Source organism: Tauraco erythrolophus, chromosome 2, assembly GCF_009769465.1.
Source record: "Tauraco erythrolophus isolate bTauEry1 chromosome 2, bTauEry1.pri, whole genome shotgun sequence".
Taxonomy (NCBI): domain Eukaryota; kingdom Metazoa; phylum Chordata; class Aves; order Musophagiformes; family Musophagidae; genus Tauraco; species Tauraco erythrolophus.
The window spans coordinates 55193246-55303981 of record NC_141466.1 but is presented as its reverse complement, the minus strand read 5'-3'; the positions used below and the strand labels follow the sequence as shown (position 1 = coordinate 55303981).

Here is a 110736-nt window from a genome sequence, read left to right as displayed (position 1 = left end):
TGTACTTCTCCAGTGGAAACTTGTGACAGATGCAATTATGCAACTTAATGCTATAGATGCCAACTATTTATAATGATACTGTGATTTACACTACGGATAAATGTATCTTTTAAGTATGAACTCCTATGATCCCAGGCGTCATGCAGGGAAGCATATTTTTGTATTTTCTAAGCATTGCAAGAACACATACATTGAAAAAAGAATAAAAATTTCCAAAAAATGAAGGGCTGTGTTTCAAAACCAACTGACATTTATGTTGCGATATTATCAACTTGTTCTCAGGCATTTTGTTAATTGAAAGTAAGGAGTTCATTCAGTAGGTCAATTATTCGCTGCGAATATCTCATGAAAGTCTCAGTAACACCACCTCCATGGATTTATATAGACGCACCAGAATCATTTCTTGTGACTAGACTATGATTCAGAATTAGCGCTCAGCCTTTTCTAACACAGCTCTTTCGCGGCTTCATTTGAGAACGTTTAGGTTAAGATTTCCAAAGATTTGTGCGTAGGTATATGTCTCCTCACTAAAAGAAAATCAGACAAAACGAGCTTAGTCTTTATAGACATATATACATACGTACTGTGTAATACAGACTGTGCTGAGCCTAGTGGCACTGCACACCTATGAACTTACATGTATATATGATTTGCAGGTCAGATTTAAGGGACTGATTCAGAATTAATTGGGAAAAGGTGTTTCCCCCCTCCCTCCTTCTGAAAGCAGCCCTCTTCGCTTTACTACAGAAACATCATGCTATTGCTTCTGAAGCTGCAGATGCTACCACAATTGTAATTGCCTGTCACGCAGTGAAGAAATCTAATTAAAACCACTTATTTGCACCTACTAACCAGTCTCTTTAAATGCAGACAAAAGACCTTACCACAAGCTAAAACGTAAGTCCAGAGCGTGGTCAGACAAACAACGGATGTTTTTAGATAATTACACTTACCTCAATTTTCACACTACCACCAATTAGCATTAACCATGAACTTAAACAGCTATGTAAATCACTATTCCTAGCTACTCCTCCAGACACCGTTCAGACTGCTAGCATGATATCGGACAAGGCATTTCATCATTCACACACTTAAAACGGTGAAATTTTTGTGTTGAGGGTAAAGTAAGGACCACAGCACAGCTTAGAGATATAACGTACAATAATTACAAAAAATGTTTAATAAAGCACAAGGAATAACCTGCAGTTTTCTATCAAGAGACCCAGGATTCTCAAGCAGTTTTACGGATAAGGGCAGTATATTCCTTTGGAGGCTCCTTCACCACACCATTTAGAACAATTAAGGTTACAGTTATTTCATACAAAAAAACTCAACACTAACTCAACAGAAAGCTCTAACGTAAAACAGGCAGGCAAGGCACTAAAGCAGAATGATTTAATACATACCCTACTGCACACGCTCAACTGGTAGAGTGTGCTGCATTTCCTAACGTGAAGCCTTCACTCAAGGCTTCGCTCTTGCTTTCACATCGGATAGTGTTGACTGGGCAGGTGGAAGAGCTGTGCCGCGTACCAATTTATTACTGTTGGCATCACCACATCGCTTCCTGCTTTCTTTAAGGAAATTGCATTGCTAGGCTGAACCTACAGAACAGGTACTCACGCTTGTGCTGTTTCAGGTTTCCATATTTAAGAAACATGCCATTAACAAACTAAAAACTGTGGCTTATAGCCAAGATAGAATGACTTCCTTAAGCCAACGGATGATTGTAAGAACTGGGATTTTACTCATCTTTTGTGACTTTTTCAGGGTGCCAGGCTGCCCTCACACCCTGTGTGCATCCATCACCCATCCACCGATGCCTCCGCAGCTACCGAGCGCCGAGTTGCCTCTGAGTCCGTTTTGGCAAAAAGGTACACGGCTCGGAGAAGAACGAGGGCCAATCTCTTCGGTACCTCAACATACGCCTATGCCCACAAGGTTCTGTGCTACCCTCAACAACAGATGCCCCACGGCTACCACTTGGGGCGACCACCGCATGGCACCAACCCGCCGGCGCTGCCAGCACCCCACTTCCACAGGGTGCTCCCCTGCCAGGCAGTCCCTGCTTCCCCACCCCACGCAGGAAGGTGCCATTTCCCCTCAGGTGCCTCCATCCTCCCCTGCCCCGCGCCTTCGGCGAGGTCGCACACACCTCGGCGCCGGCCAGAGCTCCGCACACCGCGGAGAGGAGAGGAGCCGAGGCGCGGACGTGCTCCGGGCTCCTGCCCCGCGCAGCGCCGCCCTGCGCGGCACCTGGGCGCTGCGCGCAGCTTCGACCCGCCTTCAGCGCCAAGCAGCCGCCACGGAGCCACCCCCCTTCTTCCCCGCCCAGGCCGTCCCCTGTCCCCCGCCCCACGATTTACCTCACCGACCCCCGCCCGCCCGGGCACCATCGGCCCCCGCCCGCCCCGGGTCGGGCCGCGGCCGCTGGCGGCAGCCGGAGGGAAACCGCCCGGCCCAGCCCGCCCCGCCCCGCCCCGCCCCGCCCCGCCGGGGGGCGGGGACTAGGTGAGCCCGCCTGTCACTCCGCGGCGGCGCCGCGCGCGGGTTGGCCGCTGGCGCCGTCAGTCAGCGGCGGGGCCGCGCCGGCCCCTTGTTGTCACGGCGCCGTGCGGGGCTGGGGCTCTTCGCGCCGCCGCCGTTGTTGCCGCGGGAGCCCGGGAGGGGAGCGGTTCTCCGGCCTCGTCGCCCGCTCTCCCGGTGCGGGAGGAGGCGCCCTCGCTATGGCCACCAGCACCACGGGTTCCACGCTGCTGCAGCCCCTCAGCAACGCCGTGCGGCTGCCCGTCGACCAGGTGAGGATGGGGAGGCGCCCGCCCCGCCGTTGCCTCCCGGGGGCTCGCTCGGGAGGGTAGCGGAGGGGCGGCGCCGCGCCGGGCGAGCGCCCCGGTTCCACGCCGTCCCGCCCTGCCCATCCCGTCCCATCCCATCCCCCCCGCGGCCCCTCCATCCTTCCCGCCTCCGCCGAGCGGGGGGCCGGGGGAAGGGTGGGCAGCGCCCGGCAGGCGGCGGCCGTTCCGCTCCCGCGGCCGCGGCGCAGGGGAGAGCGGGGCGCGGGCGTGCGGCCCGCGGGGGGCGCCGGGGCGGGGGGGCTGCGGCCGAGCTCCGCGGGCAGGTGCGCTCCCGCTTCTCGGCCCGGCGGGTTCGGCCGGGCAGGGCAGGGCCCGCCTCGCCCCTCCGCGGCGCGTCTTCGCCGGGGTGAGGCCGCGGGGGCTGGCGCGGCGCCGGGCTGGCCAACTTGTTGGCATCCCGCTTCGGGCAGATGTGGCTGCGCAGCTGGGAGCGGGGCCGGTGTCAGCTCGGCGGCACGAAGGTTGGGTAATGACCGCGAACGCAGAGCGGTGTGCTGTGCCTGGCTGGGTGCGTCTGCCAGTGGTTTTTAAATGCAGCGTTAAGTGATAACGTGCGCTGCGCACAATGCTCTTGGGAATTCGGATGTACTTTGTAGGCAGAGCGTTTCTGTGGAATCTTTTGTCCGAGGGATATAAAAATTCCTGAAGGTGGTTCATCCTGCCGTCCGCACAAAACGTCAGAAGATTACAAAATGAGGTTGGGAAACTGAGGTTTGCAGAGTTTAATGACTGAAGTTGGACAAGAATGTTTGTTTATGGGGGAGGTGGCCTAGACCTCCTAAATCTACAGAATATTTATGAGTTTATGAATACGTAAGTAAAGTAACGTTAAGTAACTCCTATAAATTTTGTAGCACTGGGAAATTTCATGTGAGGAATTCTTATTTTTGTAAAAAAAAGATAAAAACTCCGTTAATGAATGAATGAAATGCATCCGGGAAAACAGGCTGTGCCTGCATTAGGGAAGACTTTCATGGTTTGGGTTTGCAAAATACACCTAATAAGTGAGAAAAGTAACTGGAAACAAAATATAGAGGAAGGAACATGTCTACTGAATGAGTTCTGTGAGTGACTGAACTACAAGCTTTTTTTTTTTTTACCCCCCCTGACCCCCAGCCATTTGCTTGAGTGGAAGTGAGAGAACCTTAGGTTAAGGATACACATGAAAAAGTATCTTCTAGAAAAATGACAAAAGCAGGCAAGTTGCAATTGAGCTTGCTGTGATGGAACAGATAACTGTGCACAGCTTGGAATGATACCTGCGTTCGGGATCAATGGCACCACATGGCTGAGTGCCTCATACGTGCAGACTGTAAGCTCTTCTTGACAAGTGCTGTGTATTTATTTCCATAAAGCAGGTAGCTTCTACTTCTAAAACAAGTAAGAGATGACCATCTTTTTATGGCATGATGCTGGCGTCATATAATTATCTATTCATAATAGTAGTCATAAATTTAATTGCTTTATGATGTAGTGCAGCTTCTACCAAATTTATTTTAAATGTTGTGGATATGGCATTTTGATGATAAAAAAGTTACTTTTTATTAAAGCCTGGAAAACTTCCCTATGTTGAATGTTTCGCAACAGATGTGCCTGTAAAGCTGAGATGTTTTGATAAAATACTGTTTGAGGTCTCTTGAAGCTTTTGGGGTTAATCACAATGGAGGCTGGCTAAACACATGGTTTAAAAGATTTGTTATAAGCAGTTAAAAATGGTACATCCTTTCTTTTTAGACATCAGTGGACTATACATAATATAGGTCCAGTTGTGGATGAAGAGCACTGATTGTAACTAGAGTATGAATTGAAGAGTTATGAAATTATGCTGCACTAAAGAGAATGCATCTATAACTGACTAAAACAAAAAGGGGGAGTTAGATTTCTGTGAACTCTCAGCTTAAGAGTTTGTGTTGATAGTAAGTTTGTAATACAGAAAGAATGTGAAATGTGTTTGGTATAATAAAATCAAAGGTAGTAAAGGAGAGAATGAGGGCAGAGAAGAAAAAGAAAGTGCTGATACTCTTTGGTGTATATGCTCAAAGATTGTGCATGACCTTCAGTGATACTATGCACGTACTTGGTATGAAAATGTAGCAGTGCTTTGATAAAAAATAATAGAAAAATCAAGGTTTTCTAATTAGTAGGTTGTTTCTACTGCTTGATCCAAATCCGTGGTGTGACTACAGCCATACTAGTACAGCAGGTACTTGAAATGAGCACTCCAGAATAATACCAGCACTCAGAACTGGTGGAGATAAATGGTTTTTGTTTCTCCACTTCTATGTTTCAGTTTTGACCACGAGTAGATACTGATCTTCATATCCCAAATGTGATTGTGATTTGTGTTTAAGCCATTACTTTCTAATTATCCTGCTCTAAAGTTTTACTGAAGGCAAAGGCATGTAACTCTGGGAGGACAAATCCAGATAGCATGTGTCACTGTTACTCTCCTGTCTGGGTGTTCAAACAAATGGACGAAAGTACCTTGCCTGTTTGGCAATGAATGGAAGTAGAAATTTCAGTTAAAGGTGAAGCTGCTGTCTTTAAGATTGAATTGATTTACTAGATCCACATCCATGTGTGGATTGAGTGCAAGAGAGTGACTATTTTTTGGCTTAATGCTTGGCGGAACTAGAGGCACAGATTTCTTTGAGAATGGTGTTGGGTATGTGCTAGTTGAAGCTGTCATCCTCCATCTTTTACGCTAATCTCCACCAGAGCCATTTGTCACACATGTGAGAACAGTCTCCTCTGTGTGCCCAACTGTGTTGCCAGAGAAAACCTTGGTTGCTTTAACAAATTGCTGTTCTAGACCTTTCTTCTTGGTACTAGAGTACTGATTAGCTATAGGAATGGAGAAGAACTTGTTTTCCACTTCTGTCTCTACTCCCCAACAAGGTATTATGCGATAACTTGTTGCTGTGTTAAGCCTTCCTCTGGCTCTTAGTTTTGTCTTGCACCAACTTGGAAGAGTGTGTTTTTGGTAGGCTTCTTGTTCTAATTTTTCTATTGTTATTTTTCAGTCGTTTGGTGCAAAGGGAGATGCTTAGTTTTTGAGTTTGCATGGCAAAGTTTTGGTACCAGGGGGTAAGGCTACAGGGGTGGCTTCTGTGAGAAGCTGCTAGAATCTTCCTCTATGTTGGATAGATAGAGCCAATGCCAGCCGGCTCTGAGATGGACTTGCTGCTGGCCAAGACTGAGCCCATCAGTGATGGTGGTAGTGCCTCTGGGATAACACAGTTAAGAACAGGAAGAAAAACTCCTATGCAACTGCAGCTGGCAGAGGAGTGAGAATATGTGAGAGAAACAGCCCTGCAGACACCAAGGTCAGTGAAGAAGGAGGGGGAAGAGGTGCTCCAGGCACTAGAGCAGAGATTCCCCTGCAGCCTGTGGTGAAGACCATGGTGAGTCAGGCTGTGCCTCTGCAGCCCATGGAGATTAACAGTGGATCAGAGATCCACCTGCAGCCCGTGCAAGATCCCATGCTGGAGCGGGTGGATGAGCCTGAAGGAGGCTGTGACCCTGTGGGAAGCCTGTGCTGGAGCAGACTCCTGGCATGATATGTGGAGAGAGAGGAGCCCATGCTGAAGCAGGTTTGCTGGCAGGAATTGTGACCCTGTGGGGAGCCCTCGCTGGAGCAGTCTGTTGGTGAGGGGCTGCAACCCATGGAAGGGACCCATGCTGGAGCAGTTTGTGAAGAACTGCAGCCTGTGGGAAGGATTGATGTTGGAGAAGTTTGTGGAGAATGGTCTCCTGTGGGAGGGACCCCACACTGGAGCAGAGGAAGAGTGAACAGTCTTTCCCCTAAGGAGGAAAGAGTGGCAGAGACAACATGTGATGAACTGACTGCAACCCCCATTCCCTATCCCCCTGCACTGCTTGTGGGAGGAGATGTAGAAAATTGGGAGTAAAGTTAAGCCTGGGAAGAAGGGAGGGGTGGGGAGAAGGTGTTTTTAAGATTTGATTTTATTTCTCATTATTCTACTCTTATTTAGTAATAAATTAAACTCATTTCCCCAAGTCAAGTCTGGTTTTGCCTGTGACAGTAATTGCTGAGTGATGTCTCCCTGTCCTTCTCTTGACCCACAAGCCTTTTGTTGTATTTTTCTCTCCCTGACCAGTTGAGGAGAGAAGTGCTAGAGTGGCTTTGGTGGGCACTTGGTGTCCAGCCAGGATCAACCCACCACACTTGGTGTGAACAGGAGCTTATGATTGTCTCTGTAGTTTTGGGAAGGCAAACTTGCACACCTCTCTTTTGGGGGGAAAAAAAGGAAACCACTTCTTGGGAGTGAAAAGTCTCATAAGAACTGTATCTTTTCACTTCTTGGAGAACCTAAGTTTCCTGCTCAGCAGAGGAAGTGTCCTGTTGACAGCTGTGTCACTTTGGGTCCTTAAAGTTGATGAATGAGTGAAGGAATGTTAAGTTACCACAGTATTCTGTCTTGTTAGGGGAGAGACGGAATAAAAGTAGTTGTGTCCTTCCTGGCCCTGACAGCTAAAGAGAAGTATGGGAAGGATTATCATAAAAATTTGGCTTCTAGAGAATCACGTTGCATAATACATCGAGGTTGCAACTTGAATGGTTTTATTATAGCTATGTCTCTCACCTAGCCTTCTGATTTTCCTGTCTTTACTGCTGTCATTTGTGTTTCTGCTGCTTTCCTCTTTCTTGGAGAGGTGAAGTCTGACAAATAGTGCACTGGACCTTGGTCCATTTCTTGTTCTGGCACTGTCTTGCAGATGGTCTGTTGATAAATGACTTCTCTTAATGACATGTCAGCTTACCTGTAATTAAATTGGAGATACTTAAATTTGCTGTAAGATGAGAAATATGATTCTAGGAGAGCAAAGCTTTCTCCTTGGCTTTAGGTCTCAGCAGGGTAAGGTGAGTTCAGAGAATAATCTTTGCTTTCGCTGCTTCCACCAGAGGGAGCAAAATTTTTATCTGAAAATCAGCAAAAATTATATGGGTTATTACTACCCTTCATTTGCCACAGAACAGATAACCATAGTAGAGGAATAGCTGGGCAGGGGAGATAGGAGGTTGACTGCGACAGTATGTGAGGGTCAACTTTTTTGCATGGGTTGTCTAAGAGATTGAGCTTGAGATCCTGGAATATGGTCTGAACAACTGGATCAACTAAGCTAACTTCAGTGATTATCTTGTAGATAGGAAAAGAAAGTGTAGCTCCAACTACTAACAGTATAGCTGTGTGAAGATGTGTGGACTGAATAAAATGTCATGTTTATGCACTTCACTTAAAATCCAAGATGTAACGATAAGCAAAGTTTTTTTTCAACAAAAGCAAAAAAAAGATTCATTGCTATTTCCATGTTTTTCTTGTTTTTTTTTTCCACAATCTAGTTTGAGCTTTTATTTGCATAAATTTGCTCATTTGTGTAGAATAAATATAATTTTCTACATGAGTGCCATCAACCTTCAAAGAATCTAAACCAACATTTTTTTAATAAGAATAGACATAAAAATCCAAGTCCTCCTAAATGTGAACTGTATAAACCACATGAACTTCTGTAGTTTGGTGATCACAGGCCGATCTGCTGCATCTACATCTTTGCATGATTCTCTGCATGTGCTTCCTTGTGCAGAGGGTTACCCAGGTTGCTTTCAACATGCCCTTAACGCACTCAGTTCCACGTAAAAGCAATTGTCACTGATGTGTGTTGAGCCTTTGTGGTTTACCTTGTTGCCTTCAAGGAGAGTGGGCAGGATTTTTTTTCCCCTTGTATATGTATTTGAAGTGTTTATTTCTTAAACACATGTGATTGGCAAGATGTATCTGGGAATTTTTTTACTTTATTTTGATGCTTTGGAAATGAGCCACAGCTGGAGTTTAAGTAAAAGACCAAACTTGGAGGTGGCATAGGGAATCATTTTGCTGATAAGCAGTATGTGCCTGATTTGCCTGAAGGGAACATCTGGATGTGTCTCCTAGTTAGATCTGTTATTTCACAAAGCTTTGGGCATTAGTGATGCCTTAGCCTCCCAGATTTTCTGCCCAGGTAACCTAATGTAGCCTCCTGAGGACTGAAATGTTTTAGTCTGATAAAAACCTGTTTGTCTAAACATGAAGTGAAAACAAAAAAGTTTATCCTGTATAGCTGTCCAGAATTTAGATGGCCTAGTATTTGTCTTAAGCATTATAAGACTATAAAAAAAGGAGGAAGTGAAGAACGTCCTGAGTTTTATTCTCTTTCACCATTGATTCTTAGACCCTTGTTTGCAGCTGGGAAATACAGAGCAGCACGTTGCTAACTTTTCCGATGTGATCCAGGAAACTTACTTGCTTCCATTACTCACAAAAGCAGCATTCAGGGGTGTGTAAAATCCAAACACTGAATACAAGGGAGTGGTAGAGTAAGAAAATTGTGCCCTTGCTTTGCCCTGCACTTTCCTTATCTGCTGCTAGCAGTCAGAACACAGGGCGGATAGCAAAGCATGATCTTCCATGACAACAGATGGAGGCTGTAGTGGGTGAAAAGCTGGAAAAAAGTCCCATTCTCTGTTCTGTATGTGCTCTTCTCAATGACTGGATGTTTTGAATTGTTTGGATTCACTAGCAAGTTTTTACTGGTTTCTTAACTTCCCTTTGAACTAGGAGAAAGGAGGGAATATATCACCAGGAGGGTCCTAGTCTCTCTGCAGTGACACCTTTCCCAGATTTTAGTATTAGTATTTAGGTGTTGACTCCACTGTCCAGGTATTGTTAGTTGAAATTAGTCTGCAACGAGCAGTGTGTAGAAGAGGATGAAATTGTTGGGATAAGAGGAAAAAATTGGCAAGAGAAAGTGACTATCTTGAAGGAAGGAGTGGAAGCTGTAACAGTGTTGGAAAAGATGATCCATCTATTTTAAGTGGTAGAAGGATTCAGTGGAAGAAAGAAGTACCTCTATTTAATTCAGGTTTATTAATATTGTGAGGATGTGAAGTATAGGGTGACTTTAATTCTTTAACTTTTAGGGAGACAGCAGTGAATTTTCATTGATACACTCACTCGCTTTCATACTGCATATATTTTCTCCAGATTTTTGTGAAGCAATGGAAAAACTCAAAACATAATTACAGCCCAAGGTTTCTACAGTAAACATCAAAAATAAACAGTCTTTACCTGAACAGCCTATAGTTGCCTGCTTTGTTTTGTGGAATTGTTTTTCCCATCCTTAGGCAGTTCGTTTAGGTGGTGTAAGTGTGAATACTTACTGACCTATGTTCCCCGCAGTGGAAGCCATTTCTGAACTCAAAACGCAGTTCAGAAATTACTACAAAAATACTGCAGTCCTGGGATGTTGAAAAGAAATACTGGAGTGCCCAAAGAACTGGCTAATAAAGAAAAAATAGTAGGAAGATGACAAGAATCACTTATTTACTGAGTGCATGGTTACCACTGTGTTGCCTTCTGGTTTCTTTTGAAGTGCTGTAGATCCAGTGTACTGCAGCTATGTAGATCTTTTCCCTCTGTGGGCTTTTTCTTGGGTACAGTGCTGACTTAAACCAAGAGTTCTGAAAAGTAATAAAACTGAACTAAATGAGTCATCTTGATCGTTCATTAGCCCTGATATTTGTTGGCTTTAACTCCTGTTTACGTGTTCCTGTGTTGACCTGCAGCAGCACTGTGATACATCCTTTGCAGCTTTGATTATGGTGTGTCGTCTTCGCTTTCATTATTTTGACTTGTGCGCTTTTCCTGAGTTAACAGTTGGCCCCTTTTTTTCCCCGTTGTTTTCCAAACCTTTGAAAGAGGAGTCTAGACTGTGGAGTTTTATTTTCTCTTGGAAGATGAGAAAAACCACGCGTAGCCAGGTGAAGACCTGCTTACTTAGTGTGTGCATCTTTACAGTATTTATTTTACAAAGAATGTTGATACAGTTCTTCAGTATAGATATTTCATTTTCCTTCTTCCCTTTGGAAAGCACTTTAAATTCAACATTAGTTATCATTATTAGTCTTTTATCACTCTTGAGTGAACAGAACTGTTTGGCAATATCAATTTGTCTGCAAATTTATCTAAATGCTAGTTAAGCCTGCTTATTTTAAGTGATGCTTTCGGCAGCTAAGCCACCTTTTGCGAAGGAAAACATCCATAGCTCTGCCTTTTATTCTGGAATAATATATCTAAAGGTGAAGAAGCTGTTTTAGTTTGACTGTAATGGTGTAATTTGCTGTAGTTGGGATTTGCTTCTAGTTTAAGTGGCCTAAGCTGAAGAAGGCACTCTTATTCTGAAACGTGGCTTGTGAGCATGCTGGTTGTATAACTACAGTGGTATATTCTGTACTGGTAATGCTACCTGTATAGATCATTCTTAATCTTTTGACCTGCCTTCTGGCTGAGCAATACTCTTGATTCTGCTGCTTCATGTCGATTATTCTCATATATATATATATATATAAAATAATAATAATAATAATTCAGCAAAGACTAAGCATGTAACTCAAAAACTGGACTGACAGTCCAGAGGATAGTGAATAGGTTTTATTCTTCACAGTGGAAAAGCTAGAAAGAAGCTGAGGCCACCATGAGTCTGCAGGAATTTTAGAAGCCCAGTGATGACTACCAGATCTGTAGAAGGTCTAGCTTTACAATGTGTTAACAAATGATTATCTGTAATGGGATTGAATGCAAGAAGTTAGATAAAATATTTTCATGTAGAAGCATAATTTTAAATGTTACTAAAACGTTATGAAAGAAAATGGAATTAATTTGTAAAGCTGTAACAGCTTGAAGTGGTGTCCATTACTTCTGCAGGTTGCTATGTATTGTAAATGTTTACAGGGCTGTTGTGGCGCTTGGAGACTTTGTAGGTGGCTGATTTCATGGAGAAGATTCCTGAATTGGGAAGAGCAGGAGGATAATACACATGGAGGAGTAGAGACTGTCTGGGTTGAACAGTTGTTCATTCAAGGGAGAGCATGGTGAAATCCTCTCTCTCTCACTCTCTCTCTCTCTCTCTCCCCCCCCCCCCCCCCCCCCCCCCCCCCCTCTCTCTCCACGCCGCCCCCCCCCACCCCATGAAGAACACTGAGAAGCTGACCATTTTAAAGATGGGCAATATCTGTTTTACCTGCTAATTAAATTGACTACTGCTCTTACTGGATTTCTGCAGGTTATATGGACAACGGATTGTTACTTTCTGTGTTTTGTTGCTTATTTCAAGATAGGTTTCAGTTTCTCATATATCAGCAGAATACAATAGTACTGAAGCAGATCTTAATGGAGAAAGTGTCTGTTTCTTGTGGCATTTGAGAAAGGTACCTCCATAGGTGTTATATAAAAATAACAATATTTTGTTATTTTTAAATGGCTAGGAAAGTGAGTAACTTGTGCAATTTCTGTGGAACTTCAAGCACTGTAGTGGTTCTCTGAGCATTAAAATAAAAACTTGTCATTCAAATATATGTTTGTTTATTACTGATACTGGTGTGACAAGAGTAGAGATTTTGAGGTTAATCACAATGTGCATGTGCAGGGGTAAGTGTGATTAAAAAGCCATTCGCACATTTGAAAACACGTAGCTGAGTTGTTCTTTGTTTGGGACTGTTGTTTTGCCAACTTAACGCCAGGCTGTTGTGTTTTGGTGTTGTAAACCCTTTCTCCCTGGTAGTCTGAGTTCTGCAGCCCTTAACTGGCCAAACCGGTTTCGCTTGACAGAAGCAAGTGGTTTAGGTCCTTCTGTTTTTGATGAGAGAAGAAAACAAGGCAAAACACACAAGCAAAAACCCCAAGCCAGCATTCTTAGTCCAATGTCACCTTTGAAACAAATTTTTCTTCCTAGATTTTGGCTATTCCTGGGAATAAATAGCTGTTGCGTGTAACAGCTCAGTATCTATAATGCTGAATTATTAAGAGCCGATCGGAGACAACACCCTTCAGCTAACATCTTCCTATCCTTTAATGAATTAGTTTCGGTAGTTTTCAGTATAAGATGTAAACATTGATGTTTCACTTTACCTCTTTAGTCATGCAGTTTTTCTTAGAGTAATTCAAGTACTAATTTAGTAAGCCCTGTTTGAGAATGCTTATTGGATTTGTTGCTCATTTGTTGCACGAACCAGATTACTAGTGCCTAAATCTTGTTCTTCACTCTCTCCAGCATAATTAAGAATTTCAAGCTAGAAATCAGAAATTAATGCTGGAAATAAATACTATTGTTAATGTGTGTCATGACTGTCTTTGATGTTTTGGTTTGAAATCAGCTGGGAAAGGAAAGCATTCATAATCTGATGAGTAAGTCACACAGAATCACAGAATGTTAGGGACTGGAAGGGACCTCAAAGGATCATCTAGTCCAATCCCCCTGCCTGAGCAGGGCCACCTAGATCAGATCACACAAGAACGCGTCCAGGCGGGTTTTGAACATCTCCAGAGAAGGAGACTCCACAACCTCTCTGGGCAGCCTGTTCCAGTCCTTACAGCTGCCAATAAATTCGTGTGAAGTATATTTATGCAACATTAAAAAGCTCTAACCAGTGTTGTTAGTTGACTGACACAGATGGTTTGAGTGTGGACTTCAAGGAAATGACTACTATTACAGGGGCTGTGCTTGGAAGTCTTACCGAAAAATTAGTATCCCTTCACATTGGGCACTCTATGAACATGCGGTAACACAGCCTTTGCTACAAAGAACACACTGCCTTGACATAAGCATCTCCCATACTGATACTACTCCTAAATAACTGCTGCTGCTTATCCTCAGTTTCTTCATGTTTCACCCATGAAGTGGGGCTGAGACTTTAGGGCAGGAGTGTTAATTAGTTGCATTTTCATCATGTAAGACACAGGTTATTATTTGAATCAAAAATGCTTTTGAAAGAATGGCCACAAGATTTATGATCTTTGAGTTGAAAGAGGAATACCTGTTTCTTCCTATCAGTTAGAGAAGAAACATTCTCTGAATTACTCTCAAGTATCCTTCAACTTTATCAGATACCTGTGTCCGTGTCTCTCGACTCCTCTTTCTGACATTTCCCAATAAATTGAAGAAAATTACCATACACTTTGATTTTTATTAAATTGCTTCTTTTGGCTTTACTGTGGAAATTGTTCTTTTTTTTTTTTTAAACATCAGTGCAGCAATTTTCAGGAAATAGTTAGAAAATTGATCGTTGGTTTCAAATAATAGTTATTCTTACTCTTCAGTTCTTAGTGGTTTGTCAGTAGGCAATTATTGGATAATCGTACAAGCTGTTTGTTCCGTTTCTTTTATACTAGATGGTTAGAAATTGGACAGAAGAAGATCCATCTGTACTGCTATCTGGTTGCAGTAGAAAAGCATCAGCTCTCCTGTAATATAAGTAGCTTTTTGTGAATATCTGTAGATGTTTTTAATTCCTGAGCTGACTATTTTGGTGGAAAAGGGAAATGGTTTTGACCTAACTGGCAGCAAGAACAAGAAAACACTAACGTTTGAGAAACAAGCCAAGGTTTCATTAATTGTGATAAGGTTTGGTGATTTTTTGACAAGTATGTGTCAACAAATATGATGCTTGGAGGGTTTTTTGTTTAAAATGTTACTGCTAAAATAGCCCTATAGATTTAGGAAAAAATCAAAGCCTTAGCTTAAAAGTCATTCCTTCTTGTTAAAGACAACGTACGTTATTTTGTCTTGATCTGCTAGCTCTTGCAAGAGCTCTTTTCAAAGTTTAAGTTCATATTCTAAAATGATTCTTTTACATGTCTTCTGTCTGATAACTATAGTTGATGAAATGTAGGGCTAAAGGTGGGAGAACAGCAATGCTCCTCAATGCTCCTTGCTCACTAGCCTTGTCAGACAGAGCAGGAAGCCCGGGTAATAACTCCTTGGTTCTGTGGTAGAGTGGGGGACCACAAATGACTGTAGTCAGGGAGACAAGTAGTGCTGGCATCTTGCAGCTCAGAAGAACTGAATTCTGTGGAAGAAACATGCCGTGGTATGGCAAAATGAGGGGAAAAAAAAAAACCAACCCCAAACAACTGAATCTCCGGCTGCAGAATTACTATCTCCACAGGTTCTTTTGTTACCTGTGAAGCATCTTGCATCTTAAAACTGTTATTTTAGGCTCTGTGCATGATCAAGTAGGCTTCAGTGCTTCTGCTTATACTTGGATAATGTTTTTCCAAAGCCTGTTTCATCAGCAATAAGAGCTAAACTGCTGTCTTTTTTTTTTTTTAAATAACAGCTTTAAAAACACCCACAAAACAAACAAAAAAACCCCCACAAATAATTAATTCAAAGTGTGCTATTAAGGCCATAGTCATTCATTGCTATTTATAGGTTTGAATACTTTTTTCTTCTGGTTGGAGAAGATTTGTTAAAAATGAGAAAATAAAGCAGCACAAAGACAAGGTAACTTGTCGGTGACGTGGACAGTGGCATGGAGTGCACCCTCAGCAAGTTCACTGATGACACCAAGCTGTGTGGTGCCGTCGACACGCTGGAAGGGAGGGATGCCATCCAGAGGGACCTCAACAGGCTGGAGAGGTGGGCCCGTGCCAACCTCATGAAGTTCAACCAGGCCAAGTGCAAGGTCCTACATCTGGGTCATGGCAATCACAGGCACAAATACAGACTGGGCAGAGAATGGATCGAGAGCAGCCCTGAGGAGAAGGACTTGGGAGTACTGGTGGACGAGAAGCTCAATATGAGCCGGCAATGTGCTCTTGCGGCCCAGAAGGCCAACCGCATCCTGGGCTGCATCAAGAGGAGCGTGGCCAGCAGGTCGAGAGAGGTGATTCTCCCCCTCTACTCTGCCCTCGTGAGACCTCACCTGGAGTACTGCGTCCAGTTCTGGAGCCCCCAACACAAGAAGGACATGGACCAGCTGGAGAGGGTCCAGAGGAGGGCCACGAAGATGATAAGAGGGCTGGAGCACCTTTCCTATGAGGACAGGCTGAAAGAGTTGGGGCTGTTCAGCCTGGAGAAGAGGAGGCTCCGGGGTGACCTTATAGCGGTCTTCCAGTACCTCAAGGGGGCCTACAAGAAAGATGGGGAGAGGCTGTTCAGGAGGGCCAGTTGTGATAGGACAAGGGCTAATGGTTTTAAAATAGAGGGAGGTAGATTCAGATTGGATTTTTTTTTACCATGAGAGTTGTAGAACACTGGAACAGATTGCCTAGAGAGGTGGTGGATGCTCCATCCCTGGAGACATTCAAGGCCAGGTTGGACGAGGCCCTGAGCAACCTGATGTAGTTGGAGATATCCCTGTTCCTTGCAGGGGGGTTGGACTAGATGACCTTTGAAGGTCCCTTCCAGCCCTAACCATTCTATGATTCTAAGAGAGAGTAAAATGCAGTACTCCTGTATTTTATTTGGTGCTGTACCCACTAGACCACTGTTTCTCTTGTGAGCTTATTATAGTCCATGTTCTTCTGACTGCCTCTCAGTGCCTTACTAGAGCTGGTAAGCAAAACTTTATACGACCGTGTTGCTACTTCTCAGTGGATTGTAGGCTGTGTGGGCCTGTATGACAGTTTGAGCCATCCAGTTAGGAATTCTCTGTATCAGTAAAATTCCCTTGTGGTTTTGGCTGCTTTTCTGAACGAGGCAAATGCCTTCTGTGCTGCGAAGTAGCAGGCTTCCAGAGGGCTTGGCTGCAGTGATTGGCTTTTGATATTAAAATATAGCTGATATGAAGAGGAAGCTTAGCCTAAAATCTGAATCAGTGGATAAAAATCGTACGCATTAAAAATTAATTTCATAGGGAAATAATCTTTTCTTCTCTATTTCTTTTTAGCATGAACTTAAAAAGTTCTTTAATAGTTTATTAAAAATGCTGCCTACGTTGGAAGGTTGGAGATTTCTAGCTGTTCAAATCAAATGTTTTGCCAAAACTTCCTCTTGGTGATGAAAGTCTGTGTAGCAGCCAGTGACCTTTTTCCCTTTTTTTTTTTTGCTTTATGTAAAGAATTGATCCCTCAAACACTTTTTTTCCTAAGAAATAACTTTGATTTACAAATGCATGGCATAAATCACATTTAGATTTTTAAAAGACTAGAATAAATGTCTTTAAAAGTTTTCTTATAAACTTTCTATTGACTTTTGCACAAACGGAAAATTTATGTAGATAGCTCAATACAGTTAATGATAGAATGGATTTGCATTTTATGTAGCTACTCCAAATACTGAAACTGTGAATTTGTACTCGTGTTTTATTGTTACATTTGGCACAAAGTGTGCCTGTAAACTTCCCTGGCTGTACGACTGGTCTTGCACCAAAACAGTGGATTTAATTTTTAAATTACTAGAATATATGCATCAGGTTTTGTAATAGCTTAGTATGTCTAAGTGTTATTTAACACACACCCACATTAATCATTACTGAATAACCAGTCCTGATAATTTGCGTTATCATTGTAAGTTTTTTATTCTTATGTGCACATAACTTTCCCTCTTATGAGACTTATAATGGGACTTAAGGGACTCAGCTTATAATGAGAGGTGTCACTCTCATTATAAGCTGAGCTGTTGATATGACCTGTACCTGAGGAGGTTAAAAATTCTGTGTTTATTTTCTTATACATGTGTTAAATTATAACTCTTCAGAGTGAAACTTGCCATTCCATGCATCTGCATCAGAATTTTTTTCCCCTAGGAAGTCTCAGCTTTAAGTGGAGTAGGGATTTTCTTATTTCTTCCGTAAAACCAGAGCTGCTTGTTGGAAAAGATTTTAAGACTTTGAGGAGGCAAGTTAGAATTTGGTTTGAGGAATGAATCATGCTGCTTTTGTGGGTGTTCTGTTCACATCTTGACCAAGTCATGAGGTGGTTAAAAGTTGTATTTTGCCTGTGCTCACAATGTTATAAGAGATTCGCATAAGTTTTCAAGAGGTGCATAGATGTAGCACTCCCAGATATTGAAGTTACTATAAATAATATTTGCCAACAAAATCACTGCTCGGTTAAGTGCTTGGTTTTTGTGGAAGCTTTCATGGTGATGATGTCCAGCTCTGCCCTTGTTGCTGCTCACTTGCTGTCTGAATGGCTGTTTCATTTGTCTTCTAGGAAGCCGGATAATTTTTTGATTCTATTTCAAGGTGAGTTGTGCAAGTTGTGTATCTTCAGTTCTTCATGTACCTCAGTGTGTAGATAGTGGAGCTGTATGTCGCTCCACACTGGTCAGTGTGGGTAATGAGCAGATAATAAAGGAGGGAGATGTAATTAGGAAAAGGCTGAATGTTAAATTTTGGCTTTGTTTACTTCAAATACTGCAGTACAGGAGGAGTGTTTCTGTAGAATGAAGTGATTGGCATTAAGGATCCAACATTGATGCTATGATAATTTGGGGAAATACTGCTTTTGCCTAGGTCAGTCCATGGGCTAAATGTCCACTTACTTTTGGAGCAGATCTTCTAGTTCAGTTTAGCTTAAAATAAATTGAGTTTGTGTATTCGGACACCACTGTACAATGCACACCAAAGCATCTGAAGTGAGGATGGCTGGGAGGCTTGCTTCAGAAGCCTTCTCCTGATATGAACTAAAGAAAGCGCTGTGTAGATGCACTCACTGTCTCGCTGCTGGAATTGGAAGTGAATGGGATAGGATTTGGGAGCCCAGAGAGTCTGTTTCTCTTTCTATCCCTTACAGTATCAGCAAGGGATTAATGTTATTTCTGTGTGGAAATAAGTACATGTTTCTGCTAGCTCAAGTGGTAGTAGAAATCTGTGCTTCCGACTGAAGCAGCCACAGGTAATCGCAAATGACAAAGTGTTGACTTTGTAGAAACGCTGCTTTTTCTATTTCTTTTTAAAATTTAAGAAATCAGATATTTTGAATTTTTATTAAGTGAATTGACAGCCTGTGATAGCAGATGCTTAAAAGTAAAAAAAAAAAAAAAAAAACAACAAAAAACTATCAGAGGAAGATTACCTACACGATTGTGAGATAGCCCAGTAGTGGTCACAAACTCTTCCATATGAGCTCCTTCTCTTGTTCATAATACAAATCACCAGTACATCACAGAATTTTAATGTCCTGGAGAAACAATAAGATGAAAATGTGTCACAGTGATGATTTGTGATTTTACTTGCATTTTGAGATACTTTGAGCGTGATTTATATGAATGCTGGATATTCGTAATAGCATATTTTTCAAAGCACAGCTCTAATTAAAGTTCTTTTAAAAGTACTGACTGAAAAGCTAGGCACTGAGTGTCTGAAATTGAGAAACCAAAGTTAATGGCTATTTATTTTTACCCTTTGTGCTTTCATCATTGCATGCCAGTCAGTCACCTTTAGAACAGGAATAGAAATACTGATCTCATAATGTTACTGCAAAGTTTGTTTATCATATGTAGTCTTCTGATGTTATGGACAGATCTGCATAAACATGTCTGTGGGGAAATGTAAGGATTTTGTATTCAGTGTAGGATGCAGATGGTGAGCATTTAATGGGTCATAGGATGAGGGCAAAAACTGAGGAATTGTCTGTTTGCTGAATGAAGCAGAAATCCTGCTGGGGAAAATGGAATAAAGCAGCAGAAAGAATATTGTCAGAAGTAGGTATGCATAAAGGCTAAATTGAAGTTGCATGGCTTTCAAATCTTAACTACTGCATTGCTTGGTTTTACAAATATGTATTTAAAGCTTTGGGAGGATTTGATGTGATACAAGTCTGCTAAACCATTGGTGCTTTGTAATCTGCATTTTGGTGTGCTGTGAGGCAAGCGTACGGATTGGATTAGTAAGAGTCGAAGGAATGCAGGGTGATGTGTGAACATTGTGGTGATGTGTTTTATGTATCCGAGTATGCACGTTTGTGCACTTTTTGAGAAGAGCAGTTTAAAAATACTGGTAGTTTTGGAGTCACTTGAGAGGAAGGCTTTCGGAATAAGGTTGTGTTGCTTCAGTCATTTAGTTGTGTGTTCAAAACACCAACATCATGAATTGATGTCTGTGGAAGTTTTGCTTGAGGGTTGGTCTAAATGTATGATATCCTACATTTTACTGCTGTTCTCAGAATATTCTTATTGGGAAAATGTTTTGGTTTTTTGTTTGTTGGATGTTTTTTTGTTTGTTTAATTTGGGATACTGTTTTTCAGATATAGATTTGATCATTTGAATAAATAGCTAAAGCAAGAGCCAAGTTCCCAGGAAAGGAGTCAGCAGGTAGGGGGTGAAGAGGGGGCACCTTTCTCGGATTCTCTTTGCATGTTTTGTATGAGGAGTTTTCACTTTCTTAAACATGCCCTCTGAACTTGGATTATGAAATTCAAGGTTTATTTTCACTTGTGTCTGCTCCTGTAGAGATGATGATACAGGTCAGAGATGCTAAGCCTTCTGCTCTTTTCTGTGGTAGTAGTAGGAGCCAGGTGATGGGTTTTTCTCTTCCCTAAGCCTTGCTAGCTTGCTTTGAGGGGTAATCTGAAAAAGAAGGGCATTGTGAGACACCAGTTGGCAAATCATCTGTAGTGCAGCCAAAGCAGTGATTTCTGGATGTTGAGTAAAACCAGCAATACTAACTTGTCCACTGTGCTATCACTTATAGACAAGTATTTGTGCCCACTCCTTCCCTCTGTCTCTTCACCTCAGCTTCCCCGCATATCTGTCCCAATTTTCACCTCTGGCTCCGTCCCCTTTCTAGTCTGTCTAGGGTGTGGGTTCCTTGGGTCAGAAACATGCTCTGTGGTGTACATGGCATAATTTCTTTAATAAATATCCAAATCAAATGTTGATACTGAAATCATAGCTAATTACTTTGTCTTTAATTTTTCTTTCTTGCCCTCTTTTTTTAAAACATTATCAGTTTGTTTCCCTTTCAGTGGTTCATTAAACTTGACTATTTTGTATGAAACTTTTCCACTAAATCCACAGACTCATCCTGAGTTACAAACATCGCTGTTTTGTTTGCATCATTGCTTACACAGGAGAGAAAACAGGTCAAGTTATGCCCTGAAAGAATATCTCCTCATTCGTTTAGCATTTTTCGAATACTGTTAAAAGTATAATGTAAATATGTGAGTAAAAGAATGGATGACAAAATGTACGTGGCAGTTTAGTTTAGGGAACTGCTCCTGTTAAAAAGAGCATCCTTGCCATCGCACTTCATACTTGTGTAACTTGGTCTTAACAGAAGGTTTTAGTGTGGTTCAGGAAAAGGAGAATTATCCTTGGATTTGCAAATGAGGAATGTACGCAATTGTGGCAAAGATGAGAGTTCTGTAGGTTGCTGGTGTTATTCAGCTTCTGCTTTAATATGAATATAACCAGGTTTGCACACTCTCAAACCCTTACCTCGTATTGTCTGAAGCTCGGCTGAAAAACAATGAGGGAATGGACTAGCTGAATTTTAGTACTGGAGACGTGCGCTGTGTTGCTGCAAACATCAATATTAGGCCTGCTGTCATGAGTATAAAAATAGTGTTGTCATTGTACCCTTTGGTATTAAGTGTATATTTCAGTTAAGTGGCATCAAACAGGATAAACCACTGTTGTGCTAAGAACTAGTCAAGCATAGAGTATGTGCCAGTTTCTTGTGTTGAAGTGCTTATGACCTGAAGAACTGGTCCTCAAGCTGTTGCTTGTGATGAGTTAGGATGCTGCTTTTAGACAGACAATTGTTAGGCAGTTTTTTATGGAAGAAAATATCCATGGAGCGGGAAATGGTCTTTTTCTAAATAAAGGAATTCATCCGACTTCTTGTAGCTTAAGTCAGTTTTGGTAGCAATCGCTGTATTTGAGGTAATTATTTCTTTAATGTACCCTTACTCTTAAATTTTCTCAGGCCACAGTCAGAATGATTCTTTTTAATCACTGGTTTGGTTTCTGTAATTCCATTTTTGCTTTCAGTGCCCTAATGTCTTTAAATATTTAATATACAAGAAATTTTCTATCTTCTAGAATAAATGGCCTGAAGGGAGGAGGAATTTCTGAAACTATCCTAATTGAATGTACAAAAAGAAAATCCAGTGTGCAGCCAAGCTGTTTATCTGATTATGTACCACTGAAGTGCACTTCGTTGAGCCCTGCTTCTGCACAGGCCACTGAAGTGATCTGCCAGTGATTTGTGTAGCTGATAATGTATTTCCAAGTTGTGCTCACTTAAAAAAAAAAAAACAAATAAAAACCCAACCCAGATCTTCACGTTACTGGGAGAGAATAAATGGTTCCATGGTTGATAGATTTGATAAATTGAAAATTTACAGGAAAATATTTATTTTTTTCGTGGTTCATGCACAGATTGCCTTTACAGGTTTAGTGTATCTTTTCTTCTTGGCTGCTTAGGAGAGCACTGTTTTGTGCTTTAGGAGGGAAGAGATTCTCAGGAGAAGCTCTTTGGGGCCGACATGCTGTGGTAAGAGCCATGGCATAGCCAAAGGTTCTGCAAATTGCTAATCATATGTGGTATTTCTGTTAATTTTTAATACATGAGTGTATGAGAAGTTTTTTCTTTTCTGTTTTTTTTTATGCAGGTCAACTTTGTAGTGTGCCAGCTGTTTGCCTTGCTTGCGGCTATTTGGTTTCGAACATACCTTCATTCAAGCAAAACTAGCCCATTTATAAGACATGTTGTTGCAACTCTCTTGGGCCTTTATCTTGCACTTTTTTGTTTTGGATGGTAAGTTGCACTTAAATTCACTTTTCAGGGACTTGTAGAGTTTCTTTTCTTGTTTGCAGGGAAGCAAAGTTTTCTTATGAAGAACCTTATTACCTAATTCTGTGGTTTTTAGCTGCTGCAGATGTACAGAAATTGGCTTAAATTTTCTGAATGTGATGCACAGATTTTGAAAGATCTTCAGTTTGCAAAGTGGTAACTAACATACTATCTTCCTGTGATTTTGTGAGGATGAAGCGGTTTAACTTGTACCAGTTTTTCTGTAAACTTACTTGAGAAGTATTCTCTTGAGGCACAGCACAGGTGTGATGACTCATAATTCCTCTTAAATATTCACTGTATGAGAAAACTTGCTGTGTCTTTTTCTCAATATTGAATATAATCTGACTTTTTGTGGGAAGAGTGGCTGGAACTGCAGCACTGGTGATGCTCCTAGTAGTATAAAGCACCTGGAAAGGAGCTGGCCTCTATTTGAGAGTTTTTTCGTTGGGAGATTTTTTTCTTTTATGGTTTGGAGGGAGGGTGTAGTTTGTGTTGTGGAGTTTTTTGTGGTGGTGTTTTTTTTTTAAAAAAAACCCCCACAAATCTTCTGTGACTGCTGTTTTCACAGCTTGATCTTTTCACAGTGTAGCAAGCCAGAAAGTTAGTAAGGCTAATAAAGGGTATGCATTTAGTTTGGTGAATTTTTTTTTTGCCTTTCAAAATTAGCTTACTAAATGGCTCTCATCTTCCCAAGCTGACTTGATCTTAAGTGCCAGTTTCGGTTTATTGCACAGTAAACAAAGTGCTTGCTCAGCTTTAAGTACATAGAAGACTTATTTATACTGACTATTGAAGAGTATTATTGACCGAGAGGGAATTAATCAAGCTGTTGTGCAGGTAGGGAGGTGCACACACAGAGTGTGTATAAATAAATTGTGGAATTCCAGTCTGCAGATTTGGCCTCTGCCTTGGTATATTGCAGAGGCTTCTCAACATTAGCTGATATATGCATTACTTTTAAATTTAGGAAATAAAAAATCAGGAGGTTTTATTCTTTGGATTTACATGTGCAATTTACTTGTATATGTAATTCCATAACTCCTATGCATTTCTTAAACTTTTGACCATGGTATTCTTCTTTGAGAGAATGATCTGATGTCAAAGACTTCCAGTCTTAACACCAGATGAGGAGGATGATATGGGAGATGGGTGCTACTGTGTGTGGGTTTTGAGAGCTGTGTAAGCTTTAGAAGCACATTCTGTATCCATTCCTTTGGAAACAGAAATCATTAATTGTAGCTTGTAATTAAAAAGTGTTAAAAATAAATTAATAAATGAAATTTGGAGAAGGGAGACTTTAGAAAGAAACAACCTCCACCACCAACAGGCATAAATAGAGATTTGTGGAAGCTTCTTGTTGGCAGTACACCCTGGAAAGGAATTTGGAAAGAAATCTTATGCCATAGTAGAAACCTAGATTATTCTAGTTTGCTTTAGATCATACTTAAAGCAATTAAAATAAGCAATGAATTTCTATTTTACTAAAAGGTTTTTTTTTCTTGTGATGATGGAACTAAAAGCTTTTTAAAAGTGCCAAAAAGGAAGAACATAATTTGAGATGTTAAAAGCACACATTCTTTAAAAAGCTGATACTTCTGTTGCACTTGTGCCAACTCTTTTTCCTGTTGCTGAAGTATGTATTATATAAGCTTGTATTTGGGGAGTTTTGTTTTGTTTGGTTCCCCTTACCCCTCCCCAAGGAATTGAGTATATGTATAGGTTACAATCTCATGGTACACCTTCAGCCACTCTTGAGTTGTGTGTACAAGGGGAAAACTGTTCCTGTTTTCTTATATAGTGTCTATAGCAAATGTAGATTTGCAGAAAATCTCATGCAAACCTAAATGTGGGAAATAGCTTGGAATCTGCACCCTTTTAAGAGTATTTATTAGTCATTAAGTTGTCCTCTTCAATTTCAGGTGTGTTAGTTTTCAGTTGCCTTTGTAGTGCTTCGTAGTGGTGATGTGGGTCAGGAAAAGAAGGGATAATTCCCTTGGCATAATAGCAAATAATATAAAAGGCCTAGAATACCCTTTGTATGTAGCTAAAATTTACTACTTCATGTTGTATTTAAATGCATCCCTTCTAATTTTTGAATCAGAGATCGATTATATTGCTACTGTTAACAACTCTGAAAGAGAAATATTTTCGGAAACTGTAATCTTGATATGGTACTACATGTCAACCCAAAATTTTTCAAGCTTTGTTGGCTTACTATGTCCCTTTCTCTGAGAAACAAACCTGTTAAACTGCGGTTTGTCATTTCACTAATGCCTGTCTTTTCTGCGCAGTGTTGCTAATATGTGGCTGATACGAAAAGAAAAAAGGAGTATTTTTTTAATTGGCAATTGATTATATTAAATGTGCATTTGAATTTTAGGTAGTCATATCTTAGATGAGACTAGATAATCGTGAAGCATGGGAGCGTGTGCAGATTGGATCTTCCATAAAAAGTCAAGATTTTCAAGGTCAGCTAATATCCAAGTGAATTACTTTCCTTCAGTTAGTGTGTAGACTTTGTAGGATTTTAGCTGGCTAGAACTGGATTTCTTGTTGAGAGTCTCTGAAGATGTTTCCTTATGAATAGATGAGGAGTTAAATCAGGACATTACTGATGATAAACTGAAAGAAAACTATCAGTATATCAAAATAGTGGCTGCTTTTTAACAGAAAAATTCCAAAGCCAGATCAGTGTGTCACTTCATCATATGTGAGTATGCTACACAGGCATTTAAAGTACCAGAGTGAAAAAGAATATACTTACTGAAGATCAGATGTGTTTCCCCAGTCACTGGCAGTAGTTTGTCACCAGTGCTCTACTACCTTACTAAAGTATAACTCCTTTAAAAACAAAACAAAGCCCCTAAAGACTGAAATAACTGTGATGTGGTAGCTAGGATGGAGTTAAAATTTGACAAACCTGTTTAGTTTTGTGTTAAACAAATGCATGCATTTTATTGTCATTAATGAAAATGAGAGTTTACTATTTTTTTTTCTAGGTATGCCTTACATTTTGTTATACAAAGTGGAATTTCCTACTATATCATGATCGTAATAGGAGTGGAAAATATGCACAAGTAAGTTTCCATTTTAATTTTTTTTTCGCTTTTACAAGAATGCTAATGTTTAGGTTTTTTTTGTAACTCTGCACATATGCCATACTTCTGGTAGTATCATAATATTTCAGGATTTGAATTCTGCTCACCATGGTTTTATTTCCAGGAGAGAAAATGGCTTATTTGGTTATTTTTGTCAGTTTTGTGGAATATCTAAAGGTTGTTACAATTGGTAATGTTCCACTGAGACTTCTTTTGTGTTCTTAGCATTCTGGTTTTTTTTTGTCATTACTTAATCATAAATAAATATAGAGTGCCTCACAAATGAATTAACTATACAAATGTAATTTGATAGCAGCCAGTGCTAGTAGAAGGAACATGTCTGAAAGGAAGAGAATGTGTGTGAGAATTTTTTAGGTACTAAGTGTTTGTCATTTCCTCTCTTTTTTTGTGGTGTTTTTTCTTCTGTAAGAATAACGCAGTGTGAATGCTGTTTTAGGTTAAGAATCATAAAATTACATGCGTAGGGCATTATTTTAGGTTTGCCTGAAAGCCTGATTAGACTAGCAGTATCCGAATACATACAGAGTGTACTTGTTTCCCTTTTTCAATCATTCTGAAAAGCTGGAAAGACACTTATTTTATTACTGTATGCATATGTTTTACTATTCTACCAGTCTAAAGATCAGAACCAAATTAGGTTCCTGCTGTGTTAATTCTTGCATGAATGTTTAGTAAAATTGCAAATCCTTGCTTGAATAGGTTCCTGAAGTATGTGAGGCTGTCAGGAAAGATACTGGTAAAAGAACCAAAAAGGAAAATTGCTTTACACAGAAGGTGCAAAGCCAGGGTGGCCTCAGTTTCATGATCCTGCCTATTAGAACACTCTGCTTCTTAATAGTCTGCTATTGAATGTAGTTTTACTCTCTTTTGAAATATGCCATATTAGCCTCTTCTTTTCAGGTTTTCTACAAAGCCTGCTATAATCAAGCTACTGCAGATGTGAGAGAACTTCATTTGGTTGGATGACTGGTTTGTTTTCTAATGGTTTATTTGATTAGATGTTGGTTTAGAGCAACTTGTTCACATCAATTTCTCTTTAGACATGTAACCATGTAAGTTATAGTGTACATAGCTTACTATTTTAAAGTAAATTTTTAATGTGGTTAATTGCTGCAAAGGGAGGTACCAGGTACTTTGGTCTTTAGCATAACAAATCACGTTGGTTTCTTGTAAAAGGAAATAGTGAGAGGGAAGTAGCATGTGTGTATTTAACATTCCTGTGCTGGAGCAAGAGAACCAGATAGTTCCTGATCCTCCCAGTTCATACCAGCTGGTTTAACAACTGCATGGCCTGATCTGCTGAAGTGTTTGCTGTGTTATACACAACTCTGTGTGTGTGTTCTCTGTTACTCTCAGATACGGTGCAAGTGTGAGAGTAAAAAAACATAGGTCTGACCACTGGGCTTGTGCTTTTCTATGACAGTATGAGTTAATGTACTGTTGGATAAAACTAGAAGGGTTGTCTTTCAGTGGAGGAAAAAAACCCAAACCATAACAAATGCAGCAATTTGTTACTTCAAGTTGTGGACAATGCTTGGATGCTGCATGGGAAGCTCCAGGAACCATTTCTAATAGGTGATACAGGCAAGACTGTACAAGGTTTGCTCCCTCCTTTGCCAGTGTCCCGGGGTGAGGTGATGCCTCTTGGTGTCCCTATATGCTGTACCTTTTACTGAAGGAATGCACCACGTACTCTTAACTTTCTGCTATGAAAATGCCACTTGCAGCTTTCTGTTTGACAGTCTGTAAAGAAAATTAATGGGAATGACTCACTCCCCCACCTAAATGTTTGGAGCTCAGGGGAGATTTAAGGCTAAGTGCTGTATAGTAGGATACAGCTGGTACCACCTGACTCCCAGATTGGAGAAGGGCCCCATCAGTGTTTTCCCGGGGGGTGTGTGTGTGTATATACAGCTAATCAGAATACTTGTATGTACCTGCATAGCCTAGATTTTGGAATTTGCTTTGTATGTCTTAGAGGGATCCATTGGCTGACAGTCCTAGTTAGCAGTTACCTGCGTTGTTCATAAGCTTCTTAAACTTGAAGACTACGGGACATCACATACCTATACATGATGTAAATATGAATTCAAGTGATTTTTTTTGTGTTGGAAAAGCTCTTGTGTATTGTACAAAATATTTTTGTCTATTATCTAAATTAATTCAGTGAAGTAAGTTTCTGTCGTCTTTTCCCTGCCCTGCTTGCTGTCCTGCAGATTTCTTGAAGTGTATGGATTGGGAAAACCATTCTCTCTCTCCTTCTTCCTGCTTTCCCCACCCTTTAATATAGTTCTTCAGTCTCTGCAGCTTCTCTAAAAATTGTTTAAACAAGTAAGAGACAACTGAAGTTCTTAGACTGCTTATCAGTTCAGCTGCTGTGTGCTGGGTATACTGTTTTTCCTTACCATCTGAAGCAAGGAAAATTTTTTATAAACTTCTACGTTATAGAATCGTAGAATGGTTTGGGTTGGAAGGGACCTTCAAGATCATCTAGTTCCAACTCCCTTGCCATGAGCAGGGACGCCTTCCAGTACACCAGGTTGCTCAAAGCCTCATCCAGCCTGGCCTTGAACACTTCCAGGGATGAGACATCCACAGCTTCTCTGGGCAACCTGTTCCAGTGCCTCATCAACCTCGGAGGGAAGAATTTCTTCCTTATCTCTAATCTAAATCTACCCTCTTTAATTTAAATCCATTGCCCCTTGTCCTATCACTACATACCCTTGTAAAAAGTCCTACTCCAGCTTCCTTGTAGGCCCCCTTTAGGTACTGAAAGGCTGCTGTAAGATCTCCTCTGAGCCTTCTCCAGGCTGAACAACCCTAGGTCTTTCAGCCTGTCTCAATAGCAGAGGTGCTTCAGCCCTTGCATCATCATCATGGTCCTCCTCTAGACCTGTTCCAACAGCTCCATGTCTTTCTGATGTTGAGATGTCAGAGCTGAATGCAGTACTGCAGTTGGTTTTGCTTTTCTTCAAAGCAAACTTTCAAGTCTGATACGCTTCTAAACCTGTTACTTTCTTAATGTACTCCCATTGAATCCTGAAAGTCTTTGCTCTACAAAGTTTCTACCTTTTGCAATTTTTTCCTGAGGGAACTGAACCCTGTGCAGCTATTGCTTCTAGGTTGGTCATGACACTACGTGGCATGTTGAAGACAGAAACCTTACTTGAACAACATAAAAGGGAGGGCGGGAAAAAGAAAGAAAAAGATAAACCCCTTGGGGTCAAGAAGAAAGAATGGACCATATTAAAAAGGAAGGAAATCTTACATTTTAGAAATTTTTAGAATAAAGTTAATTATCAGAAAAATGAATTACTGGAGACTCGGATTTAACTAAAATTGGTTGATTATTTTTATACTTAAGTCTTACTTAAATGATGATACTTTAAATGAAGGGTGGGGTGGTAACACTAACTCTCCTGTGATTCAAAAGCTCTTATTTTTTAAGTGGTGACTAATTTTTTTCATTTGTGACTTAATATTTATTTGGTGCTTTCATGGCTCAGTTAATTGTGAAACTGAAAAACATGTTTAAACAAGTTCTCAATTCCAATGAATTTGCATTTGGTAACTGATACGGTGCTAATATATATTTATTTATTTCTTCTGTGGTTGTGAAATTGCTACTTGTCTTAAAAGACAAAACTCCAAATGCCGCAAGATTTTTTCCGTAAAGCATTTGGGTACTGTTAGCTAAGAGCTATGTAAGCAATGCTTGCACAGGTGATTTGATGACAAGGCTTTTAAGATTTCTAGGTAACTCTCTCTCTTTTGACATGATTGTTCATTTTATGGTTGATAAATAATGTCCCTCAGCTTGTGGGGAAAAGAAAGTTAATTATAGGGCTCCCGGTTGCTTCACTGGTCAGTAGTTTTCTCAGTGACTTCACTGACAAAATATAGAAGCTCTAGCTGTGTCAATGTAGAAAATAAATCTCTCTATTTAAAATCATTCCTGTTATACTGTTCACTTACATTTATTAGGTGTACTAATGTAAAATCAAACAATAGACATGCTATTCATGTCTCATGTCTTCTGTTATGCTTAAAGGTGCGGGATGATAGTTTTCTTCTTCCAGAAGTCTAGAGTTGAACTGCTAAGACTTAAGGAGGTTATTTCTGGCTTTAGTAAAGAAAGAATTCATTTAATTGTCTTCTGGTGTATTTAAGCTATGAAAAGTAAATTAACAAAGAACCTAGAGATCTGAGATAACTAATAGCAGTAAATACATAGTGAGCTGACGTGAGTGTGCTGCAAGTGCCACAATGATGAGGAAGGGGCTGGAGCATCTTTCCTATATGGAAAGGCTGAAAGAGCTGGGACTGTGCAGCCTGGAGAAGAGAAGGCTCAAGGGAGATCTCATGAATGTGTATAAATACCTGGAGGGAGGGAGCCAGGCTCTCACTGGTGCCGGGTGACAGGACCAGAGGCAATGGGCACAAACTGGAACAGAAGGTGCTGTTTGCACAGCAGGAAATACTTTGTTACTGTGAGAGATGCTGTGAAGTCTGCTTCCTTGGAGATACTCAAATGCTGTCTGGACACGGTTGGGCAGCTGTCTCTGGGTGGCCCTACTTGAGCAGAGCGGTTGGACCAGATGACCTCTAGAGATTCCTCCTAACCTCAACTGTTCCCATGGTTCTGTTTTCTTTTGATGCACATACAATTCTTTGTACTGTACCTACGCTTATGCATGTGAGCTGTTTGAAAGTAGTAGTGAAAACAGATATTTGAATTTGAGTAAACAAACTTTGATTGTAACTGATCTGGCCTCTGCGGAAGTGCTTCCTGGTCATCCCTGTCCTTGGGATTTGGGAATTTTAGTCCTTATTAAGTTCCCTTATGCCTCCTGGCCAAAGCTAGGACACAGTAATGCCCTGCTTCCCTTTTCCTTCATTGTTTGCTGTGGCTTTGAGAAATGGTGGGAGATTTGGCAAAGGAAGAGTGAAGGAGACTTGCTGATTTGATCTTAGAAATTTCAGATTAAGAGACAAGTAAATTTAATTCATCTGAGTGAACTAATTTGCTCAGCATGTTAATTGAGGCACTTAGTTTGTCACTCAGGTGTTTAATAATGCTGAGTGTCATGACTTGTTGATAAAGAAGTTTGCTAGTTAGCCTACAACTTAGATTGCTGCAAAAATCAAGTTAGATATTGTTTAAAAGTTATGGTTGCAGTGAAATGCAGAATGGATCAAGCAAACTACTCTCACTCATCCTGTAAGGTATTGGCAAGGTTTTTGTAAGCATCTTTGTATCTTCAGAAGTGAGAGCATTCGTAAGTTGAAATTATTTTTTTTGAAAGTGGGAGTTAGGCTGTTTTTTGAACTGTATTTTCCGAAGGCCCTTGATCAAGGTAAATGTAAGTTTGTGGTTTGATTATTTATTTTTTTTTTAAATTGCTGTCTGCATTTGATTTGATCACAGGTGTCTTAGTGTACAAAGAACATACATGATGTAGATGAAGATTTTTTTTTTAATCTGCAAAAGAGGATCTGAAGCAACATCTCAAGTGATTCATCATCAAATCAACAGACTGAAATAACAATATCTAACAATCATTAAGGGTTTGACTAAGAAATGCTATCAATTTCTAATAATAATTTTTATTAAATCTGTGATTGGAAGCCTGCCACTATGTTTACAATTCTTTGAAGGCATGAGGGTATCCAGACAACTAAGTTATCTGATATAACTTCTCGGTTACAAATTTGTAATTTATTTTTGTAACTTGAATGAAAATATCTGGTACATAGATTGTCCTTTGGCAGCTGTCGGCATAGCACTGAGAATACTCATATTCCGAATTTGAATTTGAACTGTTCTGCATATACAAACACAATTTTTCTGCATTTCTGCTTCTACAGTTAGTGCAAATAAGATTGTACAATCATAGAATCATTAAGATTGGAAAGGACCTCTAAGATCATCAAGTTCAACCGCCAACCCAATACCAGCATGCCCACTAACCCATGTCTTGAAGTGCTGCATCTACACATATTTTGAACACTTCCAGGCATGGTGACTCCACCACTTCCCTGGGCAACCGGTTCCACTACTCTTTCAGTAAAGAAATTTTTCTTAATATCTAATCTAAACTTTCCCTGGCACAACTTGAGGTTGTTTTCTCTTGTCCTATTGCTTGTTACTTGGGAAAAGAGATCAACACTGACCTTGCTACAACCTCCTTTCAGGTAGTTGTAGAGAGTGATCAGGTCTCCCCTGAGCCTTCTTTCCTCCAGGCTAAACAACCTCAGTTCCCTCAGCTGCTCCTCACAAGACTTGTGCTCCAGACCCTTCACCAGCTTTGTTACTTTCTCTGGACACACTCCAGCACTTTGATGTTCTTCTTGTAGTGAAGGGCTCAAAACTGAACACAATATTTGAGTTGTGGCCTCACCAGTGCCGAGTACAGGGGCATGATCATTTCCCTAGTCCTGCTAGTCACACTATTTTAACTTATTAACTTATTTGAAGTTAAGAAACTAATTGAGAACTGAAAAATATTAAGTATGTTCTTGTCGTTCAGCCAAGGATAAATGCAAGATGAAGGAAGATCAGATCTACTGGATCTGTAGCCTTAAATAACACAAAGACTGATAGAACAAGTACTGTTCTGTCACTGCAAGCAATTTTTGTTGTCTTATCAGATCTATGTTAAATGCAAAAAAAAAACCCTGTTACAAACTTTATAACTATAAAATTTTATTTGATTGAAAAGCAATTAAACAGTGATTTTGGTATAGATGAGAATCAAATACATATTAAACAGTATAATTTCTGTGGTATGCATAGAAATGTTTTTCTCCCCTATTAGAAATAAACACCAAGACTAATGAATGACTGTATTTAGGAGCATATTTCAGTAGTTACCAATGAAAAGGAATCAGTTTTCCATTTTGAAGTGATGTGTCTCTTGTCAAAGAAAAGGGATTGGACTTGTGGATTTCCATCTGAGAAAGAGTAGATGGTCATAAATACCTGTCTCAGCATGAACAATGTTGTAGCTAAAGTAGCTAATGCAAATCTTCAATAAATAAAGATAAGGGTTTTTTATTTCCAAAAATAACTGTGAGATTGCAAAATTGTGTCCCGTTCTAGTAGCCAAGATGAAGGAATGATTTAGAAATACTGAATCTCATGTGAAGAGCCATAGCAGTGATTTGGGGGACTGAAACCAGGTGTTAAGAACCTTATCAGGTTCACAAGACAGTGAAATATTTATATTGGAGATAAAAATGCAGAAATCTTCTATTTTAGCAGACAAAGCACTACAAAAAGTAGAGTTAACGGTATTTAAAGCAGGATTGCTGTTTTCGTTTAGATGAACACTCTTTTCTGCTATCAGAAATGCTATTGTGGCTCTATGCAGAAGGATGCTTCACCTCTCTTCTGAACTGATTAGTACTTTTTTTTAATAGCAAAGCACATGATCTGTGCTGGACGGTTTCCTAGTTAGATAAAATCTTTGAGGTTTTACTTGTGTAACGGCAAAGATTTTTCTTGTTTGTTTGCAGACGTGAACACTAAATTTGTTCTTCGAGAATGTAGCTTATCTTATACACATACGTTAAAATGGTAAACCCAGAGTTAAAATAGAACTATCACAGATAACCAAAGCTTGTCATCTGAAATAGGCTTCATGTTTTCATTAAGATTTCCCATGTCTGTTAATTTTGTCCGTAACTGACAAGTTTCTTCTTTATGTGGTTAAATCAGATGATCTACTTGAGAATGTCTTGAGTTAACTGTACAGGGCATATCATATAGTTCTTTGAAGTTTAATAGCTGCCTCCCGCATGCTCTTTGCATTACTTGTACATCAAACTGCTCATCAAAACCACATACAGTTTAAAACTGACTTACCAAGTTTAAAAAAACAAAACAGCAACAAGAAAACTCTATGTTCCTTTTTACTTTTGTGGAGCTTGGAGATTGAGATTCATAGTGCTAGAAGTTTTGGATTTTTTTTCTTGAGCGTGCTTTATTGACTTAATTATCTTCATAATTTGTTATACGTTTAGTTTTTCTGATGCTTACCTAGAGGTCAGACTTTCGTGTTCTGAAGAGTGTGAATGGAAACACTGACTAGCACGAGGCAATGATTCCCTCTATGCTGAAGATTTGGCCGTTACAAAAATAGCCATGTAAATGGATGGCTGTCCTCAATAAATTGAAAAGTGAGCACTTGTTGAAGTAAACAGCTGTGAAGGAATTTCCTAGTAATCCTTACGAATTTCTTTTTAAAGTATTTGTTTTAAATAACTAATACAAGTTCATCCACTTTCATAACTTCCTGTAACTCTCTTGGCTGTGTTTGGATAAAACTCAATGCATTCTTTAAAACAATAAAGGTATAAGTTGAAAAATAACTTGATATATTATCCTCCTTAAAGTGGGAATGTTCAAAATGAAAGGCCTTTATTGATCAAAATTTTTGCAATTACAGAAATGGAGTGAAAATAGAACTGAAATTTTCTTATCTTTAGTGCCTGTCACTCTTGCCTTATTTTCTAAGTAAAGATTAAATACATTTATTTGATCTTTGTTCCCCCCACCCCAACCTCCCATGCATGTGTAGGGAGAAAGAAGGAAGGACAGGAATGGTGTAGTGTCTGCAGCTTTGTGAAGGCTGACACTTAAGTAGAGAGGCTGGTAAAGATAATAAAATGCAAAATAAGGCTTTCTTGAAATGTTGTAGCAACTTGAGTTGCTTTGGTACAAAAGGGGTGTAGTATGCTGTCTTAATGCAACTAGAAAAAAATTCCGATTGTATACTTTGTTTTTCCAGGGAGAAGAGTCTGAATTAGTCTGTTTTTTAAATTCCCTCCTTATTTTTTTTTATTTTTGACTTGATAGATGATGTTGACTTGATAGATTCAAAGAACAGAGTTCTCAGAAGAACAGGCATTTTAACAATGTTGTTGACACATAAAACCTCTATCATCACACTTGAGAAAACTCAGGTGAAAAAATTTCTGGACTTCGTTTTTTTGAAGTTGCTTTACGTTATTGGGTATTGATGTTTACCCGAAAGAGACTTTTCTTACTTCCTTGAACTTTAAATTGGTAGGTACTTTTTTCACACTGTGTACTTGGTTTCTATAAAGCATATAGCGGACAACCTTTTCTTGGAAAGAAGCAGTGATGTAAAATCATAGAATGGCATAGGCTGGAAGGGACCTGAGAGATCATCTAATCCAATGGCTAGATGTATTAAGTTATCTGTTGGGACCGAGTAGTTATTGCTTTTTGGCTTGCATAGATCTCAATATTTTTTTTTTTTAATCTTTGTGCTCAAAGTGAAGCTGAGCACAATCAGTCAAGCAACATCAAATTGATAATAAGGGTTAAGTCATGTTTTCTGGGCTCTGTATTTGTTTGGTAATCTCTGAAAGCTGTAGGATCTCTATAGATAGTTCTTCAAGGCACATTACTCTGCCTGTCATGCTGCCAAGTAACTTGACTGCCAGCAAATGAGCTCTGAGTCATGGTATCATTGCTGCATGGTTTATTACCTCAACAAACTATTGATGTCAAATAAATCAAGCTTCCTGCAAAATGAAGTGGCAGAATAAATTGTACCTAGAAGAGTTCAGTGAAAGCTGTGTTCTTCTTCAGCTCCTGGCAAGGACTGCTGCTAATATGAGTTGATTAAAAATTCTGGTTGCATGGCATTGACTGTATTGAACCAGTGGTGTTTGTGATAGATTAGATGCAAGATGACAGCATATTATAGTCAACTTTCTTTTCTAAGTGCATGCTTCTGCATATTTTTTTGTTCTTTGCTGAAATATCTTGTATTTGAGACCAATTTCACTTGGGTAATTACAACTAGCTCAGCAAACAATCATTTCATTGTCCTTAATGGAACTTTTGGCTGTAAATTATGCAAGCCAGTTTTGCCTGCAGAACTGCAAGTGGTGGCGTACAAAGTGTCTGGTCTGGAGCTAAAAGATGATTGAAGAAGTAAAAGGCGATGACCCTTTTTGTTACAGATGCACAACAAAACAAACAAACGAAAAATCTGTGGGTGGTTTTTTTTTTCCCCTTTAAGGAAAAGTGGATAGAAATAAAAAGCATGGATATTTATAATTTTAAAATTCAGTGTCTCAATTAAATGTGTTTGTAAGTTTAGTATAGCTTTTAAAGCTGATCGGTTTTGCAGATCAAATGCCTTTACTGGGAGTCAAAGATGAGATTCTACAGAATCGTAGAATAGCTGAGGAGGGAGGCGTTTCCGAGTCCAACCCTCCCTGCTCAAAGCAGGATCAACTAGAGCAGACTGCTCTGAAACCCAAGTCTTCCTTAATGCGAACATGATCCTGAGTGGCTCCAGTTGTCATAAGCACGCTAGCCATTTCCTTTTGGTGTCTTACTTCAATGTCTATTATAGCTTAAAATTTATTTGAGATGACTTCATGCAGCTTAGTTTTCTGATCTGGACTTGCTACAAAAGCTTTTTTTATTCTTTAATTTCCCCCCACTCAATAATTGCACAGTATTGTCAAACTTCAAGGATATTGCACAGATTGAGCATTGTTAACTTAAATTTATTAGGCTCACTTTAATTTAGAGTGAAATAAAACAACTGCAATTGAGACAATTATTTTGATAGGAGGAGACCATGTTGGGCAACAAGTAGTAGTCTGTCTTCCTATCTTTCTCTTTTATAAGAGATGGTATCAACGACGAAAAGGGAGGTAGGAGCGAAACACACAAAACAAATACTATGCTGAGAGAGAGTACATAACTCTCGTGTCTTTAAGTCAGTAGAAACAAGTGGAATCCAGGCTGAGTAATAAAGAAATATCAGAGGGAGTATTTGATGCTTGAAGATTGATTTTTTTTATTTTTTTTTTTTTTCCAAATCATTTTTCATTTGCATTTGAAGACAAATGTGTTTCTGGTGTTCAAACAAGAATTCTTTTCTATGTCATGAGAAGATATGTAAGGGATTTACTTATACTCTCTTCAGTATGAGTGACTTGTCTGGAAGTTTTGAAAGGACTGTGCAAGAAGTCTTATTTCCTTGTATATCAGTTGGCATAGTTTTTATCTGGGAAGCTTACTGTTTTATGACAGTAAATTTGAAACTTTACTGTTTAAAAGTTGCACTTGATTATGCTGAAAGAGAAGTGAGTAAATAAAAAGATGCTGTAAATGACTGATTCCCATCTTAAATCTGACTTAAGTGATAGTGGAGCTTTTAGTGTTCTGTTTTCTGGGGAACTTTGGCTATATGGTACTGAAGCAGATTTGCTGTGTGTCTATATCTGGTAATAAGATGCACGTACCTTGGATGGTGTAGTGTGATGTTAATCTTCGAAACTGGCGATGAAATAAAAAATACTTGGTATAGCCAAATGCTAAGCAGTTCCCACAGTCATCACTAATCACAGGCACAACAGGAACTGTGAAGTCAGTAGGCTTGCAAAAGGAGGCTCTGGGTATTTCAGTGTATGATTACTTAGAGTGAGTAATCTGTTTTATTAATAGATCATATCACATGGAAACACACAATGCATACAAGTAATGCATAATTTTAAACAACAGTCACGTAACTGGCTTTCTTTTTCTTGGTATTTTGCCCTTTCTAGGAGTGTCTGTGATGTTTTAAATCCTGTATCCTGGAAACTCCTTAGTAAGTCTCAGACTTTTCGATTCATCAGGTGTTCCTCTTATCCTTCCCTACACCATGGCATACATTTGTGATAACATATTTAATGTGTGCTGTGGCATCATCCATGTGTCTAATCAAAATCTTCTGGCTTTGATATCGAGTGCTAATTTTTAGTGGTTGGTATTATTGCTTCTGTAGAAAGCTTTTCTTCAGCAGCTCGGAATCTATTGAATGCTTTATGGATGTCTTTGTGAGGTGTGAAGGAGATGGTACACATGTAGTGAGAACTAGTAAGATTCTGCCTTTTCCTTACATAAGGTATACAGATGCCAGCTGAAACTTGGTAAATGTATTTTAATAAATCAAAAGAAAAACCTGCAGAGCCTTTTTTTTTTTTCCATTTTCCTACAAGATGGAGGTAGGTCTTATTGATCAATAGTATTCGCTTTTTGTCTCCAAGTCCAGGTTCCTCTGACTTTTTTTCTCTGTGTGACCCTGGTGTGCTGGAAGGCTGACCAGTAAATGCTGTGGGTACTTTCTTCTGCAGGCAGAGAACATTCATATAAAACTGTGGACTTGAGGGCATTGTTTTTCAGTTGTCTTGGCTGCAGTAGTTTCACTGGAAGGTTTGCTTCAGACATTCATGTAAGCAGTGTGACTGCGATTTCCTTAGAATTGTCCCCACGGTAACTTCTTACCACTTCATATGGCAACAAGATTAGAATTGGTCTATGTGAACATGTGAGATGTTGCATTACTGAGCCTGAGGGAGCTTTCCAGAAGAATGGGAGGGCCTTCCTACTGAGCTGCTATCAGAGCTGCAGTTAGAAGCCAGTGGCTTCTTCATCATTCCTAGCTGCTGGAGAGCAGAATAACAGATTTTGCTGTGTTTTATATAAATATCTGAAGCAACAACATCCATATCCAGGCAGGATATCTCCAAACTGAAATAGCTAAGGCTTTCTAAACCTTTCAAAAGAATGTGAAAGCAAAAAATGGTTCATAGGTGGCTTCTGAAGAGTGGGTTGAGGTAAAGCTTTATTCTGATGTTGGTTTGATATGTGGCTTTGAAAGCTGGTTAGTTTCTCTGGCACTTTTTCACACTTCATGTCTGAGCAATTAGTGTATGTGACACAATCTGTGTAAACAGTAGAAGGGCCTAAATAAAGGAGCCTAGGGCACCTAGAGGCAGATTGAGTTTAGTTTGTTGTGCCAGCTATGCTTTGCTATTCATGTAACTACTCTGTGCATTTTTGAAAGATCCTGCAAAGGTATTCCCTTTGCAGTGTAGAAGTGCAAGTACCTCAAGACCATGAAATTATTTCTGCTTCTCAATGCTGGCCTCTTATGGATAGGTATTGAGATACAAAGTTACAACATCAGCCATCTAAAACACACATAAAAATCAGAACTTTTAAAGGGCTGGAAGGAGTGTCCTATGAGGAACGGCTAATGACTTTGGGTTTGTGGAGAAAAGGAGGTTGGGAGGAGACCTCATTGCTCTCTACAGCTTCCTGAGGTGGGGAAGTGGAGAGGGAAGTGCTGATCTCTTCTCCCTGGTATCCAGTGATAGGACATGTGGGAAAGGTTCAAAGCTGCATCAGATGAGGTTCAGACTTGACATTAGGAGACATTTCTTTACCAAGAGGATGGCCGAACACTGGAACAGGCTTTCTAGAGAGGTGGTCTATGCCACAAGCCTCGTCAGTATTTAAGATACACTTGGACAATGCCCTTAATTATATTCTTTAACTTTTGGTCAGGCCTAAAGTGGTCAGGCAGTTGGACTAGATGATGATTGTAGGTCCCTTCCAGCTGGACCTTCTGTTCTATTCTAGAAGAGAATTCTAGATGCGATGCCTGTCCAGTTCTTATGGTAGAACAGATCCTTTTGCTGGAAGTAGTAAACCTGGTATATTTTAGCAGTTAATAATGTTAATAATGTCTACATGGAGACCAGTGTCAAGCAGTGTCCCTCAGGGGTCTGTTCTGGGTCCAGTGCTGTTCAACATCTTTGTCAGCAACATGGATGACAGCATTGAGTGCACCCTCAGTAAGTTTGCCGATGACACCAAGTTGTGTGGTGCCGTGGACTCACTTGAGGGAAGAGATGCCATCCAGAGGGACCTTGATAGGCTTGAGAAATGGGCCAGTGGTAACTGCATGAGCTTCAACAAGTCAAAATGCAAGGTCCTTCACCTGGGTCGGGCCAATCCTAGGCACAAATACAAACTGGGCACAGAGTGGGTTGAGAGTAGCCCTGAAGAGAAGGATTTGGGGGTGTTTATAGATGAGAAGCTTATCATGAGCTGGCAGTGCGCTCATGTGGCCCAGAAGGCCAACTGCATCCTGGGATGTGTCAAGTGAAGTGTGGGCAGCAGGTCGAAAGAGGTGATTCTCCCCTTTTACTCTGCTCTTGTGTGACCCCACCTCGAATACTGTGTCCAGTTTTGGTGTCCCCACCATGAGAGAGACAGATTTGTTGGAGCGTGTTCAGAGGAGGGCCACAAAGATGATCCAGGGTCTGGAGCACCTCTGCTACGAGGACAGGTTGCGGGAGCTGGGATTGTTCAGCCTTGAAAAGAGCAGACTTTGGGGGGACCTAATAGCTGCCTTCCAATACCTGAAGGGAACCTACAGGAAGGCTGGGGAGGGACTTTATACAAGAGTGTCCACTGATAGGACAAGGGGAAATGGGTTTAAGTTGAAGGAGAACAGATTTAGATTAGACCTTAGGAAGAAATTCTTCAGTATGAGGGTGGTGAGACTTTGGAATAGATTGCCCAGAGAGGTTGTGGATGCCCCCTCCCTGGAAGTGTTCAAGGCCAGGTTGGACAGAGCCTTGAGCAGCCTGATCTAGTTGAGAGGCGTCCCTGCCCATGCAGGGAGGTTGGATTAGATGATGTCTAAGGTCCCTTCCAGCCTATGCCATTCTATGATTCTATGAATAATAATGCATTGAGTTATGAGGCAAGTGATGCTTTCTCAAACTGGTAAAATGGGCAATGATAGAAGTAATGCTAGTGTTGAGTCCTTACAAGCATCACCTTCTTGTGTTTATGAGCAGAATCAATGAAGAAGTTAAATCATTCTTAAATCTTTTGCTGTGTGTTAACTAGATATAGGAACATCTGTTAAAGGTATTTGTTGGAAACTTACTCTTCAGGCCAACACTGTGAGCCAGTTGTTTAAAGTATTTTTTTATCAGAATAGTAATGACCTGCTGTGTACTTTTGTTCACTGTGACCTTGTTATCTGATTATCCATAGTGTATTTCTCTAGTGTTGCATCATTGTGTATTTGATTTTTCTTTCCTTATTTTGTTATAGTAAGAGTGAAAATATGACAGCAATCAGCAGACAGTTTCTGTCTTAATGGTTCTTTTTCTCCTTCGCCATCTGCAAACACGCAGGATGTGGCAAACTGTGTTTTTCTGGATACACTGCCTCAGTTTCCATGTTGCAGGACATTAGCAGTGACGACATATGTTTGAAATGGCATTCAGTCAAGTCACTGAGCAGATACCCGACCAACCTGTGTAGGTCACTTTCCTTTGCTCTTCGTGGCAGTGAGAATTCTTGCAGTGTTCCTGTCCCTGTGTGCAGGTATGCTTAAGAATTGCGGTAGGTAGTGATTAACAGATAACTCTTGCAACTTGCGTTAGTTCTGCAGTTGAGTGAAGATGGGATGGGAAAGAGAAGACCAAACAGAATAATTAGTACTTGAATTGTGGACTTTGTGTATTTATTGTTGTCCTGACCTGTTGGTCTCTTATCTTTGAGTAATCAGGCTTTGTCATTGGGTAACTTCAGCAGACAATCCTTGAACTATCAGTGTGGTCAGTTAAGGATTCTCTGTCAAAGGGAATCTTTTGCAAATGGAAATACTGATTAGTTTTGCCAGAGAAGTTTGGAGTACCCCATCTCTTAGAGGCAGTCTGAAGGATTCCAGAATGGGACTCCTGCCAGATGGGTGCTGGTTGCTGGATTCTTTAGATGCCAAGAGATCTGAGGAAGCAGAGGGAGAAATGGATGGTAGCCTCAACATAAGCCAGGCAGTTCTTGTTAAAGCTCAACAGTGAACCTTCTCCTGCAGTAACTGGTTGCTATGTCTGTTCTATCAGCATCTTTAATGGCAAAATTTTGGTCTTGGGGTTCTGAGATTGACCCATACAGGAGCAAGTCCTAGTTTTCTGATACTTACCTGACATAATCTGTTTTGTTAATTGTAATATGCTGAAAAGTCTTTGCAGAATCAGAGAATGGTTGAGGTTGGAAGGATCCTTCTGGAGATCACGCCTCTGCTCAAATAGGGCCACCTTAGAGACCATGTCCAGGTGGCTTTTGAGTATCTCTAAGGAGGGAGACTCAACAATATCTCTGGGTAGCCTGTGCCAGTGTTCAGTAACCCCCTCACAGTAACAGTGTGTTTCCTGCTCTGCAAACAGCACCTTCTGTTTCAGTTTGTGCCCATTGCCTCTGGTCCTGTTACTGGGCACTGCTGAAAAGAGCCTGGCTCCATTCTCTTTGCACTGTGCCTTCAGGTATTTACATACATTGATGAGATCCTCCTGAGCTTTCTCCTCTCCAGGCTGAACAGTCCAAACTCTCTCAGCCTTTCCTCTTAAGAAGGGTGCTCCAGTCCCTTATCGTAGCGGCCATTTGTTGTGCTCTCTCTGGTATGTCCATGTCTCCCTTGTACTGGAAAACTCACCACTGGACCCAGCACTGCAGGTGTAGCCTCCTAGTGCTGAGTACAGGAGATGGATCACCTCCCTCGACCTGCTGGTAGTACTTTGCCTAATGCAGCCTGAGATACCATTAGCTGCCATTGTGGTAAGGACACGCTGCTGGCTTATGTCTGAAGTGGGCTGTTAACTAAGTAGAAGGAACTTTTCTTTTGAAAAACAAATACCTTAGTGTTTTTCCCTTAAGAAAACCTGTGAAGATATTTAGGCCTACCAGCTTTGAAACCATCCCTATTTGCTTTTATACAAATCTTCCAAGCTGTAGTATTTATTTGCCTATTTGCTGTATCTGAGGCCATACTGGTTTATTTTATGGCATGTTTGATTTTGGTTTTTAACTTTTTAATTCTAAAGTGATACCATAAGATGCTTGCAAATTTTCAAAGATCAGGTCCTCATTTTAGTATTAGTGGGGTTAATTGTTCCTCCTCAGTTCAATTCCTTTCTGATCTCTTTTCTTTCTTAAAAATTGGAAGTGCAATTTGTTGATTGATTTCTTCTTCTTTGGTTTCTTAGTGAAAGGAAGCTAATGCTATGCTTGTGCATTTGAGTTGTGAAAATTGGATGTGGAGTGGAGAAGAGAGTACTCACCGTTCTAGGTCTGTGACACTTTTAAAACCTTCACCCGTCTCTTGCAGACTTGCTTTATCCTACAGGTTGAACTTAGCCATCCTCTCATACACGTGTGTTCTCTTCACTAGCTCCAGAGAACCCTAATGGCTGCATTCCTGTGAACCTATGCAACTCCTTGCTGCCTTTCTTCCACTCACTGCCTGCCTCTCCTGTGTTTATGTAGAACACGGTGGTGCCTTGACCTTTTTGTCTGTTGAAAAACCATGCCTTTCCATGCTCTCCAGTTGATGAGTGGCATGTTCATTTTTCTTGAATTTGAACTGGTGATATTTATCTGATTGTTACGTACTTAGTGCTCTCATGTTTTCTTGTATCCATGCCTGTTAGAAATATTTTCTGCAGGTCAATCTCTGACCTAAGTTTAGGCAGAGGAGGAGACTTTTGGCTTCAGGCAGGAAAGTTGTTGTTGCATGTCTTTTCCAGGCTTCTGTGGTAATGAGTGTAGGACGGTATTAGTTGGAGAGCCAGTTACTTCCCAATTATTTCAATGATCTGAATCTTCTTTTTGAAGGGATTAACTACTGTCTCAGATATATGATGCTATCAGAGCAGGTACCAGAATCTCATTTCCTTTTGGGTTCTCTTAAAAGATAATTTTGAGATAATCTTCCTTGCTAGAGTGTCTAAGCTGTAAAAAAAACCCAGGCAAACAAAAAATCACCAACCTCAATCCCCCAAAAACGAAAGTAAAAATCCTCCCCCCCCAAAAAAAAACCCAAACAAACCAAACCCAAAACCAACCCCAAAACCTCCCAAAACAAACAACAACAACAAAATTAAAACCCACAAATCCTTGGGTGGTGTTATTTTATAATCTGACATATTTCAGTAGAGCAAAAGCTAAGGAGAGGGAAGGACAATGTGAAAGGCGAGAGAGTCGGGAGAAGGTCCTGTGGCTTAATTAGTTTACATATGGACTTCAGTAGCTGTTACTTTTTTTTCTACAAATATAGTTTGTCATTTAAAAAAAAAAGAAAAAAAAAATCTTTACATCATGCTTTCCAGCTAAACCTTGGAGAGGGGATGACTTAATTTCTAGAAGGGGACTAGCAGCTTTACCCTTTAAATGTCATAGGCTATTTTAGAGATTACTTGGCTGCAGTAACGAAAGATTCTATATCATTCATGAAACTTCACATCTCCCTGTTACTTGAACTAGATAAATACAATGAAATGTGATTTCTAGAGATTGCATAAATAGAGCTCCAAATCCATAGGAAATATTTCTAGATAGTAAAAAAGCATTTCTGGACTTCTTTGACCTAGAAAAAGATTTCAGACATCTGGCTGTCCTATTCCCAGGTATTCCACTGGGACACAAAGCTGTCTAAAATACAGGGTGCAGAAAGTCTACTGACCAAGTACTAATGTGGAGGTCACCATTTAAATGAAACAAGTATAAACCTTCCTTTTAGATGAGCTCAGATGTTTAGAAAGAGATTGATTCTTGATTTCTTGCTATCAAAATGTTAACTGGAAATGGAAGGCTTTTTCTGAGAGGAAGAATATTACAAGTACTTTCAATTTAGTCCTTTTTTTGTTTGTTTCTTAAAAGCAAAGAAAGCCTCTGTATTTAAGTGCTTTACTTTTGGTTTTGATTTTTATTCCCTTTCACAGACTAGGTAGACTGGTAGACTGTGAAGAGACGAGAAACTTTATTCCATTTCTTCCTACACTGTCTTCTCCCAGTTGCTGAAAAGCAGAAAACTTATGTCAGCAGATTAACACTCCTGGAAGAGCCTTTTTGAAGGAAGAAGCCTTCACCTTTAAAAGGAGAAAGGCTTCATCTTTCTTCATGCTTCTCTGCTTTCTTCTTTCTTACTGTGCTGATCAGGGCATGTCTTGTGACAATCAACGTGTGGGTGCAGTTCTGCTGCAGAGTCCAAAATCACTGCTCAAGGAGGAGGAGCAAAGATTTTCATGTAATGTAACTTTCAGGTTTTTAATCTGCAACTTCTTTACATCTGTTCCTGAGGTAAATATGCATATTTGAGTTTTTTTTAAGAAGTTTTAGGAATAACGCGGCTCATGGAGGACTGCTGTCAATGTTACTTTGGCCACAAGCTTTATATCGTCATTCAGGATGGTGCTGACTCAAATGCCATAGTTCTGTTACTAGATTTGGATCTTGCTCAGTATTTTCTTCCCTTTTTACAGAAATTAAGGAATACAGTATTCTAAGCATAGAATTTAGAAATACATGTGTGTGAGAGCTTTTAGCTCAGTTCCATTTTCTACATGGCTTGTACTTTATTTTTGCATTTCATGATGTGTTCTGTGGCTTGTTGCAAAGAAATTTGATACAGAAAGTATTTAACAATCTGTAAATTAGAAGACAGAAAAAAGGTTGTGAGTTACCTCCCTCTTACAAACAAATGTTTCTGAAATTACTGGTGCTAAAGCCTCATTCTCTCAAATATTTGTTTGCATTGATCAGGAGATAAGAGAGGCGTAGACTGCCTGCCCTCACAGCATAGCTGAACTCCTTAATCAGACAATGTTTAATGTATGGAATATGTGCTCAAAAAAAGGTATGTGACGCTATAATGCAAAATGTGAAATCTTTTCAGCAAACATAACCTTGGTTTGACAACACTGGAAACATTTAAAAGAAATCTGAGTAGTGCTAAAATGTTACAGCACAAAAACAACTCTTCCTGGGTGTGTCTCTCTCATTCCTATTCTTGTGTTGGTCTTGCCAGATCATCAGCATCTTGACTGGCTCCCACAGCTGTTTTTCCTCTTTGTTACATCTGAGCTCTTAACAGACTCTAAATTATAAATACTTTAAATACAGATGTCCTTTTATCTACTTACTGGATCGTTTTTTAGGCAGATTCCTCTTCTCTCATTTCTAAAAATGTTTATTTGAGAAACAAAGCTCAGTAATAGAATTCTGGAAAAGGAGGCTGGAAGGGGTTTTGAGAGTTTTTCTGGACCTCTAATCAAAGGCAGTTTGAGACCTTTTAAAAATAGTAATTAAAAAAAAAAAAATCCAAAAAGAGTTTCTACCCTTGTTAAGAAATCTGTATAAGTGCTTAACTGTGCTTGCTGTTAGGTTCTACCAGGAATTAGCTGAAGTTTAGCCTAGATCCTCTGTAGTTTGAGCCCCTTCATCTGTGTAAGGAAGTGTATTTCCTTGCTTTTTGCAGCAGTCTTCTATTGTCTCCTTTCAGTCCGGTAAAGCCTGAACAAGTCTGTTTAAATCTCTCCTCAGATTGTGTTTTCAAGGCCCCCTTCTATTTTTGCGTAGCTGCTTTTGGACTTCTTTCAGTTGTTCTATGTCATTTGGAGATGTGCTTTTCAAAACAGGTTGATGTGTTTGTAATGCTCAGCAGAGTAAAAAGCTTGTTCTGTCTGTTTTGTAATGCTGTGACTTTCCACAGATCCTTCTCTGCTCTAATGCTCCCTAATAGTTGGTATCCATTACAGATTGGTATGGTTGATTATTTACAGCCAAAATTGTGTTTTGCACACAATTTAATTCAACTCCATCTGATGCTTTTAAGCCTTTCTTCATTTTTGTTTCAAGATAATTTGGTTTCCTGATCTATCAAGTGTTTGCAGTTTTTAGAACTTAATCCTCACCTGCAGATTTAGTGTACTTACTGTTACCAAAAGAGTTAATAAATATTTCCTGTTGTTTTGATATGTTTGAGTTAGTGCAACTGTATGTGATAAATCCTTATGATTTGATGGTGTTTCATCAATACTCTTTTTTCTTCTTTTTTTTTTGTGTACAACTTGGATATTAGCAGGTAGTCTCCAGCGGCTTCAAGGTTAGGATTAAGACAGAGTAACTGGCCGTACACATACCTGTACCTCATACTGGTTGTGCTAGTAGTTTGATCATGGCAGTCATTAGGCTTTAGGTGTCCGTGGTGTAGCTCATATGGCAGACTATGTCTGTTAGTTACATTCATCTAATCAAGTCATTAGAAATAAGCTGTTTTGATAGTACTTGTTCTGGGCAAGCCTTTGACTCAGTTCTGTTGCACTGGTTACCTTCTATGTGTTTATAAATATATACTGGGTATAAAACCAAAAATAACCAAAAAAACTTCACAAACCCTAAACAAACAAAGGGAAAACAAAAAAAAAAACCAACCAAAACCCTTTATAGTATTTGATATCAAGTTTACAGGTCTATGATTTTCTGAGCTCTCCTTTCTGCTTTTAAAGTCAATATTCTAAGGAACCTTAGCCCTTTTTTCCGGGTTCAAGGAAATCTTACCCATGCTAAATTTTTCTCAGTGCATAATTATTAAATATGACTAATTCAGCTGCATTTAAACTAATCTTTTAGATTTTACTTACGTTTTGATTTGTCAACTCTTATCTCTCCACGTCTCTGAATCTTGTCTTTGAAATTTGTTTTCTGAAATTGGCAATAATGCCTTTATGATTTACAGGCTATTTAACTTGCATGTTTTCTAATGTATTGTAACTGTTAGAAGGAAAGGTGGATCAGAAGTGGCTTCTTGTGAGTTACTCTAAGCATTAAGTGTTTGTTAGAGGCAAAGGGCTGCTGTCTATTCAGTATCATTTGCTAATAGGAAGCTAGTAGAAATAGGCATTTTCTGGGTAAAAGTTCAGCGACCACACAACTTGGAATTAGATATATTAATGATCTGAAAGACATTAAAAATCAGAATCACGCAATGGTTGAGGTTGAAAAGTTTAACGGATTACCTCTGGTAATGTGGTCCAACCCTTCTGCTTAAGCAGGGCCACCTGGAGCATGTTGCCCAGGTCCATGTCTGGATGGCTTTTGTGTATCTCAAAAGAAGGACTTTCCACAATCTCTCTGGGCAACCTGTCCCAATGCTCAGTCACTCTCAAGGTAACAGAGTGTTGCAAGATGTTTAGAGGGAACCTCTTGTGTTTCAGTTTGTGCCTGTTGCCTCTGGTTCTGTCACTGGGCACTGCTGAAAAGAGCCTGGCTCCATCTTATTTGCACCTTCCCTTCAGGTGTTTATAGACATTGATGAGATTCCTCTGAGCCTGCTCCTCTCCAAGCTGAACAGTCCCAGCTCTCAGTCTGCTCATAGGAGAGATGCTCCAGTCCATTCATCATCTTTCTGGCCCTTTGGACTCACTCCAGTACATCTATGTCTCTCTTCTGCTGAGGGGCCCAGAACTAGATGCAATACTCCAGAGATGTCATCAGTGCTGAGTAGAGGAGAAGGATCACTTCCCTCAACCTGTTGGCAGCACTTTGCTTAATTCAGCAAACCACTCATAGAATCAAGAATGGTTTGGGTCGGAAGAGATCTTAAGGATCATGTAGTTCCAATCCCCCTGCCATGGGCAGGGACGCTTTTTGCTAGACCAGATTGCTCAAAGCTTCATCCAACCTGGCCTTGAACACCTTCAGGGATGAGGCAGCCACAACTTCTCTGGGCAACCTGTTCCAGTGTTTCACCACTCTGAGTGAAGAATTTCTTCCTTAAATCTAACTGAAGTCTCCCCTTTTTCAGTTTAAAGCCATTACCCCTTGTCCTATCACTACATGCCCTTGTAAAAAGTCCCTCTCCAGCTTTCTTGTAGGCTCCTTTTAGGTACTGGAAGGCTGCTTGAATGTCTGCCCCGAGCCTTCTGTTCTCCAGGCTGAACAACCCCAACTCTCTCAGCCTGTCTGCATACGAGTGGTGCTCCAGCCCTCGGATCATCTTTGTGACCCTCTGGACTTGCTTCAACAGGTCCATGTCTTTTTTTATGTTAGGGGCCCCAGAGCTGAATGCAACTTGTGCATGTAATAGTGTTTTCTTCAGACAAAGGAAGATTTTGAGGAACTTTAGAACTATTAGAAGACAATAAATGGACAAAAAATGACAGACTTAGTTCAACACTGAAAAAGTAAACAATGCTTACTTGAGTGGAGGCTGTTCAACTGTGTATACAACATAGTTGGCTTGAAATCAGGAGTGGAATCCGTACATCATGGAAGACCTCAAAGAGAAGCTTCATAAAACAAGCTATGTGAAGTGGAGAGTAGTATGGAAGATGTACTGTTCTTATGTGTATAGGGGATGTGGTGTCATACAGAGACCAGTGTTGAGGACTTTATTTTTCATGGAATACTGCACAATTACTGAGGATTTGGAGAAAGTAAGTAAAGAAACTAATAGATTTGAAAAATTCAGATAAGAATTGAGGACATTTGAGTTTTTTATCTTGAAAAAGGAACTTAATTAGAAAGGACGTATGATCAGAACCTGCCTAAAGCTTATGGTCTGCGTAGGAGAAATTGCTCTTCTGTTGTAGGATAGTGAGGAGGAGACTGGGAAGGGATCTGGGATGGAAAGCTGGATTTGATGTTCCTGTTGCTGCTGAGAAAATAAAAGAAGCAGGAGTTGCAACTGTCCAAATGAACTGTCTATCTCAGTTCATAGTAGAAATCTAGATTTTAGTTTTTTAGGGTGTTCCTGGGGCTAAGACTGTAGGAAAACGCCAAGAAGGGCTTCAATATCCTTACCAGAGAGAAAAGATTCTGGGAGATTTATAAATACTAGGTATGAAAATATAAAGTTATTTCCAGCTATAAGGAGTTAAGATAAAGCCTTCATGAGGATAAGGTAAACTTTTAAAAACAGCTTTTTTAAGTTCATCTTACCTGACTTTATATAGCACAGACATGGTATTTCCCACAGTTATTACAACCAATAACGTGTTTATTTAAATGTATTTCACAATCAAGATTCGATGCTTTTGTGGAGGATGCTGAGAGTCAGAAATTTTCCTTTAGAAGTTGATTCCTGTAATCATTTGTATTTGTTCTAGTCTGAACGTTTTTGAGCTGTGTTCCTGGCATTTTTTCTTGCTGTACTTACCTGTTTTTCACCTTTTTGATAGGTCTCTTAATAGACCTCCTATTCTTTCACTATGAAAGTTACGTTTGTCTTCTAACTAGGTATTTTCCAGTCTGAGTTACTGTGCCATCTGGTTCTCGCAACTGCTTCTGATTTATCTGCTCCTGACAAGGATACTGAGTTAAGTGAGCCATTGGTTTGATCCACTACATAAAAGAAAAATTGCCTGAGTACCACCAAACTAAATTGTAGTGAACAAAACACATTGTGACTCGTTTCTTCCCTTTGTGACAAGGATATGTGGATCTCTTGTATGGAGGGGGAAATTGCTTCTTCCTTTGAGAGCTTGCTTAGGGATTAAAGGACTGAGAAATTGCTGAAGTCTGGCAAGAGGAAAGTCGCAGAGGGAGCTCGTCTAGAGGCTGCGAGGCTTCGGTGAGGGGCCAGGAGTGGGCAGCCAGACCTCGGAAGGGACAGGGAGAGCTTCCGAGGGACTGGCGGTAATTGAGCAGAATCTGCCACCGTTCAGAAAATAGTAGAATTGGCTGGAAGTTTGGGCCTGTCTGCCAAGGACTCAATGAACAGAGGGAGGGATGTGCTTTTTGTTCTGTCTGCCCTACTTGCTCTCAGATTTTTCTGTTTAAAATTTAAGCTTCTACTTCTTTTTCTAGTAATGCTGAGTGTGCATGTGTTGGTTTGTTTTTTTTATACGTCATGTTCCGCCCAACCCAAATAAAAACCCTTTATAACACTTCTGGAAAGCTTTCTATACTGGGGGGAGATCCAGACATGTAATTTTAAAACTGTGGCTAACTCTCGGTGCTTTGCATAAGTCCTGTCCTTCTCAAAGTTGTTTGGGATATGCATGTGGGGAGATTTTTATAATGATTTCTCACAGCAAATCATAGTGACTGGGGGAGCATATCGTTCTTAAAGTAAATCATCTTTTCTGACTCCTTTCCTCTCAGATGCTCCCCTGTTATTTTTTTCCAAGTATCTTTACAAATATTTGGCATCTTCAATAAAAATGTGGATTTCTGTAGAATCTCTGCTGCCTGTACTAAAAGTTGAGATGACACATTTGCTTTCATAGTTACAGGCTTCTGCAACTTAAAAATGTGTATTTGGGAGAAAACTAGCTACTAGTTTTGTAGCTAGAGCAGTAAGAGATTTAATTGTGTAGCTTATAGTGCAATAGAATGTTCTACTTAATTCACATTTTTGGAGTTTACAAGTTTTTTATAGGAGGTACATGTTTCTACTGTTACATGAATTAAAATACTAGGTTTTTAAAGCTTGATATTTTTAGTACAGTTCCATAAATATAGTGATATTTTGTAACTGACTATATGGTGATGTATGGATACTGTACAGATGAACGTATGTGCAAAAGTATAATTGTTGTTGCATTTTTTCCCATGTGGCAACATCTAATTTGTTTTCCAGTACTGACTCTGCAGTGTAACTTTTCAGTAAGATCTGCTTCACCCTGCATCCTGTGATACTCTTCTCACGCAACTCTTCTCTTCCACAACTGCTAGGAAGGATTTTGATTATTTGAGGAAAATTAAAATGTTTTGGAACAAAAAGCTGTTGAACACTACTATTTTATGCTTGGAATGCAGCTATGATGTTATTTGATGGCAAACTTCAGTAGAAAAAAGTTGCTCACTTTCTTTACCACGTTTTATCTTAGAAAATTAACAGTTAAATAAACTGAATAAATTCTTTGAATGAGAGATTTCAGGTGGAAGGAACCTCAAGAGGTCTCTGGTCCAGTCCTCCGCTCAAAGCGGAGTCAGTGATGGAGTCAGACAAGGTTACTCAGGACTTTATCCTGTTGAATTTGAATAACCATCACCATCCTATGCTGTTCTCTTTCAAGCTGATAATCAGCTAGGAGTAGACCTATAAAAGATCAAAGTGCACCTTGAGAAGAAAAGCCTGCCCTACACTTCATTGTCCACATTGAATTAAAATTGACCACAGCTAAGGTATTTTATTACCACTTTATAACATACCTTAGGCTAACAAAACAAAGTGCAAAACTGTGGGCTTCTTAACAGCAGTTCTGATAGTCAGAAGTTTCCCTCTCTTCCTTGCGCATCTGGTTTCATGGTTTTTGCAGCAGTCCAGTATGGACTGGGTAATGATGAATAGCTACTCCTCTGGATTAAAATCTTTGTCCCTTTATTCTTGCAGTCATAGGTTTAATAAGAGACATATGTTAGTACTTTTTCTGCATCATTACATTTACAGGTTTTATTGCTTCACTGTTGAAATAATTTGAGAAATTTGAGAAATAAATTGAATCATTGCAGAAGTGTAGCATGTCTCTATCTAGTGGCAATAATGAGTTTAGGCTAGAGGTGTGCTAATATGTTCATGATCTCCTAAAAGTACCTCCTCTGGCAAAGGTACAAATCACTTCAGGGAATACTGTTGGCTTTTTGGCTATGTCACTGATTTTAATTTACTAGTAGCTGAAGACTAATCCAGGTGCTGCTTTCAGTTAAAATAGAAATGTCTTATCCATATGGTAGAGCCTTCATATAGACTGAAAATGCTTCAATAAACCAACAACTGAAAAGTTTAATAGTATTGTCTTTAGCTACTAAGTAATTATTTCAGTATAAATTGTAACAAGACTGAAGCTCCCCCTTGTAAGTGTCATTGACACTTGCTGCTTGAAGTAAAATGCTTTTTCTTGTGATGACTTCTGTTAATTCTTTTTTTCCTGTCCTTTTTCACTCTACACTTTTCTTATCTCTGCATCTCCAGAGACAAAATATGACAAGGTTCTGGCATTCAGCTGAACTCACCAAAGCAAAATGAGTCCTGCAATCTGTTTGCTTATTTTTAATTCTGTGCTCTTCTCACAAGACTGCCACCAACTTTTTTCTTCCTCTTGCCTTTCTAGTTTGAATGTGTGCTGGCGGAAGACTCCATGTGAAATGGTGTTACAGCAAACAGTATTTGTCCCTTGCAGAAGTTTGAAAAGCTTTGCATCTTGACATTTTTTCAAACTAATGCCATTTAAATTTTCTAAGTAACAAAAATGCCTAAACAGAATATGTTTTCCGACTAATACTGTTTTCACAGAATGCTTTCTCAACTATTCTGACAACTAAAGGTGGGAGGAAAGAGATTACTAGTGGAGCAAGAGCATTATAAATGGTTGCAGAGCTAGGACTAAGAATTGAATAGCAATTTAAATTTAGCCCTGGCTGGAGGGATACCTGCTGGTCTTAAGATCAAGCAATGAGTTTTATTCACATTTTGAAAACATAACTGATAATCAAATAACTAAGGCAAAAAATAGGAATATAAACACAATGTGTTTTGTTTCATATGAATAGAATATACCTGATTCAGACCTCTCATGGGGGAGTTCTCATTGCTTCAGTCTGTGACTATATAGATACCTGTGTATTTCTGTCGCCATAACTATGAAATTCTGTTTGCTTAAAAAATACAGTCCACTTCCTCTCGCATTCTTGAGTCACTAATCAGTGTCATAAACCTCAAACTTTTTTTAAGGCATGTAGAACAGGGCATACACATCTAGCTGAAACTTTTCTTCAAATCTGGTTTACAATGAAGACATAGAAGGAAGCTTAACTGCAGTGACACTGCCAGGCATCATAGTAATGAATAATCAGAGAGCTCAGACTGTGTGCTTGTGTTACAGATTAGTTTGTCTTGACTGTTATACTATATGTGATTTTTCAAAGTCTTGACATTCCTGGCAAGAGCAGCGTAGGAGCTTCTGGATGCACACTAAATTTCTGGCTGACTGGCAATCATGCTATTTTTAGGCTTGAAGGGTTACAGTGTGGAGTTCAACGTGCTTAGAATGAAATTAAAAGTTCTCTTCTATCTGGAAATTAGTGATTTTAATTAACTTAAACACAATTTATACATTGCTATGTATCAGACACTTTCTAACAAAAGTTGTAGTTGACAAGTTTAGTGTTTAGGTGGTCTTATAATAGTGACCATAAAGCAGTTCAGTGAATCGTGATCTTCAATGCACTTACTCATAGAATGCTCTTGTGAACTAGGCGTTTCTGTTCGTGTTTTATAGATGGGGCAGTCAGAGGGATTGAAATAGCTCTGTAAATTTAGCTCCTGAATATCAAGGTTCTGGGGATTTATGCAATAAATATATATTTATATAAATAGTTGTCCACCTGCATTTGTGGATCTTGGTTTAAGTCGCCCGTTTGTAATCATACGATGAGTCTGTGAATGGGTCTTCCAGGCTGCTGGAGTTCACTTCTCTTCCTTCATTGTTCTGCCTGTCTGTGCTGGCTGTTGAACTGCGTTATGGTGAACTATCTAATGTGCAGTGGAACCTTTGCCATCATGATAACAGCAATCTTCTTCTATGTGTGTGTAACATGTATTTCTTGCCATGAAAAAACAGGCATAAACTATTTTATGTAAATTACTTTTTTGACTGGTGCTTGAAGTTTAAAAAATTTGCTTCTAAGTGATAATATTTGGCTTTTGATAGTCTAAATACAGAGGGTTTTTTCATACTGTCTAGAGTTATGATTAAAAAGAAATTTGAGCATATTTCCTAATTCAAAGAAAGTACCAGTCATGAAAAATACAAATCAAGACAAACCCTCTTCTCAGTTATTTTTTTTTTGTAGTTCAGATTTAAAATTCATAAATGTCTCTTTAGAATTCTCGTGTGACTTTTGTGTTACCTGTAGATTAAGGAATTTAATGGCAATTTTCACAAAGGAAGCTTTGAGCTGGCAAAATGATTGCAGATAGATACCTTCCTTGTACGTAACTTGCAGCCTCCAGGCAGTCCTGCTATCAGCAAAAGATTTTGTTCGTCGATAAGTCAGTGTTACAAAAGATTTGGGAGTGAGAAGTTCATTTGCTTGGACCCCCTGTTTGTGATGAGGAAAAAACTGATCTTAGCTTGCGTAAAGAATGGCTCATTGTGTTGGGTCATATTCCTACTTGGACAAAACAAAATAAACCAGTAGCATGAAGAAGTTTCCAGATATTCAGTGAGTATGAAAAGTACTTGTATGCTGGGAGAAAGAAATTTATGAAGTATGATTGATTATTCTTTATTTCCTTGAGAAAATTTTAAGTGACTTTTCTCAATTATATAAATTCAACAAGTTGAAACTTGAGGTTTGTAGTGAGTTTTAGGAAATATGAGAGAGCATAATTCAGGAAGGTAATGGAAACCTTAGTGAGGAGCGATGGGCAGATAGCACTAATGTGAGCGTACATACAGGTGAATAATTCTTGATTTTGATTTCAAGTCTCAAAGGATAATTGAACAACCTGACATTCCTTATCCTTCTTATCATTGACATGAAAACCACATTTATACAGAAATGTAGCCTCTTCCGCTAGCATATGTTGTGATTAAATCTACCCAAAAAGTTTCTGCTAGTTGACTCGATACACTATGTTGCTAGGGACAGGTCATATGATTCTTTTGGCTGAAATAAACTGAGCAATTCTGATTTGTTGTTGTTGTTGTTAATTGTGAGATAATTTGATTCCTGTAGGCATTTAGAGGGAAAACTTTGAAGGACATTAGAAGATAACAGACACAAGGGGTTTTCTACGTCTTTACTGAAGAGCAGGGAGATGAGAAAGCAGAGTGCAGACAGTTCAGTGGCTAGTGTAGGCTGCAAGTGCAGCTAAGTTCAAGTGTGTATGGAGATGGGATCAAGGCAGTATCCAAGTAAATAGAAACTAAAAAGGTATAGTTTATATAATTATATAAATAAGTGCAATATATGAATATATACTCTAAGAATACTTCCTAACTTAGAGAAGTTGTAGCTTTGAATAATTATTGTTTGCCTGGGGTTGATGTCTGACACTTGCATGAGTGATTGTGCCTTGACTTGGGCTGTCACTGAGTAGATAATTTTCTTTTTTCAGTTTCCTGTTGTTAACTGGAAGAAGAAAAAATGTTTCATAAATAAATACAAGGCTTTTTTTCCTCATGTGGGTTCCTTGTATACTTGAGTGCAACAATCTACAGGTACTGATTCTTCCCAACCATCAAGCTGAAGTGTTTCCTTTTGAGTGTGCAGCAGGACGACTTTATGCCACAAATAACCTTTAGGCATAGCGATCACTTTTGCTGAGGATCGGTTTCTTGCCATGCCATTTCTATTGCATATCACTCTTCTTGTGAAGTGTCTCGAATTCACCCCTGGAAATAGTCAATAGTGTTACTGTCATGTGGGGGAAAAGAAATCTGCATGAAAGAAGAAATCTACCATCCTGTATTCAGGAGTAACCTGTGTCAGGCTTCACTGTGGAGCAAAGGAAATGGAGCTGCTGACAGGTTTTCTCCAGGCTGGGAGCAGGAAAACGGGTGACTTAGATCTCTGCATGTGATTCTGCAGGAGCATATGACAAGCACTGTGACAGTGTGAAGTTGATGCATCATGTGAATGTTATATATATTGCCATGCACTGATTAAAGGATGTAGAAGGTATCTAAAGGCGGGGGGAGTGTGAGAGAAAATGGGACAAAAATTAAGCAAGTCATCTGAAGGGATGGATCTTTCCAGGTTAAAGGAATGTTAAGCATCAGAGCAAAGCAGGCATTTCATTTAAGCTGTCTTTTAAGTAAACCAAATTTTTCAGAAAAGCTTTTATTCCAGCTGTTTTGCCGCTTGAGATGTGCATCTGATTGCAAGAGGATGTAAATAGTTCAGGAAGGAACAGAGCCGCAGTTTTGGTGGCAGACCAGCTGTGGGGCTGGCAGTTGACTCAGTGGCCAGTTGAAATCAAAGAACTGTTTTCCATTCTGAAGGCAAAGCAAGAAATAGGGTGGGAAATAGAGTACTGTCATCCCCTCTAAGTACCTCTGTAGAAGAGGGCATTTTATTGTGAGAAATGGTTTAAAAAGAAATGCAGTTGTCTTCTGGATATGTTAGGTTGTCAACACAAACTCTTGGCTTTTCTTTGATAGTAGAATCATTCAAATAGTCTGTTCCTGTAACTAAATTTTATTCCAGTGGACTTTCACTTTGCATATTCCACCTTGCAGGGCTTTGAGTTGTTTATTAATCTGCTAGCCATCCTGTGTACTGATTCTGTCTGCACAACCACCTTCTCAGCAAATCACATCCTGTATGTTTTCCAGCTGCTGCCATCCTTAAAACATGCAGAAAATGTCTCCTGGCTGGCTGAACACAAATTCCAGCTGGCATCACCTCGTGACTGAACAAAACTCCCCGCTCTCTCCTGGCAGTGTTGCAGTCGTGTTATTTCTCTGTCTCAGGTGTTGTGTCTCCAGGGAAGGATGTGGGGGTCACAGCAGGGCTTGGAGGGCTGAGACAGCTGGGAATCTCTTTTGCTCTGTAGCCAAGAAGGAGCAACAGCTGTGGCACATGGGGATGGGCATGGGGTAGAGGGGTGTGTAGCCAGAGCAGGGTGATGAGTGGGTGAATGAAAATAACAGCTTGCTTTTATCTTTATCCAAGATGCTACTTGCCAAGTACTGAGTTTACAGCAGTAACTGGTTTAATGATTGACCTCACCGTGGTTTTGCCAGCGGAGAACTTGTCTGTTGCACTGACTGTGAGTTCTTGTATGAAGATTTATGGTCCACTGAAACAAAATTATTTAATCTTGCAAAATATTTTGTATTTAGCAGTTCTAGTTTACAGTTGCATGGAGCTCCACCTGGCAAGTGATGACGAAAGAACCGGGTGCCTGTGGGCCAGGGTGAAAGGAAGGGTAGGAGACTTTACAGTGGGAGTGTGCTGCAGACCACCCAATCAGGAGGACCAAGTCGATGAGGCCTTACATAGGCAGATAGGAGTTACTGCTCGTTCACAAGCCCTGGTCCTCATGGGGGATTTTAACCACCCAGATATCAGTTGGAAAAACAACACTGTGGGGAACAAGCAATCCAGGGGATTCCTGGAATGCATTAATGATAACTTCCTTATCCAAGTGATAGAGGAACCAACAAGGAGAGGTGCCATGTTAGACCTCGTTTTTGTCAATAGGGAAGGGCTGGTAGGTAATGTTGAACTAATGGGTAGCCTTGGCTGCAGTGACCATGAGATGGTGGAGTTTGAGATCCTAAGGGCAGCTAAGAGGGGGAAGCTCAGCAAGCTTGAAACCCTCGATTTCAGAAGAGCTGACTTTTGCTGCTTCAGGAACCTCCTTGGTAGTGTGCCATGGGATAAAGCCCTGGAGGGACTGGGAGCCCAAGATTGCTGGTTGACTTTCAAGGATCATCTCCTCCAAGTTCAAAGGCATTGCATCCCTAAAAGGAAGATATCAGGCGAAAACACCAGGAGACCTATATGGATAAACAAAGAACTCCTGGCTAAAATCAAATACAAAAGGGGAATACACAAAACATGGAAGCAGGGACTTGTAACCTGGGATGAGTACAAGGAAGTTGCTCGTGTACTCAGAGACCAGGTTAGAAAAGCTAAGGCCCTGACAGAGTCAAATCTGGCCAGCGATATTAGAAATAACAGAAAAGAATTTTATAGGTATGTGAGAGAAAAAAGGAAAATGAGAGAGAATGTGGGGCCTCTCCGGAAGGATGCGGGTGACCTGGTTGCTGTGGACATGGAGAAGGCTGAAATTTTCAATAACTTTTTTGCCTCAGTCTTCACTGGCAACCACTCGAACCACACCACCCAAATCACAGAGGATATTGGCTGGGTCTGGGAGAGTGAAAAACCACCCAGGGTAGGAGCAGATCAGGTCCAGGAACACCTAGAGAACCTGAAGGTGCACAAGTCCATGGGACGTGATGAGATACATCCACGGGTCCTGAAGGAACTGGCGGCTGAAGTTGCTAGGCCACTAGCCATCATATTTGAGAGGCCCTGGCAGTCTGGTGAGGTTCCTACAGATTAGAAAAGGGCAAACGTAACCCCCATCTTTAAAAAAGGGACCAAGGACAACGCGGGAAACTACAGACCAGTCAGCCTTACCTCTGTGCCAGGTAAACTCATGGAACAGATTCTCCTGGTAGCTGTACTAAGGCACATAAAAAATAACCAAATGGTTGGTGACAGCCAACATGGCTTCACTAGGGGCAAGTCGTGCCTGACTAATTTGGTGGCCTTCTACGACAAAGCTACAGCACTGGTAGATATGGGTAAAGCAACGGATGTCGTTTTCCTGGACTTGTGCAAGGCGTTTGACACTGTCCCACGACATCCTTGTCGCTAAAATGTTGAGACATGGATTTGACAGATGGACCACTCGGTGGACAAAGAACTGGCTGGATGGTCACACTCAAAGAGCTGTGATCAATGGTGCGATGTCTACATGGAGACCAGTGTCAAGCAGTGTCCCTCAGGGGTCTGTTCTGGGTCCAGTGCTGTTCAACATCTTTGTCAGCAACATGGATGACAGCATTGAGTGCACCCTCAGTAAGTTTGCCGATGACACCAAGTTGTGTGGTGCCGTGGACTCACTTGAGGGAAGAGATGCCATCCAGAGGGACCTTGATAGGCTTGAGAAATGGGCCAGTGGTAACTGCATGAGCTTCAACAAGTCAAAATGCAAGGTCCTTCACCTGGGTCGGGCCAATCCTAGGCACAAATACAAACTGGGCACAGAGTGGGTTGAGAGTAGCCCTGAAGAGAAGGATTTGGGGGTGTTTATAGATGAGAAGCTCAATAGCGGTCTTCCAGTACCTCAAGGGGGCCTACAAGAAAGATGGGGAGAGGCTGTTCAGGAGGGCCAGTTGTGATAGGACAAGGGGTAATGGTTTTAAAATAGAGGGAGGTAGATTCAGGTTGGATATTAGGAAAAAATTTTTTACCATGAGAGTTGTAGAACACTGGAACAGGTTGCCCAGAGAGGTGGTGGATGCTCCATCCCTGGAGACGTTCAAGGCCCGGTTGGATGAGGCCCTGAGCAACCTGATCTAGTTGGAGATATCCCTGTTCCTTGCAGGGGGGTTGGACTAGATGACCTTTGAAGGTCCCTTCCAGCCCTAACGATTCTATGATTCTATGAGCCGGCAGTGCGCTCATGCAGTGCAGAAGGCCAACCGCATCCTGGGATGTATCAAGAGAAACGTGGTCAGTAGGTCGAGAGAGATGATTCTCCCCTTTACTCTGCTCCTGTAAGACCCCACCTTGAATACTGCGTCCAGTTCTGGTGTCCCCATTATAAGAGAGACATAGATTTGTTGGATCGTGTTCAGAGGAGGGCCACAAAGATGATCCAGGGTCTGGAGCACCTCTGCTACGAGGACAGGTTGCGGGAGCTGGGATTGTTGAGCCTTGAAAAGAGCAGACTTTGGGGGGACCTAATAGCTGCCTTCCAATACCTGAAGGGAACCTACAGGAATGCTGGGGAGGGACTTTTTACAAGTGTGTCCACTGATAGGACAAGGGGAAATGGGTTTAAGTTGAAGGAGAACAGATTTAGATTAGACCTTAGGAAGAAATTCTTCAGTATGAGGGTGGTAAGACTTTGGAATAGATTGCCCAGAGAGGTTGTGGATGCCCCCTCTCTGGAGGTGTTCAAGGCCAGGTTGGACGGAGCCTTGAGTAGCCTGATCTAGTTGAGAGGCATCCCTGCCCATGACAGGGAGGTTGGATTAGATGATCTTTGAAATCCCTTCCAGCCTGTGCCATTCTATGATTTTATGATTACGGCTAGTAGGGTTTTACTTTAGAATAATACTTTCAATAGTCCTTTTAATGTCAGTGTTCTGTAATAGCATCTTTATTTCCTTAAAAATATTCTACAGAAGTGTTGCTGCCTAGCTTCTGAAAGGAGACTGTTTTCTAGCTATGTGCTCTGTGGATTTCTGCTGGTTTGCAAAAGTAAAGATAGTGGACATGGCTCTGATGTTTGAAAGAAGGTTACCTAGGTATCACATGGGAGAAAGAGGAAGAATAAAATCACTTCCATGCTGTTAGGCTGAAATATAATATAGCTAGGCAAATATTATATGGGAAAATGGGTGAACAGATGAAAACTCGCAGCGCCAGCATAGAAGTGTTTGTGGAACTTAGCTGCTATTTTATTTCTGAGTTATGAATACTCATCTTTGTCAGAAGATGTGTCAAGAATCTCCTTCCCTCCTCTGGGCTTTGTAAGGTGGATTCCAGCATTAGGGAATTCTGCATTTACCTATTTTGTGTTTTAAAGCTGTTAGGCCGCCTTCTTTTTGTGTGTGTTTTCAAGTGCTATGTACTATCGTCAACTTTTTAAAATATGAAAGTCAGATCTGATGTTCTTATCTACATTGTTTACTGTTACACTTCCAAGCAATTGCAGAAATAGGGGTTGATATGGCACGCAATGGTTTCTCAGGTGAGAGAGAACTTGAATGACCTCTCATGTCTCATCTCATTTAACATTAAGATTTCGGACAGGGTCAACTTCAGTTCTCAGCTTTGAGTCTGAAAAGGGATAAAATCAATTTCTCTATTCCCGCCCTTCCTGCTTCGGTGTTCCTTTGGAGATTTGCAGGAGTAATGAGGTGTACAACATGTTTCTTCCATCCTAGGGAAGAAATCAAAGCACCCTCCCCTTTAGTTGTAGATGATGTTTCTCCCTTGTACGAGAGCCTGAAGCTGACCTCCTTGTCCTTGAGATGTTGCAGATTTGGAGGGAGCAAGGTGAGAGGTCGGAAAGCAAGAGAATGTAACCTTAGGGAGCATGTGGAAAATACCAAGTTTTTAGCATGCATTTTGACAAGAATATCTGTGTTGTATTTGTCGTGTGTTAGTGTTGCATTTGGAATATGGCCTGTAGCTATAAATGGAATGATAATTTAATTTAACTTGGTTCAAAATTTACTTTACCAAGCCATTATGCTACCATTATGTAGCAAAACATCAAAATAAATTAGGGAAGTGATAATGCTACAGCGAATCTGTAGTAACAAGCAAAACAATCGCAAGTGGTTCTGGGTGCAGTTGAGCTAACAAAGTCTCGTGTCCCACGGCTTTGTGTGTCTGGTTGGATGCAGGAAACCAATGGGCCTGGACAACTTTTTCTCTACAGCCTGAGCAAAACTTAACATAGAGCGTAGTCAATCTAGAGGTGTGGGCCAGACGCGTGGCCAGCACGTGCCGACCAGCTCAGCACGCGGCAGACAGGCCAAGCAAGTGGTGTTGGAGGCCACATGCAGCTGTTGTGCCATATGTCGTATAGGACTGTTGTTGCATCTAAATGCTGTAGAACTCTCTCCACTTGTTAAATTTGCTTTAAAATGGCTGTCAGACCCAAAAATCTTCAACTGAGGGTTGAAGAGGGATGGGATAGTATGGGATAGCTGCACTGCTTGTTACCAAACCATGATGGTGTGAACGTTTGCCTTCTCTGCAAGTGAGCTTTGTAGATGGTCTAGCTGTGTCCTTTTTTTGTTGTTTGGTTCTTTGGTGTTTTTTTTCCCGGTGCATTTTGGTTTTCTGCTTGAAGTAATCAGAAGGGACAGACTAGTGCGTGGATCAGAAGGCTTCCAGCTGGCTCAAAAGGATTGATACTGCTCACATTTTTGAGAGTGGTTTCTTGAAATACACAGAGGATTGGGACAGGGTTATGGCCACACACTCCAAGTCTGTTATTGATTATGTCATAAAACTGATCCATGTTCTAAGTAATATCAATTATATATGTCAATAGTGCATCCATAGTTTGAACAGGAATTGTGTAAATAGGAATCTCTTCTTGGTGTAACAACGGCAGGTTGCAACAGGCTAGATTACCTCATGACTGTTACACGGTCAAAACTAAGCTAATCAGTATTTTTATTGGCTTGTACGTGATGATTGCAGAATTAGATAGATGTTTAGCTTTGGCACTTTGAACCTTTTTTCTTTACATATATTTTCTCCCTCTGAAGTCTTGCAAATCAGTATTGTGTGTTCTAACTGCATAGACTTGAATTAAAACTAATTATACTCATTAGAATGAAAACAATTAATATAGCTGCATTTTGATAAGATTTCAATTTTTACCCTAGAGACAAAAATTTAGTTTTTCCAAGGTTTTTATGTTGGCAGAAGCAGTAGGAAAAACAAACAAACCCAGGCAGCAGCTTTCAGCACAGGGGAAAACTCGGGGGCTATTCTGTCACCTTTTCTAAAAATCAAAGTGTATGATGTTACATGGTGGTCAGGTCTGCCTTTTTAAACAAAACAATTACATATTTTAAAACCCCAAATTTTTAGTATTTCCTAACATAATGGATGGAGTAGATCTTGACTGAACATGAAAACTTTAGTTCAAGACTAAATCCATAGTATGTGCTGACTAGCTGATGAAAAAGTGCCCTGTATTGATTGGTTTATTTAACTTTCTTCCAGCAAAATAGCATACTGTGCTCTTGTCCTTCCACTGTATGGAAAGAGCCTAAAATAACAGAAGCTGTTATGACATCTCCCAAAGCATGCCTTTGTCAAGGTCGCAGTACTATTTTTGCTGCTTTTTGTACAAACAGAGATAAGTATGGTAGGTACTTGGCCAAATATTTTATAACTAAAATGCTGAGTCCCTCAAAAGTGTAAAATCAAACAAAAATGCAACTCTCTCCCCTGGTTACGCAAATATAATCAGCTCGTGTGTGTTATGGATAGCCCAGGCTTGTGTGCAGCCTGGCTTGGCTGTCTGTGGATACAAAGCTCTAGAATTAACCTGTGGATGTTCTTGTTCTTAGCCAGCAACCCAAAATTTCTGAGGAACACAGATAAAAGCTGGGGGTTCTGTAGTTAAGCCACAGAATATAAAGCTATGGAAGCTTTATATAAGCAGGTTCTGCTGGCTCATTCTGTGATATCAGATTTGTACATAGTTATGCTGAAAATGGAGAAATCAACAGGTCTTTCTCAAGTGTACTTGGAGGAACAGAGCGTGGTGAAGATGAGTGTGTGCTTTGGAGCAAAAAGTTGATAGAGGAGTAGCGTGCTGAGGGTTATTAAATGTGCAGATGCCGTGTTTGAATCCAGGTCTTTAAGGTGCTGATGGTTTGAGTCTGGGAGAGCACCGGGAAGTAGTTTCTGCACTTGTTCTGCTCATCTGCTTTTCTAGCATCTGTGTTTTAGCTGCTGCTTTGAGGAAGAACACAGTCCTGGATCCCGGGCTATAGATGGAGACTGTGCCTGACTGAGTGCTGCCTCTCGTGTGGGGTCTTTATGTCCTTCCCTGTTATAGAAGATGTGATGAGCAGGATAGTAGGTGTAGGCAACACTGGATAAAAAGTCTTTGCCTGTAGGAAGAAATCAGCTGTTCAAATAAAATCAGACGACTTTGCGCTAAAGTAGATGAGCAGCACTAGTGTGAGTGTTCTGTTGGCTTTGCTAAACTTGTGAGGACAATAAAAAAAGAGCAGTGTACAGGGATGAGATTGATGTGTGAGCAGAAATGGTTCTTCAGAAGTCTATTTAGTGTAGCTACTCCAGTTTCGCAGTAGAAAGTGTAAGAGAAAATATATGAAATTCTGTTGAGATGTTCAGAAACTAAGAGAAAGTTCACGTTATATGAAAAAACTGAAGCCTGTATGTCTGTATGTATACATACAGATATGAGGAAGCTTTTTTGACTTTATATATATATGCAGATAAAAACCCTAACATTTATGTTGATTAATGTTACTCAACAAAAAAATTACTGGACAAGAAATGATACAGGGCAATGTGTTTTCTTTGCTAATAAGAGATTCTTTTGCATTTTTTTTTTTTAATAGAATTAAACAGAAGTTCTCTTGATGAGCACCTTCTGTGGACTACTACTTGGAGAGGCTGCTTAGTATTTTCTATATATTGTAATATATATGTATAGAGTATGTTACAAGTTATATTGTATGTATAATATGTTAGAATATACTTTTTAAAACCTTTTTCAAAGCTTACTTGATATATTTCTTTTTAAAGGTATGATAGGATTTTGTGGATAGAACACTGACAGGGCCTTAAACTAGACTTGAAGGGTGAGAGGGATAATATCAGACTTGCCCATGACAAGCTGAGAGCCCCTGAAGTGCAGCAGAAAGGAATTCCAGCCAGTAAGTCAGCTTCATCTGGGGCCCAACTTAAATGCCTCTGTGCAGATGCATGTAGCATGGACAATAAACAAGAGGAGTTAAAGATGTATGCACACCTATATGGCTCCTATGATTGCAATGTCGGAATGGAAGGATACAGGCTCTTTAGGAAGGACAGGCAGGGGAGACAAGGAAGAGATGTCACCCTCTGCTGGCAGTGACCAGCTGGAGTGCTTGGAGCTCTGCCCGGGGGTGAATGAGGAGTTGACTGTGAGCCTATGGGTCAAGATTAAAAGTGGGGCAGGGACCGGTGATATTACAGTGGGTGTTCTGCTACAGGCCACCTGATAAGGAAGACCAAGCAAATGAGACCTTCTGTAGACAGATAGGAACAGCCTCATGTTCATATCCTCCTATGATAGGAGCAGCTAGTCCCCCTAGCTCTCAGGGGGGACTTCAATCACCCCAATATCTATTGGAGAGACAGCATAGCAGGGCATAAGCAATCCACAAGGTTCTTTGAATGCATTGATGATAACTTCTTTCTCCAAGCGATACAGGAATCAATGAGGAGAGGTACTATGCTGGACTTCATTCTCACCAACAAGGAGCGACTGGTGGGGAGCATGAAGTGACCATGAAATGGTGGAGTTCAAGATCCTTAGGGTGGCTAGGCGGGCACTTAGCAAGCTCACTACCCTGGATTTCAGGAGAGCAGAATTTGACCTCTTCAGGGATCTGCTTGGTAGAGTACGATGGGATGAAGCCCTGGAGGGAAGAGGAGCCCAAGAAACCTGGTTAATATTCAAGAATCACCTCCTCCGAGCTCAGGAGCAGTGCATCCCAACAAAGAGGAGGTCAGGCAGGAACATCAGGAGGCCTGCATGGATGAACAAGGAGCTCCTGGACAAACTCAAGCACAAAAAGGAAGCCTACAGAGGGTGGAAGCAGGGACTTATAACTAGGGAGCAATACGAAGAAATTGCCCAAGCAGCTGGGGATCAGGTTAGGAAAGCTAAAGCCATGATAGAATCAAATCTGGTCAGGGACATCAAGGGCAACAAGAAAAAGTTCTATAGGTATGTTGGTGACAAAAAGAAAACTAGGGAAAACGTAGGCCCCCTCCGGAAGGAAATGGGAGACCTGACTACCCAGGATATGGAGAAGGCTGAGGTACTCAATGACTTCTTTGCCTCAGTCTTCACTGGCAAGTGGCTCTAACCACACTGCCCAAGTTGCAGAAGGCAAAGGCAGGAACTGGAAGAATGAAAAACTGCCCACTGTACAAGCAGATCAGGTTTGAGAACATTTGAAGAACCTGAAGGTGGACAAGTCCATGGGACCTGATGAGGTGCATCCGCGGGTCCTGAGGAAACTAGTGGATGAAGTTACTAAGCCATTATCCATCATATGCAAGAAGTTGTGGCAGTCTGGTGAAGTTCCCACTGACGTGAAAAGGGGAAACATAGCCCCCATCTTTAAAAAAGGAAGACTAGGGGAATTGAAACAGGCTGTTCAGAAAAGCTGTGGCTGCCCCATCCCTGGAAGTATTCAAGGCCAGGTTGGATGGGACTTTGAGTGACCTGATCTAATGGAGGTTGGAACTAGATGATCTTTAAAGTCTCTTCTAACCCAGATTTTTCTATGATTCTATGATATTAAACATTAATTTTAGTGCTCTGGGAAATTCAAAATAGTAAGAAATTAAAACATAATATGGCAGTTGTATGAGAAAAACCTCTTATATAACTGATTATCCAGTATTGTTTGCTTAAAATATATATTTATTTTTTAAATCTTTAAAGCAAAATTAGACATATCAGACAATCTGTTCTGCTTTCTGCTACTTCATTACTGCAATGTCTCTGAGACACATCTGACTTTGTTGCATCTCTTGATAGATAAAGTAAGGTCAATTTGACAAACATCCTGTGAATTAGTCTCAAACGTATTCTAAATGAACATCTTTGTCTTTTTACTATATGTAGTATAATACTCATTACAGGTCAGTTTGTCTTAGAGTTATTTGTAATAATATCATGACTTGCTTCTAGTTGTTCATATCCAGTGTGAATTACTTTTGTCATTCTGCTTAAGAACAGTATTCACCAAGTAGCAGGTAACATTGACTTTTAAGACCAGTTGCTATTTTGCTGGAGGAGAAAATTTAGCCTTTGTTAAAACCATTGCATTCATGTGCAGCCTATAATTAATGTTTTTGTAGTTGGGTAAAACCTCATGTGGTTGAGAAATGCAAAACATTAGTCAATTTTCTAATTTAAGGGGAGTTTTTGGTGAATGAACCTTTGAAGAAGGTAGGAAACATGCAGTAAGAGTACTTTAGGAAAGTTTTCAAAGCATTTTCAAATCTGTTTGGTGTTGTTTGTTTGTTTTTTTTTTTTTTTTGTAAAGCTGGTTTTGTACAAGAGTTAAAATGATCAGCAAGTTGCAACACAAACCTGCAGGAGAAACAACAGGAATGACACTAGCTGTCATAAACCTTTTAAATTTCTTTTAGGGAGAACATGTTGCAGTACTTTCCCTGGTTAAATGACATTTCTCATCAACAAGGCATGTGATGTGGCATGGCTGATGTGCAGAGATGCACTTGGAAGGGGAAAAGCATTGTATGAGTTGCAAGTTCCTGTGTTTTCCTCATCAGTTAAAAATTTGAAGACTTTGAGCTGGTGGCTGACATAGTTGGAAGATAGTTAAAATTCATAGTTGTGTCTGGTGAATGCAACATAGCAGCAAGTTTCCCTGCTCTGTGGGAGGATGGCTTGTGGTTTAGATTGTACAGTGGAATCATAGAATGGTTAGGGTTGGAAGGGACCTCAAAGATCGTCTAGTTCCAACCCCCCTGCCATGGGCAGGGAAACCCTCAACTACACCAGGTTCCCCAAAGCTTCATCCAACCTGGCCTTGAACACTTCCAGGGATGGGGCATCTACAGCTTCTCTGGGCAACCCATTCCAGTGCCTCACCACCCTCTGAGTGAAAAATTTCTTCCTTATATCTAATCTAAATCTACCTTCCGGGATCATAGAATGGTTTGGATTGGAAGGGACCTTAAAGAGGAGGAGGTAGAGCGGGGAAGAAGGGAGGGGTGTAGGGAAAATGATTCTTAAGATCTGGCTTTATTTCTTGTTATCTTCTCTGTATGAACCATTAATAAATTAAATTGATTTGTCCCCAAGTCCAGTCTGTTCCACCCAGGGCCATGGTTGGTGGGTGATCCCTCCCTGTTCTTATCTTGACCCTCAAGCCTTTTGTTACATTTTTCTCCTCTCCATCTCACTGAGCGAGAGGAGTGAGCGAGCGACCTGGTGGTGGCTGAGCTGCCAACAATTAGGTATGAATATTATCTTTGACCTTTCATGGAACACCTGCAGTTAGATTTGTAGAAGTACAGAGCACTTGTGTATGTGTGCAACTGGAATGTACTGGTGATGTCCTTTCTGTCAGTTTTAAAAGGTAACTTTGCCCTAGAATTGACCTTGCATCTCCCTGGTTTAGCATTCAGACCCATGCAATCTCTTTATTTCTTAATTTCCTCGTACATGTAGAACTGGATTAACATTGAGTATCACTAAAATTCATTTTAAGGAGGAATGCGATTTTTATGAAACACTTGAATGCATGGAGGAAGTGCTGTGGGGAAATCCCAGGCTTCTTGAGTGCAGCCATGTGGAAGGTATGCAATAAGTAAAATCACTGGATGTGATTTGAACTTGAATGCAAAGCCTCTAAAAGATATCAAGAATAATCACCTGTTTCTTCAGTGATAAAGGAATTTGCAGTTGCACGTTCACATAACGTTGCAGGACTGTATCGTGATGACTGCTGTTTAGAAAAGAACCTAAGGTTTCCTGACTTAGAATCATAGAATGGTTAGGGTTGGAAGGGACCTTAAAGATCATCTAGTTCCAACCCCCCTCCCATAGGCAGGGAAACCCTCCACTACACCAGGTTGCCCAAAGCTTCATCCAACCTGGCCTTGAACACCTCCAGGGATGGGGCATCCACAACTTCTCTGGGCAACCTGTTCCACTGCCTCACCACCCTCACAGTGAAAAATTTCTTCCTTATATCTAACCAAAATCTCCCCCTTTTCAGTTTAAAGCCATTGCCCCTTGTCCTATCACTACACGCCCTTGTAAAAAGTCCCTCTCCAGCTTTCCTGTAGGCCCCCTTTAGGTACTGGAAAGCTGCTATAAGGTCACCCTGGAGCCTTCTCTTCTCCAGGCTGAACAGCCCCAACTCTTTCAGCCTGTCTTCAGAGGAGAGGTGTTCCAGCCCCGGGATCATCTTCGTGGCCCTCCTCTGGACTTGTTCCAGTAGCTCTATGTCCTTCTTGTGTTGGGGACTCCAGAGCTGAATGCAGTATTCCAGGTGGTGTCTCACGAGAGCAGAGTAGAGGGGCAGAATCACCTCCCTCGACCTGCTGGTCGCGCTCCTTTTGATGCAGCCCAGGATACGGTTGGCTTTCTGGGCTGCCAGCGCACATGGCTGGCTCATGTTGAGCTTCTCATCCACCAGCACTCCCAAGTCCTTTTCCTCCATGCTGCTCTCAATCCATTCTCCGCCCAGCCTGTACTTGTGCATGGGATTGCCCCAACCCACGTGCAGGACCTTGCACGTGGCCTTGTTGAACTTCATGAGGTTCTCACGGGCCCACCTCTTCAGCCTGTCAAGGTCCCTCTGGATGGCATCCCTTCCCTCCAGCGTGTCCGCAACACCACACAACTTGGTGTCATCTGCAAACTTGCTGAGGGTGCACTCAATCCCACTGTCCATGTCTCCAACAAAGATGTTAAATAGCACTGGTCCCAGTACCGAGCCCTTCTCAAAGCTTTTCTTCTTTTAGGGTATTTATTAGTTTTTCTGCAGTCGTACTTACCAGCAGAGCTTTTCTGCTTCCAAAAGGAAGTCTTCATAATGTTTTATCTAAAAACCTCATAAATGTTTTAAGTCATAAACCATATGAGGTAGAAACTGGTGTCTGTTTTCTTCCATCTGAGGGTGTGTACCTAATCCACTACTGTATTAAGTGTATTTCTTGTCCTAACAAAGTATGTATTGTTGCTATGGGTAGCATTTTAAGTTACATAAGCTATAGTTAGCATCACTTCGGTAGTTCTGTTTATTCCAGACCTATTGCGATATGCTGTGAATAGACTGTTGTTAGTAAATACATGATCTGGCCAGTGGGGATAGAATGAGATTCTCTTAAAGAAAACTACAGTATTTTAATTTTTCTTGCCTTTTTAGTAAGGTAGTTAGGGATCAGTATGTAACTATCTCTACATGTAACAAGTTACTTCTATTCTGGGATTACTGAGTATGTAAATCAAGAAGCTGATGAAACTGAAAATCATACTGAATTCTTAGTGAATAGAAGTTGGACTCATCTCAACAGGGGCAAACTAAACTTATATACTCCTCATTCATGTGAAATCTGGGTGATTTTTTTTTCTTTTGTTGAGTGTTAGTTTTTCTTAAAGTATCTCAGGAAGAATTTAATTCCAAACTTCTTTTAAGAGTCCTACATTTTATCATACTCCTGATTTCTGCAGTCCACTATATACTACTTAATTGTGTTAAATTTTTTTCTTGCTGAAATAATTTAGTGTAATTATGAGGCAATTATTGTATAGTTTTGTTGGATTCTTGTTATAAACACTTTTGTACCAATTAGTTAACCAATATAATATTGTTTCTGGATTAATACTTATGAAAATAGAAAACAAACTTGCTAAAACAGGCATGCTAAACCTTCCTCCCTCCCCGTCCCCCCCCTTTTAAATAGCAAGTGTGGTTTAATGTAGCTACTGATGTATAAAGTAATCTGTAATTTGAAAGTTGGATGTTTTAAAATTCTAAATGGTTTATATCTAGGACAATTCTTAATTAAAGGTTAAAGTGCAAGTGGTCTGTGTGGCAAAATAGGTATTGCGTTAAGATAGAAGAATAAATTCTGAAGTCTTAGAAATTATTATGTTAACACTTTTTTTCCAAAACTATGTATTTGGAAAAGAAAGGAAAAGCATGTTCCAAGCTCTTTCTGTAGTGTCCCTCACTATTTCACCTAAATGCAGTCCTAGTCATGATTTTCCATCTGATATATGAATATTTTCTTTCTAGCTGGATTTTGAATGTATAATGTGGTCTGCTGTTTCATGTTCACAAGACTAATGTGCAACTCCGACAACTGCTTGGTTTCATTACCGTGAATATTTCCTAAGTTATGTGGAAATGTTGAAGACTGTAAAGTTCATACACAAAGTCTTAAAGGATTAGTTAAGTTCCTGCTGGCATTCACCATCCTTTTGGCTGAAAAGAATGTCTGGCAGATTTTGTGAGGCCTATTGGCAAATCAGATCTCCCTAGAATGTTGTTGTACATCTTATAAAGGTGGGGGGGAAACCTCAACCCTGACCTGAAAAAATGATATGTGAAATTAAGTTTATAATACTTATATAAGGTGATTCTTGTCTGTGTTTTCCTTACATGTGCTGAGGATCAGCTTTAACAGGAGGCATAAAGGCATCTTGTTGCTTTTTAAATCAGATATGTTTTAATGTGTGTATTTGAAAATTAATTGCCTTTTCCAGTTCCTTTGAAAACCGCGGCAGTGGGATTTGTGGCACTGAATTTTGCGTGTGTAGAAATACATTCAATGGAAACTGTTTGATGTATAATTTGCCAAGTTTCTGTACTTATATAGACAAACGTTAACTTTGCACTAAAACCAAAAAGCTTAACAGTTTCATTTTCTCTTTATAGGATTTCCAGTTTTTACAGTGGTTCTTCAAGTTATAGATTCTATGCTTTATTTATGTGAATAAATATTTTGGCTAATGGCAATAGAATTTGTAAATTTGTACTGCATACTTTAAAAAAAAAAAAGTAAGTCTATGTGCTTGCGTAGAATAAATATTAACAAAAACCAGTCAGAATGAAGGTGTAATTAAAACACTCCAATTATGTCATATTCACTAGAAATAATTGGAGACTAGACTCTCCTTAAAAGGTAGTTTATTCCATGGAGAAATGTTTATGGTTTTCAATTGAAAAGCTTTTTTTCTGTTTTCCTTCCAGGTATTGCTTTGTTTTTGCTTTGGGATACCTCACTGTGTGCCAAATTACTAGAGTCTATATCTTTGATTATGGACAGTATTCTGCTGATTTTTCTGGGTAAGGAGAAAAATAATCTTTCCATCTTGTTCTCCAAAGTGATACTGTATCTGTTGCGGGTTTGTTGTTTCTTGTGGGTTTTTTTTTCCAAGTGTGTCAACCTTTTAAACTTAGAGAGAAAACTCTTATATGTGTGTATTGGCACACATACAAATATATATGTACCTATGCTTTAATCATGCAAACTGAGAATTTTGGGAACAGTTGTGCCTGTTAGAACCACTAATCCATTATCTGCTACCTCCTGTTCGTGTTTGAAAGGCACAAAGGATTTGGTGACTCAGGGATTTTTTTCAGTTTTGCTTTTCCCCTAAGATCTTTATTACCACCTGTGACAACATGATGAAACTTGAATTGTATCTGATACACTTGCATACCTGCCACAGTCTGATACCAGTCTGTGAGGAAAATCTGAGTATTTAATGGAATAAAGAAGAAAAGATAAAATTTTAAGTTTTAGATGTTAGATGTTCCAGAAGGAGAAAGCTAAGGAGAGGCACCTGTATGGTAGAGTAGTCACACAGCCCTTGGAAATAGGAAGTTTTGTCTATAAATGTTCTTATGTTATATAATGAACTTGAACTCATATTTGGTTTGAGCTATATAGGAGCGAAACAGAATTAAATAGGCAAAGTAAAAATAAACCATATTGGTGGTTCCTCTTTGTACTGCAGACACAGAGCAGCGAAGCACAACATTTCCTATGAATAAGTTTGCTACTGATTTTACTTTTGTTGATTTGATTTAAAGGATAGTATGCGTTTTTTGAAAAAAGAGACAGGAAGTGTTTGCTAGTCTGCTTAAAAAAATCCATTAAATACTTTTCAGGAATACTATGATTGGTAGTGGTCTTTGTAGTTTAGTAAGACCTGTGTGGTGTAGTAGAGTTGTGCTTGTTAGCCTTGTTGTTTCTCAGTCTTCGTTGGTAACAGGCTTGAAGTCCAGAAACTTAACTTGGAGGCTGAAGCAAAAGCTTTGATGGTTCATCTTTTCTGTCATTTTTAGCTGGGCCTTACCTTCTGAAACATCTCTCTATGTTTATCCCTGCATCCGAATGTCTGCCTTCAAGCCAGATATCCGCGTTCCAATTGTAATCAGTGAGGATCTGATTGATGTAGACAGTAGAGCCTGGAGGGCACTTCAGCTGACCTACGACTAAGTATCTACCTTAGCATGAACTGGGTCACTTCCCAGATGCCCCTGACTGTATTAGCTAGATCTCCACTGGCTATAATGAGTTTGCAACATAGACATCCATAAAGACGCTTTAAAACTAGGCTTGCTGATCTTGAATTAAATTTCACTGTTATGTGTGGAACCGTAATCCAAACGCTGTCCCTTCCAGTTCATTGTAGGGCCAAAGTATACAACCCTGACAGTGATCAAAGCACTGAACTCACTCTGGAAGCATTGTACTTGTTTGTTGCTGCTCCCAAACTATTAATAGAGCTTGAGCACACCATTGCTCAAATGCAACTGTACTGCTTTCAGATAGCAGCTGTCTTTGTGGCTCTGGTGGTTTGGTGTTAGCTCAGACATTTCTTCTAGGTCTAAACACATCCAAAGACTTAGGAGATCTGTGCTCTGGACAGAGCTGTTCTGAAGCCTAGACCCGACTCTTTGATTGTTATGTTTGAGCTGCCTGATTGAAACCATCCTTTTGTGCACTGGTTTGGGAGCTTGATGTATGCATGTCATATTAAATCTCTGGCATATACTGCATCTGCTCCCTTGAGGCCTGAGACAGAGGTTACTTCCAAAACAGGAGGAGAAGGGTAACGAACCAAAGGGGACTATTTTCTGTCAATTTTCTCTAGTCCCAGGGGAGGAGATTAAGCTCAAGACAATAACAAAAGTTGCCTAACCAGCTTTTGAAAGCCAATATCAGCATCAGTAAGTTCTTCCAAAGGTGTCAGCATGGATTCATATAGTGGTTAGCCCCAAAAGAGCTTTGAATGTCTGTTTACCTAGATATTTCTCCTAGCATGCTGTGTCCAAGCCTAGAGAATCTGCAAAAAGTTTGAAGGAAGGTATCAATGCACTGCCAGTGGAGAAAGCTGAGGAGACCTCATGCTGGAGGTACAGTTGCTTGTGCAGAGGTGTGTGGTCCTGGCTTTAGTACTAAAAGATCCCAGCTACCAGTGAACTTTCCACTGCCTCCTTTGCCTTTCTTCTGGCTCCTAAAAGGGATCATTAAAATCCCTGGTTCACAGCCTCCTCGTTCCGGGAAGTCATCTTCTTACAGTCTCTAGATTGTTGCTCCTCAGCCGAATCTCTGAAGATGCTGGAATAGCCACTTGAAGTAAAAAAAAAATACCAGGGTCTTTATATAAGAATGACAGATATATCGGTTAGAATTAGTGTAAGGTCTGATGAAGCTCCTCCTGGGATCCATCCTTCCACCAGGCAGATACATGCTGTCACGTGTCCACTTACTGAAGGAAAACCCATTATGTTCAGAATAAATTGGGGTTTCTGCCAGCACTAGGCAGGTCTACAGCTTAAATGCTAGAAAGAGGTATGAGGAATTTTCCAGACTTTCTGTTTTTGTTTGGTTTTCTTCCTTGCTGACCTTGCCTGTCACTCTAGTCTTGATATGAGGGTTTTGGAGCACTGATAATACGGTAGAGACCTTTTTCCCTGATTGCATTTTGAAGACTGGTATTATGTGCTTTGAACTAACCATAACCTAAAAAAAAATTTAATTTGACAGAGTGGGCCATCTGGCAAAGTACTGGCATAGCCCTGTCAGTGAAAGAGGACTTGATGGCTCTTGAATTTGTTTTTCTGTGCCAACTTAAATATGTCATAAAAAGGCCAAGTGCAGTCAAAAGACTTGAACAAAACTACATGCCCATCTTACAGTATGATTATTTTGTTATGGGATGGGTTTTTTTTTTGTCTCTGATATATGTATTTGAGATCTGATTTCAAAGTTGAAATTTCTAAATTTTGGTAGCCTACTTTACGCTCTTCCCCCATCCCCTCCCTCCTCTCAGTTAGGGGGTTAGCAATGCTGGGGTTTACATCAGTCACAACCTCTTAGCTACTATGAAGATGGTGTAATTTCTCAGTATAAAGCTGACTTGCTTAGCCAGGGAAGAATATCCCGTGGACAGTTTAAGATCCACTCAAGTGTACCGAATTCAAAGCAAACTAACTTCTGTTGGAGCCAGCATAATTATGCGGGTTTTTTTGTTTTGCCGGATATGTTTACTTGAAGCAAATAATTCTAGATGGAAAAATTAAACATAGGACCAGGTGTTAGTAGAAACAGTGGAAGTGGTCTGCGTATCTAAATAAATTCTAGTACTGTTCAACTGTAGTGTATTTTTATTGTCCTTTGCTTACTGCTGCTGTAATTTACAATAAATAAAACTGTTCTTACTGCCCTTTTTCTTTACTTTTCCCACTATAAAAAAATAAACTATGTTAGTAGAAAATAAATGTGAAACATTTTGACTGTGTTTGTGGAACCTGATGCAGCAATAGAAGGTATGGGTTATTAAATACTATATCTAAGAATTAGATTCTTTTCATTGCATTGAATAAATGGTTTGAGCTCCAAAAACTGATTGCTTTATCCTTTCATTGAAAATCCTCCAGCTGAGAGTAATTAACCTGGACTGTTAGTACAAACTTTACTTGATATGTACAAGAGAGAGAAAATCCTGAACTTTTTTCTAAATTATTCTTTCTTCTTTTTTTCGTAACAGTCCCATGATGATAATTACACAGAAGATCACTAGTTTGGCATTTGAGATTCATGATGGTAAGATTTCTTTAAACTGTGTATAATTTTCCTTACAAAATAAATTTCAGGAAAGTTAGTCATGAGTCACTGAGTTACTTTAGTCCAGTTTGTATGTTAGGACAAAATATATTTTTTTGTATCTCAACTGATTCTTTTGATGCTCACTAATGGAAGTACCAAGAAATGTTGCTCAGACCCTAGAAAAGCTCTGAAAATGCTTACGTCATGCTGAAGATACTGCTTATCAGAAGACCAATGATACTTCTGAGGCCAGTGACCAAAGACCACTGACATTTTTTTGGTATGAGGTTTTGATCCTGAGGGTTAGCTAAATAATGTCCAAACTCAGATATCGCTGTTGCTGACCGATTGACAGAACAAGTACATGTAACTTTAGTTGTTGAGCACCTCTTGTTTTGAAATGCCAACTGTTAATCTCCCCTTGAGATTTGTGCCATATATACTGATTTTTATAAAATCTTTATATATATTTCATTTCACTTATCATAATTGCACTTGCTGTTAACATATCAGTGTGAACAGAGAGATTATCTAACTATGTTTTTGCTTTTTCTGCTGTCAGATTTAGCCATCATTTAAGTGGGCCCTAGTTGTGACAAAAATTAATCTTAATGTTGGCTTTTGTGGGTAGGATATCTAGATTTTTAGTTATCTTTAAATTCAAAGGAGTAATTTTCATTTTAACCAATAAACCTAGCCAATTAGCTTGAATCACTTGCAGCTACAGCTATCAGTTGAAGATTTGGGAGTTATCCCCAGAATCCTGGATCAAACCACCTGTTTTTCTGAAATTTCTTTAGTAACATTATGTATGGAGTTTAGTATATTTTGTCTCATTTGCATCCTAGCTTTAGTGCTGTTGGTGTTTCATTTTTTCCATTCTCTGTAAGGTTCACTGCCTAGAGAAGTCTGTATGCAAAACATTCGCCAATATGAAAAGTCAGGAAAACACATTTTTGTAAGAATTATTGTATGAATGAAAATAAATAAATAATGCTGGATGTATCTAGTTGCTCAAAGAAATTGATGTCTAACTTCCAGAGAAAATACATTCAGAAGTATTAGTCTTGCAAGCTGTAATCAATTAGAGTACGGAGTACACAAGTTAGAGGAAATAGCTTATTATAAAGAAGTAATAAGTCTAGTATCAAAGATATATGCTTCCTCTTACTATTATTTTGCTAGGGGAAAGAGCTATTCTTGATTTGCTGACATCATACACAAATAGTAGAGTTGTGGTATGGACAAGCATGTGAGTGTTCCTGGTAGTCTTGAAACAAAAGTTTCATTTAGTCAGTTCTGTTCTTAAATTTCATCACAAACTAAACTAGATGTTTTTCCTACTTAAATTAATTTAGATATTTTGTATTTTCCTCATAAGATCAGTTTATTTTCTGTCTGAATTTCTTGTAAATATCATTGAATTCTGAGTATCAGTCTTGAAATTTTGTTCCTTGTTGACCTCGTATCAGAGATCCTCTAGAGTCTTTGTCAGCCCATGGGGAGTAGCTGATAATATATCAGAAAACTTTCTGGTTGCATTTGCAGTTTAACAGAGCCCTTGACTTGAGTTGAATGATCACCATCATTTGACTTGAGCACAGTTTGAAAAGGACTTTCAGAAGTTGATGTGACCAAGGTGAATATGGGAGCATCTGCTGGTCTGGTGTCTGTAGATGCTAACAAAAGGTCTACAGGGGAAACAGATTGTATTAAAGCAATGATTTTGAACCACACACAGCTTAAAAGGGATCCATCATGAGAAATTCATGAAAACAAGCCTGCCGTCAATGGGCTTTTGTTCACTGTACAAAGGTCTGTGCTTCCACTGGAAAATACTTCAAGATATACTGATGGAGGAGGAAATAATGTTGAAAATCATTATACTAAGTGATTAACGGCACTCTGAGCCTCTAGTCACATCAGCTTGGCTATGTTGATCGCCAGTTACTTTATTTTCCCCCATTATTTTTTACCAGTATGTCCAAGGAGACGTAATGAAAATAAACACCTGAAAGAAAGTGTCCAGTGTGTCCAGTTTTGGACCCCTCGCTTTAAGAGACATATTGAGCTCCTGGAGCGAGTCCAAAGAAGGGCGACTAAACTGGTCAAGGGGCTGGAAAATAAAACTTATGGGGAGCGGCTGAGGGAGTTGGGGCTGTTTAGCCTGGAAAAGAGGAGGCTGAGGGGAAACCTGATTACAGCCTACAAATACTTGACAAGGGATGGTGGGGAGGTAGGGGAAGGGCTCTTTACATTGGTGTTGGGTGATAGAACAAGAGGAAACGGGTATAAGCTTAGTCAGGGGAGATTCAGGTTGGATGTTAGGAAGTATTTCTTCTCTGAAAGGGTTGTCAGCCACTGGAATAGGCTGCCCAGGGAGGTGGTTGAGTCCCCATCCCTGGATGTGTTTAAGAAAAGGGTAGATGATCTACTTAGGGATATGGTTTAATGTGGATTAGGGACGGTTGGACTCGATGATCTCTAAGGTCTTTTCCAACCTAGAAATCTATGAATCTATGAAAGGTGTTGGTGTGTTGGAAGATCTTGGTAAGCTTCGAGACTCTAGCTGTAGTTAAGTTGGTTTTGAGTTAAAGACAAGTCTTCTGGACTTGATCTTTTCCTGGTAGGCTCTTTGTCGTGTTCAGCTGGTTTCAGCGTTAAATTTGAAGTTCCTGGAGAGAACTGTATGAAAAAAATGAAGGCCGCTCGCTTACGCTGCGTATTGAAGAGTCTGTCTGCTGAAGTGGATATGCTTGATTCCAAGTTGAACACTAGTACGGATTCCCATAAATAAATGACAGCCACTCTGATAACTGTTACAACCTTGTGCACTTACTGTGGGCAGGAAAATTCTATGCAAGTTGCATAGGATCAATGTAAGCTTGCTGTATAATACCGACTTTGCAGAAAGTTGCATGGATCACAAATTTATACCTGAGTAAATTTAGAGTATGCCTTTGGTGTATTCTGCTTTACATGTTTAACTTAGGCCCTTGATAGTTCTTACCTTCTTACAATTTCCTATTACTTAAATGAGCACTACCAAAAATGAGTAGTCAGTATGTTAAGATTTACTTTGTAGTTCTTGCTGATTGTCTTTGGCAACACACACGTGTACTCTTAAAGGCAGAAATGCTTTTACATGGTTTGGAGACTGCCTGTGTCCATATTCATTCTTTATGGCAAGAATTAGATATATTTATGCAACACTTCAGGCTAATGACAGAGTTAAGGAAGAAAATTAATTTTTTGTATTTCAGATCCTATGTTTTGGAGTACCTTTTCATCAAATTTAAAACTAGCAGATTTTACAGAAGGAAAGGTGCATAGCAGTTATTCTAGAAGCAAGGGACTTGTCTAGAGATGCAGTTTGGAAGGGCTATATAATGAAGGCTTGTACTTGCACAAGAAATTTCCAGCTAAGATATGGTGGCAAGCAGAGAAGCTTTTGCAATTCTGGTTATAAGGTACTAGAAGTTGAGCAGTGGAGAGGTAGAGGGATACTGTCACTGCTTAACTCTGAATCTTGCAATGAGTTCGTGTGTCACTCTCCCTCTTTTGCTTATAACCCACTCATCCCCACACAGCCTCACTCATTTTGCTGCAATTCTCTTTGAGCTCAGGGATCTTCACAGGAAGGACCCATATCCAAATCTAATCTCACTAATCTGTGTACGCTTTGGCAGCTTGTTTTTAATTCCAGTGTTTTATGAATCTTAAACAAAGAGTCTTTTCAAATGTTTATATTCATAACTCATTGAAGTTCGGGAGCTCACAATGTATTTATTTTTAAACCTCCAAGAGATTCAGCCAGCAAAACTAGGGAACATTACACTTGATATTTGATATTTAAAAGGGAAAAAAAAAGTTCTCACAGCTTCTTCCAACCTTTTTCTTATTTCTTTTCTCTAATTTAAAGTAAATAATAAATAAAACTTTAAAGAAAAAAAGTCACTTTTTAAGCGTAGTACCATCTACTAAACATGAAATCTAGTTCTTCCAAATTATTTCTTCTTATTACTGTGTTATCTTGTACATAAAAATGTGTGGCTAGATACAGATAAGAAACCAGAACCATAACACTCCTCTGTTCTGTCAGCTGCTTCTTGATTCCCAGGGGCTTCTCATATGCTTTCTGATTTAAAAAGAAAAAAAAAAAAAAGTCTCTGTTCCTGTGTGTGCCCTTCTCCCATTCCTCATGTCTTGGGTTTCAGCTCTGTATTTGTTAATTTTACATGTACTTTTCCTGGAACGCTGCTTCCTTTTTTTTTCCTGATTACTATTTCCTCCTATGTATCTGACGCTCTCCGTTTTTAAAAGCAGTAGAGCAGACGTTGATGCAGATCTGGTAAAACACTGCATTTACTGTGAGAGCTGAAAGGAGATAGAGTGCAACTGAATATGCAACTCAAAGGGTTTTTTGGGTTAGTTGTTTTTGTGTTGTGTTTTTTTCTTTCCCTTCTGTCTTTTTGTTTAAATGATACATTGGCAAAATATGTTTAAAGCCTAGTCTTACACTGGTATTTTAGGTCTCATTTACTTTTTTCCAACAGCAGGCTATTAGGACAATGGCTGGATTATTTTATGCTGGTTTTCCTCATATTGCTATTGTACTATTACAAAGTTGTAAGATTTCCAAATAGGCTATTAGAGCCTATTTCCCCCTGCAAAATAATGAAAGTATATCTCTGTCCCATATGGCCTCTGAAAGGAGAGAGATTTCAATGGGTAGATGAAACACATAGAAAATGGGAAAGAGATGGGGAAAAAGAAACAAAGGTGATTTTGGAGAAACTTTTGTGCAAATGCTGTATTAGTCGCCATGGTCCTAATTATCTATTGCTACCTACCTTGTCGGGTTGTGGTACTACGCTATACACTTGGGATGTTTTTCAGACAGTGCTCCTTTTTTTTTTTTCCTTTTTTTTTTTAAATTACAAAGTAAATTTCTTGTTGGTTTGCAGCTAATGAGCAGCCCCACTCAAACTGCAGTACCTGCTATTATGTTAGTAGTAATGGTTTTGTTAGCTGTTGTTGAGCAATGTCATAGTGTTAGAAGTATGGAATAATGTTTCTTGTTTAAGTTGATACAAACATTTCTTCTGTATTTTCAGTTAATATTCATAATAATATTCAGTTATATTCTTTGCCTTTTATTTTTCTCAAAGGCAAATACTTCCCATATTGAGCAGAAAGTCACTATCTGTTTCTAATGACTTGCAGACAACTTTAGTATTGTTCTACTCTGGCTTAAAGGGTGTGGATGTGCCGAAGTGTTGAACAGCTTATGTATTTCTGTACGTTAGATGTGATATTTCATATTTATTTTAAATAAATACCTACAAAACCACAACAGGATTATTTGGCTGAATTGCTGATTGTCATAACATGGCCTCATGGTAAAAGGGAACATCCCATGTTTTAGCCAGCTTACTTTTGTGATTAAGTAGTTTTTTTGTTGTAGTGAGAAGCAGTCAGTTAATGTTATGTTTATGAAAATAAAGATCTCAAGCTATCAGCGTGCCTTTCTGATTTCAAATGCGTCTTTTGTTATTAGGTCTTTTAAAAAGCGTATTTGGATGGTTGCTGTTGTGAAAGTGTTAGCAAGAGAAGATTGAACAACTCGAGAGAGAGAAATGTGTGCTTACGTATGTAGAACTACATACTCTGAGGATTTTTGATAGGTCATCGTGACCCAGTTCCACTTTATAAATGCTGATATTACAGCAAAAAAGTTGCAGCTGTTTAGCTAAGAATGTTGTTTTCTAACTCATCTGCTAATTATGCCAGTGAAACTGCCATGGTGTGGTGGTGTGCGAGTGTGTATTTATTATATTTATATTAGTAACTTGATGCTTTCCTCTTATGTCTAGGAGTTTCTTTTAATGCTCTCTCTCCAATTGCCTCAATCTATATATTATTTTTTTTTAAAGTGCTCCCTCTTGTGTTAGTGACAGCATGGTCATCATTGTTTCAGTGTCAGTTACCAAATCACCTTGATTACAGTATGTGTCACTAGTGTTTAATGGAATTTATATTGTATTTTTCCCTTCATAAGTCTTCCAAGTGTTTTTCTGGGCCTACGTTTGCTTGCACGGCTCTCTGGATATCAACATTTCTGATTTTTCTTTCTTTTTGTAGTTTCTTTGCAATTTTACTCAGCTGGCATCTGTGTCTGTTTTTGTTGCTGCCAATGTGCTAGTAACAACTAAAACTGTTAATGTCTGTCTGTCCTCTTCAGGTCTTAAAATATTTAAATAACAGCATGCATTTGGGCTCAGCTGGTGATCCATTTCAGAACCTCAAATTAAAATTTGCTGTAATTAGAACAGAGCCTGTGGTATGATCTCCAAGTTTAAGTATTATTAATGTACTATAATCTTATGTCTAAGCATTATTAATGAGTTACTTATGAGCCAGATTTCATCCAAATACAAAGGTGGACATATTCAAGCAGATTAACAGCAAAGCTGGGGTAATACTATTATATGATTGTAAACATTGTGCTATGGATGGGGGTCGGTCTCTTCTCCCATGTTATGAATGACAGGACAAGAGGGAATGGCCTCAAGTTGCGCCAGGGGAAATTTAGTTTAGATATCAGGAAAAATTTCTTTAGAGAGGGTTGTGAGGTATTGGAACAGGCTGCCCAGGGAGGTGGTGGAGTCCCCATCCCTGGAGATGTTTAAAAACCGTGTAGATTTGGTGTTCAGCAATATGGTTTAGGGACCCTGACAGTGCAGGGCGAATGGATGATCTTGAAGGTCTCTTCCAACCAGACGATTCTATGATTCATGGTAGTGAGGGCATGGCATTAGTTGTAGCATGCTTTAATAAAGACTATAAGGCAGGATATTGTTATGAACCTAAAGATGTTGATTTTGTTACCATTAGAATGTGGTCTTCTGAGAAGGAATGAAAAGATGCAACGTCCTCATGATCTAGACCACTGGGCATAAATTTTGTTGCTGATTACTTACAAAATTCTGTTATCAAGGAAGGAACATAGGAGTATTTCTCACTTTACAGATGAGAAAACTGAGTTTTACTTGCTGAGTGACCAAATGATTTCACCTCTCTAATAGATGTTTGATAAAACCCATTTTCTCTAATCCCCACTGTGTGATTTGGTAGCAACTAAAAGCTGCAGCCGTTGCAGAAGTCTCTTGCTTTAAGGCAGGAGAAAACAATTCTCATAGTCCCCAGAGAAAGGTTACAAAACTTTTGAGTTCCCTAGCAGTGATGTGCTGCCAAAGTGGTTTTTTATTCATCTCCAATGTGTAGTAGGTCAGAAATGGCTATGATTTATGAAGCCTCTGTTGCCATGGGCAGATACACTGCCTAGGAAATTATGTATATTAATTCATCTCATATTAAATAAGCATCAATGTAAGAGCACCTTTTCCATATGTGTTTTCTATGAATTTAAAAATCTTAACAGTAGCTTCCTGAAAGCTTTCAAGAGTATGACAGAGGCAGACATCAATAATTTGCTTGTTCTTGTGTGCTATGCAAAGATGATAAATGAGCCTTCAACGTACTGAGAAGATATTTAAAAAAAAAAATACAGGGAAAGCCACTGAACTGACCTCAAAGAAGCTGCTCGCTGGAGGGAAATCTTAGTGAGATAGGGAAATGAAAAATTAATGGAAGCTTACTTGTATGCGATATGTTTGAGACAGCAAGTATATTGCTCACCAGGTTATTTATGCCTTAAGTGACTTCATGTTTGTATGTATATGACTTGAACCTATCTTAAATATGCCAATTCTTTCTTCGTCACTGCTCCAAAAATACAGGTCATATTTCAGTGGTTACATTCTTCTATTTCAGGTTTGAGGTTTTTTCCTCCTTTTTCATACCACATAAATGATGTGAAATCTTTAATTTGACTAATTACATTTATTTAGCAGTTAGTCTGGCTTTATGCAAGTTCGTTTGGACCTACTTGGTAACTGCTTCCTCTTTCTGACTTAAGGGTAAAAGGAATACTCATGTGGAACATAACAGCAAAGGAAGCTCCTGCTCCGCTCAGTTTGTATTGTATACGCTGTGAGAGATGGAATGCTCTGTACAGGCTCCTTCCCTACACTAGTCATGTTGTGTGACCTACATCTATCTATAGGAGTCTTTGTATTAAATTTCTGTTTAAGTTTGTATTAAATTCAAAGATACACTACCTGGGAAGTGTAATCTTGTGACCTTAAAGGTTAAAGGACCTTTCAAAATGCGTCTCCCGCTTTTTTTATTCAGTACAGTGGTCAATGTAGAAATCTTTGCTTTAGCACCAAGGAGAAAATGTAAAAACACAATAATGAGGAAGAGAAAGTGTCTGCATGAATTTAGGGGTGATGCTTTGTCCTTCAATTTCTTGCCCTGAGTGGATATGAATGGGGTTGACTTTCCACTGTGAAGGACCAGGACCAAGGAAGATATTTTTCCAGATCATATTGTAAGAGAGGTGATAGCGAGTTGCTAACTCGTCTATATTCACAGCTTCGTTGAAGACTGAAAGTGCAGTTTTAAAGTCATAAGTGTGTATAGGTCACGGTTCCTGGAGTCATGCGAAGACAACAGAGTTATCTTCTCTTCAGGTAACAAATATTTCCATGAGTCATAGAAGTAAATGAGGTTTGACTTCCTCTGCCCCCCAGTCTTTTTGTATCTTAAGCCTGACTGATTTGGTTATCTAAAAAAAAAAGAATTGGCCACAGTTAAAACTTTCCATATGTTTGAATCAAATATTAGGGCTCCCTTCTGGATTTACTGTCATCCAGGGGTGGTGTTGAAGGCAACCTTTCTGTGAGTGGAGGAGGATCTTCTATAGTGTCGTGGGTTAGGTTGAACCGCCCCCCCACACAGCCGGTCACTCCCCCTCCCCCACCCCCAGGAATGAGGGAGAGAATTAAAGGATAAACGGGAAACCCGTGGGTTGAGATAAGAATGATTTAATACAGATGATTTAATACAGTGTAGGTGCTCACCACCCCCTCGTATGCGAAGCCCGTCTTGTCCCGAAACTGCAATCCCAGACGAACGCGAGGCCCCGAAATAGAGAGGGGCAGAGAGAGGGAGAGAGAGAGAGAGAAAAGAAAAAAAAAAAACGCAGAGCAACAGCGCAGCAAGCGCAGAAGAGCAAAAGTGCAAAAGAGCCAAAGCGCAAAAGCCCTTCTTCCCGGCTGACCCTCACTTTTATACTGGGCATGACGCTGCATGATATGGAATACTAATTGGCCAGTTTGGCCCTCAATCTTAAGTTCCACCACAAATCACAAGGGGAATCGTGTCCCCCTTGTCCCACCGTGTTCCTGCACTCCGGCACACTGAAAAGTCCTTGGAGTTTCACTTCCAACCACAAACATCAGCTTGCTATCAACATTCTTCTCAGAGTGAGCCTCTGAGTAAAACCAAAACACGGAGCTCTTCTGGCTGTTAAAAAACTCTGTCCCAGCTAAAACTAGGACATATAGAATCACCTATTTTTATAAAGCACATTGGGTTTTCGTATCTATATTACCTCTTTCATCAAACCTGGTTTGAAATTGGCTGTTATGTCATTACTAGGGAGGAAGGTAACTGGTGGGATTCCATGCACTCTGTTTCATTTAGGAAGCTATACTCATAAAAATAATTTTTTTTTTTTATTGCTTGCGATGGCAAAAAAGACTTGCAAACACGAGTAGCAGTGAATGGATGCATGCAGTAATGGCTGAACCAGTGGGTAGGCTGCAGAAGGAGCTGAAGCAGTCGTTTTGGCAAGCAGTGCTGGCTGGTAAAAATCAGGGCTGTCTGAAGGAAGGAGCTCTGCTTCTTCTGTGCGCCTGAATTAGTGTATATTGTAACAATTTAAAGTGTTGAAGATTGTATTTTTTACTTTTCTCTTTTATGGGATTTCAAGTTTTGAAGCCTATTTTTTCAGTGGTAAGCCACCAGCATTTCAGAAAGCGCACCACATGGGGCTAGAAGGTAAATTCAGTCTTGCTGCTGAACTTGGAGTTGGCCTTCCCCCTTCTGTTAGCAGGGCGTAGGGTTTCTCATTAGTGCTCATGAAAAAGACTTGCAGCATGAAGGTGCTCTTGAGGTCTGCCGTATGTTTTGAATTGCCTAAATGTGTGTTCATGCTGTACATCAAAAGTGGAATGACTAGTGTTATGTCTGTGTGTTACTGCAGTTTTGAAAGGGGTTTGGGGCTTGTCCAATTTCCAGGACTGGGAATAAAGGATCTTAAAACCTGAAGGCTTTGAAGCCCTAACCAATGTAGGGGAATTATATTTGTCAACACTTACTACAAGCCTTCTTAATGCTTTCCTGAAATCCGTGTGATTTCCCATTTAGGCACTGTTGGATATAACTGATGGTATGGGAATTTGTGATTTCATCAACAGTAAGATTTGTTTGATCCAACTCCAGCAAAAATGTTATGTGACATAATACCTCTGAAATTACTTGAGGACTTGAGAAATTACATTGCAGCATGAGGCTTGCTCTACTGAATAAAGAAGCTGCTAATTAACATGTGGGCATTTAGCTTTTCTTTATTTTTCTTTTTTCCTTTCCTCTTCCCTAGGAATGTTTCGGAAAAACGATGATTTGACTCCGTCACAGAGGTGCTTGGCTGTAAGGTAGGCTTCCAGACATCTCTGACAGTCTAATTTTCTGTCTCTTGTTAATGTTCTCTGGAATTGCTACAGTTCACATTCAAGACGGAGAGTTTACAAACTCATGTAGAACAGATCCATGCTTTTTATATTCGTAGCTTAATTTATACATCTGTTCTCCTGGAAAATAGCACTATTTTCCAGTTTTATACTTGTTTATAGGTAGGTTTTGTACTTATTTAAGAAAACCTTCTAAGTTATTTGCAGTCTGTGCAAGCTAATGCCATATCAGACAGGAGACTAGTCAACATTTAGTACACTCATAAAGTAGCTGGTGAAGGAACATGCTTGTTTAATTCTGTTTTTCAGTATTTAACTTATCTTTTTTCCTTTCTCTATTCAGGAGGCTTGAAAATAGTATGTTTTCCTGGGCAAAAGTTTAACTTGAGGCATTTTCCTTAATTGAAATTATTGCCAGTTAATGCAAACCTTGTACTGATTCAGTTATTGGAGGGGGGGGGCGGCGGCGCAGGGAAGAAAACATAAACAGTTGAACAAACACTTGGGGAAACACCCTTCCTTCTCCTTCGCCAGGCTCAGCTTCAGTCAAATACCCAAACACTGGGTGTTTGACTGAAAATGCTCAGTATGGCTTAGAAAGAAGTACTATGGGTAGAATGTTTTATGCTGTGATTACAAAAGATACCGACACAAACTGCTTTTCTACATGTGGTTTTTACTGCAGTTAGAGTAAGTGATAACATGGAGTACAACTTTTCCTACTGTGGAAGTTCTGACATTCCATCTCACGAGTTGCTTGTCTTTGAATTACAGACGCATGCCAAGTCTACTGGAGTATTTAAGTTACAACTGTAATTTCATGGGTATCCTGGCAGGCCCATTATGCTCTTACAAAGACTATATTACTTTCATTGAAGGCAGATCATACCAACTGCAACAGTCTGAAGCAAATGGGAAGGAAGATACAAAATATGAACAAACGGATCCTTCTCCAAATGTAAGATGTATGACTCTTGCAGTGCTGATGCTTATGTAATCATTGCATGAAAAGCTTGGTTTGCACTGTTCATTTACAGGCGTAACTTCTGAGCTGTATCTGGAGTTCATTCATCAACAGTATAGTTCCCTCTTCAAAAAGTTAAATGCTTATTTCTTTTAAGGCAGGTTTTCTCCATGGTTTCCAGTCTGGATCTTGCGGATAAAAGCAGATTAAATTGGAGCTTCCTAACAAGCTTACATGGTAAAAAGCCGTCTTTAAATAAAAACAGTTCATACATGTTTCCTTCAAAGCATAGACTGTGCATAAAAATGTCCTGGTAAGGACAAAGTGCAGGTTTTGTCATTTGAAAGCTGATGAGGCTTAAAAGTTCCAGCAAGGTTTCATGAATGGTCTCAAATTATACTGTTCTTTTAATGTCTTCTTGCAGCAAGTAGAAAACATTCATATGTAACAAGTTGAAAAACACTCATAGAAATGGCTTCGTTTTTCTTGCTTTCATTCATGTAGAGAGGTTTTAAAGATGGATTTTGATCTGAAGGTGTAGTAAAAGATGTACTAGCCGTAACACAATGGCTATATATATATAGCCATATAACATATTTCTTCTTTTCTCTCCAAAATACATACAGAAGAAAGTCCAATTGATCATACCTCAGAAGAGATATTGTATAGCCTGAATTAAAATCAAAAACTCCCAAAGCTTGTTACTTTTAAAATTTAATCCAATTAGTTTAATGCTCAGGGTACTGAATATTTTTCACTCTTTTCATATTCTCTTAAATAAGACTTTTAAATTTTTGTGTGCCTAAGATAATTATTACCACACACAAAAAGCAGAATTATCATGGAGTCGACTAGAACACTTCAGATACATGGCTTTTGCTAATTCCAGTGCCAATTATCTGATTTCTGCTTGTCTTCTGGACCACCAACTGTTTCTGGAGCAGATGAAGGCATTCCTACACATAGCTGCTTGTCACGTCCTACCATCTTAGGTTACCTACCTGTGGGTTACCATCCCCACAGCTGGGCTAACAGAGAGTGCTTCCCAATTGGTTGTGTCATCTCCAGCCACTTCCATTCTTTGAATCTGGATGAGAACTCTTTGCACGTTCCATTCTACCCATCTTATGCTCTTGTGTGGTTGTAGTGACGTGCTGTGCAGGAATGTAAGCTAAGGGCTGGAGGATGATAACATTTTAAACTTCTCCATATGTTGACAAAGTACCTAAGCTCATAGAAGTGTGCTGTGGAGCAAGTACTCAGGAAGGAGAGAAAGAAGAAACTTCCTTGCATAGATTGGCACCTCACAGTCTGTAGTCTGCACTGATGTATTGACAAAGTGGCAGACACTTCTTTTGTTTTTAAAGATCATGTTGGCTCAGTACAGACATCACATCTTATGTACTAAAATCCTATTTCTGCAGAAAAACAGTGTAGTAAAATTATTGCAAATAAATGGAACTAACCAAATGTGCCAGCATCAGTACTTCTGGACATGCATCTGCTGATTGCCTGGTAGGACCTCCCAGCTTTTTACCATATAATCTTGCTAGCAATCTGAACAAAGTCAATAGAAATCAGTGTAAACCTGTGATGGATTCTTCTTTCAGGTAAGCAATTTTCCTTAGAATGAATTGCTTTTAAGATGCTTGAAACTTTTCGTGATTTATGCTGCATTAGCTTTCGACATAAAAATAAAGAGAAGCTGTCTATGCTGTTGGTACTTCATCTCCCAACTGGTGTTAGAGAAATCTGGCTGCGTTTTATAACACCAGAGAGTACTGTGTGCTTTTGGAGAAATATGGATGATATAATTTTACTGCATTTGCTGCATCAATTAAAATATTCATTGTCTTGTTCTAGAAGAACATTTAAATACCATTAACTTCATATTAATACTTTAAATTTGTTCCTTGATTCTCATGTTATTATTTCAAGAAGAATAAATTGTTAGGTAACTCAGAAAATGAAATGTAATGGGAATCAGCAAATGTTAATGTAATAAATGAAAGAAAAAAATAATCTTTCAGCTGAGTTACAATAAGTTTCATTTCTTGTTAAATATAATTACTTAACCAAAGTAGTTCATGCCAGCCTCCTCCTCTATACTGTGCGTTGACTGCATGATGTTAACTTGGTTTAGTATTTTTCATGTGTTCATTGCATGTTAAATGAATCAAGTCAACATATTAAAAACTTATTTCTTATATCCCTCCTATTGTGCCTTTTTGCAAGCTATCAATTGTTGGTGCTCAAAGTGGTGTCAACTCTCAGAAATTAATATCTGTCTTTGTAAGTTTCTTTTTATTATGGCTACCCTTAAAATACAAGATTCCTGTCAGCAGATACCTGCTTTCTTGCTTATTATGCAGACTCTTCCTACAGGTTATAAAGTTCTTGCTTAATTACCTGTAATTTTTACCTGAGGTGCTAACCGCTTCAAAACAATATATTTTAACATAGTTCAATATTATATCGAGCTCATTATTGATCATTTATCAACTGAAAAGAATAACAGATTCATTAAAATAAAAGATTAAAAGATCTTTTTCTACTTTTTGGTACGTTTATATTATACATGTTTATACAATAATATATTTATAAAATTCTCAAGCTCAGTGAATGTTTTACCTTTATTGCTTCAATTAGAAAGCTGTTCCTGAACTTCTTTCTCTGATTTAGAATCTAACTTTCACAATAATTATATTCACATCTAATGAATGCACATTTGGTTTTGTCCAGGCATTGTCTTTTAGCTTAAGTACCTTTTCACCTTCTCAGTGTTGGCCATATTTAATATTTTTGTACAGGTATGCTTGGTTTTTATTCATCAAAGCTAAATGAGCCAAGACTTTCTACCTTCTTGTAAAATAAATTTTATGTTCTACTTCATGTGAGGTCAATTATTCTGCAGCCTGAAGTTCTTTTAATTCCTGAACAGAACAGTTATTTTGGGGAAAGTGCAATTTTTGAGTTATTCCACAATAACCAGGTGTTACTTTTCAACTTGATATGTCGAAAACTTTAAAGAGTGAATGAAGTTAAACTTGAAACTTTTAAATTAGTTATTTTATCCTTGTGAAAACTGACCAACTCTCCTGTGAATGTATAATCCAGTGATTACCTATTTATACCTTGGCAGAGAAGCTTGTTATCAATAACCTAGTTAATTAAACAATAGGAAGTGAATTAGTGTTTCACCAAATGCATTTCTGTAGGTAATTGGACTATAGATTATTTTGTTGTCAGTTAGGACCTCTGTTTCTGTAGAAGTCGCATTCAAAACTGGAACGCTATAAACAAGCCTCAAGCTGTAGTTTATTAAATTGTTTAGGTTAACCCAAGTATAAACTCTTGCTGAGCATGGTAGGTTCTGGCTGTGGGTATTGGGTCCGTTGCTTATTGTACCAGTGCTAACATGTAGTGCACTGGGTCGTGGTCTGATTCAGATCACTTGATCCAGTTTAAAGCAAATTAGTCATTTGGGGGGTGGGGTGGGGGGAGGGCAAAACCCTCAGAGGCTAGATTTTCACTTGATTTGCTTTTCTGTTCTGACTCACTGGAAGGAAAAGAGCAAAAACTGGCAGCAAAAGGTGAGGAGACAGGGCAGGACTGCTTCTTTGCATTGCAGCCTATTTGGATTGTCCTTCAGAAACAGTTTAAACCAGTCTTGAAACCGCAGCTCCCAGTCTTTGTAGAAGCAGGAGGTTATCTCCATCACTGTTTGCTAAGGACACTAATATACCTGATACTGATTCCTGTAAGTGATATGAGCATCCTTGACAGGGGTCCTGGGATTTATAATTATTGAATGAAGTAGTATAATTGGAGGGGGGGGGGGGGATGCTTGTCCCTACACCTAATACCTCATTTAAATATTTAGTAAGTGTATTAAAACACCTTCCTCCTACAGTATTTCTTCTGCAACTACAAATTGAAAACTGCAGAGTTTATGTCTTAAAAGTACAATTTATGGCAGAGCCCTGTATGAGTTCATTACTTTTTTTCTTAAGATAAATTTTGTTGAAACTCTGATGCTTTTCCTTAGAAGGTCTTTCACCTCCATGATTTAGTTAAAAACCTTCAAAGAGGTACTAAGTATATTTTGGATTGAATAGGCAGGTTGATGATTTCTATTTACGAGTAGAGAAACCAGTAAATAGTGACAATGGCAAAAAGCAGACCTTTAAACAGAGATAACATTACTTACAAGTTGCCAAACATATTTTGAGACTTTGTAGAGATCTTCAGATGGAAAACATCTATTTTATATGTTTATGCTTATATTTTAAGTTGCCTGTTAATGTTACCAGCCTATAAATACTGTTTCTTATACTTAAATTGAACATGACTTTAAATTATAGCTTAGACTTTGAAATTAAATCCTTGTAACTGTCTTCAGAACTTTGGGTGTGATGCCTTTTGGTATTTATAAGTATCTAACTTTTTGCATGTATCAGATATTGCATACCAAAATTAATCATAGAATGGTTTGGGTTGGAAGGGACCTTGTGATTCATTAGTGTTAATAATAACTGATTTTCTGAACATTCATTTCTATTTAAATTCTTGAAGGAGTTAAGCCAACTGAACTTTCCCTCTGCTTTGGCAAAGAGAGAGATGGATTAATAGTTGCTAGGAAAAAAAAAAAGGAACACTTTTAGGAAGTGCATGCCCTTTGAACTCTTGTAACAGAGTAAAATATTTAAATTAAATTCGTTAGGAAGTAGAAAAAAAAATTAAACACCAGCTTTAGCTGTTAATAGGTAGTTGCCTCCTGAATTATCCAGCTGGTTTGTTTAATTAGCTGGGTTTTCTGATCCTCTCTGAAATACCTTCTGAGATGAGCCACATGAAATATATGCAGTATCCAAAGTTACCCTCACTGTTTTACAGCTTTTCCAAGTCTAATTTTTAATCAGGTTTTGCCACCTCTTACATCTGTGTGACTGGGTGAATCTTTGATGCTGTGTCTTGCAGAAATCTGTGTTTTCACTTGAGCACTTAATGCTTCATTCTGTATTGTGAAACAGAATTATTATGCTTTATTTTGAAACTAGATACGTGAAGCTGCACTCTAATTGAAGCAGGACGTTATCTTTAAAAGTTTGGGCAGGTATACTGGAAGCAGGATGGACAGAAGAAGGATTCTGGTTATATTTTGCTGTGATGCTTCGAAGAAAAGTAGCCAGATTGGTTGTTTGCTTGCCAAGTTTAGTGCTTGTAGAATTGTAATGTCAAATAAAATTGTAATGTTTAAATTTAAATATTAAGATTACTTACAATCAAAACTTGAAATTTGCATTTCAGTGAACTAGCTTTCAGGCTTCTCTTTTGTAGGTGCTTGGTTAGTGGGTTACTTCAGGAACTTGCACAGAACATGGTTATCTGCCTTTGGGCTGTGGATCAGACTAGCTGCATAAAGCAGTAAAAGTAATGCATTATTGCACTGAGTGTTTTGTAATAGAACCTTAGAAATGTTTTCCTAAAAATACATACTCTTTCATGTGATGGTTATACCAAAACTGGATTTTGAGAAAATCTGAGCCCAGGTCCTGTCTGAACAGCGTATTTTTACATGTTGGGAAAACAGGTCTATATAGAACTGAGATATTTTGGCTGTAAATTCATAAATTATTTCAGTATTTTAGTTAGTTTAGAATTCAGATATTATAATAATCTAACAGAGATGATTGATATGTTGAGTTGGGCAACAATTGAACACCTGCATTATGACAAAGATTACCAAAAATGAACTGAAGCTTTGCCATTGTTTTTGGAATCTCTGTACTCATAGTAATTGTACTTATCTTGTCCTAGATTATATGCTTTGTATTATGATGTCTTAAACAACTTACTTGTGTCAGTAATTTGACAATGAAATAAGAAAAAACTGGAGTTGCTAAAAGATGTTCCTGTTATTGAAAGGGATTTTAGAGGCTCCCTGTAGTCAGACTGGATTTGCTGTGTTTGCCAGAAGTGATGCTCACAACTTAATCAAGATAACGATATTCCTTGAGCCTCCGTAAAATGTTACCAACTATTTTAAAGTTGGTAGTACATATTACTGAAAAATTGGCATACATGTACAGCTGTTTAGGGAAGGAAGATTATAACTTGCCCTTTTTTCCAGAAGATTAACAAAAAATGAAGCTTACAAAGTCTCCCATCTTAATCTTTCCAGATAGCTGTGGCACAGAAACTCTTAATCTGTGGACTGTCTTTACTCTTCCACATGACTATTACAAAAACTTTGCCTGTGGAATACAACATTGATGATAACTTCAGAGCTACAGCATCATGGCCTGTAAGGTTTTTCTACTTATACGTGTCTCTTATGGCTGCCAGACCCAAGTATTATTTTGCATGGACTTTAGGTAAGTACATACGTTAAAAAAATAAAGAAAGAGTATGTATTGAGTTTCATTTGAAATGATGCATGCTAAGATGTATTAAAAAGTGACAGTGCCCTCTTGAGGCCTTAGGAAAACGTCCCTGCACTTAAGTATTATGAGCTGTTGTCAAAGTATGTTGAATGATGTCCCTCTTTTCAAGAAGCAAAACGAAACATAAATCTAAGCACAGTGTTATGACAGTGTTGCAAATGAGATCATGGTCTCCTGAAGAAATCTGAGTAAAACATAAGGTTTTTTTGGACAGTGATAGTGTTTTAATAAGCAATGACCTTATTTTTTTTTAAATTGTAGTAAATCTATTCTGATGTACAATTCTTAATTTTTATTTTTTTATGATATCTCGATTTTGGCATATCTGTAAAGTTATTCTAAGCCTCTTTCTGTGTTTAGTTATAAGTAATTTGCTTAATGTTATTCAGGCATGAAGGAAAAATGAATATATTGAAATTCAGATATATCAGTGTTGTCAATAGTCGATGGCATTCACAGTAGTATTTTCAGAATTTGGTGGGTGACACTTCAGTGTTAGTCTTTGTTTACTGAAAGTTTTAATTTACTGATGAGAACACCCATAGTCACCTATTTCAGACACTGAATAGATTACATAGTTTGAAGAATATTTTGCTTTTCACTTCACGTTATTTGAAAAAAACAACATATACAACAGGAAGATCCTGTATTTATGTAAGCTGACATCTTGGAAGTGGCTCACAAAACAGATTTCATCAGCTTCCTCCTCCTCTCCAGTTTTACATATTTGTTTCATAATTCTTTTGAGAGAGAATCTGTGGGAAACAATGCAATAAAAGAAAGCCTTAGTGTAGCAGAGCAGCATGACTCATTTACAGCTGCTGATTTCATTCCTGGTCAATGAATGAAGTGCTTTCAGCTTGTCTGGGTATAGTAATTCTGGGGCTTGTTGTGGAATGAAATAATTTTGAATATTGTGCTCTGATTCACTAGTATCATCGTCTGTAAAGAGTAGGAGTCATCTGAAAAATGAATAATCTTTTTTGTTTTTTTCCCTTGTAATGCTTAAGATGGATTTCTCCTTATGCTAGCCGTGTAGAACTAGCATTCCTTTGGTAGTTTTTTTCTTCAGTATTGTATCAACTCTATACTTTGCCAAATAACTTGTTTTCACCTTCTTCCTTTCGCTTTACCTCATCTAAACTTCTAATGATATCAGTAGAATGTGAGAGGGCCTTAATAGTTTACTGGATGTTATGCTTCTGAGTTGTACATTGCTATTCTTTACATATCAAAAAAATCTGTTAATGAAGTGAATTATTTAAAATGGATACATACTAAAATGCTAGTTAATAAAATGAGTACTTACTCTAGCCATAGTCTTAGTGCTCTTGTTAGCAAGAGATTATGAAGTTCATGTCTTCACCTGTTTCTAATTGAACATAAAATCATTGTCTAATATTTGAAGTCGCCATCAGGATACCAGAAGTATAGCAGCAAATTTTGTTGCAACCTGATGTAGTGGAGGGTATCCTTGCCCATGGCAGGGAGGTTAGAACTAGATAATCTTTGAGGTCCCTTCCAACCCAAACTGTTCTATGATTCTATGTTTTTTTTAATTGTCATTGATGAGGAAATAAAATATTATAAATTACCATATATTAAATCAAATGTCACAAAGGCCTCTTCCAGACTAGTAGATAACTGAAGAAACTGAACTTCAGGAAAGGAACTGTTTAAGTCAATTGTTTCTTTTACTTTCCAAATACACTGGATTAATATCTTGAAAAAGTTTTAAAAAGGGAAAATGCAAAAGATATTAATTTCTCTTACATGTCACTATTTATAAAGTAAATTCTTTTTAATATGGTAATACAAACTGAGCAATTTCTTTTGCCTTGCTAGCAAGGTGACAATGTAATTACAGTGCTTTAAATGAATTCTGAGCTCACAGAGAGGGCCCATGTCCTGTAATCAGAGGACTGGATCTGTATTGCTTCTGCAGAGCCTTTTGCCTACCTTGCTTCCAATTCCTCAGGACTCCTCTGAACTGGGAGGGGAGCTGTCATTCTCCCCATGGTCACTCACTTATCTAAGTGGACACATGGTTGGGCTCATGCCTCATGGATGTGTGTTCAAGTTTGGGTGCATGCAGCCAAGTGCCTGGCTCAAGAGAGGCAATGTTCAGAGGGAAAAAAAGAAAAAAGGCAAAAAACCCAAAACGTTTCCATGTAAGTGACTATCCTGATTTGAGAAGTACAGCTGAGGAAGTTTTAGTGTCTGAGCTAGCAACGCTGAGGCAAAGGTGACGACTGAGTAACGACAGGTGTTATTCAGACTGGGATCCCTTGTACTTTCCTACCCAGTCCAGGTGACGGTAGCGGCTTTTTCTCTGAGGGAAAAATACTGTTTGCTTTAAACTATTTGACCTTTGGTGTGCATCGTAAACACTTCATATTCGGAAGTGTTGTTAACAGGGGCCTTGTGCCCTTCGTGGAAGTCTGACAAACTCTACATCGCTTAGTAAAGTACTCTTTTCTTCTGTTAGGTTTGCACTGCGCTGTGTGGTGCTGTAAATGTGCACCTGCTGCAAGTGAATCATGCAGTTTAATCTTTATGCTTTAAACGTCACTGTTGCTGCATAACGAAGACAAAAGATGTGCAACTGAGTGTTGAGCTGCTGTCTCAAATCATTACAACCAGCCACTGTTTCATAGTCTTGATGCATCTCATTGAGTTTTGTTTTTCTGTCACATTGCTTAAGTCCAAGTAGGTGGTATGAGAGAGGAGGGACGTCTGTACTGTGAAGTCGGTAGCGCTGCCTTTCGTTCTTCTGCTTTTGAGCAAGTGATTAGATTGAAAGCTAGTAGTTGCTTGGATTATTCTCTGTTTGTTCAAGTGTCTAATACAGTAATCCTCAGTGTTTTTAAAAAATAAATACGTAGCCTTTAAAAATGTGATCAATATTTTGAACAAACTACATGTTGTGTGATCCAGTTTATAATTCACTCTTCTTTTTGGTTTATTGCAGCAGATGCAATTAATAATGCAGCCGGGTTTGGTTTTAGAGGCTATGATAAAAATGGAGTTACACGTTGGGATCTAATATCAAATCTCAGAATCCAGCAAATAGAGGTTTGTTCATGGCTCTTTCGAATAAAATACATGCCCGTGTAGGTAGTTGCTTGTAATTTCAGTAACTTTTCCTATGCGTTTTGTTCCTCAAGCTGGTGAATAAGTTCTAAGTCAGAAATGACATGTTCACACCCTTAGGAAAGGATTGAAAATAGTATGTTTGGAATATGTTCTACCTGTCAGTTATAACCACAAAATATTTTGGAGTTCAAGTAGTTGAGTAAATACTTTATTCAACTCATCACAAAGTAGGGTGTTTGGGGTTTTTTTTATAATTATATGTCAGAATTCGGAAATATTTTGTAACATTTTACAATTACGGAAATAATTAATTTGTTTTTACTTTACAGTTTTCCACAAGTTTCAAGATGTTTCTTGATAACTGGAATATCCAAACAGCTCTTTGGCTTAAAAGGTATTTACTTCTTAAAGGAAAGTTTTTTTTCTTCTTCAGTGAAGTTTCTTAGATAAATATGTCTTTGAAGGTAATTTAGCGTTTAAAGCTAAACCCCACAAAACAGTACGGTGGTTTGTGGTTTAGCAACCACATGAGACATTCTTCTTGTAATGCTTGAATTAAAGTCTCTAAATTTAGCACTTCTCTCTTAGTGTAAACTGTCAGGTAATGATAGAAACTGGGTTTTATCACTGGTTATAGGGAACCTGTAAGTTTTTATCAGTGGAGGTGTGTCGTTTCTTCCCTCCTGGCATTCAAAGTAGTGCATGTTGCTGAGAGCAGTAGACCAAATGCACACCATTGGCTGCTAGCCTGTGGAAACTCAGAATTTATTTTTTTATTTTTTTCTTTTTTTAGCCACACAATGATACAGGAACTTCCATACATTCTGAGAGACAACTTTCTGCACTCTTCTGTAATGAGTGTGTGGCAAATATCAAACCCTACAATGTGTTATCAAAACAAATTGCAAAGTAATCTCTCAGATGCACTTTTTCCTTGTCTGGGAAATGGGTATAGTGCCCAGTGAACTAAATCACTCTGCTTTTACTACTACTTTGTGGTAACTAGAAAGTAAAAAAGCGTTCTTGAGTAATAGACAGGTGTTGCTTCTCTTCTCCCAATCTCTGTATAGATGGTCTTCTATGAATAGATGTGAGTTTAACTGAGACTCCCATCTTGGCATCACTCAGAGGACTTCCTCTCTTATTCTAGAATGACTGGCAACAGGATGTTCCTTCCATCAAATGTCTTCATAGTGTATTCTCTTTCTTCCATAATCTCTTCCCTAAATATTTTTCTGACCCCGTTAAAAACAGAAATTGAAATTTAGGCCATTATTCTAGTTAGCTTAATAAGCAATAGAATCTATTGCTAGGACAGTCAGTAAGGAAGAATTGCATGCTTGCAGGCATTGAAATGCATCATTTAATAAAGCAAATTAGCTAGTTTAAAATGCATTTTAATTTAGCTAGAGAACAGAAGTTTATCAGTATTAAAACTTAATAGTAGAAGGTTGTGCTCCAACAAACTTTCAAAATACCTGATGTTTAACTCCTTTTAGTGGAGATGAATACCATTTCTGTTAGGAATTGAAAGAAAAAAATGCAAATCAATTGTTCAGGGTGACATTAAAAGAAGATGCTAAGAAAAATTAAAGCAGCATCTTTAATAAATATTTTTAAGAACAAGTAAGTTGAATTTAGGAACAACTAACTGCCCTTAAATTTTTAAGAACAATCGTAGAAGAATCTTTGAGGATAGCCTAAATACACGTTGATTCTGCTACAGTGAAAGGGAGAAGAGTGGCTGTTTTCTTAAAGATCTGTTGTAAGAAAAAGATTGTTTTAGTGATTACATGTGAGGCATAAACATTAGTCCAGAGTATATATTATATTACCAATAATTTGATTTTTTGCAATGTATGCAATGTTTCTTGCAATGAATAGAGGACAATCTCATGTATTACTTTAAACATCCACTTTTAATGCCTCACTTCTTTACCATTTATGGAAGTATCTAAAATCTTAAGCATATATCTCGCATGAAATACAGAAATATTGGATGTCAGCATTCCTCCTGTTCTTTTCTGATACTCTTGAAAGAGGAACAGAACTTAAGCCCTGATTGTGTGTGAAAACAAACTCTTTGTAAAAAGACAGTTAACTCTACGGATCATAAAAATGTTTGATAAACATTTGATGTAGATCACAAAATACAGTAGTTCAAAGGTATTATTGTTACAAGGATAAAAGTTGAAATAGGTATTTACATAGTAGCATATATTAACAGTGTATATCATGATAATGTTTCCTGACTGGAGAAGCTGTTGTGTTCCCTCTCAGCCTGTTCATTGTTTTCTCCAAAGAAAACATCTAATTCCTTTTGTCTTTGGTCATGTTTGCAAAACCTCTGTGGTTTTTGTTGCACTCTTCTGGCTTCTTTCCAAACTTCCTATCGTCTTACAGTTGATATGATACTTAAGACCTCCAAGGTCTTTTCCTGACTTGTTACAGGCAGAGTTGAATGCTTTGAGTGGATTAATTACCTTTTCTTTAGATAACTGCTCCTAATACATGGCAGTATTGCATCTGTCTTTTTTTGCAGCAGCAATCTAGTGTTGATTCATGCTCAGCTGATACTCAGCTTCACACTATTGATTCATATTCATGCTCAGCTACACATCTTCAGTAATGGTAAATGGATGGGTACTGTTTTGCCTTTCACTTTTCTTCTTAGATGTTCTAGAATTTGGACTTAATCTTGTTGATTTCAGTATGTCTTTGAAGTCTGACAAGATAATTTTGGATTCTAGTGCTCTATCTGTTAAGAGAACAACACCAATCTCTTTTGTTCCCTCCACCTTCAGCCCACCCTCTCCCTCCCCCCCTCCACCCCCCCAAAAAAAGGGGAAAGGCAGGGTGGAAGAATATACTTCAGTCAGCCACCCAAGGGGAGTACCTTGCTGAACAGTTGATGCATCTTCACACTTCTCGAGCAAATCATAAATAACTTGAACCACCCATATTTGAATAGATTTTCTCAGCCTGTCGTGATGACCATGTTTCCTTGGTTTGCTTTTTGGAATGTCAAGTGAAGCACTTCAACACAATTTATTATTGACAAATCCATGGAGAAACTTTTAATCCTACTTTTAACTCTTTGAAATTGAAGCCTGATGATTTTTTTTTTTTCCTAGTATATATCTTATTTGACTTGCATTGATGTAGCCGAAATTTGATTAGTTAATTTAGGTTGTTTTATTAGCTTTTGAATGCTTTGCAGGGGAAAATCTGCTTAGTTAAAGTAGTTTAAACCAAATAAAGATTGAAGCCATTTATCAATTTATTAACAAGACATGACTAACCACCAGTCAGTGAAATACACATTCAGAATAAATATCAGTACTAGAACAGGTAACATTTTGTACATGCTTAGTGTTGTGGCTTACTAAACATATTTCTAAATGCTCTTCTGTAACTAATCCCAAAGAGTTAAAAAAGTGTAAGTGCAAGCCACACTTCCACTCCCAAGGACATGTGGGTTATAAAAACACACCTCCTTCTGGAAACGCGGGCCCCCCTGCTTGTACGTGCTGCCCGGGGGAGGTGTGGGTGCTCCAGCTCTGAGTGAACCCGCTGATTCACATCCCAATGAGAAAAGCATGCCATGAGTCCACATGCATGCAGCTGACGGGGATGAGATAGATATAGCTCCCGGTGTGTTGCATACTGCACTGACAGTCCCCTGGCTGGATGGAGGCTACGGGGTGTCTGCCAGGGAGGATGCTCTGTCTTGGCCGAGGCAGAGGTCACGATGCTGGTGAGGTCACTTCTGGCAGTGTCAGACCAGGTTTTGATGACTAGTATTTAGCTCCAAGGTGTCTCCCTGACTTGTTACAAATTTTCCTAGTGCTTTTTCTACTTTCTAGGCTGACATCTTTGTTTCAAGTCTCTTTGAAATTCCCTGGTTACCATTTAGCCTGGCCAATGTTGCCTTTGTCTTTACAGTGATCTGCTGTGGGCAGATACCCTCAGATAGTTTTGTACGTTACACAGGCATGCGTCTGTGCCCGCTCATCTTAGCAAAGGCCTTTGGCAAGGGGAGGGGGCTCTGCTGCACTGAAGACCTCAGAAGATAAAATTTACCACACCTATTTGACCGGAATAAACTAAATCAGCAAAATACATTTTTTGATCTTTCCCTGTTCAGATCCTGCCTTTTTACCTTCTGTTCTTTAACACTGGCTGTATCATTTGGTCTCAGCAATCTTTTGTATATACAGGAGTTATTTAGTAATGTAGTTACATTAGTAGTGAATGTTTCAGCCCTCTATATTAGCTTGTCTTCCTCTTTGAATAATGGATGTGCATTCTCTTCACTCTCTCTGTTACTTGCTGTGTGTATATAAAACCTTTTTACATATTGGTGTCTATGGCCTTTTTCAGTTAAAACCCGTTTTTGTACGTTCGCCTTAGATTTGTGTTCATGCATGCTTGTGCTGTTTATTTTTGCTTCATGTTAGTGTACATCTGTTTCCATATTTCCTGTTGCTTTTTGGTTTTCAGATCATTAAAGAACTCTTGATGAAGCTGTATCAGGACCTTACCATGTTTCCTATCATTCTTCCACATCATGATGGTTTGTCATTGTGTCATTTAATGTTGTCTTCTAGAAACTGCTTTCTTGGATTCCTAATTCCCTTCTTCCTTCTAGATTTCCTTACTGTAGGACCTTGCCTAATAATTCGAAGTTTCAATTTTTAAATAGCAGAATTCTCCTTATTTGATATTCTCACATCCCTAGAGTCGTTAATTTTAATTTCATTATCATGCTCATCTAATTGCTGTATATAGACACATTTTCAACTGTAGTCTCTCTGTTACTCAGAATTGAAGGTAGTTTTCACTTCTTCCCTTCTCCTGTAAGGTGCTTTCATTTTATGAAGAAAACATATCTGACTCATCACAAGTGTTTGCAGAATAGTCTGTGCCTTCTAGTGTAGCTTTTCAAACACATTTTTGGATGGCTCAAGATCCCATATTAACGCCAATACCATTCTTCGGACGCTTCTGTATCACTTCACTATAAATAAGTACTGTATGTGATGGCACTGAGCATAGGTTAGCACTGGTGGGTAAAATCAGGAGGTGTAAATAGCTTTAGGTATTTTCTGTAAGTCATAATTTAGTGGCAACATTATTAAATAATAGTAAACTGCAGTTGCATTGCAAAGGATGTGTTGGAGATGAAACTGCTGAAAGTGTAAATGTATAAATAGTAACTGGGAAGATTGTTGGCGATCTGCGTCTCATGTTATTTATCTTGAATTGTCTTTGACTTGCTAGAGTGTGCTACGAGCGAGCCACCTTCAGCCCAACGATTCAAACCTTCATCCTCTCTGCCATTTGGCATGGGGTTTACCCAGGATATTATTTAACATTTTTAACAGGAGTACTAATGACATTAGCAGCACGAGCTGTAAGTACCAACCAAGTATCTTCTTAAATAGTAAGTAGTTCTATAAAAGAAAATTAACTGTGTTCTGTAGTCCAAAAATGCGATTTACAGTTGACACACAAACAGTCTGTCTGATAGTTTTGTGTACTTTTTTAGTTATGAGAGCGATGGGAATGATTATTCATAAGGAGAGATTGGTCAGTAGCAACAGGCAAGACTGTACACAGCCTGTAACATCTTTGTAGCTTGTAGCATATCTTTTGTGGATGCCCTTCCTCTGTATTAACTGATGATATATTATTATGCCGTGCTAAACAAGATGATGTTATCTAATGTCATTTTGAAAAAACAGTATCACGGATTATCAGTAGCTTAAAATTGGGGGGGGGGGGGGGGGGGCGGGCAGTGCTGAATAAATATTGAGTCTGTCTCCATCCCTAGTTTCTGTCCAGTACTATTGTAAAGCTGGTAACTAAAGAAAGCTCCCCCTCAACCAGCAGATAAACATATCCATTACTACTCAAAATGGGCCAGCCAGCAGTGCAGTCACATTAACAAGCTTTTACAGCTGCTGTTCAGAATCGTATGGAACCAGCAAATCTGCCAAAAAATCTAAGTCCTGCTTTAGAAAGCTGAGTAAGAGCAGAGACAGGTTTATCAGTTACTTAAGGGGAAACAGGAACAAAGAAAATTAGCTGTCAGCTCAGAGCAGAATAACTGACCGCTTTTCTGTCAAAAGAACCAGGAGAATGAGAAATGAAGCAGACTGCTCTATAATAGCTAGGGAAAGGTGGTAGATAGTTACTAACTAATAAAACAGATGCTTCTCCTCTTCACAAAGATGTGGGTATAGTACTTGTTTGACAGAATTGATTCCTTTACGATAGGTATAGCTCCCTTCTCCTTTCCAGACTCTATCGTAGTGAACTTTTGACGTTTATCAGCCAGGGGCTGGTGCAAAAGCCAAGATTCAGAGACATTTCACAGGTAAAAGTGGTGTTCTCTCAATAAAGCGAGTCCAGTAAATTGAAGTGCTTACTGCACTTCATCCTGGATTTTGCTAGTAGGCTGCATTGTATTTGCATTTCAGATGTATCAATCAATAGGCTATTAAATAAAAATATTGTTAGGTTCTGTATGAGCAGTTACTTAATATTAACTGATAAGAGATGTTAGAAGTACTTTTGCATGTTTAACTCGACTAGATTTTATTAGGACTGCAAAGTTTAGCAGCTCTGACTCTCACTTTCTTCTCCTGTCGTGTCTAAGCATATATTCAACTAGTTTTACTCTCTCTCTTTGTTACCCGTTTCATAATCAGGTGTTTACTACGGGTGATTATAGATTTATCTTAATAGTTGTCCTTCAAGTCTTAAATACTAGATTTCTCTACAAGAAATTCTGTGAAACTTCATCTAAGTTTTACAGAACTCCAGAACAAGTCATTGCCTGTGACCGTAGGAGAAAACTGAGGGGACATGGCAGACGGTAGGATGAAGGGGCATATGGCTAGAATGACTTGTTTTACTTACATTAACTAAGGAAAGGCTGATTTGGAATCTGATACCTACAGGGGAATTTGGGTAAGAAGGACAAGAAGGGTGAACAAGGATTTTAACGTAAAGAATGAAATCAGCACAAGCTTGCCTTCCATATGTTCTTTAGAACCAGGAGTTCTAAAGGAACTGAAGGATGAAGAAGCTAAACTGCCCTTTGGTGTGCAGCTTTTCAGAGAGGACAGCCTCTGTGCGGGTGATTAGAAGGTGACAATTGTGATACCAAACTATACAGAGGCTGAATTGAGCCCATCTTGACTTGTCAGCAAATAACAGTGTGAGCGAGGATGACAGTTCAGTCAAAGGAAGGAGGGGCAAAGATATGCTGGCATCTTTTTAGTTATGGACTTATATAAAACTGAACCCAAACCTGTGTGGGTTTTGAATTTTTTTAAAAATACCTCTGCTATTCCATTGTTTGAACAGAATTTTTTAAACAAAAGAAGACTCAGCGTAGAATATTGAGTCCTTTGATAATAGTCCCACTTAACATTAGTTGTTATTAAAACTCCTGACATGTTGTTAGAACTGGTATTTTGCATGTCCTGATTTATACCCTACTTGTCCTAAAAACATGTTACTAGCAAGTATCTGAAAATGGCTTACCATATAGCAGCTTTCCACAGAACCATTCTGGCTTTCGATGACTCCAACACTCTGTGTTTGCAGAGTGGCTTGAGAGTCTAGAATGTCTGCCTCATTCTGACAAGTAGTCCAAAGTCACGCTGGATTTACTGGGCCATTCATTTACTTAAATTCTGCTTAAATTCATAAATACTTAAATCCCTGTGCTCGGTGAAGTGCACTATGCTAAAAGGCAGAGAATTTGAACGGACTCCTGTTGAAGTTGGTGAGTGTTTTGAATAGTTCAAAGATACTTGACCAAACTTGTAGCATTTAAATTTCATCTTAGGAATTTTGTGGAAGTGCAGTAAACTGTACAGTAAGATAGCTCTCAAAGTTTATTCCTAAACTAACTTACCATTATCTGCTTTTTCAGTTAAGAAACAATATCAGACACTATTTCATTGAATCTCCTGCTGTTAAACTATGTTACGATATTACAACGTGGATGGCAACTCAAGTAGCAATAAGTTACACAGTCGTGCCATTTGTGCTGCTCTCTGTAAAACCCTCTTTCACCTTTTACAGGTAAGCACATTCTACTTGTTTCCTTTTTCTTTTCTTTAACTTGGAATAAAAGTATTTTCTGTGGCGTAAGATTTCTGAAGCTATTTTACTAGTAATTGTAAGACTTATTTATTAGCTGAGCAAACTCTGTTTCTGTTCCAGTGCTCAAACGTAGTTTGTGTTGTGTATGAGAAACCATAAAGTGATGTTGTCTTCCGATCATAATAGACCTACTTTTCCTAATGCATGGAAAAAACCCAACCAAAACCATAAGGGTACCTTTGAGATTACGATATGCACTTGAACTATTTTATAACAAGACTAGGTAATGACTTCCCAAAAGTAACTTTTATGAAAAATAGTTGAAGTCAGACTTCTCTTTGCTTTACATCTCTGCTACAGTGCTAGGTACTATGGGGGAAGACTTCGCTTCTAATTTCCCCCTTATTACTTTTCTTAAAAAAGAAACATTAACGTCTTCCTGACTTAAATGTCTTATGTGCAAAGTACTGTAAGCAAGTAGGTTTTGACAGTTTATTCCTTAAGCATCCTGTAAGAGTGGCCAGAGTTCTACTGAATTATTATTTTTGTTTGTTTTTTAGCTCCTGCTATTTCTGTCTTCATATTGCCAGCATCGTGGTGTTGTTGGTATTTCCATTGAAAAGAACTCAAAAAGGAAGTAAAAAGCATGAGAGCATCCAGCCTGTGTGGTCCAAAAAACTAGAAGAAGAAAATCTTTTGCAAAAGAACAGTTATTCCACAACAAATAATAGTTTCAATCAGAAACAAGAAATAACCTGCAGATATCAAGCATTAAAACAGTGATTGAGGAAATACTATGATGAATATATTTTGTATGTTTTCAGAAACCCATTTTTAGCACCTTTTAAAGGGGTTTGTATTTGTTTGCAAAGATGTTTAGTAAAAAAAAAAAAAAAGAATGCATTACCTAGGAAAAATCACATACAATAGCAAGACTGGAAACAAAACAAATTAACCCCTCCCATGCCATGTCCCTGTGGGTCACGCCTTATATGAAGATACTACCATTATTTCAATGGGCACTCAGGACTTGCAACGTATGTCCATAGGGTCATATGTGTGCCCTTTGCTGAATGTACGTTGTGTATCCCAAGGCACTGATGGGGTGGCATAAAATTGTGTCAATCTAGGATTAACAGATGGAAATTACTTTTTCCAAATGAATGACTTGCCTTAAACCCTCTATTTACTGAAATATTGTTTCTAAGTGGGTATTTTCAAGTTTGATTTTATGTGGAAAGCATATTTCAAGTATGTAATACCATGTGCTATAAAGAAGACAAAACCAGGAAATACAAAGTCTTCAGAAGGCTTTTGAATCTTGAAAAGGGGAATTGCAATAAGCATCTCAGTATTTGGAGGGTTTTCTTAAAGTATCTCAAACTATTACAGTACATTACAGAACTGTAAACCTTACCGATGCCAAATTATAGTTAGGTTTCTTTGATAAAGAGTATAATTACACATAGCCCTTCTGACTGGGGGGGGGAGGGGGGGGAGAAAGAAAACCACAAACACCAGAAGGTTCACCTTTTCTAGGGCTTAATAGCTCTAATCTAGCTTTCTTTCAAGTACCTAAAAACAATGAAAAAAACACTGCCAAGTGGACTTTGCAGCTAGAGAAGGAAAGGCAGCCACAGGACACAAGACAACGTGCAAGCGCCAGGATTTCAAGTGCATTTTTACCCTTAAATACCAGAAATACTTGTTGTAGAATAGAACTGTTTTACAAAAAATGATTTTTAATACTTAATGTTGTTTTGAATTTTCAGGCATATAGTAGTTATTTGATGATGCTTTCAGTATAAAATAACAAAAATTCCTTGAGCTCTAGTGCACAGGTAGTCAAACATGAAATTACGATCATAACCAATTTCTGTATGCTTGATAATTGATGGCAGTTATCCAAAGCAGCTTATGAATTTGAGGAAGAGCTTTTTCTTTAAATTAGAGTTTCAGATGCAAAGTTCACATCATATTTGTGGGTAACATAATGAAAGGAAGAAATCCTTCTGACTGCCTGAATTATGGAAGTGTGTAAAGGGAATAATGCAGTGATTATTTCTATTCCAGACCATTTATTGTGATGATGGTCCCTGCTAGAATACTACTGTTAAAGGGCTACATTTTAATTGCTTATGTTCTGTATTTTCTTACAATTTTTTTTAAGTAAATGCAAACTGTTTATCCACATGGGATTTTTTTAGCTTTAAAACTGACACAGAATACTACCGGAGAAAAATAATGAAAATAATGCAGCTTGTTGATTAATAACCTACAAATGAATGAGGAAAATGTTGTTGGTTTAACCCTAGCTGGCAACTAAGCACCACCCAGCCGCTCACTCAGTCCCCTGCAGTGGGATGGGGGAGAGAATCAGAAGAGTAAAAGTGAGAAAACTCATGGGTTGAGATCAAGACAGTTTAATAGGGAAAGCAAAAGCTGCTCAGGCAAGTAAATGAAAACAAGGAATTCATTCCCTACTTCCCGTTGGCAGGCAGGTGTTCAGCCATCTCCAGAAAAGCAGGGCTAACAGTTACTTAGGAAGACAAACACCATCACTCCAAACATTCTCGCTTCCTCCTTCTTCCCCCAGCTTGATGTGCTGAGCACAACATCATATGGTATGGAATATCCCTTTGGTCATTTGGGGTCAGCTGTCCCAGCTGTGTCCCCTTCCAACTCCTTGTGCACCAGCAGCCTACTCACTGGTGGGGTGGGGAGAGAAGCAGAAAAGGCTTTGACTATGTGCAAGCACTGCTCAGCAGTAACAAAAACATCCCTGTGTTAGCAGCAGTTTCCAGCACAAATCCAAAACAGCCCCATACTGGCTACTGTGCCAAAAATTAACTATCCCAGCCAAAACCAGCAGAGTCATAACGTTTTGAACCATAAATTTTTGAGGAAATAACTGGCTCTAGTGAGGTGAATGTTCTTAGTACCAGAAGTGCAACGATAGCCCTCAGCTTTGGGAATGCTACCATGCAAAAATAGTCACAGTGCTTCTGGCTTACTGTCTAAAGAACCAGATCCTAAGTCAGGTCAGAGTTGGTTCCTTACTGTGATAGTTGTGTCTGGCCTTCGACTCCTTGCCCAAAACTCCAGGAGGATAACATACCTCTTCCATATGCGTAGGTCAGCACTAATTTACTAGCAGAGTTAGAAAGGGGGAGCTAAATGTGAAATGAGAGTGGATGAGTCTGTTCACATGAGTAGGGATGTTCATTGTTTCAGTGATAGCTGTATTATCCTTAAAATAAAATAATCTGACTTCTAAACCTTGGCTTTCATTGCCCAAGTAGACCTCCTCTTACATGGGGTTGTGGGTGTCATACGCCTCTTCAAAGTGGCATTGTTTTTTTCTGTTGTTTGTAAGTAAGGGCACACTAGTTTCTTTATGTTTGATTATACTTACTAGATACAGAATCAGGAAAGGCGTTTTTCCACTTCCTGTTCTCGAAGGGACATTGACATAAAATAACAAATGGAATTGCACATTTCTAGGTGAGCGAGTAGAGTTAGTGCTGATCCTTTCAGTATTTGTTGCTGTTGAAAGTAAATTCATCTTGTTGGTGCGGTCTACATATCTACCCAAACAAGCACTTTTGGATGCCAGAACATCTAATGTGCCGTTTTTCCCATTTAATCTTCTGGCACTCTTGTTTTGGCGTGTGTGCCCATACGTGCGATGGAGGCTTCCTAATCCTTTGTTATGAAATACAAAAGCAGTTGTAAGCACTCTCAGAAAACAAGCAGGTTTAGGAGAGCAAAGGCTGGTACTTCAGTGTAACTAAATTCACAGGTACAGCTTTGTTCAGAACTTTTGTATATGGGGAAGTTAAAACAGTTGAGAAAATCTGTACGTGCTTTAGCCAGGCACAAGTGGCAAGATACAGACTTCAAAATTGGATGTGACAACTCTCTGTGTGCAGGACAATTGCTTTTTTCTTCATGATCTGAACCCTTATATAATTGCAACAAAAGAAAATTATGACAATTAATTAGTTCTGCACAGAATTTATTTTTAAGTGTATTGTCCTGGAATTTGCCCTTTAAATGTCATTGCTGAATATAAAAGTACTTTAGACCAAAATCTGCTCTTCATGCAAATGAATTATCTTGGGGACTGTGGAAAGAGGTTTTTTGTTTTCATGGCAGCACTGATTTTAGTCAAACTGGGGTTTGGTTGTTGTTGCTTTTCCTCTGCTTTACTAGTTTTCTGCCTTGCTATCACACTGGATCCTTTTTATCCATTCAGTCGGAAAGTCAAGAGCAGACAACCCCAATGCTTTAGATGATTTTCAAGTTTTACACACATCATTTTATAATACTGAATTTGAAAGGATGGCGGTGATTTACTATGGCTCTTGCGTAGTAGAAAGTAGATTTCCTAGAAGTGTTTTGGGCATGAAGGAAATACGGTTTTAAGTATTCTTTCACTTATTAACTAATGTGTATCCAACAGGTAAAAGTGTTTTCTGTGTTGCAGATCAGCACACTATGAAAAGTAAATACAACATATCATTCATAATTTTATGGTGCTTTGCAGGTATTTGCCTATTGTGAACAATTAATTCAGGCTCTTAATGAGTTACTGTTAGTTAGTAAATGTAGTCACCCTGATAGTAACGGTTTGCTTGCTTAACCTTTTTTTAAACTTTATGATTCTGTATTAATGAAAGAGATATATATTATATATTTAAATAATACTTTCAGTGGTGCCTACTACTGTTGTAGTCGGGAAGGCTTCGTTAGCTTTGCAGTTACAAATATGCCCTTCTTGTTCAGGAAGCTTACTCTTCCGTGGCCGTTCCTTCAGGTGACATGTAGACAAGATTTCAGTAATAGGTGACATTTTAAAACATGTTGCCACGTAAAAATACTGGTTTGCGTTTCAGTATGCTCTTGATAACAAATCGTACTTTAGTGAGGAGACTTTACAAAGAGGTCTTTGTTCCCTGCTCTACACTGACTTGTGGTATGAGTTTTACAGTACAGTATGTTATTTATTAAAAGAATTTTACACTTAAATAACTTGTTTTGTTTACCCTATGGGAATAAGTAATATGAATATAAATGCTAAGCTTGTGTGACAGGACGCACTCTAGGTAGTTGTGCCTCTATTGACAGCATTGATTTGGTTAGTGATAAAATGTCCTCTGATGCAGAGGAGACCTTTATGAAATCCACACCTCCTGTCAAATTCATATCAAAAGCAATTTAACAGAGTCTGGGTTTTTCTCTCAGAAGCTTTGCAGACAAATTGTTGACAATTTGTTTAAATACATCGTGAAATGCATCCTCACGCTTGCCTGCAGATGTGTCCCTGTTACTTACATGTAAACTTTCACATGCTCAACTTTTTCAGTTGGCCTTGCATGATAAATTTAAAAGCACAAGTTACAATAATCTAAGCTCTCACTTCCCTTATCCTTAAGTCTTTCACTTTGTAATTCTCATTGATTTCTGAAATCAGGTTTGAGAATCTTTTGTTTTCAGTGACAATTTGGAAATATTGCTTTTTATGTTTAAAAGTGATCATTGTTAGAAAAACAGATGGAAACAAATTTTTGAATTCTAATATGGTGCAGACTCTATGTATAGAAAATACACATTGGTTCTGTGTTGTTTCATCACAGCATTTCATTGCATGATGAGCCTTCATGTAGTTATTTAGATCCAGTAATACTCAGAAGAGCACTTAGGAGTCTTTTTAAATTTCCTGTTACGAAAATCAATTGGCTGTAAGTAGTTAAATATTGAAGTATTTTAGTGTTATGCTGAATAAGTATCTAAGCAGATACTGTAGTGAACTGAGTCTGTCCTCACTAGATCACCAGATTTGTCTGGATCTAAGCTACTTGCCACTGTTGGTCTTGATCCTCTTCACAGTCAAGGTGGAAAAGCTGGCTGTGAAGAAGTCTCTGGTAAGAACATGTCCCACCAGTGTCTGGGAGGGTTTTCCACGGAGTTCCTGGGGAGAGCTCAGCCTGCGTGCAGAGCATGACAGAGGGTCTGCTTGCTTGTGACCTGGGCTGCGGCTGCTGGATGCTGCATCTACCTGGATTTTTTTAATGTGTTTGCTGTCTTAACCTAGACATTTTGCAAACA

At 39.2% G+C, this 110736-nt stretch overlaps 1 protein-coding gene across 2 annotated transcripts; it reads left to right on the top strand.

The window, feature by feature from the left end:
• Nucleotides 1-2726: 2726 nt before the first annotated feature.
• Nucleotides 2727-105408, top strand: MBOAT2 (membrane bound glycerophospholipid O-acyltransferase 2). 2 transcript variants are annotated; one of them, XM_086608368.1, is made up of 14 exons: nt 2727-2798; nt 22254-22399; nt 25438-25515; nt 71464-71559; nt 75276-75331; nt 85905-85959; nt 86770-86953; nt 89195-89251; nt 93144-93336; nt 96377-96480; nt 96831-96895; nt 101785-101917; nt 104453-104604; nt 105186-105408. In XM_086608368.1, the coding sequence occupies exons 1-14, from the start codon at nt 2727-2729 to the stop codon at nt 105406-105408; spliced, it is 1614 nt and encodes a 537-aa protein (XP_086464494.1). The 2 variants fall into 2 exon arrangements, with proteins under 2 accessions (XP_086464494.1, XP_086464495.1); XM_086608369.1 differs by lacking the exon at nt 89195-89251.
• Nucleotides 105409-110736: the final 5328 nt, after the last annotated feature.

Excerpts from the sequence above, each read along its gene's own strand:
- MBOAT2 (XM_086608368.1), top strand. The coding sequence starts at position 2,727 with ATGGCCACCAGCACCACGGGTTCCACGCTGCTGCAGCCCCTCAGCAAC. Across the intron at positions 89,252-93,143 it reads AGAAATTAATATCTGTCTTT|ATAGCTGTGGCACAGAAACT; the intron begins GTAAGTTTCTTT and ends TAATCTTTCCAG. Across the intron at positions 93,337-96,376 it reads TTATTTTGCATGGACTTTAG|CAGATGCAATTAATAATGCA; the intron begins GTAAGTACATAC and ends GGTTTATTGCAG.